General features: G+C 42.4%; 2 protein-coding genes and 1 pseudogene across 3 annotated transcripts in view; all 3 read left to right on the top strand.

Moving 5' to 3' along the window:
- The window catches only part of LOC126457501 (uncharacterized), a 15,053-nt gene extending 3,664 nt beyond the window's left edge, over positions 1-11,389 (top strand). The window contains exon 2 of the mRNA XM_050093822.1: positions 11,139-11,389. Within this exon, the coding sequence (XP_049949779.1) occupies positions 11,139-11,142 (4 nt within the window). The 3' untranslated portion in view covers positions 11,143-11,389. The remainder of the gene's footprint in view (positions 1-11,138) is intronic.
- A 41,673-nt stretch (positions 11,390-53,062) lies between these two features.
- Positions 53,063-125,064, top strand: LOC126470296 (uncharacterized). Of its 2 annotated transcripts, none has more exons than XM_050098066.1 (2): positions 53,063-53,225; positions 123,512-125,064. In XM_050098066.1, exons 1-2 carry the CDS (start codon positions 53,103-53,105, stop codon positions 123,686-123,688), a joined length of 300 nt encoding a protein of 99 aa, XP_049954023.1. In that variant the 5' UTR covers positions 53,063-53,102; the 3' UTR covers positions 123,689-125,064. The 2 variants fall into 2 exon arrangements, with proteins under 2 accessions (XP_049954023.1, XP_049954013.1); XM_050098056.1 differs by lacking the exon at positions 53,063-53,225 and adding an exon at positions 90,170-90,462.
- Positions 86,912-87,029, top strand: LOC126428059 (5S ribosomal RNA; annotated as a pseudogene).
- Positions 125,065-144,179: the final 19,115 nt, after the last annotated feature.

Here is a 144,179-nt window from a genome sequence, read left to right as displayed (position 1 = left end):
GTATGTGTGAGATTTGTCAAGGTATAATTTCAGAAGAGGCACAAGATGATCCTCCCTTGACTTCAATATTAGCCTTCCCACTTCTAGAAGCCACAGCTCCTGCAGATGGTACATTGACTGGATCATTAGGTAAATCCTTAATTATACATTTATTGCTGGCAATGCAAAACTGCAACCGTGAAAATGTGAGGGTTTAACGGGTATATGCCTGTCACCCTACACCCATTGACTGCTATCTCTCCTGTGTGGCACTTGAGGTACACCTTCCCATTCAGTTCGGTGACGTCCATGTTTGTTACTGGACGAACATTTTCCTTCATCCATATGAATACCAGCTCAGAATAATAGGCTTTCATAGGACTCATGAAAGTTCTATCTAGCCGTTGCATCTTGTGGGAGGCAAGTGGAGGCAGCCACAAGGTTTTGGCATGGTTTCACGTACGAGATTTATAACATCCACATTTCTGGAGTGGCCCATTTTATTTTCTGTGACGTTTTTAATTGATATTTGCGTAGGAGACTCATCCCACTGCTTTCGAGCTCGTGAAGTCATTTCTGAGGCAATTCCCATCAGAAAAACAGCTTGCGAAAGTATGGTACAAATATGGAATATTAGTATTCCATATCAGTGACACAGCCATCTTGAAATTCAGAAACGCAAATAAAAATGAAAATTAAATTTAAATAGCCAACAAACACGCCATTTTACGGCTTAATGTATTAGCTAAACGTCTGTTTACAAAATACATTAATAATTTATGTATTATGACAAGAATGAAGCTGAAAACTAGCAGCCTGCAACAATTATGCCTCCTAGCGAATTCGTTAAAACGGCTTCACTCACTTGCAGTGGCTGCCGACTGTAATATGAATGCATCCCAAAGCAGTTTACAGTTGCTGACCGTAATTTTTAAGCAGATAATAAAAGTACAGCTCTTACAAAGTGAGAAATCATAGTATTTCATATAAACACCACTATTCCATAATTGCATCTCTTCCTGTATCACATACTAAGGTCTAAGGTTCCTTGGGACTGTAAAAAACTGAAGTTTCTTAGTCAAAGCTATCAAAAGATGCGGCCATTTATGTCATATTTTCACATTCGAAAACTCACTCATCAAAACGCACAGTGTACTTGATGTTGACCGAGAATCATGAAATTTGCCAAGAAGCAAGGTTTCACAGTACAACAAAAGGAGAAAATCCGGAATTTGTTAATTTGTAATTATATTGCACGAAAAACGTTTTTTGTCATTCTTTACCCGATTTTTCATCTGTCCGTCGGTTAACAGCCCTTTTTCTCAAGAAATGTTAGACATCTCAAGTCGAAATTTGTTGTTAACAGCTAACTAAAGTGGACGAACTAATAAAAATTTACGTGATGTAAAGAAATGCAGACGATTTAAAACGTATTGTCTTCCAATGGTTGATTTTGATGTTAATGGTGTTTTGTACGGAGAGGAAGCAATCTTGTGACAAGCCAGAGGGCTAAGTGGGTTAATGGATCTTACCGAGGACGAAGGAAGTTAGATTACATGTAGCAAGATGATTTCAGGAAAATTAAATGAGGGAGGGAATTGTTTAGGTGAAATCAGAAGGGTTGGAATTGAGCTGAAGGGTATGCAACTCATATAGAGAGGATCTTTTGCTACAAGAGCGTATATGCCTGGAATTGTTAAATCTTAGCGGAGTCTTGACGATATGCACATAAATTCCTTCATCAGAACAATTTATACGGAGGTTCTCAAAGCATTCGATCACGTGCACAACAGCGAATCTACTCACCTTTTGGTAACTATAAAGACTTTTAGTTAATGTATGTGCATTGTGGCTCTTAGACATAGGGTAAAAGTCACAAATTATTTGCGCAATAATTTTCTTCCTGTAACATGAACCGGTTACCAGCTTACGATAATGAGACCCATCAGCGTTAGTATTGAGCAGATTCCATGTTCTTTGATAAGTGGCGTTCACATTCTGAATTGCTCCATATTACTTCAAGCTGAGGATATCAGCAGCGTTCTTCGAATGCCGACATTATGTTACGAAAATTAGTTGACGTGCACAAATATATGGAGCCAAGCACTTTATTTGTTTGTGCACTGCGTGTTTTAAGGGAATGCCAGACAGTTACCATCGTGGGCATTTGCAGTCGATAGGACATTTGCAGTCACCCTCTAGTTTAGCAGCAATCTCTCAAGGCAAGGGCGGCCCTTTTTTGTATTCGTCGTGTCCGCTTTCACGTCGCCGTCTCCGCATCTTAACCGACATAGTCAATATCTAAGCGGGCCTCCTTCTTCCACAGCTTGGCTTCCTGAAATCACGTTGCCAAATGAAAATACTGATATGATTACTGAAGATGCTCCACTACATAGATGGATTTTAGATACAGTAGTTCTACCTAATGCCAACGTATTTCCAACTGCCATTCCACTCTGCCGAAATATATTTCTTTTATTTCATATATTTATATATTATATATATTTATATTTTATATATGTATATATTTTATATATTTCTCTTATTATCTATTCAGTATACGGAAATCGAAATATTTGAAACTTTTGGGCAACTAAAGCAATACCATGGTCTATGTAAATATGTAATGACTTCTTCCAAGCTAAAATATAGCTCCACCCTCCCTCTGTCTGTACTGTTCTCTCTATGCTATCGTCCAGCTTCAAGTATTTCTTCTTTTTCTTCTTCCCTTCAAGATGCATCTCTAACTTCATGTACATGCAGCTTGTGAGCTCCGCTTCCTTCTTCACGGATTCCACCAAACAAGTGAGGGTTTCCAAAAATATTATTTATTTTATTGCATTATTTTGAACCAATCAAACTATTTACAACTGAAGCGGTTAATTATCTGACTCTAATTTACTTTGCTGTGCAACCCTTCAACAGCATTCGTCGCTGAGTGCCTTTCATGCATAACAATTCCACATTGTCATTGCGATATCCTCATCCCGTAGTCAGTTGTCGACAAAGTAGTCAAAAAATTGAGAGAGCCTTTCGTCATCAGGAACTTGTGCATAACCCATCTGTTACTTGCTTCTTCGGTTTTACAAATGCAGACGTGAAGTCTTAAATCTTCATTCTGTCGGCACTCTTATACCGAGATCTTGAAGCCTTCTCTATAAATCTTTTTCATCTGAAAATAACGTCCATTTATTTCTCTTGAGGGGAAAATTTGGCGAAGGGCCGATATCCTAGCAGTCTCAAAATTTATGTTCACTTCTCTAGGACACCACTGAGAAAATTCTTTTTTAATCAGACGAAACAGGCGAACATATGTGTCTTCCTCCTTATTGGCGTGCAGGGTAAATACAGGAAGAATGTTTATTTCGTCACTTGGGACTCCTATGTCTGTATGTGTGTTATAGATCTATGCAAACTGCTTGCTGCAGCTCTTAAATGTTCCATCCATAAAAATGGGAAGGCGTTTTAACGGCTGCCATCTCCCAGTTTAAGAGATATTCATGAAGAGCAATTTCATAAGAGTTCTTGGGCTATTATTGATTCCCCCGCGGGTGACTTCGCTGACGACACGAGGTCCTCCTCATAGATTCTGAGTTAGGCACCACTATGACAAAGTCATAACCTTTATTATTAAGATTTTCCATTTCACGCACGTATACCTCGGATAACTGGGTGGTTTCTTCTCGAAACCATCTCTTCGCCCTCTCCACTTGCTACGTCACTTCCAGAGCTGCATCAGGTGGTCCAAAGAGATGATCTGACAAGTTAAACCACTTCCCGGTCCTTCGAATGCATCGTTCCCTTGCAATGCTCCGATTTTGTCTTAAGCACTCCCTCTTAACAAAACCTGCTTTAAATTCCTTCACTTTACGATACACATAACCACTGTAATGAGCAGAAGGCCGTGGAGCCTGATTGGGTTGGGAGGAGGGGCGGGAAGAGAAGTGGGCAAGGGTACCCAACTCTTCAGAACAGGTAAAACGCAAATGTCCGGGGTCGCAAATCTCTGCGTTTGCAAGTGTCCTACTACCCTTTCACGGAATGATGCCTCTATAATCAGGTAGAAACGGTAAAAAATTAACAGCCTGTTATCTTACACACAGGCACGTTTGGATACTCAGAATTCAGTCACTGAACCGCCTTGAAGGTGGTTACACGTTAAAGGCCTGAGGATCGGAAGCTGAAATACAGTCCCTGATGGTCTCCAGAAAGATGATGGGATATGGTTATTATATTATTAGACATGATAATTGTAACCGTTGCTATAGAGAGAGCGATAATCAAAATTTTATCATGTCCGTTGCAAATACAGAAATGCATTAGGTTTGGGCTTGACAATCGCTAGAACTAAGCAACAACCAAGTGAGGAGTCATATGACCTATCCCAGGAACAGGACCCAAATCTGGAAATTCGTTTTCTGGTACGTAACGCTATCAGTCATAATAAAAGGGTTAATGCGACTATGGAGTATTAACTACAGATATTATTGTCGGCGTATAAAAGGGCTGTCGTTCACGGCATGAACCGGTTACGCTCAGATTAGCAAACAGATGGGGCCAGATAGACTGCCAGAATATTGCATCTGGATGATTGTACAATCTGGCTTTGGACCCGACAAGAATGTTATCGAAGGGTAAAAGCGTTTGTAAATAACACCTTGATTTATAGCCATTCTTACATATCAGTTAAACATTATGTAATACTAACTGCTTATGTGCGTTTAAACAAAGCTTATATACAATCTCACTAAGGGTGTTTCTCATACTGCGACGCAATGACTGGCCTGCAAGCAGCTGTAAAAGTGAACTGATTACGAAGCAACAAAAATGTAGCTGGTAATAGTTGCGTTAGCTGGGGAGCCGAGGATCAGTTTTTTAGAGCTTTTGGATTGCAGAACTAACAACATGATATGGCATAACCACACGAATGGTTTTGAACTGCTAGTTGAGTTTTAACGGCTGAGGTGAAGGTATGCATTTTACAAAGTGGGTTCACTCCAGTTCTTGCAACATTTCGTGCGGCGGTTCCAAACACGAATCTATATCAGACTTACAAAAAGTTTTACAGTTGTTTAGATATATTGGCCCAACAGCAAAGAAGCATGTCCTTCGGCGGAGCATGGTCAAAGTTGATATGTAATAAACACTTTTTTTACATGGCTATCTAATACTGCGTGATGGTATAAGCAGTGTAACAAGATGACAATAAGATGAAATTAGATTACGTTTAGGTGTACTTTTCGTTCCAGTTGATCCATAGCTAGGAGATCCTCCAGGATGTAAAACATGTCAGAAAAACAGGACCACACAATAAATATTTACTATGAAAAACAAATGTCCTAATTACCTTACAAATATCCCAAATGGAAAGACTGTCATGGATGTGGAATAAATACAAAATTTTTAAAATATTTCCATTTGTGTGGTAACAAACGCTAAATAGAAAAATCAATGTTACATTATTTACTTACAATGGCCGCATTACTGCACTGAATTTGTACAGAAGTCCAATTGTACTAATACTCGGATTATTACATATTGTTGGTAACGCTAACACACACACACACACACACACACACACACACACACACACACACGCACGCACACAAACAAACATCGGTTGGTTCTACCAAGAAATTCATCAGTAAAGTAGAAGTAGTTGGCCACCAATAAATCCTTTAATCCTTTAGGATGCTCTTAAACTGAACTTTATTTGTAGTTGAACGTTTTATGGCTGCCGCCAAGTTTTTGAAAATGTTTGTTCCTGAAGAATGGACATCTTCTTGGTCAAAAGTAAGTGACTTTAAATATTTGTGAAGATTTTCTTGTTTCTAGTATTGAACCTATGAACTGAGCTGTTGGTCTGAGAAAGAGACATATTTCTACTGACAAATTTCATTAAGGAATGAATATATTGGGTAGAAATGGTTAATGTCACCAGTTTCCTAAACAGGTCTATGCGGGATGCTCTTGAGTTTACTCGTATAAAATTAGTACAAAGCTCCTTAGCAGATATGGTTGTATTTGATGATGCACAGCCATCAACGGCAATAGACACCAGTAGAATACTAATGATTTTTGTTACAGCATTTCTTTTACTATATCTTCCTTCCATGGAAGGAATAAATGCTCTTAATGTTTAGTACGGTGGGGGCCGTTACTGAATGGATTTAATAGTATAAAATCTGATTTTTATTTTTCACTTGATGTTCGCCAGTGCCTTCTTCCTGGCTGCTAGTTGCAGCATATCAGTCACATTACACAAAACAGGACAGAACCATTTTGTAACTCACGTGTTGAACCATCAGCAAATGAACTCACGTGTTGCTGACGAGGTAGCGCTACCGAACTGCACGTCTACAACTTGGCTGTCCAATAGGGAGACTTGGAGGCGGTCATGTGGGGGTGGAACCGCGGCGAGCCACCAGGAGCGGACTCGCCGTGCGCCCTCTTCTGCCGACAGCTTCCGACCCGAGCAGACGCTCTCCTCTCCTGCTCTCTTGAGCAGCAGAACCATTCAGCTCTCTAGGTCTGCCTTTCCTCTGTATTGCATTAAACAACCATGCACTTAAAATATGTTTCCACCTCAACGGGTGTCCACTGCTTTCCCTTCCTCGCCAATCCTGACACATTAACAGTTGCGTCAAAAACGTTTTATTTTTGTTGAAAAGTCATCGCCATTGGGTTAAAATATGCGTGAACTTGATAATTCATCCACGTTAATGGTGGTCGAGCTCGTGGCTGCGAACTAAAAGTATTTGAAGAAATAAAGCAACCAGCCACTTTTCATATACCTTTATTTAAGACAAAACGCATTCCGGCTTTTCACCTACAGTACCTTCAATTGGGGAAACCGTTGGAGATGGATCTATATTCACTGACTGCAACAATTCCTGTCGAGTTTGATATAGATTGTCACTAACTTGTTTGTATAAGTATACAATATAAATATAATAAATATATTCGATACAAATATATAAATAAATGTAATATGTTATTAATATAAAATTAACTTTATATTAAGTTAACTTAAATTTTAATTAATTAAATAATCTAATTATAAACCATTCTTTAATTATATTATTACAATTAATATAATTATTTATATTAATATAAGGTGTTATATTTAATATTATTAATCTTATTTATTATATTCAATTATAATAATATTTAATATTAATTTAGATATTATTATATACTTTATAATACAATAATTTATTTTAAGCTAAAAACATAAGTAGCTATAATTCTTGGTAGATAAACGTATTAAAATAATCACTTAATAATAATAAAATAAACTTATAGGTATTTATATTTAATTAGATGTAATATACTAATAAAAATTATTACTAAACGAAAAATATGCCTAAATCGAAACAAATTAATTCAAAATAACCAAAACAATACACAACCTAATTTCTAAAAAAACTTTTAATTGATATATTAAATAAATGAAGTGCCTGATTAAAGGGTTACCTTGATACGGTAAATTAAGTAAATAAAAATTACCTTCATTAAACAGGTTACATAAGATAGAATTAAACTACCTCCTTTAGTATCAAAAACTAGTGGGCATCATACACCTTAATGTAAAAAGGTAAGGCAATCAAGCTAATGGGTTCATACCCCATTTATAGAGATATCAATCCTCTCCTTTTTATTGACCAACAACTCTACAAAACTTCTCTTCCTATCAATATTAATAATAGGAACGATCCTGTCCATTTCATCAAATTCCTGATTTGGGGTTTGAATAAGACTTGAGATCAACTTACTTTCATTTATCCCACTTCTAACAAGAAATAAAACTAAAATGATAAATGAATCATCAATTAAATATTTTATTGTCCAAGCAATAGCATCGACAATATTATTATTTTCAATTTTGTTGATTCAAATAAAGTACCCAATAGGATGGGAAACAGTATTTATCCCCTCAATAATAATCAGATCCAGATTATTATTAAAGATCGGAGCTGCACTCTTTCGTTTCTGATTTCCAGAAGTCATAGGCGCTTCAAGCTGAAATAACTGTTTAACATTAACCCCACCAGTGAGGTGCTCACGACTTATCGACTACTTTCAGTCATGAACATCTTTTCTCTGACATGCGTATTTGAGTATGTGATTCCTCTCATTCAAGGAGTAGGATGTATCACTATACAGCTTTAGTCGTTTTCCACGCTCGTTACTGCAAATGTTCGGCTTGCCCCAATCTCTGCCTCAGAAAATACGATAGCCTACACAACCAGTTAAAATTCGATAACACAGAAAACAAAGTTTACATGATCCACAGACAGTCTGTGCACACGACTCCCTTCCCTCAGATTAACTGACGACCGTGGCAACAGGAAGGACATCCGATCATAATGTTAAAATAAAATAAATTCCCCAAATCATGAAAACAATACTGACCGTTCATTGAGATAAACACAAGGTAAAAAGTTGCATAACACATGGTTCTACATTTTGGACAGCATCAAAGGGATGGGCTGAGATACGTTTTAGAAAATGGACTGTGTCAAAAGCTGCTGTCCCGCTCATTCTCCCTCACTGGCTACCATGCTCAGTTAGCGCGAGGCCGGTGAGGAAATTTCTGACTCCCAGGTTCTTGTGACATTCAGCGTCCGGCGCGCTGACAAAAGTAACGTATTAGGGTGCGCACAAAAAGAAAGATTGCCCTCATAGTGATGGTCAGCGTGAGGCAACTTGAAGCAGCGTGAAGGATGTCCTCTTGTTATCCAGCCTAATGGGACTACACACACTGGGGGCACGACAGCGGCGTCAACGAGCGGACAGGCGCCAACGGGCGCAACGTCCTTTGGTGGCTCCAGCACGGCCGGTGGCCATCTCGCTGTACTGCGGAGACGCGCCGGCAGCTGTGAATCTTCATCAAAAAATTTTTAAACAAAGTATACGATAAAAAAATTATTTTTAGCACCTTATAGCTTCATTCGTGTCCGCTTGCTTTGCTGGGTGGTAACGTGCTCGCCTCCCATGCAAGCGGGCCCGGGTTCGATTCCCGGCCGGGTTGGAGATTTTCTCCGCTCGTGATCTGGGTGTTGTGTTGTCCTCATCATCGTTTCATCCTCATCACTGGCGCGCAAGTCGCCCAGTGCGGCATCGAATGAAATAAGACTTGCACTTGGCGGCCGAACTTCCCCGAGTAGGGGCCTCCCGGCCACCGACGGAATACGTTCATTTCCACTTTGCCTCATTCGTGAGCTTCATGGTGAACTGCCTACCTTTTCGTTAGCATTCATAGTGACTGTGATATTTCGAAGTAAACTAACGTGACACACGAAACTCGAATAGTTTATAACGAAAAACAGCAGTTGCTGTGATTTTACGTTTGGCGCAAATTACACTGACGAGCCAAAGAAACTGGTACACCTGCCTAATATCGTATAGGATCCCCGAAAGCACGCAGAAGTGCCGGAACACGACGTGGCATGAACTCGACTAATGTCTGAAGTATTGCTGGATGGAACTGGCACCATGAGTCCTGCAGGGCTGTCCATAAATCCGTAACAGCACGAGGGGGTGGAAATCTCCTCTGGACAGCGCGTTGAAAGCCATCCCAAATGGTTCAAATGGCTCTGAGCACTATGGGACTTAACTTCTGAGGTCATCAATCCCCTAGAACTTAGAACTACTTAAACCTAACTAACCTAAGGCCATCACACACATCCATGCCCGAGTCAGGGTTCGAACCTGCGACCGTAGAGGTCGCGCAGTTCCAGACTGTAGCGCTTAGAACCGCTCGGCCACCTCGGCCGGCGAAAGGCATCCCAGATATGCTCAATAATGTTCATGCCTGGGGAGCCTGGTGACTAGAAGACGTAATTAAACTCAGAAGAGTGTTCCTGGGGCCACTCTGTAGCAATTCTGGACGTGTGGGGTGTCGCGTTGTCCTGCTGGAATTGCCCAAGTCCATCGGAATGCACAACAGACATGAATGGATGTGCAGGTGATCAGACAGGACGCTTACGAACGTGTCACCTGTCAGAGTCGCATCTAGACATATCAGGGGTCCGATAACACTCCAACCACACACGCCCAACACCGTTACTGAGTCTCCACAAACTTGAACAGTCCCCTGCTGATGACATGCAGGGTCCATGGATTCATGGTCTTCATACCCGTACTCGTCCACTTGTTCGACACAATTTGAAACAAGACTTATCTGACCAGGCAACATGTTTCCAGTCATCAACAGTCCCCACTTCGTCGCCATCTCGGAGACGCTGTGTCCCATCGCTCATGCGCCGACTATAACATCACACTCAAATTCTTTTAAATCTTGATAACCTGCCATTGTAGCAGCAGTAACCGATCTAACAACTGCGCCAGACACTTGTTGTCTTTTACAGGCGCTGCCGACGGCACCGCCGTATTCTGCCTGTTTGTATATCTATGTTAATGAATGTGCATGCCTATATCAGTTTCTTTGGCGCTGCATATGAAATGTAGCTAACGTATTGCTTTTTCTTACACCTGGGAGGAGATCTGTATCTGACTCTAATCACGAAGAAGGTGGATTGTATGTAGTGCACTAAATTCCGCCTGTCGTATCTCATAAAAGGTTCAAGATATGGAAACGAGTTTGGCAGATTATCGCACCCAGGAGAACATTATTTTATGATACAGTTAATATGCGAAGCTTTCTTACCATTGAATAATGTAATAGTTTCAAGTACCATCTATGGCAGGTAAAATGAGAATTGGCGTGGGTTTGCAACAGCAGAAGTGACGAAAATACACGTTTATCTTTCTGCTGAGACTGAGCGCTTAGGAAAGTTATTGACTTGTCTTGTCTTCGGTTGTTTAATGACACACTGTCACAGGATTATGTCACAGTTGCCTCTGAATTAGGACGTTAGTGAAGTGATGCTTGGCGAGCTGCCGTGTTTTGTTAAAAGAAGCGGAATTTAACACGGCAACAAGAGAACTGCAGACGTTACTAAATGTAAATTTGTCTCCGATTAATTAAAATGCTATAGTACAATAAGGAATGATTTTTCATTCTTTCCATAATTATCTAGTCATCGACGGTAAATTAAGAGATAATCATTTTTCGTAATTAACTGTTTCTTGTGAGAAAAAATTGGGAACTTTTTAAAATTTTCTGTGTCATTCTCACTTTTTCCTTGTTTCAGTTGACAACGGTTTCGGAGATATGTAGCAGAATGCAGGTATGGAACATTGTGAACAGATTGTGTTGAGGACGATAAAGAAGCCACAGGGAAATAGTTATTTCATCGCTCTGCAGTCTACAATTTCGCCATCAACCAATTTGTTCGGGTCTCTGTGACGAAGTAAATAAATTTTTAATGTTTTACGGAGTGCAACGTTGAAATATCACTTTTATAATGACAACTTATATGATTAAAAATGTTTTTGAAATTAATCCTGTTGTTATTTCACTGAAATGTTTGTCGTTCATGTACAAGACGCCCATTTTCAAACTGAATCTTATCTGTTTATAGGCTCTCAGGGCTGCACTCTCTGTATTTAACAAATGCTCCATTCTCTTTAAACTGGAAGCATCCTTAAGAACGATGCCAGAGCAGGTAAGTAACTGGGCCGAGCATCTCATTGGCGGAAGGTGTCTGTGTTGTTATTTTTGAAAAGGGGAATACATACAGAAGGTTTTCCTGAACTGTGGCTCGAGAGAATCTGTAGTCGAGTTCGCGCAATGGTGTCAGCATTACAATGGGCTACCCCACAGAGTAAGCTCGTTTCATGTATCTTCGCAACTTTAACTAAAGGCTACGATTTCGACGTGTGGCAGGCATCTTTATACGACCGAGAAGGATAAGAGCGGCAAGAATTTACTCTGAACCCTGATCTTTACAGAGCCATTTGCAATAGACGATATGACGTTTACCAGCGTTTTTGCAGTAGACTATATGACATTTACCAGCGTTGTTCTTCTGATTTGTGATAATGTAATTCTGCTAAACAAAAATCACGACATTAACTCGAACTTCTGACGGTGGTTGTCACACCAAGATAAGAATGTTAGACAAGAAATTAATACAAACATCGTAAATGTTACTACGATTATTCTCTTGCGTTTACAACAAAACATCAGTTTAGTTCTTTTTTTTTTGCATATTAATCTGTTGCAATGACTATCTTTGCGAGGTGGTTCTACGGTGTGGCTCTGAGCACTATGGGACTTAACATCTATGGTCATCAGTCCCCTAGAACTTAGAACTACTTAAACCTAACTAACCTAAGGACATCACACAACACCCAGCCATCACGAGGCAGAGAAAATCCCTGACCCCGCCGGGAATCGAACCCGGGAACCCGGGCGTGGGAAGTGAGAACGCTACCGCACGACCACGAGATGCGGGCTCTACGGTGTATAGCTAGCTCAGTACAAATGTATTTCACGATTCATAGCTCCATGACATTACTGAAAACCTCGCCTCATCCTAAACCACAGCATTAATACAGTCTACTAACATCATATACACTGAAGAGCCAAAGAAACTGGTAAACCTATCTAGAATCGTGTAGAGCCCCCACGAGCACGCAGGAGTGCCGCAACTCGACATGGCATGGACTCGACTAATGTCTGAAGGAGAACTGGAGTGAACTGACACCATGAATCCCACGTTCAAGACATCCCAGATATGCTCAATAATGTTCATGTCTGGGGAGTTTGGCGTCCAGCGGAAGTGTTTAAACTCAGAAGCGTGTTCCTGGAGCCACTCTGTATCAATTCTGGACCTGTGGGGTGTCGCATTGTCCTGCTGTAATTGCCCAAGTCCATCGGAATGCACAATGAACATGAATGGATGCAGGTGATCAGACAGGAGCATACGTATGTGTCACCGGTCAGGGTCGTACCTAAACGTATGAGGGATCCCACATTACTCCAACTGCACACGCCTCACACCATTACTGAGCCTCCATCAGCTTGAATAGTCACCTGCCGATGACATGGAGCGTCCATGGATTCATGAGCTTGTCTCCCTACCCGTACACGTCTATCCGCTCGATACAATTTTAAACAAGACTCATCCGACCGGGCAACATGTTTCCAATCATCAACAATCCAATGACGGTGTTGACAGGTCCAGGCGAGGCGTAAGGCTTTGCTTCGTGCAGTTATCAAGGATACACGAGTAGGCCTTCGGCTCAGAAAGCGTATATCGATGATGTTTCGCTGAATGGTCGGCGCACTGACTCTTGTTGATGGACCAGAATTGAAATCTGCAGCAATTTGCGGAAGGGTTTCACTTCTGTTACGTTGAACGATTCTCTTGAGTCGACGTTGGTCCTGTTCTTGGAGGATCTTTTTCCGGCCGCAACGACGTCAGAGATTTGATGTTTTACTGGAATCCTGATATTCACGGTACACGAGAAAATCCCCACTTCATCGCTTCGTCGGAGGTGCTGTGTCCCATCGCTCGTGCGCCGACTATAACACCACTCACTGAAATCTTGATAACCTGCCATTGTAGCAGAAGTAACCGATCTAACTAATGCGCCATACACTTGTTTTATATTGGAGTTGCCGACCGCAGCGCCGTATTCGGCCTGCTTACATATTTGAATATGGATGGCTATACCAGCTTCTTTGGCTCTTCAGTGTATGCCCACAAGTGACTAAGATAAAATATGAATTGACTCGCCAAACTTCACATGAACTAATGGTAAGATTTAATCTTCCCTATTTGACTACACAGAAACGGAATATCTAACAGAAATAACGAAAATTGGCAAGGTATTTTCATGGATCAGTAAAAATTCCTTAGCTACTCTATTGCATTCATGGTAGATACCAATATAAGCGCCGTGGAACATTAAGCTTGAAAATCTATTATTTAAAAGGGCTTTCAACGATACATTAACAGAATTCATTGTGAGGAGAGGAGTAGTTACGATCAGAAAAGGTTTCGGTATAAACTAAAATTAATCTGGAAGAATATATTTGTTCGTCATCGTCCTGTGGTGTTGCAGCTTGGAACAATTTTTGATCATTTCTCGGTTAAAGACAGCTCATGGTCTCAGTTGGGAAAAAATGTAAGTTGATAAAAATTTATAATGGATTTTGAATAGGCTCTCAGGTATTTGGAATTGACTTTTCCATTATCACAGTACATTTATGTATTTTAATAAAGCGTTAACGACAGGATGAAAATGAAACATTTTTGAATGAACGGAGCTTCTTACTGGAATTGGGCAGCCCCCGTGTAATAATAGTAATTATAACAATTCTTCTTGAGTTCGGTCCACAGGAAGTAGGTTGCTCCTGGGATATGACTGAACCAATTCACAATTTTGTCTACTTATGCTTCATGGAAAAATGATTACTTTCATTGGCAACGATTTCTGTAGCTTTCCATTTCACAGTAGGCAGAATAATACACCAACAACTGGTGGAGGATCACCTTCTGACAAATTCTCTCTCTCTCTTTCTTTCCCTCCCTCCCTCTAGTCTCTTAGTCGATTCCGACTCCGTGTCCCCATGAACTAAAGCATGCCAATTTCTTCTGTCCTGCACTATCGCTCACAGACTTTCCAGGTTGGAATCCAATACTTCTGCGATGCAATCGATCCATCTCCTCCTTTTCCATTAACGTCTTTTCCGGCGAATCGTATCTTCCCATTATGTGCGCAAAGTACGTCAGTTTTTGTTTCGGTATCAGACCTTCCAAGGAGCAATCCGTTTTCATTTATTGTAATAATGGCCTGCTTGTTCTCTTTGAGGTTCATGGAGCTCTAAAGAGCTTTCTCCAACACCACAGCTCAAAGGTTCTATTCTACGCCGTTCAGCCTTTCTTATGGTCCAGTTTTCTCATCCGTACATCACATCTGGAAAGACCAGAGCCGGTACTATTTGGATCTTGGTTGTGAAAGTTATATCTCAACTACCTAAAACTTTGTCAAGGTTGGACATTGCCTTTCTGCCATCTAACAAGAATCTCTTGATTTAGTGGCTACAGTCATCGCCAGCAGAAACCTGAAAACTGAATGTAGAAACTACTTCCATTGTTTCTCCTCCTATGTGCCATAAATTGAAAGGTGTAGCTGCCATAATTTTCGTTATCTTGACTTTCAGCATTAAACCAGCCTTGGCCTTTCTTCCTTCACCTTCAGTAGGTTCTTAAGATCTTGTTCCGTTTTCCGTCGTCAGTATGATATCATCTGGAGATCTAAGGTTATTTGTATTTATACCAGCTATTTTAATTCGGATTTCTTCTTCATTTAATCCGGCATGTGCTCTGCATAAGGATTGAATAAATAAGGTGACAATATGCAGTCTTGACGTATATCTTTCTGATTCTTGACCCACTTAGTTGCTTCATATATGGTTATTACCGTAATGTCTTGGCCACAGTATAAATTCCGTAAGAGGTAAACGAGGTTCTCTGGTACTCCCATGTTTTTGAGTACTTTCCATAGTTTATTGTTGAAGACAAAGTCAAAGGCTTTAGCATAAGCAATAAAGCAGAGATGCACATCTTTCTGGATTTCTCTTGCCTTCTCTATAATCCATCGGATGTTGGCTTTTTGATCCCTGGTCCCTCTTCCTTTACGAACTCCAGATTATTCTTCAGGAAGCTCTCTGTCTATATACTGGCGGAAATCTGTTTTGTAAGATTTTAAGCGTGATTTGTTAGCATGTGAGATGAGTGCGACTGTTCGGTGTTCTTAACAGTGTTTAGAAATTACCATGTTTTGAATCGGGATGAATACTGTGTTTTTCCAGTCTTTTGGCCACTGATGTGTTCTCCATATTTTCTGATATATTTAATGCAACACTTCCACTGCATTATTTCCAAATCACTTTGAACAATTCTTCTGGAATTTCATCACGTACACTAGCGTTGTTTTTAGCAATATTTTCAAGGACTCATTTGAATATGTTCTCCAGAGTATCTGGCTCTCGTCCTACAATCGCATTAACTTCATCATCATCAAAATGCACATCTTTCTTATACAGAACTTCTACATTTTCTGTCAATCTTTTCATAATGTCCTCCTCGTCTTTAAATCTCTATTATTTCTGTCTTTTATCATTCCAATTTTCGCCTGGATTTTCCCTTTGATGTAACTAATTTCTTGTAAAGTTCCCTCATCTTCCCCACTCTGTTATTCTGTTCTCCTTCTTTGTACTGTTCATTTAACAAGATTTTTCCGAAACTCTACGTCTAGCTTCCACATTGCTGATCCATCCCCTTCGATTTTTGCTTTCCTTAATTCTTCCGCAATTCGTAGCCGCTCAGCTGATAATCATCTGGTCTTCTTGTCACTCTGTTTCTTGAAAAGTGCTTTTTTGACAGAATAAGCCACTTCTGTTGGCAGTTCTTGGGGTTTTTGTCTTCTAGCTGTAATGCATAAATACATTATTGCAGTGTCTGTGTTTTCAAGAAGAAATATGCAGTGCATTGCATCGTTCTTCTCAACAAAGCAGCCACTGCAGTGTCGAATTTATGCACCGATAGCAGGCAGCGACTTTCAGTCAGGACTGACAGGGACTACTTCACCATTTATCTTGACTGTACACTTCATGGCTCGTAAGGGCACTACTCGGTTCTTCCTCAGCAACTGCAATTCCTTAAAGTTTTCAAAACAGCTCACAAAAAGTCTTACCAGGAACTTGACGCTACGAATATGCCCACGTTTTTATTGGTATCTTTGCATAGAAGTGAGAGAATTTTAAAATTTAGGATCTCTTTTTAAGCAAAATTTGTTCCTCTTGAACTGTCATCTACAACACTTCTCATTTGGTGTAGCCGTTTTTGAGTTACAGGCATGGTAAAAATCGCATATATTTTACCATCATTGTGCTAAACGGCTGAACCGATTTTAACTTTTAAGTAGATAATTCTTCGCAAAATTTTGTACTCTTTCATTTTGCCATTTTAATTTTCCGTCGGATGTATCGTTTTCGAGATGTAAGCGAAAAACTGTAAAAAAGTCCAAAACTTCCGTGGTTTTTCGGCCCACAAACGTCTAGCACAAGCTAGACACAGTTGAAAACTCATATGAGTCTTATTCTGGATCCATAACGTCAATTACAGTTATTACCAACTTGTACGCATGTATTGGGCAGCAAAAGTCTCCCATGCCTACACTAACATTTCTCTTTATAGATTAATGTGACGTGACATCAAAGAGACGATCGAGACACTTAAAAAAAATGTCGGTCACGCCTACACTAACATTTCTCTTTATAGATTAATGTGACGTAACATGAAAGAGATGATCGAGACACTGAAAAAAATGTCGGTCACCGAATAGCGAAGATTTACCAGCTGCTGTCCTAGCAATAGCAGGACATGAGCAGGAAGAGAAAAATAAAGTTGAGAATGTACTACAGTTATTGAATAATGGTGAGAGAATTGTATCGTTAATCCTTTAAACGTTAGTTCACTACTTCCTGGAAATTCCACGAGTTCATGATTATTATTTCTACTGAAGATTACGTGTTCATAGTATTTTTGCGTTCACTAAAGGGGCATAATTTACATGTCTCTGCTTTTTAAGACAACTGGCAGTCATTACACAAAGCCTTTATTTTACCAAAATTAAACTAGTTACTAAACATGTTTTTCATTACAGCACTTCCTTGTCAATGACTACATTTTGAACAAATAATGCGAAATTGATATTGTGTGAAATTTCGTAATGTTAATTTTACAGGATCTCAAACTGAGATTTGCTTAGAATATTGTAAGTACACGTCCAGATATATTTTCAGTGAGATATAGCCAGGTTTTACGTGTTGACATTTGTCATATATGTCGAACAATGGGAGTATTTTTATTTTACTATATTCTATTTGACAATAAAGCTATGTAATATATGTCTTTTCAGTTTTGTGGTTGTCATTCCTGTGACCTCGACATTTCAGCATGTCGCTTTCGAAAATTAACAGTTGATACGTAAGTTATGGTTTTGGATTTACAAACGATGTTTTATACCTTTTCTCCTGTGATACATATCGAATTGGGATTATGAATCATCCATGAAAGCTTAGGAATTCTTGAACGTGCACAACACACTTCGGTCGGCAACTTCAGCAACGTACAGCAGTGGTTATGTAGCGTAGCGTGAGGGCTGAAAGAGAAATCCGTGCGCTGCTTTGCCTGTCCCGCTGCCCATTAACCGCGGCCGTAAACGACTCCGGCAGAGGCTTATCTGCCCGCAGGAACTGCTTGCTGGTTGAGAGCGGAAGCTGGCCGCCTGACGGTCCACTTTACAGAAAACCCCGAAATCAGCGCCATTCCGGAAGAGGGCGCACCGCAGAGATATGCTATTTTCGTGTTGCTTATCTCATTCACTACTAGAATTTCAGACAAAGGTGAAAACCCTAGTTGTGACGATACATTTCAACGACTTAAAACAACTGAAAAGAAATCTCTAATGCGGCGAGCGACATATACACCAGAAAATTCATTTTCAATACGTTTTAAAAATTCAGTCACGTACTAGATATGCCCTCCAGCGCTAAAATAGAAGTCTAAAATAAAAGTCATCGTACTTATATGACACACAGAATTAAAGGTAAGTATATATATATACTACTGGCCATTAAAATTGCTACACCAAGAAGAAATGCGGATGACAAACGGGTATTCATTAGACAAATATATTATACTAGAAATGACACGTGATTACATTTTCACGGCCGCGCGGGATTAGCCGAGCGGTCCACGGCGCTCCAGTGATGGACTGTGCGGCTGGTCCTAGCGGAGGTTCGAATCCTCCCTCGGACATGGTTGTGTGTGTTTGTCCTTAGGATAATTTAGGTTAAGTAGAGTGTAACGTAAGGGACTGATAACCTTAGCAGTTCAGTCCATCAGATTTCACACACATTTGAACATATTCATGCAAATTGGGTGCATAGATCCTGAGAAATCAGTACCCAGAACAACCACCTCTGGCCGTAATAACGGCCTTGATATGCCTGGGCTTTGAGTAAAACAGTGCTTGGATGGCGTGTACAGGTACAGCTGCCCATGCAGCTTCAACACGATACCATAGTTAATCAAGAGTAGTGACTGGTACATTGTGACGAGCCAGTTCTACATCTATATCTACATTTATACTCCGCAAGCCACCCAACGGTGTGTGGCGGAGGGCACTTTACGTGCCACTGTCTACCTCCCTTTTCTGTTCCAGTCGCGTATGGTTCGCGGGAAGAACGACTGTCTGAAAGCCTCCGTGCGCGCTCGAATCTCTCTAATTTTACATTCGTGATCTCCTCGGGAGGTATAAGTAGGGGGAAGCAACATATTCGATACCTCATCCAGAAACGCATCTTCTCGAAAGCTGGCGAGCAAGCTACACCGCGATGCAGAGCGCCTCTCTTGCAGAGTCTGCCACTTGAGTTTGTTAAACATCTCCGTAACGCTATCACGGTTACCAAATAACCCTGTGACGAAACGCGCCGCTCTTCTTTGGATCTTCTCTATCTCTTCCGTCAACCCGATCTGGTACGGATCCCACACAGATGAGCAATACTCAAGTATAGGTCGAACGAGTGTTTTGTAAGCCACCTCCTTTGTTGATGGACTACATTTTCTAAGGACTCTCCCAATGAATCTCAACCTGGCGCCCGCCTTACCAACAATTAATTTTATATGATCATTCCACTTCAAGTCGTTCCGCACGCATACTCCCAGATATTTTACAGAAGTAACTGCTACCAGTGTTTGTATTCGCAATACATTACATTTGTCTATGCTAAGTGTCAGTTGCCACTCCCTGCACCAAGTGCCTATCCGCTGCAGATCTTCCTGCATTTCGCTACAATTTTCTAATGCTGCAACTTCTCTGTATACTACAGCATCATCCGCGAAAAGCCGCATGGAACTTCCGACACTATCTACTAGGTCATTTATATATATAGTGATAAGCAATGGTCCCATAACACTGCCCTGTGGCACGCCAGAGGTTACTTTAACGTCTGTAGACGTCTCTCCATTGATAACAACATGCTGTGTTCTGTTTGCTAAAAACTCTTCAATCCAACCACACAGCTGGTCTGATATTCCGTAGGCTCTTACTTTGTTTATCAGGAGACATCGCGGAACTGTATCGAACGCCTTCCGGAAGTCAAGAAAAACAGCATCTACCTGGGAGCCTGTATCTAATATTTTCTGGGTCTCACGAACAAATAAAGCGAGTTGGGTCTCACACGATCGCTGTTTCCGGAATCCATGTTGATTCCTACATAGCAGATTCTGGGTTTCCAAAAAACGACATGATACTCGAGCAAAAAACATGTTCTAAAATTCTACAACAGATCGACGTCAGAGATATAGGTCAATAGTTTTGCGCATCTGCTCGACGACCCTTCTTGAAGACTGGGACTACCTGTGCTCTTTTCCAATCATTTGGAACCTTCCGTTCCTCTAGAGACTTGCGGTACACGGTAGTTAGAAGGGGGGCAAGTCCTTTCGCGTACTCTGTGTAGAATCGAATTGGCATCCCGTCAGGTCCAGTGGACCTGCTCGGCCACCATTGACCAGACGTTTTCAGTTGGTGATAGATCTGGACAATGTGCTGGCCAGGGCAGCAGTCGAACATTTTCTGTATAGAGAAAGGCCCGTACAGGGCCTGCAACATACGGTCATGCATTATCCTGCTGAAATGTAGGGTTTCGCAGGGATCGAATGAAGGGTAGAGCCACGGGTCGTAACACGTCTCAGATGTAACGTCCACTGTTAAAAGTGCCGTCAATGCGAACAAGAGGTGACCGAAACGTGTAACCAATGGCACCCCATACCATCACGCCGGGTGATACGCCAGTATGGCGATGACGATTACACGCTTCCAATGTGCGTTCACCGCGATGTCGCCAAACACGGATGCGACCATCATGATGCTGTAAACAGAACCTGGATTTCATCCGAAAAAATGACGTTTTGCCATTCGTGCATCCAGGTTCGTCGTTGAGTACACCATCGCAGGCGCTCCTGTCTGTGATGCAGCGTCAATGGTAACCGCAGCAATGGCCTCCGAGCTGATAGTCAGAGCTGCTGCAAACGTCGTCGAACTGTTCGTGCAGATGGTGGTTGTCTTGCAAACGTCCCCATCAGTTGACTCAGGGATCGAGACGTGGCTGCACGATCCATTACAGCCATGCGGATAAGATGCCTGTCATCTCGACTGCTAGTGAGACGAGGCCGTTGGGATCCAGCACGGCGTTCCGTATTACCCTCCTGAACCCACCGATTCCATATTCTGCTAACAGTCATTGGATCTCGGCCAACGCGAGCAGCAATGTCGCGATACGATAAACCGCAATCGCGATGACCTTTATCAAAGTCGGAGACATGATGGTACGCATTTCTCCTCCTTACACGAGTCATCACAACAACGTTTCACCAGGCATCGACGGTCAACTGCTCTTTGTGTATGGGAAATCGGTTGGAAACTTTCTCTCATGTCAGCACGTTGTAGGTGTCGCCACCGGCGCCAACCTTGTGTGAAAGCTCTGAGAAGCTAGTCATTTGCATATGCATCTTCTCCCTGTCGGTTAAATTTCCCTTCTGTAGCACCTCATCTTCGTGGTGTAGCAATTTTAATGGCCACTAGTGTGTGTATATATATATTCACTTGATCATGTCGAAAAGCCCGAAGTCAGAGTTACGAATAAAAACCGAAATATAGTCCACCAATGCGAATTTTATTGGTAAGGTGTATATCCTTCACTCTCTGTCGTGCCACATTAAAGCCGTTATAAAAAAAGTGGAATAGAATCTGAGATGAATCTATAAATTCGATTTTGAAAGTTGAATTGCGTGTCAAAGATATTACAACAATGGCTATTCAAGTGCAAATCATCTCTATACCAGAAGACGTGGCCGGTTAATAGTAGCGTTCCTTTAAATTGCTAAATCTAATTTTTTATATTGGCGCCATGGAAGTAGGAAAAGATGGCGCTGTAGACTTACGCTGAACGTTGTTTTGAAGCCAGAGTGGGCGGTGCCTGCCGCCATTTTAAGTGGCCCAAAACATTAGCAGACTACTGTTTACGATTGCTTCTTGTTCGTTATTTCTGTCGTGTGCGTGCAACTGCTACTTTAAATATTAAAAATTACAGGACTTGCATGAGTGACATAGAGACATGAAGGCAATTTTAAGCGCTTTTTTGTTCTTGAAAGCATGTTTTCTGTAATAATAGGACACATTTGGCCTTGTTAATGTAACTTGTGTTTGTTGATGCATTTAGAATAACTAAGTAGAGAAGGATGTGATATGAAGAGGATGCTTTCGAAATACATTTCATTCCACTTTTGCTGTATTTGAATCGATAGCAAATGTGAGCTGGAACTCTGAAACATGCTTGTTTGTTTACTGGAACTGCTCCTTTTTCGTTACATTTCCAGCTTTTAGCTCGTATGCAAAACATTCTTAATGTTCATGTTTTCAAAAAAACCTAGGTGTTCTTTGTTAGCCCATAAACGTATACAATGAGGAAAGAAGCAAGGATGCTATCGTATCTAGTGCATGCCAGCAAAGTGAACGATTACTGAAATGGCATAGAAACACAACTGGATAGAAGTATATCTCCATGCAGAATAGAGTTCTTGTTTTATTAGATTAGTTTAACTGTAGCTTACACAGCATTTCATTTTGAAATCTTAACGTAAAATGCGTCATTTTGTGTGTTGCCAACTACAGAAATTTACAGAATAAAAAAAGATATAATGTTTTAAACATCTTCCAGCATTGTGGAATACTGTTATATGAATATGATTAAGGGAATGGTCTCAAAACGCTTAAGGCCCCAAAAATGGGATATTTTTCTTCTTTTTACGGAGTATTTCTGTGCAATAACTCTGTCAGTTTTTCAGGAATAACCAAACATAGCACAACTGGAACGTACATCTGTACATCTGCTTTGATCATCTGCCTGATTTCACATATGAATTTCATTTTGAGATTTTCAAAGTATATAAGCTTGTATCATGCTTTTTGATATAGCAATAGTTACTTAGTTTCAATTTCCATGTATCATTTGCACGATAAATCGTAATTATGTGGAACGAGTCATTATATATTTACATCTACTTTTTTTGTAAAATACCTCCATGCTGATCATTTTTTCGTTTTTTCTTTTTTTAATTGAGGACAAATGTTAGTCAGTAATTTCTACTCATCATCATTTACACATTACAGTAACAGATACCTTGTAAGGAATAGGAGGTGTTGTCAAAGAGAAACATGTTCAGTTTGGTTTCAAATTTTACTTTGCTGTCTGTCAGGCGTTTTATATCAATGGATAAGTGATCAAAACTTTTGGTTGCAGCGTTGTGATCCCCGGTTTGTGCTGTAGACAACCTTAATGTGGCGTAATGAATGTCATTTTTTTCTTCTGGTGTTGTAATTATGTACGACATTGTTCCTGTTGAAGTGCAGTGGATTATTTACAGCAAACTTCGTGAGGAAATAACGGTACTGTGAAATGGACAGATTTCTACTCGCATGCCGAGCAGCAGGTATGCAGACGAAAAAGTGTTTACATAAGTTTTCAGCCAAAGTCTTCTTCAGAAAGGAAGCAAAGCACTCATACACATTCATACAGCTATACTCACAATACTCACACACACATGACCGCTGTCTCTGGCTGTTCTAGCCAGAATATTTTTTAAAGGTTGACGAATCTTATTTAAAGGGTGAGGTAATGCAAACAATGAGTAATCATCGACGGGAGGAATTTAGGCCATGAGATGCAGCTCCAACAATCAACGCGGTTACGTAGCCGTGTGTTGTGCAGGGACGAGACCGTTGATAAACACAGGAAAGAACGGACACTGAGCACAGTAAGGTAAATCTAGTAAAATGACAGAAATAAAACTACTACGATAAAAGTAAATAGTGCAACCATAGTTCATGTATACAAAAGAAAATACTGCTGGAATGGCTCCAATTACACTTTAAACTACGGTCGGATTGATTAGTACATCCTTAAAGAACGGAAGCTGACTTTTTGGTGAAACAGCTATGTCTCCAGACAGTCAAAGCACGGTAGAAACTGTTTTCGGACATGACAGAGTGACGTCATGGAGAACTATCACTGCGGTGAATCATGGAGGTGCGAATGCGATGAACCTAATGCTTTGGCTTAAAGTTTGTGACGTAATGACAACTCCCTTCTTTTTCTAACTTCATGGTTGGCGCTCATGCCATGTCTTAACTCGTATTGTCGCCTAGCGTATCTCGATGAACATAACAATGCTTTAAAATTTTCACTCCCAGTTCTCTTAAGGGCATTTTTGTGATTTTGCTGCTTCTGTGTTTGTATCCGGAAGACGGAAGTCAATATTACTGTTAATGATCACTAGGACTTCCTTATTTCCAATATTGTTCTAAAAATTTCGAAAAAATTGTAGTATGGCACCGGTAATGTGGCTATAATGAATTCTTTTTTGAAATGCCTGACTCACGAATGAATTAATAACCTTTACTGCAACCGTTTTCGGTATGTATCATCTTTATGTATGTGTAATAACCAAAGAAAGCAAAGACACGTACAGAAATATATGAAAAGAATCATTTACATATAATCGAATATAAAATAATACTTGCAAAAAGATTAACATTAATCGCATGTCATAACATTTATCAATACGCAAAACCATACAACACATGTAAAATCTTCACGGTTACACATATAAATAAAGATAACAAATAGCGTTACACAGAAGATGGTGTTAACCATTAGAACAGCAGATACAACGGATCGTCATGTAGTACACACTTGTTACAGAATAAGATCTAGGATGTTCGTTACAAGAAACGAGAGAAAGCAAAGATATAACTCATACTACGTCATATATTCAATATCACGCAGTTGTTCGGCATTTCACATCATTATTTAACACAATATATAATTAAAGAACAAGAACTGTTATAATTAAATTGCAGGTCAGTTGCAAAAATGTAATAAGGGAAAATATAAAGAAAAAAAGCAAAGGGAACTAGAACCATCTCAGAATTATACATTTTTTTGAATAAAAACATTTATAGCATGCAAAAATAGGCAGAGCTATGAAAATCAGAAAACTAAACTACCTGACAATAAGAGTGAAATATGACAACAACTAAGTTATCCAGGACTCTGAAACATCATGCAAGGGCACCATATACATTTTAGGTACTTACCTCAGTACCATAAAACAAATAATAATGTAATATGGATCGTCAAGGTAAAACTCGTCCACGCATTATAGAAGCACATGCTAACAGTTATAAAACCAAAACACAGTGTTCAAACATAAGGATAAAGCGTGGGGCAAAACTTTATCTTATGGAAGGCTGGTTACGTTATGAAGTGCAAAAAATGAACCAACAGGTTACCCTCTGTCCAAGAATAAGTAATCTTCGTACATCCATAGCTGAAATGGAGGACAGTGGGACGTCAGTTGGTATAAATTTTTATTAAAAATGAAGAAATTCCTCCAACTGTATTATCTGTATTAATAAAAGAATAAGTATGCATGTCACATCATATGTTATGACTAAAGTTACATAAATTAACGAAAGAATACAATGAATTTTTTTAGACCCATGGAAACAATACACATGTTGGCAAATCCTTTAAAAGTGTATTTAGAAATTTATCAACAGGATGAAATCCTGAAGATTGTCGATGCTCTACAGAAGCTTAAAATTTAGCGCGAACTTCAATGCGAGATGCATTTGATAGTTTCAGCAACGAAATTCTGTCTCGAAATCTGGCAGAAAATGCAAAGAGATTCTCGTATGTGAAATACACCAGCGGCAAGACACTGTCAATATCTTCATTGTGCGATAACGATGATAACGTCACCGATGACAATGCTACTAAAGTGTAGTTACTAAATACGGATTCCCGGATTTCCTTCACCAAAGAAGACGAAGTAAATATTCCAGAACTCGAATCAAGAACTGCTACCAACTTGAGTAGCTTAGAAATGGATATCCCTGATGTAGAAAAGCTGTTTAATGACACGATTCCCGTGGCTCCCCCCATCTGAGGTTCGAGTCCTCCCTCGGGCATGGGTGTGTGTGTTGTCCTTAACGTAAGTTAGTTTGAGGTAGATTAAGTAGTGTGTAAGTTTAGGGAACGATGACCTCAGCAATTTGGTACCATAAGACCTTACCACAAATTTCCAAAGCTGTTTAAATCACGTAATAAAAGGAAATCCAGAGTATGCTGATACAATAGGTCCGTACTTGACAATCAGATACAACTGCTCGGTCGATAAAGATCCGTACCTAAAGACTGGAAAGTTGCATAGGTTACACTAGTACTCATAGGAGTAATCCTATGAATTACAGATCCGTATCCTTGACGTCGATTTGCGGCAGGATTTTGGAACGTATACCGCGTCCGAACATTATGAATTACCTCGAAGAATATTATCTGTTGGCACACAGTTAGCACGGATTCAGGAAATATCATTCTTGTGAAACAGAACTAGCTCTTCATTTTCACGAAGTAAAGAGTGCTATCGATAGAGGATCTCAAATTTATTCCATATTTATGGATTTCCAAAAGGCTTTTGATACTGTTCCTCAGAAGCGGTTTCTAATCTAATTGCGTGTCTATGGGGTATCGTCCCAGTTGTGCAGCTGGAATCATGATTTCCTGTCAGAAACGTCACAACTCGTAATAACTGACGGAAAGTCATCGAGTAAAACAGAAGTGATGCTTGGCCTTCCCCAAGGAAGTGTTGTAGGCCCTCTGCTGTCTGTAATCATTATAAATGATTTAGGAGACAATCTGCGCAGTCTTCTTAGATTGTTTGCAGATGATGCTGTCATTTACAGTCTAGTAAAGTCAACAGAAGATCGAAACCACTTGTTAAATGAGTTAGACGATAAATGTATGGTCCAAAAAGTATAATGAAATGTGTGAGGTCATTCACACGAATATTAAAAGAAATCCGTAAAATACTTGTGACCCGATAAATTACACAAATCTAAAAGCTGTCTATTCAACAAAATATCTAGGAATTACAATTACGAACAACTCAAATTGGAACGATCACATAGAATATGTTACGGGGAAGGCAAACGACAGACTGTGTTTTATTGGTGGAATATGCAACAGATCTACTAAAAAGACTGCCTGCGCTACGCTTGTCCAACAGTCTCCTCCGAATGTGAAAATATTTTGTTGACACCACCTTACAAAGGGAGAAATGATCATCGTATTAAAATAAGACACATCAGCGCTCGCACGGAAAATTTAAGACTTCGTTTTTCAGGCATGCTGTTTAAAAGTGTAGCGGTAGAGAAATGGAGTGAAAGAGTTTCGGTTAATCCTCTGCCGGCCACTAAGTGTGAAATACAGAGTAGTTATGTAGATTTTGATGTAGATAAAAACTATAGAAGATCGACGAAACTGATCATAATGCAAAGAAACTATTGCGAGATCCAGCATCTCGGTGTCAAAGGAACAAGTTGAAATTCCTTTAGGTGACTGATAGGCTTCCGTACGTTTAAGTCAACATTAAGAGCTGGAATTTGCAACCGTCCCATACAACAACAGTTTACCGTGTCACAGGCCCAAGTCCTGCAACAAGGTTGAATGCATTAACCTAGGGCAACCATGAAACACAATAAAAGCTTAGAACAACACAATCAAGCTCTGCGTTAGACCTGAGACCTAATACCAATGGCACAACAAGCACAGCCAGTAACAAAGTAAATTATAATTATCACCACAAGTATAAATGCAATGTGACACCATTTCTTATAAAAAGTAGGTGATACATTACTCTTAGTTGGAGACAATACAAGTGATCTGGAATTATAAATGATTCGTTTTGAATTACGTAACAAAGGTACCAACAGGTTTCGAGGAAATTAAAGGGTGGTAAAAAATGTTATAACATAAAAAGTATTTGTGAACTGTAGATGTGTGAGCGTGCCCTCAGAAAGGGCATTACTTAGATTTGTCGTTTACAGCAGCTCCAACATAAACGTACCCTTACAGAGGAGGAATGGATACTGCTATAAGGAATACCGCAATAGGCCTTACCGTTGAAGAGAATGAAGTTTTCTAATACAGATAATCACAGAAACTGGACGAACAAATATCGGTACAAGTAAGATAACTGCTAAGAAATCTTGGGTAATAGAAGAAATATTTCAACTGATCGATGAGAGGCGTGCAAGAATGTTCAGGCAAAACGGGAATACAGAAATATGTCATTTAGGATCGAAATAAATAGAAAGTGCAGGAAAGCTAAGACGGAATGACTGCAGGTACATGAGAAGAAATCGAGAAGGACCGATTTGGCATACAGAAAACTCAAAAGGAACTCCGATGAAATTAAAAGCAAAGGCGTCAAGATTAAGAATGCAATGGGAATTCTACTGTAAAACGCAGAGGAGAGAGCAGATAGGTGGAGATAGTACATCGAAAAACACAACGAGTGGGAAGAGATAGTGAAGACGGCACAGAAGAAGAAATGGGAATTGATATGAAAGAAACAGGGAATCCAATATTAGAGTCTGAGTTTACTAGAGCTTTGGAAATAAGGCACAAGGCATCATCATTACGGGAAGCGGAAACCATATGAGTATTTAAGTTGATTTATAGTATTACGAGTCTCGAGATAGACCAGCAGCTTTTCTGAAAAATATAATCTATACAATCGGAACTATAGTAAGAACAGGTAAGTGCGAGAACTATCACACAATCAGTTTAACAGTTCATGCATCTGAACTGCTGACAGCAGTGCAAACAGAACAGTGGAAAAGATAACTGAGGATCTGTTAGATGACGACCAGTTTTGTTTTAGGAAAGGTAAAGGCAGCAGAGAGGCAGGTCAGACGTTACGATTGATAATGGAAATAAGACTTAAGAAAAATCAAGAAACATTCATAGAATTTGTCGATCTAGAAAAAGGGTTCGACAGCGTAAAACGGAGCAAGACATTTGAAATTCTCAGGAAAATATGTGTAAGCTGTAGGGAACGACGGTTAGTACACAATACGTACAAAAACCTAGAGGGAAAAATAGGAATGGAAGACCAAGAACTAAGTGCTCGGATTAAAAAGGATGTAAGACAGGGATGCAGTCTGTAACCCCTAATGTTCATTCCACAGCGTCCATCGGAAAAACCTTGGCGAAAACGAAAGAAACATACCAGGTTGGGCTTAAAGTTCACGGTGAAAAGGTATCAATGGTAAGATTCGCAGATTACATTGTTATTCTCAGTGAAAGTGAGGTAGAATTACGGGACCTGCTGAACTGAATGAACAATCTAACGAGCACATATTATGCGCTGAGAGTAAACCGAAGAAAGACGAAAGCAATGAGGAATAGGAGAAATGAGGTAACCGGTAGACTTAACAACAAAACTGAGGACCACAAAGTGGACGAAGTAAGGAACTCTGCTACGTTGAAAGCAAGGACATAAAAGAGGGCAAAACAGAAAAAAAGCATTCCTAGCAAAAATAAGTCTACTAGTATCAAACATAGGGAGTAATTTCTGTGAATGCACATCTGGAGCACAGAATTGCATAGAAGTGGATCAAGGGCTGTCGGACAACTGGAGAAGCAGATAATCGGAGCGTTTGACATGTTGAAAATTAGGTATACAGGAAATGATAAAGTTCTCCGCGTAGCCAGCGACGAGAGGAACTTGTGGGAAACATTGACAAGAAGAAGGGACGGGATGATACGACATGTGCTGAGACATCGAGAAATAACTTCCATGGCACTAGAAGAGGCTATAGAGGATAAAATATGCGGAGGGAGAAAAAAGATCGGAGTATGCCTAAAAAAAATAATTGATGGCGTTAAGTTCAAATGCTGCTCTGAGATGAAGAGGAATTCTTGGTAAGTCTCATCAAGCCAGTTAGAAGATATTAGTTATGCAAAATGATCAAGACACTTCGAAGTAAAAGTTTGTACTGAGGTAAGATATTATATGTATGGAAACAGCAACTCAAGAAGTCTGTTTAAAGTAACATTGCTGCCAGACCATAGGAGGAGGCACCAACTGGAAGAGGACAGTGATGATTTCGTTTGTCAACAGGATGGTGGCACACTGCTCTTCCACAAAGATGTTCGTGAATTCTTGGATACTGAGCAACTACGACGGTGGATGATTTGTGATTCAGCTGGCTATCTCCAGTTGCTGGTGTGGGCCCCACTTGAAACCGAGTGATTTTTATCTGAAGGGTTACGCCGAAGGCACTTTTATCATACCTCCAGTTCCCCACGACATCGCTGACTTAACGAGAACCTAACAGTGCAGCTGCGACTAACATCAATACGGACGCTTTAAGACGAGTGTAGGCTGAAATGGACTATAGACTGGACGTGTGCTATGTTACTAACTGTTCACGCATTGAGCATTTTGAACGTGGCACAAAAAATTCTTGAGTTGCTGCTTCCATACCTGTAATCCTATAGTACCTAACCTCAATACAAGCGTTTTTTTACAATCACTTGGAAACGTCTAGATCATTTTCAATATCGCTGTATATGTAAAAAAAAAAGAAAAAGGAAAGAAAGAAAGGCCTTGTTAGAGAAAAAATGAGCAGGAGTGGGGACAGAACACGTAGCGCTGGGACTCTGTCGTGAGAAGTGGCAGAATACGTGTCACGACTCCATGTTAACAAGCGGCGGGGTAAGGCACGTGTGTGTGGTGAGCTTGAGCGTAGCGCCCTCTGAATCGGTGCTGGAATTGGTTCAGATGGGTCTGCGACTGTTTCAGCCGGTATGCTCATTAATACGCTGACAGGAGACAGTGTTGATGTACGACGCCACTTGGCCACGTTAGAACTGTACTATCCTGACTATAGTTAAAAAGTATGGTTTAAATAACAAGCTACTTACAAAAGTCGTCTTGCAGTATTTTATCGTATGGAACATGTTAGCCTATTCCTGAACAGATGCTGAATGAGTAACTTCATTAACCGTGTTCAATTGTTAACGGAAACAGACATCAATAGTTATCGAGGGATCCGGTTGATACCTGTCCCATGCAAGGTTCTCTTCAAGGCAGTATTAAACAGAGTTGAATCCCAGCTAGACACACAACTAACAAAGTACCAGGGAATATTCAGAAAAAAAGACGCTCTCGTACTGAAGAAACAACCTCAGGCTAGTGCTACAAGTAAAAATGGCTGGTAAGAAGTATTCGTCGTACTCGTTGATTTTAAGAAGTTCGATTAACAGACCTCCTCTCATGTAGAGCCTGCAGGAACGAGGACAGGACCAGAAGACCGATAATCTTATTCTACAGTCTTATTAGGAAATTAAAAAATGGTGGGAATTTCAAAAGTGGTAGAAATTTCTTTGACTAAAGGCAGTGCTGACGTCCCACCCCCATCCGGGATTTAAGAGGAAATTCAAAATGGTGGGTGCTCTTTCCAGGACTCGAAACTTTGTCATTCTGGGCAGAAAGCCCAAGTGCACCAGCTCCCTCCTCACCCCATCACCCTACAAAGGGAAACTGTCCAGCTGCAGGAGAGGAAGCCTAGTTACCATACATTATTAATTTTTGATGGGAAACTGAAGTGATGATAAGTCATAATTACATAATTAATCGTAAAGATCGGTCCTAATTACGCAACTATATGCATAGCGCTAGACAAGGAGCACCTAAATCGCAATACAGCTCCAAAATTGACGATGTCATACGACTTGTGTTACCATGCTGGGGAAAGGAATTCACATACTCGAAACTAATAACCGACGTACTCAAAATAAACGTTACATAGGATGATCCCTTCATCTACAAGCTGGCGGGGAAAAGGATGGACTGGAAGGTACTACGAGAGTTGCCAAGAAAGTAATGCAGCGCATGTTTTTTCTTCAAGAATTCTTTATTGAACATATTGAGGATTACACACACGAAAAAATGATGTTTTAACTACAGTATTTGTTTTAGATGTGTCAATGAAAGCTTACAGGATTCTCTCCTACGTAACTTTAGGAAGTTTATCAGGGTTGCGCAGAAAGTAATGCAATGCATTTCTTTTCTTCAACAATTGTTTATCGAACGTAATGAGAATTAAACACACGACAGAATGGTGTTTTATCTACACACCCTATTTTTCCATGTAATTTCCAAGCCGTCCTATGTACTCCCTCCAGCGTGAGCCAGCCTAAGTGGCCGAGCGGTTCTAGGCGCTACAGTCTGGAACCGTGGGACCGCTACGGTCGCAGGTTCGAATCTTGCCTCGGGCATGGACGTGTGTGATGTCCTTAGGTTAGTTAGGTTTAAGTAGTTCTAAGTTCTAGGGGACCGATGACCTCAGAAGTTAAGTCCCATAGTGCTCAGAGCCTCCAGCTTGAAACAAGGGCGTTTATACTCTGTGGGTACCAATCCTTGTCCTGGTGGCGGAGCCAGTCTGTGAATCACCTCCTTATCATCTCCAAAATGTCTTCCACGAATGGCATCTTTTAATGGCGAATGACAACATCAGCTCGCTGCAGCATATCAGGTGTGAGAGCTATGGATCGTCTCCCCGACTGCTGCAAATCGTGGAGCTTCACCGAACCGCCTTCTGATGACCTGACACTCTGTGCCCAGCAACTAACTGCACTTCTGTCGACAGCGGATGCTCCATAGACTTTGCACAAGTATTTGTGAATATTCCCCACAGTTTCTATCTCTGCACGGAGAAATTAAATGACGGTATATTGCTTGTAACGTCCATCACCTACAGACGCCATTTTGAAATTGTCCTGTAGCTACGATATCTGTTGGAAGTGACAGAAACTTGGTGCGCTTACTCAGGAGACTTCAGATAATACATATGCAACGTTTTGCATTCGTAGCATAGTTTTCAGCTGAGAAAAGAATACGGTGCACTACTTTCTGGGCAATCCTCGTATTACAAAACATGCACTCACGATTTGTTTCTTTGCATATCGTAAAGACCAGCATGATATACCAAGCCCGCCTGGCTAGCCGCGCAGTTTAACGAGCTACTTCCCGAGTGGGAAAGCGTGGCGGTCCCCGGCACGAATCCGCCCGGCTGATTAGTGTCGAGGTCCAGTGCGCCGTGCAGCCTGTGGATGGTTTTTAAGGCGGTTTTCTACATGCTTCGGCGAATTCGGACTGGTTCCTCTTATTCCGCCTCAGTTACACTATGTCGGCGATTGCTGAGCAAACGCAGTTTCCACGTATGCGTACACCATCATTACTCTACCACGCAAACATTTGGGGTTACACTCGACTGTAGGAAACGCTTCCTGGGGGATGGGGGGGGGGGGGGGGCGGAGGAGTCCAGTGGGGGCCAAACCGCACAGTATCCCTGGGTTCGGTGTGGGGCGGCGGTGGGGTGGTGGACTGCTGTGGCCTGTTGTGGGGTTATGAACCACTGAGGGCTAGGGCGGGACGAGGCCTCTCCGTCGTTTCTAGGTCCCCAGTTCACTACACAATACACATACAATGATATACCACAGCACTGGTAAAACAGGACCTGTCATATTTTACAAAACAACAATGTCATCTTCAATTACAGCTTGTTGTTTCTGAATGTAAAATTTTTTCAGACAGATGGCGAAAAGCCTGTGCTCTGTAATCTTATTTCACGTGTTTAAAATGTTTGGAATACCCATATGCTTGAGAATTTATTTGCAGACACTGCTCTGAACACCAGAGACACAAAGCGTGTAATTTTGTCCATAAAAATGAATGAAATCGCTTAACATAGATATTTCCTTAGATTTTATGTTTTTTCTTTAGACTTTAAATTCTCGCTTTTTCTTACTCTGATGAAAATTTCGAGATAACAGTGATTTGTAGTTTTCGCAGCAAAACAGTGCAAGTTTTTTCGATTTTATGCAGGGTGGACATGTATAGAAGATGTGAGACAAGTTAATACATCTGTCAAATGTATCGCTATAGAGCTCCTTCCTCTGCAGTTTGGTCATCTGTATTGGCGGTAGCGCTGTATTTTTTTTCGTGTCACTGGATGTCACAAAATAACGGGAGGAGGGGGGAGGAGAAGAGAGAGACAGAGATATATATATATATATGTATATATGATTTGTATCCTAAAGGCGAACATAAAAGACTGACTGTACAGATGCCATTCCATCTCGATAATTCAATCAAATGGTTCAAATGGCTCTGAGCACTATGGGACTTAACATCTATGGTCATCAGTCCCCTAGAACTTAGAACTACTTAAACCTAACTAACCTAAGGACACCACACACATCCATGCCCGAGGCAGGATTCGAACCTGCGACCGTAGAAGTCGCGCGGTTCCGGACTGAGCGCCTAGAACCGCGAGACCACCGCGGCCGGCATAATTCAATCATTTGAACAGAAAGCAATAATATCCTCAAGCACGACAATTTATAATTTTAACGCAAGGAATACTCTCAAGCTATACTGACTTTGCTCTTAAAACTAAAAGAAAATAGACTGTGCCTATTTACATGGAAATAAGAAATGTTGTTTTATTTTCGCGAATGTTTTTTTAATAGATGCTCGCTTATAGGATGTGCGTTGACATTAAATACAACTGTTACACTAAAATGTCTCTCGCAGAATGGTGCATGCCAGTGGAAGCAATCGATTACGGCAGGGGGAGTGCTGCCGCAACTGCATTTTTAGGCAAACAACACACAATCGGGATAGTCGATCTCGCTTTGTTCTGTGGCCTGCTGACTGCTCTGCTGGTGAGGTTGCTCTGAAAGTTCTGCTTGCTGGGGTGGGTTGTGCATCGGTGGGCCGAAGACTGTACTCTCAGTCAGAGCAGTTGGTGACAAGTGGTGGATGGCAGTGGCAGGTGGCTTTAGATGTTAGAAAAAGCATTCTGGAGAGTTCTTTGGAATTTCTTTGTTGTTCCAGGGGGTCCACCCTTCTCAAGAAATACGTTTAGCAGCTTGCAGAAAGCGTCCTGTTCTTGAGTCTTTTGTCCATGCGTGACTGATTTCCGCATACTAGTGACAGTATATCACTGCCATCCGATGGATCTCTAACATCAGTGACAGGATAGAACAGGCCTGTATCCCTACCTATGGTGAGGAGAGGGAGGGATGAGGGGTGGTAGGGGGAAGTAAGTCTGATTCTGCGTTGGTTAATCCGTGACTGCACATCAGTGTGAACATACACGCAGCTGCAGCCTCACTGTCCTATGTAGGGGTGGGTGCACTTGGGCTTACAGTCCAAGAGGAATAGCATTAGATTCCCGAAAAGTCCAATTCCAGTGTGGGGTGATGCATCAACACAATGTTGGGACAAGGATATTCCTACCATTTTTGAACTTACCACCGTTTTTTTTAAATCCCTGCCAGAATTCAAATTCCCACGAATTTGGTACACTGCTGGCGAGGGGAAGGGGAAAGAGTGGGTTGGAGAGGGCGTGGAACGGGAAAGGGAGCCACGTGACGGCTGGGGAAAACCCATGACGTCGTCTGGTGGTGGTGGTGGGGGATGGAAGTAATTAATTGATCAGTTAATTAATTTGATATCGGGGTCAGTGCATCACTATCCAGTTACTAATAATCAAATAACCGAGGTATACTGGATTATGATTCACCATTGACAACCACTGATCTTATACACTGAAGAGCCAAAGAAACTTGTACACCTACCAAATATCGTGTAGGGCCCCCGCGAGAACGCAGAAGTGCCGCAACATGACATGGCATTGACTCGACGTCTAAAGTAGTGCTAGGGGGTAATCGACGCCTTGAATCCTGAGGACTATCCATAAATCCATGAGCGGGTGGAGATCTTTTCCAAGCAGCATGTTGCAAGGCTTCCCAGATGTGCTGAATACTCCTCATGTTTGGTGAGCTTGGTAGCCAGAAGAAGTGTTTAAACTCAGAAGAGCGTTCCTGGAGGAGCCACTCTGTAGCAATTCTGGACGTTTGGGATGTCGCATTGACCTGCTGGAATTGTTCAAGTCCGTCGGAATGCATAATGGAGACGAATGGATGCAAGTGATCAGACAGGATGCTTACGTACGTGTCACCTGTCAGAGTCGTATATAGACGTATCAGGGGTCCCGACCACTCCAACTGCACACGCCCCACACCACTACAGAGCCTCTACCAGCTTGAACAGTCCCGTGCTGACATGCAGTGTCCATTGATTCATGAGGTTGTCTCCACACCCATACGAGTCCATCCGCTCGATACAATTTGAAACGAGACTCGTCCGACCAGGCAATATGTTTCCAGTCATTAACAGTCCAATGTCAGTGTTGACGGGCCTAGGTGAGGCGTAAAGCTTTATGTCGTGCAGTCGTCAAGGGTACACGAGTCAGCCCTCGGCTCCGAAAGCCAATATCGATTATGTTTGGTTGAATGGTTCGCACGCTGACCCTTGTTGATCGCCCAGCACTGAAATCTGCAGGAATTTGCGGAAGTGTCGCACTTCTATCACGTTGAACAATTCTCTTCAGTCGTCGCCGGTCTCGTTCTTGCAGGGTCTTTTTCCGGCCACAGCGTTGTCGGAGATTTGATATTTTATCGGATTCCTGATATTCACGGTACACTCGTGAAATGTTCGTATAGAAAAGTCCCCATTTCATCGCTACATTGGAGATGCTGTGTTCCATTGCTCGTGCGGCGACTATAACACCACATTCGAACTCACTTAAATCTTGATAACCTGCCATTGGAGCAGCAGTAACCGATCTAACAACTGCGCCAGACACTTCTTGTCTTATATAGGCGTTTCTGACCGCAGTGACGTATTCTGCTTGTTTATACATCTCTCTATTTGAATACAAATGCTTCTAAAAGTTCCTTTGAGGCTTCAGTGTAAATTTATTAACGTATGCATGTCTATGACCTGGCTAAATTGAGGTCTTTGGAACTCTCTTGCATCTAACCAGACATTCTTAACGTGTCAACATTACAATTTGTGTAGTGCATAAGCTACACTCCTGGAAATTGAAATAAGAACACCGTGAATTCATTGTCCCAAGAAGGGGAAACTTTATTGACACATTCCTGGGGTCAGATACATCACATGATCACACTGACAGAACCACAGGCACATAGACACAGGCAACAGAGCATGCACAATGTCGGCACTAGTACAGTGTATATCCACCTTTCGCAGCAATGCAGGCTGCTATTCTCCCATGGAGACGATCGTAGAGATGCTGGATGTAGTCCTGTGGAACGGCTTGCCATGCCATTTCCACCTGGCGCCTCAGTTGGACCAGCGTTCGTGCTGGACGTGCAGACCGCGTGAGACGACGCTTCATCCAGTCCCAAACATGCTCAATGGGGGACAGATCCGGAGATCTTGCTGGCCAGGGTAGTTGACTTACACCTTCTAGAGCACGTTGGGTGGCACGGGATACATGCGGACGTGCATTGTCCTGTTGGAACAGCAAGTTCCCTTGCCGGTCTAGGAATGGTAGAACGATGGGTTCGATGACGGTTTGGATGTACCGTGCACTATTCAGTGTCCCCTCGACGATCACCAGTGGTGTACGGCCAGTGTAGGAGATCGCTCCCCACACCATGATGCCGGGTGTTGGCCCTGTGTGCCTCGGTCGTATGCAGTCCTGATTGTGGCGCTCACCTGCACGGCGCCAAACACGCATACGACCATCATTGGCACCATGGCAGAAGCGACTCTCATCGCTGAAGACGACACGTCTCCATTCGTCCCTCCATTCACGCCTGTCGCGACACCACTGGAGGCGGGCTGCACGATGTTGGGGCGTGAGCGGAAGACGGCCTAACGGTGTGCGGGACCGTAGCCCAGCTTCATGGAGACGGTGGCGAATGGTCCTCGCCGATACCCCAGGAGCAACAGTGTCCCTAATTTGCTGGGAAGTGGCGGTGCGGTCCCCTACGGCACTGCGTAGGATCCTACGGTCTTGGCGTGCATCCGTGCGTCGCTGCGGTCCGGTCCCAGGTCGACGGGCACGTGCACTTTCCGCCGACCACTGGCGACAACATCGATGTACTGTGGAGACCTCACGCCCCACGTGTTGAGCAATTCGGCGGTACGTCCACCCGGCCTCCCGCATGCCCACTATACGCCCTCGCTCAAAGTCCGTCAACTGCACATACGGTTCACGTCCACGCTGTCGCGGCATGCTACCAGTGTTAAAGACTGCGATGGAGCTCCGTATGCCACGGCAAACTGGCTGACACTGACGGCGGCGGTGCACAAATGCTGCGCAGCTAGCGCCATTCGACGGCCAACACCGCGGTTCCTGGTGTGTCCGCTGTGCCGTGCGTGTGATCATTGCTTGTACAGCCCTCTCGCAGTGTCCGGAGCAAGTATGGTGGGTCTGACACACCGGTGTCAATGTGTTCATTTTTCCATTTCCAGGAGTGTATGTAGAATGATAATGTTAATTTCGAGTAGTAATACTAGCAGGACAACATGTATAGTAATTAATATACGGAATCTAAGAAATGTTAGTATAATTAAAGTGTTTTGAGCAGAAGTCCTCATTACGTTCTTATCGAAACTGAGTATTGACACCTGACAGAAACATATGGCAGTAATACAGCAGGAACCAATGTGGAGAAGAAGATGACTGGTCAGAGGAAGAACTAGAAACAATAGTGTATGACTAGTAAATGAGGTGATAGGAACAAAACAGAAATAGAAAGGAATGAGAAAAGCATAGATAGTTCGCAGAGTAATTAAGGTACTGGTTCCTTGCTGGACAGAAAGAGAACAGCTGAGGTATGCCAAGAGGGAAGTTACGCGGATGATATATCTTCTGGTAAACCTTCCAGGATGTATGGTCGTGGTCCATGAAACTCTTCAGCTCCTAACGTTTCGTCCAGAGCTGCGCTGGACATCTTCATACTACGCGGATGATAGTTGAAAAATTTTTCAAGTGATTCAAATGGCTCTGTTCACTATGGGACTTAACTTATGAAGTCATCAGTCCCCTAGAACTTAGAACTACTTAAACCTAACCAACCTAAGGACATCACACACATATGGCAGGATTCGAACCTGCGACCGTAGTGTTCGCACGGTTCCAGACTGTAGCGCCTAGAACCGCTCGGCCTCTCCGGGCGGCTCAGAGTGGTTCGTTTCACAGTCATACGTCTGTAAAAGGGAAGGAGATATAGAATTAGTTCTATGCTAACGCTGAGACAAGATGCTGGACTTATACGACCTGGTATTACATTTACGAAATGTTGTAGAATTGTGGAACATGTTTTATGCTCACCTGTTATGACGCATTTGGAGAACGAAAATCTCCTTCATAAAAAACACTGATTCCGCAAACAGAAATCTTGCGGAATTCAGCTCGCTCTATTCCTCCACGAGATCCACAGCGCTGTAAATAGCAGGTCTCAGGTTGATACAGTGTTCCTAGGCACATGATACGAACCGCACAATCATTTAGTGAAAACAAAATGCGAGCTTACCGAGTATCGGACCAAATTTGCCATTGGATTTCCTTTCAGAGAGAACACAGCACGTCGCTCTTAACGGAACAAAATCGACAGATATAAAGATAATTCGAAGAGTATCTCAAGGAAGTGTGATAGGACAGTTACGGTTTACAGTGAATTCAAATGATCTAGTAGAAAATATCGGAAGGTGCATAAAGCTATTCTCAGATGACGCTGTTGTCTGCATGAATAGCAACGCCAGAAGACAATTACGACTTCCAAAAGGATCTGCAATGGATTCATGAATATGTAAATAAAAGTAATATACTGCGCATAAATAGTAGAAGAAATGCATTAATGTACAACTACGCCATTGATCACAAATTGCGGGAAACAGTAACTACAGACTAAGAGTACAATCTAAGAGTAACCATACAGGGCGACCTTAAGAGAATGGCCACATAAAGCTAATAGTAGGAAAACCAGACTGGGATTTATAGGAAGAATCGTAAGGAAATGTAACTCATCTACTAAAGAAACGGCTTACAAAACACTTGTTCGACTGATTCTTGAGTATTGCTCATCACTCTGGGACCCATACCAGGTAGGATTACTAGAACAGATAGAGGTTCAAAGAAGAGCAGTGCTATTCGTAATACGGTCATTTAGTTGGCGCGAAGACATTATAGTAATACTCAACACACTTCAGTGGCAGACGCTACAAGGATCTGCACCACAAAGTGATTTACAAATGAAATTCCGAGACAGTACATTCTGTGAAGAATCGGACAACATATTACTTCCTACCGTCTACTTGTGGGGAAATGACCACAATGAGAAAATTCCAGATATTAGAGCGAATCCAATGGTTTACCGACATTCATTCTTCCTACGTGCTATTCGCCAATGCATCAGGCAAGTGGGAGCAGGTAGTGGTTCCAGGAGTATCCTCCGCCACACACTGGCAGGTGGCCTGGGGAGTATTGGTGTAGATGTATTTCTAGGTGATAGGTACTTGCTATGTGAGGAGAGCTTTCGAGGAAACCAGTGACAGGGCGTGTGGAAATCACGCCACCTTGCTGGTCGCATCCAGCATAGCTGAGCATAATGTGGATCGATGTGATGAAAAAACAAATTTTTCGCATACAGGGTGGCTCAAAATTACACCCACAAATTTGAAATGTATGTAAAAGGTGTCTTGAGAAACAAAATGAGGATAGGAATCCGCGTCCGGGAAAGTCATCCAACGACGCCAAAGAGCGTCGAAGTTATATGATTGTACGCGAGCAGCCTGCGGGCAGAATGTCTCGCTAAGTACCTGACAGCAGTCTGGACGTTAGAAGGCGGTGAACGCGGCCACGCCTCTCACACCAACACCATAGCGACGGCTAACACAGGAGTGTAACGACAAACAAATGCAGTAGAAAGACAGCGCTCAGTCATAGTTTGTCGACTGCTGGTCTGCCGCACCATGGAGTCTTTCAGCTAGGCCGAGCAGCGTAACACGTACAGAGTCGGGCAAAAAGCCCTCCCATATTTCAACAGGTAGACAAAGAAAGAAAGAAAGATACGTAGAAAATAGTTTTATTTGTGAACAAGTAATACTACATCAATTTACCTTAGCTGGTTTTAAAAATTGTGTCTGGCAAATAGCTTTCCTCATTGTTGACTCATTGGCGAAGCCTTTTCCTGAAGTTTTTCATAGTTCTTCGAGTAATTGCCAGTGAAATGACAGTCACTGCCTGGATGATTGCATCCTTAAATGTGTGCAAGGTTGTGGGGCGATATTTGTACACGTAGTTGAAAAAAAAATCAGAAGGTGATTAATCGGGTGGCCTTGGTGGCCAGGCGCTTTATCCTCGCGCAGATAGAAGACGTCCAGGAAACAACTTTCTGAAAATTTCTGGAGAACGTCAAGAGGTGTGAGCTGTTGCTCCATTTGGTTGGAATCAGACTTCTCTCTTTTTATGGTCCCCAACGAACTGGTTTAACTTAGGTCGGAAGAAGGTCTCTGTCATGTGATAGTAGCGATCTGAATTAACGGTTACGCCATTTTCTTCGAAAAATACGGCCTCTGCACTAAAAATTCAGCAACGACGCACAAAACAGTCACAAATGCCAGTGAAGTGGTCGGTAGTGAACTTTCTGAGGGTTTGCCGGCCGTGGTGGCCGAGCGGTTCTAGGCGCTACAGTCTGGAACCGCGCGACCGCTGCGGTCGCAGGTTCGAATCCTGCCTCGGGCATGGATGTGTGTGATGTCCTTAGGTTAGTTAGGTTTAAGTAGTTCTGAGTTCTAGGGGACTGATGACCTCAGAAGTTAAGTCCCATATTGCTCAGAGCCATTTGAACCATTTTTTTCCTGGGGGTTTTCTCCTGCCCGGTAGCAGAAAGTTTGTTTACTTACACTACCTGACAATTGGAAGTGGGCCTCATGAGAAGAAATCAAAACTGGACCAGAGGGAATTTTCTGAGGAATTTCTTCACATACAGCTTTGCTCATTTAAACATCCCTGATACTTAATTCTTGGATAACCATCATTTTGCAGGGGAGCATGTGAAGATCCCCGTGCAGGATTCTTCGTACGCTCCGGTCTGACAGTTCCAGGACATTAATTAACTTTTCATGATTGGGATTCACAGTCATGTGAAATTCCTTGAAAGACATCATGTTTGCGCTAGTGACTGTTAAACTTTTTATTTCCACTATTGAAATTTCGGCCTTTGGCCATTATCAACTGCAGATGTTTTGGCTTTAAGCCATGTCTACTTCATACAAGCTCACACATGGCTTAAAGCCAAAACATCTGCACTTGATAATGGCCTAAGGCCGAAATTGCAGTAGTGTAAATAAAAAGTTTATTAGTCACTGGCGTAAACATGACGTTTTTCAATTCCAGGACAACTGAAATTTTAAGTTCAAAAATGTGTGTGAATTCTTAAGGGACCAAACTGCTGACGTCATCGATCCATAGACTTACACACTACTTAAACTAACTTATGCTAAGAACAACTCACACACCGATGCCCTTGGGAGGACTCGAACCTGCGGCGGGAGGGGCCGCGCAATCTGTGACATGGCGCCTCTAACCATGCGGCCACTCCGCGCGGCCATTTTTAAGTGCTGAACGCCTTGGCGAGTGCTGGACGGACGCTCTCACGCGTGCCACATTTTCGTGCGTTGTTACAGTTCGAGGTCGGCCAGCAGATTTTCTTCCCAGTGTAGAACCTGATGACGTAAAGTCTGATACCCAAAATCGAATAGTTTTTCTATCAGGATATAACCATGTCCATCAAAAAAAAATGGTTCAAATGGCTCTGAGCACTATGGGACTCAACTGCTGAGGTCATTAGTCCCCTAGAACTTAGAACTAGTTAAACCTAACTAACCTAAAGACATCACAAACATCCATGCCCGAGGCAGGATTCGAACCTGCGACCGTAGCGGTCTTGCGGTTCCAGACTGCAGCGCCTTTAACCGCACGGCCACTTCGGCCGGCCCATGTCCATCAAGTTCGACAGAAAGCAAACTGCAAGCTGAGTAGTGTTTACAGCACCATCATTACGAATATACTATTCCACACGCTCACCTAGCTAAGCCACAGTGCCTACTGAAGGTGGCACGTAAACCGCTATCGATCGATATCTCCCCCGCATCAGTATCCTTACCACAACTCACACACAGGCCCCTTCAAATATGAGAAGCGTTTTTTTGGACCCTGTGTTTCACGCATTGTAAGGCGAGAGGCAGTGGGCAAGCAGAGTTTCGCATCTATGGGCAACGATATCCCAATAGACGTCAGCCGCATCACTCCAAGTTTGGCGGCCATCCATCGGATTCTGGGCGAGGCGAATGATTTCGCTGGCCATTGACATGACAGAGACTGGGCGCGAAGCGTACGCACTCCACGATTTGTAGAGGACGTGCTAGAGAGTCTGGACACAGACCGAGCAGCAAACGTCCACGCCTTGGCACACGCAATGCGAAGTCTCACTCAGCGGATGCTGCCTGAGGACAGAAGGCATCCATTCCATCTGCACAAGACATAGGTGGTACTGACCCACGGTTTTGCTCCGCCTGTGGACAGTGCTTCCTGCGGCGTTGCTCCAGTCGTATTGCGCTGTGTACGTGTTGTTCACAGACGATGCCCCCTTCGACCGTAAGAACCTGTTCAATGCAGGCAATTGCCAAGTGTGGTCCCAGGTGAACCCCCAGGCTACCACGAACGAGGTCGGCAGGAAAACTTTGTCCGCAGCTCGTGGTCTAGTGGCTAGCGTTACTGCCTCTGATCACAGGGTCCCGGACTCGATTCCCGGCGGGGTTGGGGATTTTCTTTGCCCGGGGACTGGGTGTTTGTGCTGTTCTCATCATGTCATCATCATCAACGTCATTCGTGACAGTGTCTAGATTGGACTGTGTAAAAGTTGGGACTTTGTACGGACGCTGACGACCGCGCAGTTGAGCGCCCCGCAAACCAAACATCATCGTCATCATAATCAGGAAAAGTTTGCCATCAACGTATGGACTGGCATGGTCCACCAGTATTTAATTGGCTCCTACATGCTTCCCCCTCCAAATGGTTCAAATCGCTCTGAGCACTATGGGACTCAACTGCTGTGGTCATAAGTCCCCTAGAACTTAGAACTACATAAACCTAACTAACCTAAAGACATCACACACATCCATGCCCGAGGCAGGATTCGAACCTGCGACCGTAGCGGTCGTGCGGTTCCAGACTGTAGCGCCTTTAACCGCTCGGCCACTCCGGCCGGCCTTCCCCCTCCACTCACAAGCGAGAGTTATGCAACGTTCATACGAGAAGTGCCGCCGGAATTACTGGAGGAGGTGCCACTTGCAGTCCGTCGACGTATGTGGTTCCAGCGCGACAGGCACCCACACACTTCAGTCGAGCTGCCAGAACCCAGATCGCACAGATGTTTGGGGATCGCTGGTTTCGTCGAGGTGGTACTGTAACGTAGCCGCCTCGGTCGTCTGACTTCAACCCGCTGGACTTCTTACTGTGGGGCCATCTGAAGAATGTAGTGTATAAATCCTCGGTGCAGTCAGCGAAAGATCTATTAATCCATTTCATGAAGATTGAGCCCTGATTTCAAGCTCATATTCTGGTTACATCTCTCGACGAACGTCGATGAGTTGTACCTTGTCAGAAGCGTAGAAATGTCTATTTTCATTTAGTATATGAATATTACATTTTAGTTGAAATGAGAGTGACATACGAGGTGATATTTTAGAGAAAGGGTGCTTTTTCAGTAATTTTTTGGTGAATGCTAATTTTGAGAATTCACAGAAGTCAGACCACTAGAAAAAAATTTCCTTTGCAGAGTTTAAAGGTACGATCTTGTTCTATTTGCTGGCGGATTTTCGTTTTTTTCTGATTAGTAGTTTCATCGCTATAATATAAAGCGAAAGGCGCTGCGTTTCAGCTTACCGTTGTAGCTATTGCGGCGGAGAAATCTCCGGAGTAAAGCTTCAGATTTTGTTTGTTACATCGCATGAACGTCCCCCGCACTTGTCAGTTAAGAGTTTGTAGACCAGTTGCGTTAGTAGCTGCAATGTATGCGTGACTGTGGTGGTGCGTAGTTGTCATACCAGCGTACTGCCACTATTGTAATGCGCAAAGGGCTTATTCACTGGCGAGGAATGACACCTTTGTAGTCGCATTCCAATCCAACATTGCCGCGTTAAGTTGTTGCGAGCAGTGTGGAAGAATAAGAGAAATTGTAAGTGAATCCATGAAATACAAGCTGCTCTCAATAAATGAACAATTAAATGCTGCCGGCCGGTGTGGCCCAGCGATTCTAGGCTCTTCAGTCTGGAACCGCGCGACCTCTTCGGTCGCAGGTTCGAATCCTGCCTCGGACATGGATGTGTGTGATGTCCTTAGGTTAGTTAGGTTTAAGTAGTTCTAAGTTCTAGGGGACTGATGACCTCAGATGTTTAGTCCCATAGTGCTCAGAGCCATTTGAACCATTTTTGAATTAAATTCATTGTACGTTTAACAACATATGAAAAAGTTGATTAGCTCAAATAAATTGCAGGAAAGAATGATGAATGAAATAAAACATACCTCAATCGCTTTCTCAGTTGACTGTGATATCGCTGCTGATACTGCAGTCACCTACTTGGATCGGCAACGTTTCTGTCGGTATGTTAAGACAGTCGGCTCTTTGCGAACAACTGTTTTCAAGTTAAAACTTCCGGGTTGAGAGGCCGTGGTCGATGTATAAAGTTTCCACCTATCGTTTCGTCTCCATCTGCGGGAGACATCTTCTGAGGTCGTCCGGCTACTGCCAGTGAGGCTCCAAATACTCTCGCATTTATAGAGTACATAGAGGGCAGTGTGCACAAGTAAATATTGGAACAACGAAAAGAAATGTAATCACCCGCTTAGCCGAACGTAAAAGAAACTGTCGCTTAGATCACATCGAAAAATCGGCCGTAGCTGAGCATGTTTTTCGAGATGGGAAACACGAAATTAAATTTAATGAGACAAGCATTCTAGCACGAACATTCCATTATCATGTGCGTGTGTATAGAGAAGCAATAGAGATTCACGAACACCATAATAAATTTAATAGAAAAGAGGAAGTTTTAAAATTGGACAAGATATGGATGTCGACGTTGCGCCAGCAGAATAACAATCAATTACTCTTAATCGAGAATGATGACACCTTCCAAAGATAGGCATACCGTAGGCATCACGTGACGAATGGTGGTATCCTCTATGCGCTCAATAAATGCGAGAGTACCTGGAGCCTCAGTGGCTGTAGCCGGACGACCTCAGAAGATGCCTCTCGCAGATGGAGACGAAGCGTTAGGTGGAAATTTTATACATCGACCACAGCCTCTTAGCCCGGAAGTTTGAACTGAAGACAACACCGGCTGTGAAAGCCTACATTGTATGAATTGTTTTCAAGTTTATGTACGTGGCTCACTGAATTCTCCCAGACTCTTTGGGTTACACCTTCCAGAGTGGAGCGAAAAAACTGTAAAATGTTGCTTATCTTAAAATTCTTGTTCTCCTTTGCTATTTGTTCTTGACAAATGCCCAAATAACTTCAATGGCTTAGATTCGCAGTCCGCCACGGACAACCACTGGAGTTTTGTTTTCTTGTGATTTGAAATGCTGCCACGAGTGCTGTAGTGGGCCAGCTTAAATTAACTTTTCATATGATGTGGTATTACATTGAATCTCTGCGTTATTTCCTGCCATCCATCCAATAATAGGGTACTTTGTCCATTAAAATGGCTCTGAGCACTATGGGACTTAACATCTGAGGTCACCAGTCCCCTAGAATTTGGAACTACTTAAACCTAACAAACCTAAGGACATCACACACATCCATGCCCGAGGCAGGATTGAAACGTGCGACCGTAGCACTCGCGCGGTTCCTGATTGAAGCGCCTAGAACCGCTCGGCCACCGAGACCGGCTTTCTCCATAACATATGTAGATTCATTATCGTGTGATATGGAGCTTGATCTAACTCAGTCGCTGATTGATTTGATAATCTTTCGAAAACAGTCCTAAACCACTCTTCTTAGTATCTGGCATTCATCTCAGAATGATAATCTGCACTTCCTTTTCGCACAAAAAACAAAAGATAGCATTTTGCACAATGTGGCACATTTCAGTCCTTTATTCCAGAGCCGAACAGTGTTTGAATTAATGCGTTGTTGGCATTCCACTCTTGAAAACTTCCTTTTTGTCACATAAGGCATCTTTTGTTCCTGCCATCCAAATTTTCTGGAATGATTTACACCTCATCAACTCTCATGAGCGTGTCCATCCAGTATTTCGTAAGAACTAATTTTTTTTTCCTGCCACTCAATTATTTTCCATCAGCACAGGTTTTTTTTATTGAACTTTTTGTATCTGAAGCCCAACTTGCCAACGCAAAACGGTTGTTTCATTCATTTGAGGAAAATCTTAGACTTCAATCTTTAACTTTTCCGATGCGGCTGCCACAGTTGGAAATTGCTTTTCCAAGTAGAAGTCGTTGATTTTCCTTCTTACGATTCTCTGAGTAAACTCGTCCAACGCAAACTTTTGATGCCTGCCAGAACTCCTTTTTTTTGGTGATACATCACACAAAGTTTCCTTATAATCTCTAGAAATTCGCTTTACTGTACTTTCAGTAAAACAGAAACGTCCAAAAGTTCTCTTTACGGACTGCAGTACGGAAACGCTCACGCCCTGTTGTTTTTCGTCCTCAGAGTGAGCACTCGCACTGATCACCCTAGATTTTTCACAACTCTGTAAATGATGAATGATTTCATAAAAGTACAAGGAAACCAATTATGTTACAAAGACTGCCTCACACGGTTCAACAACGAATAGGAGCACGACTGTTTCCGATCTGACGGAGAGCTTCGATGTAAACCAACGTTGTCCAACCTTTTAGCGTACCTGGTCAAAATTGGAAGAAGACAAGGTTTTTTGGGTCGCATATACTTAACGCTAACAATAACCGCTAATTAAAAAAAAAGGAGAGGAAAGATACACGATCAGTTTTTTTTTCTTTTAGTTGGCTGTAAGGCTGCAACTCTATGCATTCAATTTGAAGATCTTCTGACAAAGTATAAACATTGTTCGTAAAAGGCATCGCATAAATAGAAGTATTTTGATCACTTTTTCGAAAAATCCTGAAATTGATTTCCAAATTCTGGCATCAAATCGAAAAGTATGGCTGCGTATTTCATCACGTCTTGAGGATTATGTTTGGCTAACGTGTTGAAATGAAAATAAAAGTTTGAATTTACTTGTGCTTGCGATAATTTTAGTTTTTCTGGAACGCGTTTATTGTTTAAACATTGGTTTATACCTTGAGGACGCCGCTTAAGTCACTTTAATGAGCAATCAAATCTACCAAAAATCCTAAATCTGCCACTCAGTTGGCATCGTCAAGTACTAGAACAGATTTTGCTTTAGATATTGTGAACGATTTGATTTCATTAATTATTCTATAAAACCTTTGTAATATATGACATTGACTGAGCCACCTTATATCTGCACAATATACACTATCACCATACTCAGCATTTAAAGGTCAGAGAAATTCTTCCTCATTCCTTCCACACGATGCACTTCTCTCATTGGTCCATCCCGTTCTTAACACTGCCGCCTGTGCTATCCTTGAACCCCCAGAGTCTACCTTTTTTTTAAATAACAGACGATGATTCAGTTACCTTACCCGTAAAATTCACGTTTTGTCACGACGATTTGCATAGCGCGATCTATTTTTAGAGCTTTTCCGCATACATTTTCTTGGTGTATAATACAGTACAATAGTATTTCTTGAAACGTCTACCTTTTTTTTTAATAACAGACGATGATTCAGTTACCTTACCCGTAAAATTCACGTTTCGTCACGACGATTTGCATAGCGCGATCTATTTTTAGAGCTTTTCCGCATACATTTTCTTGGTGTATAATACAGTACAATAGCATTTCTTGAAACGAGAGTTTCCGACAGGGGGGCGCCACCCGTAACTACGCCAGATATTGGCAAGAGACAAAGAAAACAGCTTTAACATTTTTTTTCACTGCATCATATAAATTTCTGGGTGTTCTCGTATCCTTTAATGGCACTAACGATGCCATTTCTGCAGTAACATAATATTCCTCATTCATACCTCTAATTAATATGGCCTGTTATTAAAAAAAGGTAGACTCTGGGGGTTCAAGTATAGCACAGGCGGCAATGTTAAGAACGGCATGGACCAATGAGAGAAGAGCATCGTGTGGAAGGCGTTTCAGACAGAAATTATTCAATGTATCATAGCTTTATTTAAACCGAAATTTATAGAATTATTTTCTTGTTTACCGATCGTGAGATAGATGCTCACTTCTTGAGGCTCATTGATACTTGCTTTGGGCCGCTTGCAGTCCTCGTGTTGGACACCCCTTATGTAAACACTGGAACAACGAACAATGAGGGGGAAATACTTTTTAGAGGTCCGGCCACGTAGCATATGCGAGCATGCAGCCCACAGAGACGCAAATGCAAATAACTCAAACACGTGATATTAGCTCTTATGTAGATTTATGAGCATAAAAATATAAAACATGTCTTGTCAATACGTACCACCATTAGGCTAACTGCGGTAATCTACATCCATTATTATTACAAAACGACTTAATGGAACAGCAACGAAAATTCACTTGTAAGTAGAGAATGGTTGTGTCTTTAAACTGCGTAAAGGAATGTTTTCTCCTAATTCTTGTTTGACTTCATAACTCTTAAAAGTTGACACTCACCAAAAAACATTAGAAAAAACCGCTTTGTCTTAAGTATTACCGCAATGTCACCCATGTTTCAGCTACAATGTAACACTCAGCCGGCCGGTGTGGCCGTGGGGTTCTAGGCGCTTCAGTCTGGAACCGCGTGACCGCTACGGTCGCAGGTTCGAATCCTGCCTTGGGAATGGTTGTGTGTGATCTCCTTAGGTTAATTAAGTTTAAGTAGTTCTAATTTCTAGGGGACTGATGACCTCAGATGTTAAGTCCCATAGTGCTCAGAACCATTTGAACCATTTGTAACACTCATACGCCAAATAAAAGTAGGTATCTCCTCAAATCCGACAAGGCACAAGACACTGATGTTCGTCATATGGTGTAACCAGAATATGAGCTAGAAGTCAGGGGTCAATCTTTATGACATGGATACTGTAGAAGGGAGGTAACACGCGCTATTCACGGTATCTTTGAGCGAGTGCGACAGTTAATGATGCGCTGATGTCAGGAATGCTACCATGCTCGAGCACCTACTATAACTAGTAGTGAAAACATTGTTGCACGGTGTGCCAGTGATCCGACAAACGCATTTAAACAACTGAGGAAAACAGTCTCGATCGCAATGAAACATTCAACTTTTTACATTTGTTTTAAATGTTGTTTACTTTTTACAAGGTATTTTTCTGTACCAACGGAAGGGGTGGTAACGTATATTTCTTCGATCCTGTTGGCTGATGCCTGCCAGTGTCCACACGTATGGTTCCTCCACGTTTCCTTGCATTCATGGTTCCTGTCCTTTAAAAACAATAAAGCCTCCTACATCTCGGACTGTCTGCCGCGATTCATGTAATGCGACCGATAGCCGCACATTTCAGCGAAGCGGACGGCCATGCCCGCTGCCTAGGCCGACGTTCACCCCCGTAATTTCCACGCTGTCGTTCTCTGTTTGTTAAATACTGTATGCTATATCACAAAACATCGCAGACTGTGTAGAGGGTTCCGTGGGACAGTACACTGCGGGCAGGAGCCCGTGTCCGACACCGTCGGCCACCACGATGACAAAGCACCGCATTCGTAGGAGACAAGGCATGATTATGCAGCAACTGGTTCCATCTGCTCCACTGGCGATCGTGACAGCGAATATCAAAACCTGCTGCCGGTAGGAAGTCCTAGCGGCAAGCGCCGGCGCCTATGTTTTCGACGCTCTGTAGCGTCGTTGGGTGACGTCATCAGCCACGGGTTCCTATCCTTATTTTGTACCTCAGGACATGTTCTGCATCTCCTCAAAGTTTGTCGGTGTACTTTTGAAACACCTTTTATATTGTACGCCAGCATTCATAGCTAGCTCGTGTTAAGCTATAGGCTATTACACGCAGTAAAGATTTGGTAGGACTAAACACTGGGCTTACAGGCGGAAACATTTCCCTATATTTACAGATTAGATGTAGGCAGGAAGGAGGATTTCTGCATGGTTAACCGGTTTGTTCTTTTCCAATTTGATGCTCATCCAAGTTTACGCCGAGGTCTGTTAAGAGTTTTTCGAAGCAGTATCATAAAAAGTATGGAAGGAACTGTTTCACGGAAATGTCCGCTGCTCAACTTTCGGTGAGATTTGAGGAGATTGTGTGACTCCTTAGCGTTTAGTTTAACACTCGCGGTTTTGTGCCCAGCGTGATACAGTCAACGCAGTCAACGACATGTCATTTCCCGTTGTTTTATTATAAAAAGTTCTCAGACGAGTCCTCCTCTCAGTTACCATTTGACAATAGCCAAGAAGCATTCGAAAGGAAAAAAAAAAATGGTTCAAATGGCTCTAAGCACTATGGGACTTAACATCTGAGGTCATCAGTCCCCTAGATTAGAACTACTTAAACGTAACTAACCGAAGGACGTCACACACATCCATGGCCGAGGCAGGATTCGAACCTGCGACATAGCAGCAGCGCGGTTCCCGACTGAAGAGCGTAGAACCGCTCGGTTACAGCGGCCGGCTGCTCGAAAGGAAGCTCGTGAAAATGTATACAGGGTGATTCCGAGATGATGTTACGAACTTTCATGGATGATTAAAAAGCATATCTGTATCAATATAGGGTAAGCGATCCTGGCCTGTAAACGAGGAGGAGGAGGAGGATATTAGTGTTTAACGTCCCGTCGACAACGAGGTCATTAGAGACGGAGCGCAAGCTCGGGTGAGGGAAGGATGGGGAAGGAAATCGGCCGTGCCCTTTCAAAGGAACCATCCCGGCATTTTCCTGAAGCGATTTAGGGAAATCACGGAAAACCTAAATGAGGATGCTCGGAGACGGGATTGAACCGTCGTCCTCCCGAATGCGAGTCCAGTGTGCTAACCACCGCGCCACCTCGCTCGGTGTGTAAACGAGAAAGTCGAAAGTTATAAGCGAAAATTATTCTGACACTTCTCACAGTGGAATACACGTGCATGTATTCTTGTTGCGAAGATTGTAGCGTAGGCAACTTTCAGAGTCAGTAGCATGAGACAAACAATGCAAAAAATACCTGGTAAAATGGATTCTAAAATGCTTAATTTGAGAGCTATGAGCACTTGTTCATCCTCGCTACGGTGAAACACACCTCTTCTACTGGACAACTGACCATAACTCTTAATGTACGCATTTTAGAGCTCATATTTACTTGACATTATTCTCTTATTTTTACCCATAGTAGCTCCCGCAAAAATGTGGAAACCAAAGAGCTTGCAGTAGAAGAGATGTCTTTCGCAGTATCGAAGATGAAGAAGTGCTCATAGCTCTTAAGGTAGGGATTTTAAAGGCCACGTTTACGAGGTGATTTTTCTTTTTTTGTCCATATTACCGCATCTGTAAATTGTCTACACTGCAATCTAAGCAACAACAGTACCGCTACACGTATACCACTGTCAGAGGTATTGGAAGAATTTCCGCTCCTAACTTTCGACTCCGTCGTTTCCAGATCAGGGTCCCTTACCTCAAATTGATACGTTTACCCTTCTCTATCGTCCCTGAAAGTTTGTAACATCATCACGGAATCAACCTCTGTACGTATCCATGCATGTAAATTATCTTTCGAAAACTGCCAAAATGCAGCTCTGATTTCAGAACGATTTAATCCAATACGACATGAAAATACCTTCTGAATTGTCATTTAGCGCACTGACGTTGAGCAACTGAGAAGAAAGCGGGACAAGCGTTCAGCAGTACGAAGATTTCAGGTGGTTTCAAACAGCGCCGCGTGTGATCTATAGTGCCAGTTTGGAAACAACCACACACTACAGGAGATCACTGCTCCTAGAACCCCGTTTTCTCTGAAAACATCAAATGTCGAAGAGCTTCTGTAGCTGTTGAGGTCCCAGTACCGAAATCTGCACTGGAGTTGTTGCGCTACCGAGTAGCGCGCTTCGGTCGCCTTGCCGGTGACTCGCTGTGACGTAACGACGGCGATTTGCAACCTTTCGGCTCGGCGGAATTCCCCAGGTCAGCTGCGGCGACGAATCGTGGAAAGGAGTGAGGTGGACGTCGGAGCCGGCTGTAGGCGCAGCAGGTGGGTCAGTGAGAACTGGACGGCGCCAGCGCACGGATGGCGGCCTTGGTCGGCTTGCTGGTCACCGCACTCTGCGTGCTGGCCGCCGCCTCGCCACACCCACCTGCTGAACAAAGAGGGCACACCAGCCAGTCTGGTCACGCATCTCTGGATGACACAGTAAGTCTTCACTTACATACCGCTACCGTTTGCTTGATGTTCACTGAAGATGACGCCTGTTCTGTCAGTGTCCAATTGATCATACTCGTCTTCGGACAACTTAATAGTAGAGTATTTCATTCACCAATGTACCGAGTGATCAAAAAGTCAGTATAAATTTGAAAACTTAATAAACCATAGAATAATATAGATAGAGAGGTAAAAATTGACACACGTGCTTGGAATGACATGGGGTTTAATTAGAACAAAAAAAAGTCCATAAAATATCCGACAGATGGCGCTGGACAGGAAAACGTCAGTGACTGCGCATGACAATTGTGTATAAAAGGAGCTGTAATGAGAGAGAGAATCAGATGCGCCAGCAGTCACAGCATGTTGACGTTCCTTGAAAAGGCGCTTTTAGTGAAGCTGTATTATCAGAATGGGGAATGTGCTAGTTCAGCGTTACGACCCTATCGCCATAGGAAGGGGATTCGAACGGGTAAAGGTCCGTTGACAAGTGCAGCTGTGGCGAGAATGATTTCGAAGTTCGAAGCCACGGGTTGTTTAGACGATAGACCCAGTAGTGGCCGACCGAGCACAAGGTGTAATGCTGCTGAAGACAGTTCAGGAAGAAATGGAGACTGTAGCGGGTTCGTCTATGCACGGGGAAGTCAGCCGTCGTGCAGTCGCACGTCGCACCGGCATTCCATACACTACTGTTTGGTTGGCACTGAGGCGTACCTCCGATGCTATCCGTACAAAATCCATCGGCATCATGAACTCTTACTTGGCGATTTAGTGAAGCGGAGGGCATTTTCGGTGTGGGTGTTTCAAAAGATGGCGGAAGATGACGATTGGTTGAGTAACGTGTTGTGGACCGACGAAGCTCATTTCACGCTCTGAGGGTCTGTCAACGCCCACAACTGCAGAATTTGAGCTACCGAAAATCCTAGAACTGTCGTGGAAAATCCATTGCATGACGAGAAAGTCACGGTATGGGTTGGATTTACCACATCTACCGTTATCGGGCCTTTTTTCTTCGAGGAAACGCGTGATTCTGGTTTTGTAACTGCTACCGTGACGGGTGAGAGGTACGCCGATATGTTACAGAATCGCATCATGCCCAGCCTGGTTGATAAACACCTGCTGGAACGTACGATGTTTATGCAGGATGGCGCTCCACCCCATATTGCTAGACGCGTGAAAGATCTCTTGCGCGCGTCGTTTGGTGATGGTCGTGTGCTCAGCCGCCACTTTCGTCATGCTTGGCCTCCCAGGTCCCCAGACCTCAGTCCGTGCGATTATTGGCTTTGGGGTTACCTGAAGTCGCAAGTGTATCGTGATCGACCGACATCTCTAGGGATACTGAAAGACAACATCCGACGCCGATGCCTCACCAAAACGCCGGACATGCTTTACAGTGCTGTTCACAGCATTATTCCTCGACTACAGCTATTGTTGAGGAATGATGGTGGACATATTGAGCATTTCCTGTAAAGAAATCATCTTTGCTTTGTCTTACTTTGTTATGCTAATTATTGCTATTCTCATCAGATGAAGCGCCACCTGTCGGACATTTTTTGAACTTTTGTATTTTTTTGGTTCTAATAAAACCCCTTGTCATTCCAAGCATGTGTGTCAATTTGCACGTCTCTATCTACATTATTCCTTGATTTATTCAGTTTTCAAATTTATACTGACTTTTTGATCACCCAGTACATTTCGAAGCACAGATTTGTCTTCAAGCGTGGCGCTCCTATAAATGTACTCTGGTTCGCGTGGTTGTACCGTGAGTAATTCTGTTGTAAAAGTGGGCACTGAAACCGAGTCGGATCGGATTACATAAATGTAGTGACAAGCGTTACTACATCAAAATTGAATCCCTACGTGCAAACAACGCAATGGAAAATTACAACGCTTTGAGACAGATATGTAGGAAGAGCGTAGTGGTCTTAGTAAAGTACCACGTTGGTCTGTTCGTTTCCATGAAGGTCGAATAAGCGCTGAGGACAATCCAAGAGGTAGACGACAATCAACTGCAACAGACTACACCTCCAGAGTTAATGAGATTTTAAGAGAAGATCGACTAAAAACATGTGGGGTAATTGCATATGAGGTCAAAATGTCTGTCATTCAGTCTATAGAATCATACAATTATTTTATCTTGGAACTCTTCCATGTGGTCCGTGTTTGCATAGAAAACAGTAATATCAGAAACACGCGAACAGCCATGTGGCGTAATATTCTGCATCAGAAACAAAGTGCGAAAGTTTTGTTTTTCTGTGTATAAAACCAGCCACATACCATCCAACGAAGATGACATGATGTTCGCTAAGTAAAAAAATGGCAACAGAAAAAAAGCGCACAGAAAATATGTCGCAAACAGCGACAATAATTGCTTAAAACATGCTGTAACATACAATAAATAAGATTAAAAACCCCACTGATGAGGGTGATATTTCTCGCCGAAATTAGTTTGGGAGAACAAAAAAATAAACGAATAACAAGGTGTTTTGCATCAAAGCGGACTCAATTTCTGATATTACTGTATAGAATCATAACTTACAAGTTAAAGATGAGGAAAATTGCTGCCGGATGGATTCCGCATGATCTGAGTGAAAAGCAGAAAGTATGTCGCAAAATACTCCTAGACAAATTGCTTCAAGGACGGATTCTGCAAAGAATTGTTGCTGTTACTGAAACCTGGATACGAGATTTGGACCCAGAACCGAACTCTCAGACATTGCAATGGAAAAGTTTCGACTTTACGGCCGAAAAAATTCCTCCAACAACAATCAGAGGTGAAACTGATGATGACCTTTGCATATGACATAGGTACAAATAGAGTTCTTCAGTGCTCTGTAAAAAGTGCGTACTGCAGATTGTTTCTGCAAAATATTTTGCGTCCGGAAATTCATCAATGAAGGCGTGTCATGCTTGCGGCTGGTGTCCTCAATTTGCGCGATAGTGGAAGACTGCTTATTGCGCCACCAGTGATAGAAACGCTCAACAATTATGGATGGGTAATATCTCTCCACCCACCTTACAGTCCTAGTATGTCCCAACCAGACCTAAATTTGTTTCCCAAATTGAAGAAACAACTCACTGGAAAATATTTCGATACATTTGTTGAAGCTTCCAGAGAGGCAACCCGAGTAGTCAAACAAGTCAAAAATGAAGGTGCTCTGTCTGGAATACAGAAGTTGTTAAAACGTTGGGAAGCTGCCGTAAGCAAGTATGGAGGTTATGTTGAAGGCGTGTAAAGATATTTTGTAAAGTAAATTATTTTCTTCAATTCTGTCTTACAATGTGAAGACGTTTAGAAACGACCTTCGTAGATACTTGAGAAGACAGTTGAATATCATTATTATTAAGTTTCCATTCATTTCACTGTGTCATTATCCAAGAACAGGCAATACGATTATCATGAAATTTTATTTTCTTTTCCCTCTTGTGAAAAGTATCATGTGACGATAAATCATATAGGTTTCTTTTGAGAGTAGTGTGCAATGCTCAAACGGAAGGAAGGAGTGTTGAGGTTTAACGGCCGTCGACTGTGAGGTTATTAGAGACCGAATACTGTCTCGGATTTGAGGAAGGATTGTTAAGGAAGTCCGCCGTGAACATTTAAAAGGAACACCCCCGGGATTTATCTTAAACGATTTAGGGAAACAGGAGAAAGCATAAGCCGAAATGGCCAAATGTCGTTTATATTGCGTGTTACATCTCTTACATGTCTCCACCTCGCTCGATGCAAACTGCAGTCACTTTCAACTTAGTGATGGCCTTCCCTACATCTACATCTACATCTACATTTATACTCCGCAAGCCACCCAACGGTGTGTGGCGGAGGGCACTTTACGTGCCACTGTCCCACTGTCATTACCTCCCTTTCCTGTTCCAGTCGCGTATGGTTCGCGGGAAGAACGACTGTCTGAAAGCCTCCGTGCGCGCTCTGATCTCTCTAATTTTACATTCGTGATCTCCTCGGGAGGTATAAGTAGGGGGAAGCAATATATTCGATACCTCATCCAGAAACGCACCCTCTCGAAACCTAGCGAGCAAGCTACACCGCGATGCAGAGCGCCTCTCTTGCAGAGTCTGCCACTTGAGTTTATTAAACATCTCCGTAACGCTATCACAGTTACCAAATAACCCTGTGACGAAACGCGCCGCTCTTCTTTGGATCTTCTCTATCTCCTCCGTCAGACCGATCTGGTACGGATCCCACACTGATGAGCAATACTCAAGTATAGGTCGAACGAGTGTTTTGTAAGCCACCTCCTTTGTTGATGGACTAAATTTTCTAAGCACTCTCCCAATGAATCTCAACCTGGTACCCGCCTTACCAACAATTAATTTTATATGATCATCCCACTTCAAATCGTTCCGCACGCATACTCCCAGATATTTTACAGAAGTAACTGCTACCAGTGTTTGTTCCGCTATCATATAATCATACAATAAAGGATCCTTCTTTCTATGTATTCGCAATACATTACATTTGTCTATGTTAAGGGTCAGTTGCCACTCCCTGCACCAAGTGCCTATCCGCTGCAGATCTTCCTGCATTTCGCTACAATTTTCTAATGCTGCAACTTCTCTGTATACTACAGCATCATCCGCGAAAAGCCGCATGGAACTTCCGACACTATCTACTATGTCATTTATATATATTGTGAAAAGCAATGGTCCCATAACACTCCCCTGTGGCACGCCAGAGGTTACTTTAACGTCTGTAGACGTCTCTCCATTGATAACAACATGCTGTGTTCTGTTTGCTAAAAACTCTTCAATCCAGCCACACAGCTGGTCTGATATTCCGTAGGCTCTTACTTTGTTTATCAGGCGACAGTGCGGAACTGTATCGAACGCCTTCCGGAAGTCAAGAAAAATAGCATCTACCTGGGAGCCTGTATCTAATATTTTCTGGGTCTCATGAACAAATAAAGCGAGTTGGGTCTCACACGATCGCTGTTTCCGGAATCCATGTTGATTCCTACATAGTAGATTCTGGGTTTCCAAAAACGACATGATACTCGAGCAAAAAACATGTTCTAAAATTCTACAACAGATCGACGTCAGAGATATAGGTCTATAGTTTTGCGCATCTGCTCGACGACCCTTCTTGAAGACTGGGACTATCTGTGCTCTTTTCCAATCATTTGGAACCTTCCGTTCCTCTAGAGACTTGCGGTACACGGCTGTTAGAAGGGGGGCAAGTTCTTTCGCGTACTCTGTGTAGAATCGAATTGGTATCCCGTCAGGTCCAGTGGACTTTCCTCTATTGAGTGATTCCAGTTGCTTTTCTATTCCTTGGACACTTACTTCGATGTCAGCCATTTTTTCGTTTGTGCGAGGATTTAGAGAAGGAACTGCAGTGCGGTCTTCCTCTGTGAAACAGCTTTGGAAAAAGGTGTTTAGTATTTCTGCTTTACGCGTGTCATCCTCTGTTTCAATGCCATCATTATCCCGTAGTGTCTGGATATGCTGTTTCGAGCCATTTACTGATTTAACGTAAGACCAGAACTTCCTAGGATTTTCTGTCAAGTCGGTACATAGAATTTTACTTCCGAATTCACTGAACGCTTCACGCATAGCCCTCCTTACGCTAACTTTGACATCGTTTAGCTTCTGTTTGTCTGAGAGGTTTTGGCTGCGTTTAAACTTTGAGTGAAGCTCTCTTTGCTTTCGCAGTAGTTTCCTAACTTTGTTGTTGTACCACGGTGGGTTTTTCCCGTCCCTCACAGTTTTACTCGGCACGTACCTGTCTAAAACGCATTTTACGATTGCCTTGAACTTTTTCCATAAACACTCAACATTGTCAGTGTCGGAACAGAAATTTTCGTTTTGATCTGTTAGGTAGTCTGAAATCTGCCTTCTATTACTCTTGCTAAACAGATAAACCTTCCTCCCTTTTTTTATATTCCTATTAACTTCCATATTCAGGGATGCTGCAACGGCCTTATGATCACTGATTCCCTGTTCTGTACATACAGAGTCGAAAATTTCGGGTCTGTTTGTTATCAGTAGGTCCAAGATGTTATCTCCACGAGTCGGTTCTCTGTTTAATTGCTCGAGGTAATTTTCGGATAGTGCATTCAGTATAATAACGTTAATTAAAGAACAATGTCCGTGGCATTCACCATCCTTTTGCTAACATCGATTGTGACTCGTCAGTCCGATAGCCAGTAATTTTTACGTTCGCAGTTCACTAACCAATTTAGCACGATAATGTGTAAAAGATCGACACTGTCAGAAGTTCAAAATACGAGGGCTATCCACAAAGTACATTACATTTTGGAATTAAAAATAAATAAAGTATTGGAATTTTTTTTTATTATATACAGATGAAAGCCACACTTAAATACTACTTTTCTACATAGTTGCCATTTAAATTAAGGCACTTATCGTAGCGATGGACGAGCTTGGAAATTCCTTCGTCGTAAAATTCGGCCGCCTGCGCCTTCAACCATGTGGTTACCTCTTCTTGAAGCTGTGCGTCGTCATCAAAACGTTGCATAGCCAACCACTTCTTCATTGCTGGGAATAAGTGGAAGTCGCTCGGTACCAGGTCGGGACTGTACGGCAGATGAGGAAACAACTCCCACTTAAAAGATTCGAGAACTTCACGAGTGGCATTTGCCGTGTAGGCCAGGGCGTTGTCGTGAATCAGCAAGATCTTTGAGCCCAACTTTCCCCTGCGCTTGTTTCGTATTGCTCTTCTGAGGTTGTGCAGAGTTTGGCAATACCTTTGAGAGTTTACTGTAGTGCCTCTTTCCAGGAAATCCACAAAAATCACACCTTTTCTGTACAGCCGTTACGGCGCTTTCCATGACCACCAGCCGTGTACGTCGGCCACACATGCCACCCCAAAACAGCAGGGAACCTCCACCTTGCTGCACTCTCTGGACAGTGTGTCTAAGGCGTTCAACCTGACTGGGTTGCCTCCAAACACGTCTCCGACGATTGTCTGGTTGAAGGCATATGTGACACTCATCGGTGAAGAGAACATGATGCCTATCCTGAGCTGTCCATTCAGCATGTTATTGGGCCCATCCTGTACCACATGCATGGTGTCTTGGTTGCAAAGATGGACCTCGCCATGGACGTCGGGAGTGAAGTTGCGCATCATGCAGCCTATTGCGCAACAGTTCGAATCGTAACATGACGTCCTGTGGATTGGGTTGGGGTTGTTTGGGGGAAGAGACCAAACAGCGAGGTCATCGGTCTAATCGGCTTAGGGAAGGACGGGTAAGGAAGTCGGCCGTGCCCTTTCAAAGGAACCATCCCGGCATTTGCATGGAGCGATTTAGGCAAATCACGGAGTAGTATACAGAAAAGTTGCAGCGTTATAAAACTGCAGCGAAATGCAGGAAGATCTGCAGCAGATAGGCACTTGGTGCAGAGAGTGGCAACTGACCCTTAACATAGACAAATGTAATGTATTGCGAATACATAGAAAGAAGGATCCTTTTTTGTATGATTATATGATAGCGGAACAAACACTGGTAGCAGTTACTTCTGTAAAATATCTGGGAGTATGCGTGCGGAACGATTTGAAGTGGAATGATCATATAAAATTAATTGTTGGTAAGGCGGGTACCAGGTTGTGATTTATTGGGAGAGTCCTTAGAAAATGTAGTCCATCAACAAAGGAGGTGGCTTACAAAACACTCGTTCGACCTATACTTGAGTATTGCTCATCAGTGTGGGATCCGTACCAGATCGGTCTGACGGAGGAGATAGAGAAGATCCAAAGAAGAGCGGCGCGTTTCGTCACAGGGTTATTTGGTAACCGTGATAGCGTTACGGAGATGTTTAGCAAACTCAAGTGGCAGACTCTGCAAGAGAGGCGCTCTGCATCGCGGTGTAGCTTGCTGTCCAGGTTTCGAGAGGGTGCGTTTGTGGATGAGGTATCGAATATATTGCTTCCCCCTACTTATACCTCCCGAGGAAATCACGAATGTAAAATTAGAGAGATTCGTGCGCACACGGAGTCTTTCCGGCAGTCGTTCTTCCCGCGAACCATACGCGACTGGAACAGGAAAGGGAGATAATGACAGTGGCACGTAAAGTGCCCTCCGCTACAGACCGTTGGGTGGCTTTCGGAGTATAAATGTAGATGTAGATGTAAAACCTAAATCAGGATGGCCAGACGCGGGACTGAACCGTTGTCCTCCCGAATGCGAGTCCAGTGTGCTAACCACTGCGCCACTTCGCTCGGTGACGTCCTGTATCTGCACGAAAAGCATTATTCATCATAGTGGCGTTGCTGTCAGGGTTCCTCCGAGCCATAATTCGTTGGTGGCGGTCATCCACTGCAGTAGTAGCCCTTGGGAGGCCTGAGCAAGGCATGTCATCGACAGTTCCTGTCTCTCTGTATCTCCTCCATGTCCGAACAACATCGCTTTGGTTCACTCCGAGATGCCTGGACACTTCCCTTGTTGAACGCCCTTCCTGTCACAAAGTAACAATGCGGAAGTGATCGAACCGCGGTATTGACCGTCTAGGCACGGTTGAACTACAGACAACACGAGCCTTCTTTGTGGAATGACTGGAACTGATCGGCTCTCAGAACCCCTCCGTCTAATAGGCGTTGCTCATGCATGGTTGTTTACATCTTTGGGCGGGTTTAGTGACATCTCTGAACAGTTGAAGGGATTGTGTCTGTGATACAATATCCACAGTCGTCTGTCTTCAGGCTCTGGGAACCAGGGTGACAGAAAACTTTTTTTGATGTGTATTTTCACCTTTAATCGTCTTTGGTTTGTGAAAAATGTGACGACAGAGCTCTTCTTTTGTTTGCCGTTTCATCATTCTCCCTAACAAGGCCCCTGAGTAGTCACCCATCGTCGAAGGGTTCCAATGGCCTTGGTAACGGTGTTCCATGGTAAGAGTATCTTGGTGAAAGCGTTCATCATGCTCATCGCTTACGGCTCCCAAATTTTACGGAAGAAATCACGGTGAGAATGTAAAAAGTGAATTTTAAGCGACATTCTACATCCCATGTTCTTATAGTTGTTCAACAGATCATTCACAGTGGTAACATAGTTTTTGTCTTTTCTGTTACCCAAAAAGCCGTTCACAATGGCTCTAAAAGAAGACTAAGCAGCTTCATGGATATCTGTGAGTTTGGTATCAAAGGTTGGATCTTTCAGCAATTTTCTTATTTGTGATTCAACGAATATACCCTCTTTCAGCTTTGCTTCACGTAATTTGGGAAACTTTCCCTCTAAGTGATTGAAGATCTCATCTTCTTTGTCCAGAGCTTTTACAAAGTTCTTGACAAAGCCCAACCTGATTGAAGGGGAGGCAAAATGATTTTATCAGGCTCAACCAATGGGGTATTGTTCACATTTACGTTTCCAAGAACATATGACTTCCTTATAGGCCATTTCTTAGCTGTACAGTGGTTCTTGGTGTCACGGGTGTTTCAGAGGCACAAAAAGCAGCAGTGTTTCGTGAATCCCGCCTGTAAACCTGTAAGGAGTGCAACAACTTTTAAATCACTTATATTTGATTGCCTCTAGCAGCAAAGCCATGGTTACACAAGTTTCTTTCATGTCTACTGCGTAAGCCAAAGGTACCGATGGAAATGCATTGCCATTATGCAGTAGTACTGCTTTCAAGCTGGTTTTACTGGAGTCAATGAATAGTCACCACTCCTGTGGATTATGTTGTACGCCTAGCTGTATCATCAGACCATTGACATCTCTACATACACTCACTGAATTCTGCATATTGAAATACTAAGCGAAGGAAGCACCTCTTGATCTGAAACAGGAAATTTTTGTCCCTGAAGCTAGAAGGTTCCGCATTTGCAGTCTCGACCCCAAGACTTCAGCTGCTGTTTCGGAAGTTTTAGATCGTAATACCAAATCGTTCAGTTCCTTTTGATTAAAGAGTTGAGGCGAAGTGTCATGATGTTGAGGGCAGTATTCTTCTATATGTTCAGTACTTTCTGATTCACTTGACATGGTGTCTGGTTCCATGGCTTTCAAGTTACATACAGGAACAGGCAACCCCTCATAATGGGGCACAGGCAAATGCAATGGTTGGTTGGTTGGTTGAGGGATGAAAGGGACCAAACTGCAGAGGTCATCGGTCCCGCAAATGCAATGAAGACACATTTGGCTACTGTATTATATGTCTGGTTTTCCTTGAATGTCCGGAAATATTTGTAAGACAGAAGTAACAATCTGAATAATGGTCATTAGGCTCACACCACACCATCCGAACAGCGAATGGCATGGCTCGGCGTTTTCTTTTCAGCCATTCGGTTAAGGCTGTAGTACAGGCTATGCAGGCAATATGAGGTGCAAAATTTTCATCTTGATCACTAACAGGACAATCAAAATACAATTTATATGCCGTCTTAACAAAATCAGTGATTGGTTTTCTTTGGGCTTTTGGAGTGAATTTCCCACACACACATAACAAAAGTTTACACAGCAACGAGATTTACTAATTGTCATTTTTCTTAGTGTAAGTTTTAAACACAAAAAGTATGCACTATCTTTCACAGGAAATACTCACTGAGGATCTCTTTCACACCACTGGATTACCACACCAGCTATTTACTGACGATATGTAGATCTTCTAGCTCTCTCTGCAAATCGAAAACAAGCAATTAAACATCAAAACAGAAGAGCAAAAAGCGAAATACTAAATACGAAAACTAAAAAAAAAAACATTTAAAAACTCAAAAATGGTACGTGCAAGAACATTTTGAAAGGTATATTCGGATTCTACACACCAAAATACATACCATTTGATGTACCACATCCGAGATGCAAAATGGTTGTTGATTAGTGTCATCATTGCTATTATTACTATTAATGTCAGCAACTCGTGGTCTTGCGGTAGCGTTCTCGCTTCCCGCGCACGCCGTCCCGGATTCGATTCCCGGCGGGGTCAGGGATTTTTCCTGCCTCGAGATGACTGGGTGCTGTGTCGTCTTCAGCATCATCATTCATCCCCATTACGGTAGGAGGAAGGCAATAGTAAACCACCTGCACTAGGACCTTGCCTAGTACGGCGGTGCGGGTCTCCCGCATCGTCCCCTACGCTCCTCGGAGTATGGGACCTCATCATCATTACTATTAATGGCAGCAGCAGCTGTAGTACAAGTGCAGCCAGTACTAACACTGCCTTAGTTCATAATATTATTTATCCACATTTATCGTTACAGACATTCAGATTATTTATAACATTGTTTGTCATATTAAAGTTGTTATGTCTTAGGTAACCATGAGCTAAAGAAAGTGGCGCTTCTGTGACTACCTGGTCCGATGTAACAGAGGACCTTATGGTGCTCATACGAGCATGTTAAATAAATAAATAAAACAGTAGTGCTATATGACGTTCCCCAAGGAAGCGTTATAGGCCCTCTGCTGTTCCTGATCTACGTAACCGATTCAGGCGACAATCTGAGCAACCACCTTAGATTGTTTGCAGATTATGCTGCCATTTACCGTCTCGTAAAGTCACCAGATGTTCAAAACTAATCGAAAATGATTTAGACAATATATCTTTATTGTGTAAAAAGTGGCATTTGACCCTAAATAATGAAAAGTGTGAAGTTATCCACATGAGAACTACAAGTAATCTGCTAAATTTCTGTTACACGATAAATCACATAAACCTAAAGGCTGTAAATTCAACTGAATACTTAGATATTACAGTTACGAATAAGTTGAATTGGAGCTATCACATAGGGAGAGATTAAAATCCAACTTAAACGGCATATAATGTATCTTATACGCCGTTTAAAGTGGGTTTCCAATGTTTAGAATTTGTCCAGCGTATGTAAAGAGTGTACTGTGTGTTGTGATTTTGTGTCGTAATAATCATCTCTGAGCGGTATACGTAGGGACAACGGCAATCACAAGGTACTTTATATTTTTAAACATTTTAGTTATGATAAACCTTTTGTAATGTGCTATTTTTTATCCACATGACAACTTGGCGTGAGATCCAACTTACAATGAACACGTTACATATCAAAAAGATTTCTTTAAGACGTGAAGATGACAGCAAAATCTGTCGAAAACGGTTGTTTTAAATAAAGAAGTATTTAGGCGATCTTGGTTTTAGAAAGTTTTTAGCATGTAAAACAGATCGCTCCATTCTGTCTTCACAAAATGAGAAAATTCTGTCAGAGCAAAATCTGTCTGTATGCGAGTGATGGACGTACACCAGTATGGCGTGGACCCGGAGAATGACCTATTCCGACGTGAATTTGCGCACGACACACAGGTCCCACTTCAGGCTTCATGGTGTGGGGAGCCATTAGGTGCAACTGGCGGTCGCATTTGGTGTCTCTGCAGGGTAAAGCAAGCTGTGGTCGCTACGTTGCTCAGGCTGTTGTCCCCGTGCTACAGCCATTTCTTTGACTAGAAGGTAGTGTGCTTTTCCAGCAGGACTGTTCACGTGCACACACTGCTGTTGCGACGCAACGCTCTTTCTGGTGTACAACTGCTGCCCTGACCAACAGGATCACAAGATGTTTCGCCAGTTGAACACGTCTGGGATATGATGAAATGTGAACTTACACGTTCTCCAGGGCCTGCAATCACCACTACCGAATTGCAACAAAAGATACAGATGCTTGAGACACTACCACAGGACGCTATTGTCACCTATAGGATCATTTACATACGAGAATACACGCCTGTTTTGCCGTCAGAAGATGTGAACTGTGTACTGAAGCAACTGTTTGGGCACCATTCATTTGGCATGAATTTGTTACCAGTACTCCTACAATGATGAACTACCAGTCAGGTCAATTGTCAATAAAGGGACCTTGTCTTCGAGGATGCCTCAATGCTGACAAAAGTTTGCTTCCTCTGGAGAGTGCGGCGTCACATTACAACTAACACCACCGGAAAGAAAAAAACAAACCCGTTAAAGAACCGAGCAGTACAGCAAGTACCTTGAGTAAATGGAACAAGTTCGTTTTCAAATGCAGATACGAAGATAACGGATCACGAGAGGTAAAGGGCCCCTTATTAATACACGGAAGCGCCAGAGGAACTGGAATAGGCGTGCGTATTCAAATTCAGAGATATGTAAACAAACAGACTACGGCGCTGCGGTCGGCAACGCCTATATAAGACAACAAATGTCTGGCGCAGTTGTTAAATCGGTTACTGCTGCTACAAATTTAAGTGAGTTTAAATGTGATGTTATAATCGGCGCTCGAGCGATGGGTCACAGCGCCTCCGAGGTAGCGGTGAAGTGGAGATTTTCCCGAACGACCATTTCACGATTGTGCTGTGAATATCAGGAATCCGATAACACATCAAATCTCCGACATCGCTGCGGCCGGAAAAAGATTCTGCAAGAACGGGACCAACGGCGACTGAAGAGAATCGATCGACGTGACAGAAGTGCAAACCTTCCGCAAATTGCTGCAGATTTCAGTGCTGGGACATCGACAAGTGTCAGCGTGTAAATCATTCAACGAAACATTGCCGACACGGGCTTTCTGAGCCGAAGGCCCACCCGTGTATCCTTGATAACTACACCACACAAAGCTTTACGACTTGCCTAGACCCGTCAACACCGACATTGGACTGTTGAGGACTGCAACCATGTTATCTGGTCGGACGATTCTCGTTTACAAATTGCATAGAGCAGATGGACCTGTACGGGTGTGGAGACAATCTCATGAATCTATGGACCATGCATCTCAACAGGGGACTGTTCAAGTTGGAGGAGGCTCTGTAATAGTGTGGGGGGTGTGGATTTGGAGTGGTATGGGACCATTGATACCTCTAGATACGACTCTGACAGGTGCCACATACGTAAGCATCCTGTCTGATGACCTGCATCCATTCGTGTCCATCGTGCATTCCGACGGACTTGGGAAAATCCAGCAGGACAATGCGACACCCCACACGTACAGAATTGCTACAGAGTGGCTCCAGGAACACACCCCAGACATGAACATCATTGAGCATGTCTGGGATGGCTTGCAACGTGCTGTTCGGAAGAGATCTCCACCTCCTCGTACTCTTACGGATTTATGGAAAGCCTTGCAGCATCCATGGTGTCAGTTCCCTCGAACGCTACTTCAGACAGTAGTAGAGTCCATGCCACATCGTGTTGTGGCACTTCCGCGTGCACGCGGGGGACCCTACACGATATAACGCAGGTGTACGAGTTTCTTTGGCTCTTGAATGTAAAAATACTCAGAAAGTATCTCTGAATGACGCCAGAATTTTGTTGGTGGAGTTCAGGTACAGCTGGTACACGGTGCAGTGAAGCGGTCTTAGCGATGGCCGCGTATTTACTAATTCTGTCTTTCCACCAGGTCGGGACTGGTGACGTGTCGCTGACGCCCATACCGCTGGTGCCACCCTCGGGACATGGGACCATACTGTCGCAGGCCAGCCACCCGAAAGAGGGCGGCAGCACATCCGCCATGTGTCTGCCAGGTTTCCGCCGCGATGCAGTAGGCATGTGTCGCGAGCAGTGGTGACCTGACACCGGACCCATCGCGTACACAGCAGAGAACACTCTCCCTACTGGCGTCAGTGTGCGCTCGAAAAGCATAGAACCTGAATAAAACGGATAATAAACATTATTTCTTGACCTTTCTTGTGCTCAAACATAGGGAGGTATCTCGAGCAGAATGATCTTCCAACCCAACCTAAACGAATCCATCCAAACCCAACGCATCTTAGACCAATCGAAACCAAGCACAACTAGCTAAATATAACTCAAGTCAACCCATCATAATCTAAATTAACCCAACCCACAGCAACGCAATGCACCATGATGTACCGTTATGGAAAACAACCTAAGTTAACCTAAAATAATATAATGTAAAATAACCTAATCTAATGTAACTTAGAAGAACCTAACCTAAGATAACCTAACAAGATCTAAACTATAAGAAACCTAGCTCAATCTAACCTGACCTTAAATAAGTTAACATAACCTAACATAATCTTACCTAACCAAAAAGAACCTAAGCTAACCCAACATAACGCAACCTAACTTAACCTAAAATAAAATAACCTAACCAAACCTACAAGACCCTAACCAAACATGACACTTTGAAAACCATGAATTAAGATAACCAGGTGGATACAGTCTTTCTTGACATCCGAAAAGCACTGAATCTGTACCACACCAATATTAAACAACAAAAAATTAGCCAAATTTGTGAATGGACTGCCACATTTAGAAGTACACTTGAGTATGTTCCAAGAATATATATTGTGACACTTCCTATTCATGTTGTACATAAATGATTTGGCAGACTATACTGACAGTAATTCTTTACCCATCACGCAGTTATCTATAATGAAGTAATATCTGAGAAAACTGCAATAATATTCACTGTGATCTTGATAAGATATCAAAGCGGTGCAAGTATTTGTTTTAAATATACAGAAATATAAAATTATACGCTTCAAAAGACGCTATGTCTAAAATGTCAATGATGCTCCGTGGTAGTCACTCAGGTAACATAAATGTGCACTGATATTAAGTGGCACAATCACATAAACTCATTCGTAGCTAAAACAGGTGATTTACTTTCGTTTACTGGTAGAATACTGGGAAAATGCAATCAGTCTAGAAAGGAGACTGCTTTGCCCATTTTAGAAAAAAGCTCAAGTGTGTGTAATTCATACCAAACAGGACTAACAGATGATACTGAAAATATTTAAAAAAGGCAGAACGTATGATCACAGATTCATTTGAATCACGAGAGAGCGTATGAAATGGTAAAAAACTGAATTTGAAGACAGTCCTCGAAGATAAGATGAGACTAATTAGAGCGTGCACTGTGGCACTTTGAAAGTTGCCTGACTACTAAGAACTTTCATTTCCTCACAGTATATTTGTGGATTACGATACTTATATTTCCTAGACTCTATCAGAACTTGCTCTACCAGTTTAAATCTATCAATACAAACTTTTTGGCAACCTCTTATTTCACGATGACAAACGTAGATCTTTGGCGAGATAAACTCTACCAACAGTATACGTTCGCGTGTGTTGGACATGTAGTCTTTCTCGTATGAAAGTAGTTCGCCATTTTTATTGGTCACTTCTTGCTCAGGTTCCATATGGAAAAGCCAGAGGAATTCGCTGTGTTCTGATGCTGAAAAGGAAGCCGCCTATGTCTTTTCACGTTTTTTATTATTATTAACTCATATACGAAAAGATCCGCGAAATATCTGTTAATAATGCCGTGCTTTGAATTTCTTTATCATCATTACCTTTTAACAAAGCAAAATATATATATTGAGATCTTATTGTTCTGTATCTGGCCTACAATTAAAGGAACGTTTTTTCATGAACGTAACTCATTCTAAAATCAACATATCTTCCCTACTTTATAGTTATTGAAAATTGAAATTACTTGGTTATGAACACTGATGTTACAGATCGTATGGTCGTTCAACAACAAAATTTTGCAGTGGATTTTGTTTCTCGGTAAAACACCATTCAATGCCACGACTAGCACAAGAACATGAGACTCTTATTAAAAAAAAATACGTTTTCACTATAAAGTTTGCCAGACCAGAACGGAGCACAGCAAGATTCCTATTAGATTTTGACGGTACATTAACTTATTTGTACTGTGAGTTATATACAATCAGCAGCCCGCGTCAACCTGCAACACATCATAAAATCTGCTGATCTGCTCTGCAAGTCTGGAAGCTAAAAGAAATAATATTATTTTGCTGTTACTTTACCGCTTCCTTGCGGTATGATAGACTATATTGGAAGTCGTTTGAATACGCCGCGGCAGCGGCTCTTTCGTTCGCCACGCAGCTCGGCACCACAGATAATATTTATATAACTGAAAAATGTCTCAACTGGATGGGATAATAGGCAAGCAAGCTTTAACAATTAATAATGCAAGTTTTCATTTACATAAATCTATTAAAACATTTAAATATTTCAATTGTTACACACCTTTATGAATTCACACGTAATGGCGTACATCTCTTAGTCTCGACAAAAGAATGCTACACTAGCGTTCGCTACTACGACACAGGATATCTTACTCGCTCGACTCCCAGATGAAGAAGGCAAAGAAATTGCTATTCGTCACGTATTATATACTAGTTACTTATTTTAATCTTTGTTCGACATTTATCGTCTGTGGCGGTTTCATTACTCGCCGACGCAGATATTCTCAAAAATAAATAATAAAAAAAATACATAATTTTATACAATAACACAATATGATACATATAATTTTCTCGTTACTACATAATATGTTGTTTTTGTTTCTTCCTAGACGTTACAGTCTGGCAGATGTCCAGGATGTATAGTAGATGTTACACAGCATAAGGAACCGGGTGAGACCAACTCAATCTGATTACTGCGACGAAGGTTAGTTTTGCGTAGTGGGATTAGTTTCGGAACGTTTATTTGTGTGAATTCTTGAGAAGGAATGAAAGATGGTATGATCTACATTGAAACACCCCTTAGAGCAATTATACATGACTGCGCTTAAACTGACACACAATATTTTTTGGCGCAACGCAATCTGACTTTCAAAAATCCCTACAAAAGAATGGCCCTGACTAACCTATACGTTTCACAAATCACTTACCTCACAAAAATCTTAGTTACTCGAACTACTGCAATACAGCGAGCGCCACTACTGCCAGCTAAATAAAAGATTCAAACTACGGAAGGCACTAACTACTGATAGGTATAGTTAGCAAATGAAAGATTTTGATGGAGAACAAACAATGTATTTACCTCAACAGTGTTCAAAAGTCATAATATAATATATCAGTTCATGGCATCCAGTCTTACAAATTTACTGTCTCTGTCCAAAACTCTGCCATCTCACTCCCCACATCCACCACTGCTGGCGGCTCACCTCCAACTGCGCAACGCTACGCGCTGTTCACATCCAGCTGCCGCTGCCCAACACTACAATGGCAGACAACAATACAAACTAGCCACAGACTGCACACAGCACAGCCAGTGATTTTCATACAGAGCGCTACGTAACGTTGCCAATAAGAAAACATAAACAGCCTACTTACATAGCCCCCATGCACGCCACAAAAAAATTTACAAATTGTTTTGGGCAGTGGCCAATAATGATTTGATAAAATTTTTCATAATTACAATAACAAAGATATCAAATGCACACACATATTGATACAATGTTGGTCAAAAGCTAAAATTTTCTCACAGTCCATCATAAAGACAGTCCTGATCATTCATCACAGTAAAATTGCAGTGTTTTTCTCAAAATCTGAGCAGTAAAAGAAAATGCACACGGAAGTAGTGGATTTCCATGCAGTCTTGAAGAAGTAGTGTTGTCCTTCCAACGGAAAGACAGTGCTGACTCTCGACATGCAGACAAGTAATGGGTCACAACAGAGCAAACCCACAGCAGAGTCATTCGAAGTTCTGAAGAATATTGGTAGGCAGGTCTTCACAGAGTAGACCCACTGTAGTCCTGGTACAGATTACGGTATTGGTGGGCCACCAGAGGTGCAGACCCACTGCAGTCCTTGTAGAAATAATGGTATTGATGGATCATCAAAGGTGTAGACCCACTGTAGTCCTTGTAGAGATGGCCAGCAGTCGTCTGCTGCGACTGTGGAGGTGCACAATCACCATCGAAGAGTCTTGCAGACAATATAGCAAGTCCATAACCACCACTTGTGCACTCACAAAGTTTTTGGAATTGTCCTTGGAACCAGCAATGCTGTTATCCAGTCCCTTGCTGAATTATTAACACACATGCAAACACTAACAGTCCCTACTTCTCACATATTGTCCATATACTATGACCAACAGAAACGTGTGCAGTGAAATGGAACTTACAAGTTAATAATATGATGAACTGGTGTCAATTACAATTTTATAACATAAGAATACAATTGCAAAGGTACAAAGTACATCATTAAAGAACATAACAATACAGATAACATTTGTAGTACAGGCTTTACAAAAGAATCAAAATAACATATACATCAGTGTTACAGGAATTATGACATGAGTACATACATAAAAGATCAGAATAACTTTCGAAACATCAACTTCGCACATGAGCATTAAAACAAAACAGAACAAATAATGTTTAAACATCTTTACAAAGTAAATAACATAGTATTAGAAAAATTCTACAACATAACAACATCAGCTAAACACATAAAGACAGGAAAAACACAAATACACAAGGGAACACAAACACATAGTGGGATAACACAAGGAAAGTACAGGGTTTCTTTTACTGCAGTATTTTGCAAACAAAACTTTCTTTACTTCTCGGAGATCTCCCTTCGTTCTTCATTATTTCCAAAAAGTCCTATCTATACCTGCTTTCTGTACTTTTTTCGTATGACTTCTCAATGCATTTTTTCCAATTCATCGCAACTCATTCTCTTATACAGTCTACCCCCTCTTAAGCTAACTTAAATCTACTGAGCTCAGATGCTAAAATAAAGGACGAGGTAATGCAGCAGCAAAAAACAATTAATACAAACAGCAATGAAAAAAAATGCAAACTTGCAAAGCAATCTGCAGTAAATCTAAATTACCAAGCAAATGCAGCATTACAACTAATATGAGCCAATGTGCAGCAACAAGAAAAATAAATCAATAGTAAAACTGGCTTAACAGAGTAATACAAAGTGAAATTCAGTAGCACTCTGCCTGGAAAACAGCAGCAGCAAGTGCAATAACTTATATCTAAACATGACAAACCCACAAGCAGAAAAAATAGTACACTAAAGACAACAACGCAGATAAGGGAAATGTATATTCACATCTTAATGCCTATGTAATTAAAGTGGTGAACCACAAAAACTTATTCTATGAAATAAATTACCAAGTATTGAAAAGAAAATTATGTATGCAGTTCCTGTGAAGGGAAATGTCTTTTTGTGCTCCCTCATTTTTTTGGAAGTATATCACAAAACTATTATTTACTGGATCTGTAGACAGAAAATATTTATATTAGTACATCTATAAAATTTTATTTTAACCAATGCTGCAGTGCAGCTAGAAACTAGATATTAAACAAAATAGGCAAAGCAAGGCGTGAAACGTCATTCACTAGCCATATGGCATTTCATAACGCAGTAAACAATCTTTCAACTAGCAAGACAATAGACATGAAATGTTTCTCATCATTTCATTTCAGTAAATATCATAAATTAAGAACTCTACAGTGTAATCATGTCTTTAAGTTTGAGGGTGTCGTATTTGCGATGCTTTCTGCAGAGGAATGTCAACAGCGAGGATAATGGCCTCCTTTTTTTTATTCTCCAGCTGTGCCTATAAAAGGCACACACTAATGGCTTTTTTCCAGGCGACTGTCGCGCAGCTGTGTGCTTACAGTCACCTATCTTCCTTACCGACATCAGTTTCCGCTACAGTGACAGTCTCATATAAAAAATTTCACAGGTCGAGAAATTGCGTTACAAATGTGTAGAAACAAAATCCTATAAGTACAACAGTGTCCAAAAAATTTTCAGTCGCATTGTGATACATTCACACATGTACACACATTTCATAATTCTAATGTACGATTCTTGGTTTCCAACATCCTTTTCCACAAATCAGAGTCCCTAATCACTACTCATTATTCCTTACCTTATTATACATATACATATTTGTCATCACTTCTTCAATATTTCATCATAAGAAATACGTAGCATAAACAAATTCCTCATATACGGTATCATGATCTTATTGATCATAAACATACCTCAACAGCATAATACATATCGTCATCGTAATAATATCATAACATCTCAGTCAATTCTCAAAATCGTTGTAGCTTCCTCCAATAATTTCAAAACCTAAATAAAATTCTCTGCTCATTTCAATAGTGTCATCTACCTCAAACGTACTTTAAAATCATGCTCCCATACCAAATACATCATTCAAAGCTCTCATAGCGTCACAATGGTTCCAAAAAAATACAGACAATATACAATTTCATAAGTGTGAAGTTATCCAATTGTGTAATTACGTAAACATGTGTCACTGACGTAGTAAAAAAATGTTTGTTTCTCTGTTAAATAATTAGATAGCTGTGTAATTCTGTGTTAGAGGAATATGGTACCGATGTGTAAAGTTGTATAAGCAAATACCATATAAGCTAGGGCTCCTTGTGCTTGGCAGACACATGGTACACAAAGTAAGCGTGTACCCCCTGAGGATTAATTTAATTGTACCCTCAGGTGTTACAGATTACAGCAATGGAATGAAATGTATCACGGAAAACCTTTGTATCTTCGTAATTCAAAAATCTTTAAAAATAAATGTTTTGAGTACAAAATTAATCACTCAAATACGTGTACTGTAGGACTAAACTGGGCGTCTTGTTGTAAGATAAACTCTGTCATTACTAAAGGGTAAAAAATGTGCCAAGTGTCGTAATTATCGTCGTCCGTAAGCAAAGTTCTGTAGAAGTCAATGTACTTACCTCCTCATAAAGTGAAATGCTTTGTGTATAGATATCTTAGTTATTATGCTTATTGCCGTGATGAAGAAAGTACTGTGCTGTAACGTATTGTTGTGCTACGGAATATGCTGTCTCATTGTAGCTATACCCCACAAAAGTTACTACTAAAACTTATTTTACTTTCCAGAAGAATACAGAAAAACTGTGCAGATATAAAACAGATACAGCACAAAAGCAATAATGTAAATTGTGTCACACATTAGTAGCGTCGTGATATAATCGTGTAGCTGTCAAAGAAACCAAATACTAAGTCATCTTTAATCTCACAGAAAGTACTTTAGATCCAGAATGTATTCTCAAATAAACCAAAATGTTGCATTAAAATCTCGTCAACAGTACTGGTATATGCTCTAATTATGTGAGCCTTATAGTCGTTACGTAATCATACAACTAACAAGCAAGAATGTACACACACAATAACACTGTGTCATCTGTTCACTATAACAATGCATTCGTAATTACTGTCTAAATATGTTCCATAGGTTCTAGACTGGATAGTTAACTTTAAAACATAGTTGCATGTTAACAGTTTCTAAGTCTGACGAAGCGTACTAGTAACATGAAGTGAAAAATTTTGTAGCAAAGACTAAATTAAAAAGCAGATTATCTTTCAACAAACAGTTTTACATGTGAAATATGGTGTAGTCCTTTACTCTTCCTAGTGCGCAGAGTTTCAACTTCAAAGCAATTAGCATGTTGTATACGTCGGTAAGGAATGCTAAAATTTTTCTCAAGGTTAGCGTCTATGTTATTTTTCGCTGAGCCAGCCGGCGCACGTGGCTGCCTGCTGTACAAGTCATTGTCTGCCTCTTTGTTGGCCCGCGTCGTTATTGGGATTTGGAGACCTAACTTCTACAAATTCAGCCTACTTACAACATCTACATTTATAATCCGCAAGCCACCCAACGGTGTGTGGCGGAGGGCACTTTACGTGCCACTATCATTACCTCCCTTTCCTGTTCCAGTCGCGTGTGGTTCGCGGGAAGAACGACTGCCTGAAAGCCTCCGTGCGCGCTCTAATCTCTCTAATTTTACATTCGTGATCTCCTCTGGAGGTATAAGTAGGGGGAAGCAATATATTCGATACCTCATCCAGAAACGCACCTTCTCGAAACCTGGCGAGCAAGCTACACCGCGATGCAGAGCGCCTCTCTTGCAGAGTCTGCCACTTGAGTTTATTAAACATCTCCGTAACGCTATCACGGTTACCAAATAACCCTGTGACGAAACGCGCCCCTCTTCTTTGGATCTTCTCTATCTCCTCCGTCAGACCGATCTGGTACGGATCCCACACTGATGAGCAATACTCAAGTATAGGTCGAACGAGCGTTTTGTAAGCCACCTCCTTTGTTGATGGACTACATTGTCTAAGCACTCTCCCAATGAATCTCAACCTGGTACCCGCCTTACCAACAATTAATTTTATATGATCATTCCACTTCAAATCGTTCCGCACGCATACTCCCAGAAATTTTACAGAAGTAACTGCTACCAGTGTTTGTTCCGCTATCATATAATCATACAATAAAGGATCCTTCTTTCTATGTATTCGCAACACATTACATTTGTCTAATTTAAGGGTCAGTTGCCACTCCCTGCATCAAGTGCCTATCAGCTGCAGATCTTCCTGCATTTCGCTGCAATTTTCTCATGCTGCAACTTCTCTGTATACTACAGCATCATCCGCAAAAAGCCACATGGAACTTCCGACACTGTGTACTAGGTCATTTATATATATTGTGATAAGTTGAGAGATGTTGACCTCTTCTGTAGTGTAAAGATTAGTTTTTCAAGGAATCAGAATCACGTATTACAGACTATGTTGCTTTGATTTGTCTTGAAATTGTAGGTTGCAGGTTTGTAGATTGCAGGTCGTAGGACAAAATATATCTCCCGAGTTGTAAATCATGATTTATATGTTGACTGACACTATCCTGCTTGTTAAATTCACTTCTCGCGATTTCATTTTACCGAAGACGTCCTTTTGTTTAATCTGCTTGAAAGTGAACGCTGGCTGGCCGCCATATTCTTCTCTTATGTAAACTACTAATCACATGAGTTAAAGCCATTTTGGTACTGCCAGGTAAATAGATATACACCTACAGAGCCGCGAGTGAGAAATAGTAGCTATGAATAGAAATTGTCTGCATGCTAATTGAAGACCTCAGCTGTAAACAGAGGTAAGGGACACCCTTTGGGAAAAAGAGTTGCGATGAGCTTTACTCGTATTAGCTGATAGTTCCACAATAAACATAGAAACAGCCACTCTATCTCTAATTTCAGATTCTCACTTCTGGTTGCTTTGCCAGGATGTGTGCGTGTTAACAGTGGTAAGTGCCAAAAATGTAGCTGGCAGCAGCAATAACGTGTGCAGTATTCGTTCCAGGAAAATGGACATCAGGGACGAATTGTGCAAGTCCGAAGATGATGTGGATAACTACGACTTTGATAAAGATTCTGGATATGTTCCTGAACTTAAAAGCACTTCGAAAGTTGCCGATAATCATATAAATGTTACTAATTATTTAAACAAGTAAACAATATAAAGTAGTACTCCTTACCATGGTTTATGCGCATTTACGGGACAGTATGATGGCTACAATGTAAAGTGCCACGCTTACCATTGTTTATGTGCTGTAGTAAGATGAGAATAAAATTAAAATGGCTATGCAAATTTTAGTGTCATACACTGAAACAATTCGGGTCTTTTAAATTTATATTTGTGAGTGGTTTCTTGTTTCGTTAACAAGCCCAGCGAGTAAGCAGTTGTAGGTCATTACTAAGCCATGTAAAGCGTATTAATGTTGCAAGTAAATGATGTTAAGTAACCATGAGATGTCGACATGAGCGCAATTTAACTAAATTGATCAATTAATTACCCATCACCACACATAGCCACATTCACGTTTATCGCCGCATGGAGTAGCCGCCTGGCCTTGGGCGCCTTGCCCAGTTCGCGCGGCTCCCCTGTCGGAGGTTCTGGTCCTCCGCCAGGCATGTGCGTGTTGTCCTTAGTGTAAGTTACTCTCAGTTAGATTAAGTAAGCCTAGGGATCGATGACCTCAGTAGTTTGGTCCCATAGGAACTTACCACCACCATCCCCATATCCAGACAACTTCATAGTTTTTCTCAGCCGGCACGTGGGCCCCTGCCCCTCCCCATCCCTCTTGCTCTCCCTCCCCCACCTATCGTATTAGCAGCAATATAGAATTTTGGCGGGAATTTCAGAAATGGTGGGAATTTCTTTGTGCCAGGGCTGTACTGACGTCTCGCCCCCCCCCCCCAATCTGAAAATGGCCGGAATTTAAAAATGGAGGTGATCTTTCTGGGACTCGAACTCTGGTCCTTACATGCCACCTAATTGATTAAGTGTGCAACAGTAACGGAAGAAATGATGATGGACCCTGCTAGTTGGTAAAATGAGTGCACACTCACAATAATTTAATAAATATCGTGATCTACTCAGAAAAAATGAGTTTATCATAATAAACAACATTAAATGGGATTCTGCATATATCTACGAAATGATATGCGGATTAAATATTACAGTGAGATTTATTATACATCACAACATAAATGTACATGATTATCGACACAAACAGTGGGTTAAAGGACAGGGTATACTGAAATATTATGAAAATAAGAGCTGGCTCGAGAACAAGGAGCCCCTACTCTCTGTGATGCAATAGACTGACGATAATGACCGGATGTCATAATGAATCAAATATTATTTCCCGACTATATAGCAATATCGCAATTAGTAGTGAGAGCTCAAATGGGATCACATGGAGAAACAAGCAAGGTGGACTTGTAGCAAAGCGAGCGCGCCTGCTGCTGAGGGGTTCAGTATGAAATTGATAAGGTCCTACAATGCCGTAGCCGCAAAATACTGTACCAGTACTGAAATCTGCAGCACGTCGTCGGTAGGCAGCGTCCTGATGATGTAGGCGCCGACTTCTGCTGTACAGCAACTCTATGTCAACCCCAGGCCTCGAAGGCTGTACGAGAATTCTCAGTTCTTCCGAAAACGAGCGACCAAGTAGCAAGATCATCCAACTCTGAGAAAGATCAGATCCCGAATCCCTTCTGTCCACGCAATCCAAGAGCGAAGCCAACATTGCTCTACTCGATACTCTCCTCGAAAACTGCGAATCAGCATTCAGTTCTGATTCCAAAATTCCTCCACACTGTCTCAGAACATCATTCGCGCCAATAGCGACCGTTCCCTCCAATTTCGAGCAGGGTTTTATGGCGTCAACTAGCCTCAGTTTAAGTTGACCAATCATGCCTCTGCTATTCAGCTGAGGGCACTGAACTTGCCGTTTGACCGGCTACGAAAACAACCTGCCTAGACTACTGGCCATCTGGTGCCAGACAGTCGCACTCAGCAGAGCACAGTCCACAAGTTTTCTCCGAATCAAGAGGACAATGCAGTCAGTCGGTGCCAGTAATCTTCGTTCCGGACGCGCCGGAACTGTAAACACATAAACTGCAGCGACTCTCAGACGTCTCGTAGGTCGTTTCGCCCTGCATACAATAGGCGAAACTCGACCGACGTCAGTCGTTCCGCCAGACGTTTAAGCCTAATGTATGAACACCACAGAATTCAGGTAATTGCAGCCCCCAACGGGAACCGCAGTGTGCCGCGTCCTCCGATACTCGCCTCGCACAGGCCACCCAAGGAAGCAAAACGTGTTTTGGAATCAAGTGAATAGTATTTTTTTGAGCTCTCAGTACAAATACTCTCATTACAATAACTTTATTCGGTCGGTTACTACCGTGCAATGACATAGAACATTAATAAAATTTATGAAAATGAGAGGAGACATGCAAAAGAAGGCATGGAACCTCTCAACTAAATATCGGTGACATAACTTGCATCGAAGATGTTATGTTCTTTAGCAGGATGAATTTAAATGTCCACCGCGACTGCACCTGGGCTCTTCAGTAGATGTGTACTCACCTGATGATGGCCGGACGTCTCTGGGCCGCAGTACCGTGGCAGAATGTCGACGGGATCCGGCTGCATACCCGGAAATTATTAGAAGAATTTAAATGTGCTTGCCAGGGGCAGACGGTTGCAGTTCGAATGCATAACTTGCTAACTGTTCATCTATAAATTAATTTGCCAGAGTTGCACACTCTGTAGATATGGGGAAAGGGAAATTCTCACGTTACAAGATGCTAAGTGCAGTCGACACTTTGTCAACTAACGAATATTTATTACTAGTATCACAAGTACCCAAAAGATATAGTTTGTAGATGTCCTGACTTGGTTGTTTGGATGAATCAGAATTGGAAGGTCTAAACAATAGTAGCGAATCTCATCTGGTAAGTAATAAGAGCATATACTATTGGGAAAAAATAGTAGAGCAGCAGCAGAAATCAACTCTGTACACTTGTCAGCTCTATGTAGCAGATCCCAGTACAATATAGTGGAAGTCAAACGAACGTGTAGAACTGTGCGAGACTTAGAATTTCCATCAAGTGCGTCGCTACATGAGTCTGTATGAGTCTGCATATAATCTCTCTGCTGTGTGTAGCAGTACGTGGATTTGTTTCCAGACTACAAGTTTCCAATCTGCAGCACTCGTTGCGTCTTATCTAGGTATGAGGCAGGTGTTACTATATATTTAACGATCTTATTAGCCAAAATGCATACATGTAGATTATGGGGAAGAGGGGAATTCTTAGTATTTTTCGGTGGGCTTGTGCATAGGACATGTAAATATCCCCTATAAAAGCAAACAATGCATGGGTACGCCATCAATATGACCACATACATCCGCAAAACTATCGAAATTTTTGGAAAATGACATAAAATCGAGGAAAACCTGGTAAAATTACGACAAATTAATGGGAAATACGTAAAATTGAGGTAAATAGGACGAAATATATAAAATCACGAAAAAACGAGCAAAATTACGTAAACTGATTGAGAATACATTAAATTAGGGAAATAGTACCATTAAAACGCGTGGAATTGTGTTGGGTTTTGGGTACTCAGACACTCAAGACCAAGAGGATCTTAAAAATTATGCTCTGGGTGCATTCAGTTTTAACTCTTCCCCTCTCCCTGTAAACTACATGGGTTTTTCTACCACATACTTCAAAAGAGGTGACGTAAGCATTACACGGAGGTCTATGTTAAAGCGAGTGAAATATATGTACCTTAATGTATAAGTGTGTTCTCACACATGCATTCGAAAATAGATATTACCGAGTTACAGTTGCCCCCCCCCCCCCCCCCCCACATGCAATGGTATTTCTTAAGCATAAAGCAGGAGAATCAATATGTTTATCTGACTTAGGCCATTTTCTAGAGTGTTCTGTAGGAGAGCGAACCAGTGCCACATACATCATCTTTACTAGTGAGAGGAGTGTGTACTCAAGAGACATGGTGTTAGGACGAAATTGCTATATTATCCTACACATGACCAAAACTACCTAACACAGAGCAGGACTTCTTTCTGCAGGAGGAATGCTACCAGAGCCGTTGTGATGCTACTGTAAACAGCAAAAGCTCTGTTACCTCTCCTTTGGCTATGGATCATGGTGCTTACGTCCTCATATGAAGTTACTGCTTCTCTCTCTACATCTTCATGCAGCAGGACGTGGAAGGTATCTCGATGTATCGGCTATCGAAAATATCCATGCTGGTTTTTCCTCGCTCTGTTTCCTAGTGAGACATGGGCACATCTATCAAAACCCATACTAATACTAATAACAAGCATGACTGATGCGGAAGTGTGATTGTGGGTATGTATGTTTCCGTCTTTAAAAGGCTATAAAAATCTATTAATTTCCTAGGAGGCAGAACAGCGGTCTCCTGATTTAGTTCTAGTCCGTTTATAAGCAGTTCGAGCGGCGGATACACTCTGATGCCTTCCTAGGACACCAGAATACTGTAGAAGGAAGTAGTTTTATCATTTTAAAGTTCATCGCCATAGTGATTGGGGTAGGAATCTTGCAGGGTGGTTGTATGTCTGATGTTGGACAAATATACACTGCAATACAAGTGAAATTGACCGAGAAAAAACATCTGTTGCATTAATAACTGAACGCATCTCATATAAAGAGAATTTGGATTTTTAAATGCTCTCTCTATTTATTAACTGTGCTACATTCTGAATTTAAGTAACACAAGCGAGGAGACTGCCTCATTGCACAGCTAGATGCTACAAGTGTAAAGCTAACACATGTTTAAAATAATCTCTTGGATTCAAAAATAAGTACTCTCACATGCTGCTTAAAATTTCTTTTCGTTGCACTGAACTTATGAAATGTTCTCTTAGACATCAGAAATATCATTAAAGTATCACAGCTTATTGCTCACTCCCTTTGAAGGTACTCTATGCTTCTTCACGTAGACACAGGCCTTTAATTTTTGGCTTCACCTGTCATGTTCAGAGACTCCATCTTTCTGGTAATTTCATGTTTTTCATGCTGTGTCGTCTTTCATTAATTGATTTCATTTAATATTTCTCATGTCAAATCCGCTAACTTTCTTATTCACTGTTAGTATAAGTCACTCCATTTAATGTTTTTCATATCAGTGTTGCCTATTATAATTTTGGGGTACTTTAACTGAATTTCACTTTCTTGTGTATTCTGATTACTATTGAAGACATTCTTTCATACAATCGCGACATGTACGCTTACAGTCATATTTGACGTATAATCCAATGAGAAATAACGTCTTTATCTACATCTTGTGGGGGCAATTATTGAGATTGAATACACTGTATTTGCGAAGTTTAGTGAGTCAAATTTGATTTTCATGTTTGATATGTATAGAAAATGCAAGATGTCCTTGATCATTTATTGATGCGATACTGACAATCAAAGAGATGTAGTGCAAGGAGTCAGCAGAATTTGGTGCCTTTAGACACTGTGATTAAACTTTTTCTTTCGTTTTGTGGGAGATCATCTTTTATTTATAAAATACAGAGGAACACATTGTACAATGAATAGGACATTACTGTTTGAAGATGTTGCAGCGAATTTATGTTTTTCAGGTTGAACTTACTTACACTGGTGCTAGAATTATGTTGTGGTGTAAGGGACATCAATTTTTGCACTTAAAGTTAAGAATTATTTCTGATGTGTTTATGTTAATTTTGTTACATGAATTTAGCTGTTTGGGAATTTTTTTTTGCAGCTGGTTGTTAGAGCATCATAGTGGTATTCTGTTTATTGACAAAAAATTGGGTACTGCTGTTTACTATATTAAGGTTAAGAAATCAGCTATTAGAAAAGGGAGACACATTTGGAATCCAATGGCCTTCATGTAGAAATTATTAGTCCTATGAAGCAAACTGGAGAGTAACTTTTTGGATAATTAAATTTTTGCCTATTGAAGGATGGACTTAGAAAATCATCGCCAAGTTCTTGCAGAAGAAAAAATGTTATTTTGATTTTAGCAGAATAGAGAGCCGACGACTGTAGAAAGTTGACGACATGGTAATGAAATAATGTATTTTTATGTCAAAATACATTTGTTTTCGACAGAGTACCTTTTTAAAACAATGTACTTTACCGACTTTTAACCAAGATTCCATAACTGATGTGCGACTTCTGAATGTCTGGAAAGTACCCATCCACGACTGTCCTGCCCTCTTCTTTGCACTAAAAACTTATTCCATCTACGAATTAATTAGATTTGGACTACGTGGAAGTCAGAGGTGGCCAAATCTGGTGAACAATGCATGTACGAACATTTGTAGTTCAAAATCTTCTGCATTCTATCTTTGTGGCCGGTATCATATCACAAAAAATAAAAAAAAATTGTATTCCAGTACCGACTACTTATGATTTATTTCTTGTTACACTTGCCCTACAATGCATGAGTAATTCCCTCAGTTGTTGCTTTACCCTTTGCAAGTAAATCAGTGTCAGCAAACACTGATCGTAATTTTTCCAGGAGATGAATGGATTACAGCCTTCTGGGTCTGGACCACCAGGCTCCAGCCAGCATTCTTACTACTATTTCTTTTCTGAAATTGTGGGCGCACGTTGACTCTGACAGTTTGCCGCAAATAGAACTCTCCAAAGATTATTCAAAAGATCTGTTATTGCACTTTTTTTTGATCAGCGTTCTACAAATTCGTCTGCTTTCATCTAAGCTTTCTCAATGCTACTTACTTATTCATGTCTAAGGTAACTCACTATTTCTCCCGATACGCCTACAATGTCAGTAATTTCACACACTTTTACAGAAATATACATGTATCTGTATCTAATAATACACATCGCTCGCATAGCCTGTCTATATGTCCGCTGAATTGCCTCATTTTCTTCTTTAGGATAGTGCACTCTGCTTTACTGTAAGTACTGAGGACTTACGTCGATCATGACCAAATATGTACAATACTATATAGTTCTTTTTGAGCACCGCTGGGAGGACATTACGTCACGTCTGCGCAGCGTGAAGAGGTTGTCAGTTCTGCATCCTCGCAGCCTCACCAGGCCCGTATTGTGTGCCGTCAGTGCAGTGCCAGCCTGCCTCTGCGCTACTCATCGCGTAAACAATTGAACCACAGTGTCAAAATAGATCACCTCTGATCTTTTTCAGTACGTCATGTTACACCGCTCTTAAGTGTTGAAATACAAGATACAAAATTCTCAGAAACTCGTGAACAAACGTGCCTTGGTAACAAACCATCCAAAATAAAGTATTTTATTAGAACACAGTGTCCCAGTTTACGCATTTGAAGGAAATTCGTACAATGAAATTGGAAAGTTGTATGGAGAGAACTATTTTGCAGATAATATTGACACTTGCTTCACATTTATGCGCAACCTGAAACAATATAACAACAAAATTTCATGGATATAAGACCAAACACTGCCGACCTAAGAAATTTTCGCCTTTCCCTCATAGAGCGAATACTTTATAAGAGAAAGTAAATTGTTGAGGAATGAAGACCTTCAAGACCAGCGTATTACTGTTCCCATTAACTGACAGGTTCCGACGACCTTACTTGATTCTTTTAATGTCTAGAGCTTTGAGAGACCTTAAAGTGCTTTGTACTCTAGTAGTTCCAATATGTTTTATAGAGGACCTGGAAAATTGTTGCTCGAGTTTCTGTACTTAGGTATTACATAGCTCTATTCATGAGCAGAAACAGGAATCAATGAGGGCAGGAAAGAAGAAAGAGAAAGGAATGAGGAGTCCGTCGTTATTGATGATTCCAATCAAATGCAGCAAGTTCCTAATGTTCCAGAGCACAGAGATAACATATAAAACTTTGTAATGCGAGCACGTTTACAACATTCGGTATGGTTTTCACATGTTTGATTTTCATCTCTATCTTGTATTCAACTCCGTAACTTGTGTGTCATTAGATGAAAAATTTACATCCATAGTCGAGACGACATTTATTGATCCAAAAAGCATAAAAAAGGATCTTTCACTCGTTTGAACCATATTCGCAATAGAGTTCATGACAGATACGACTTTCAAAGTCACGGGGATTACATCAACGACCATAGCTAGAAAATAGTTTACAGAAACTTTAAGACAATCCTCTCCTCCTTTCGAAACCAGTTTGTGGGAATATTCATACTGGACACTAGTCCTACAGACTGTATCTTGTATCCCAACGTGCTATTTACAATAATATCATTTGCATAAGATGAAAGATCATAGTACCTGAAGCCTTCGGATTTCTCATTCCGATTTTATGTATGCCATCGAACCGGCTATCGCTGTAGTAAACGAACCGTCAGTCGCGTTCTTGTGAAGTCGCTGCATCAGTCTCTTATCACATACCCACGACGTCTGCTACGTCGTTCCACAACTTGGCTATACAGGGTATATCACAATAGTGAAAATTGATGTGGGTGAAAGTATACGACAGTATCGAAAGGAGTCGTTTCCGAGGTAATTTAGAATGTATTTAAAAGTCAAAAGGAGAACTTAAATTTTTTTTATTATTCAGGGTCAACTGCCATTTTTCGTGCCACGCATATGTATTGTACAAATATATATATTTTTTTAATCGTATGGCTAGGGCCCCCCGTCGGGCAGACCGTTCGCCGGGTGCTGGTCTTCCAATTTGACGCAACTTCGGCGACCTGCAGTCGGTGAGAATGATAGGGTGATGATGAGGACAGCACAACACCCAATCCCAGGACGGGGAAAATTCCCCGACCCAGCCGGGAATCGAACCCGGGCCCAGAGGACTGACAATCCGCCAAGGTGACCATTCAGCTACCGGGGGCCGACGTTATCATGTAAACGACAGTATAAACTGCAAACAATGTAGACGGGTTGCTCAGACTGCCTTTTAGATCATTTATATAAATTGAGAATAGCAAGGGCTCTATAACACTACTTTGGCGACCCTCAGACATTACTTCGGATTCACTTGCTGAATTCCTGTTAGTTAATGCGAATTTTGCCCTTTCTGACAGGCAATCATTAATCCAGTCGCGCAGCTCAGGCGCAGTGTGATTATAAGTCGCTTGTGAGGATGATATCAAAAGCCTTCTGAAAAATCTGGAAATATTTAATCATCTTGAGATCCCCTTTCGATAGCACTCGTTGTGCGAAAAAAGAGCCAGCTGTATTTCATAAGAACGATATTTTTTGAATATATGCGGGTTGTGTGCAAAGAGACAGTTTGCTTAGTGATATTTCATTTTGTTGGAACGTAGAATGTGTTCCCAATTGCCGTAACAAATCGATGTCAGTTCTGTGGTAGTTGGGTTGGGTTGTTTGGGGGAAGAGACCAGAGAGCAAGGTCATCGGTCTCATCGGATTAGGGAAGGACGGGGAAGGAAGTTGGCCGTGCCCTTTCAAAGGAACCATCCCGGCATTTGCCTGGAGCGATTTAGGGAAATCACGGAAAACCTAAATCAGGATGGCCGGACGCGGGATTGAACCGTCGTGCTCCCGAATGCGAGTGCAGTGTGCTAGCCACTGCACCACCTCGCTCGGTGATTTCAATTCTGTGATCACTTCTATTTACTTTCATTTGTTCTGTGCCCTGTGTCGAGCGAGCGGTTGTATACTCTGAAAGGAACCTAGTTAGTACACAGTCTACAGCAGAAACCTTTCCTTTATTGCGTGATTTAAGTTACTTCGCTACACGGCTCTTTCTGATTCGAATTCTACAATTTTTTACATCTGCAAGCAACACCTACCGATCTTGTCATACCGTAGCAACTGACAAGTGGCGTGGTTTGAAGTTAACGAATTTCAATCTTTCAGCAATCAGTATGCAACGGCCTTGTCGCAGTGGATACACCGGTTCCCGTGAGATCACCGAAGCTAAGCGCTGTCGGGCGTGGGTGGCACTTGGATGGGTGACCATCCAGGACGCCAGGCGCTGTTGCCATTTTTCGGGGTGCACTCAGCCTCGTGATGCCAATTGAGGAGCTACTCGACCGAATAGTAGCGGCACCGGTCAAAGAAAACCATCACAACTGTAAGTAGGCTGTTTAGGTTTTTTTATTGGTAACGCCACTTCTGTATGAAAATCACTGGCTGTGCTGTGTGCAGTCTGTGGCTGCTTTGCATTGTTGTAATACTCGCCATTGTAGTGTTAGGCAGCTGGGTGTGAACAGCGCGTAGCGTTGCGCAGTTGGAGGTGAGCCGCCAGCAGTGGTGGATGCGGGGAGAGAGATGGCGGAGTTTTGAAATTTGTCATGAACTGTTGTATATATATATATATATATATATATATATATATATATACAATACGCATATATATACAATACGCATATATATATATATATATATATATATATATATATATATATATACATATATATATATATATGATATTAAGGTAAATACATCGTTTGTTCTCTATTAAAATCTTTCATTTGCTAACTATGCCTATCAGTAGTTAGTGCCTTCCATAGGTTGAATCTTTTATTTAGCTGGCAGTAGTGGCGCTCGCTGAATTGCAGTAGTTCGAGTAACGAAGATTTTTGGTGAGGTAAGTGATTTCTGAAAGGTATAGGTTAATATTAGTCAGGGCCATTCTTTTGTAGGGATTTTTGAAAGTCAGATTGCGTTGCGCTAAAAATATTATGTGTCAATTTAAGGACAGTCATGTATAATTGTTCAAAGGGGACGTTTCACAACGACTGGGAGAACGGTGTGCTGATCACATGCCCCTCCTATCCGCATCATCCAATGAGGATGACACGGCGGTCGGATGGTCCCGACGGGCCACTTGTGGCCTGAAGACGGAGTGTTTTTTTTTTTTTTTTTTTTTTTTTTTGTATATGCTTTGTTTTCGCACACGATTCACATTTTTCCGAGGTCGACATCACGCGACGTCTCACTGATGCTGCTCGACGCGCCCTGTCAATACCTGCCTTTCACAATACGCATACGACGGAGGAAGGCCGCAGTCTCGTTGGAGAGAGCAGACGCACGGCTGGCACCTCAGCGCAGCGGGACAACAAGGAGTGACCCCTGGTTGCAGCCGGGTCAGCCGCCTCGTGTCCTGAAGTCCCAGGGACAGCCAGCGCTCACTCCCTGCTTGGCGGAGGTCGCCTGCTGTTGGCCTGTCAGCGGTGACGTCAGCGCTACCGCTCTCGCCTCGTCCCACCGTGCAGAAGCTAAGAGGCACACAGTGCATACATGTTTAACTCAGACACGGGACTGGCCGCTGTGGCCGAGCGTTTCTAGGGGTTTCAGTCCGGAACCGCGCAACTGCTACGGTCGCAGGTTCGAATCCTGCCTGGGGCATGGAGGTGTGTGACGTCCTTAGGTTAGTTAGGTTTAAGTAGTTCTAAGGCTAGGGGACTGATGACCTCAGATGTTAAGCCCCATAGTGCTTATGGATAATTGAACCATCATACACTGCGGCTGGCCACGGTGTGCCAAATATCACGCATGCGGGGTGCGCAGGCCGCGGAGCTCGTCCTGCGTCGCCATTGCTCGCTCCTTCTCGGAAGTACCCGGAACAGTGTGACATTTCACTGAGTATTGCGGCGGTCACCACAGCTCTCTTCCGTTCGGCAGAATCGTGGTGTCAGCGCTGTTTGCTCTTCGCTGTCTGTCCGTCGTATGAAAGACGTTCGCAGGTCCAGTGGCTGTTTGCACAAAACCGTGTCGGACCCGCTTTTGCCCGGCGTAGTGCAACAACTCGGCGTGGCATGTACTCAACAGGTCGTTGGAGGTCCCCTGCAGAAATACTGAGCCATGTTGCCTCGATAGCCACACATAATTCCGAAATTATTACCTCTCAATTATACCCCATAAATGTTCGATGGGATTTATGTCAGGCGATCTGGGTGGTCAAATCACTAACTCGGACTGTGCAGAATGTTCTCCAAACCAATCGCGAACAATTGTGGCCTGATGACACGGCGTATCGTTGTTTGGGAACATGAAGTCCATGAATTGCTGCAAATGGTCTCCAAGTAGCCGAAAATAATTTATAGTCAACGACCGGTTCAGTTGGATTATAAGACCTAGTACATTCCATGTAAACACCGCCCATACCATTATGCAGCAACCATCAGCTGGCACAGTGCCTTATTGACATCTTGGATCCATGCTTCGTAGGATCCGCACTTCACTCGAACCCTAACATCATTTTTTACCATCTGTAGCTGGAACTCTCCTGACCAGGCCACGGTATTCCAGTTGTGTAGGTTCCAACCGATATGGTCACGAGCCCAGAAAAGGCGCTGCAGGCGATGTCGTGTTGTCACAAAAAAGCACTCTCGTCAGTCGTCTGGCGCGATAGCCCTTTATCGCCAGATTTCACCCCACCGCTCTAACGGGTAGGTTCGTCATACGTTCCACATTGATTTCTGCAGTAATTTCACACAGAGTTGCTTGTCTGTTAGCAGTGACAACTATACGCAAACGCCAAGTGAAGGCCGTCGGCCACTGCTTTGGCCCTGATGGGAGGTAATGACTGACATTTGGTATTCTCGGCACACTCTTGACTCTGTGGATCTCGAAATGTGGAATTCCCTAACGATTTCCGAGACAGACTGTCCCATGCATCTAGCTCCAGCTACCATTCCGCGTTCAAAGTCTGTTAATCCCCGTCGGAAACCTTTTCACATGAATCACCCGGGTACAAATGACAGCTCCACTGATACAGTGCCCTTTTATACCTCGTCTGTGCGATACTACCGCCACCTGCATATGTGCATATCGCTATCCCATGACTTTTGTCATCTCAGTGTATAAACAGTGCACAAGTACACAGACAACATTTTTTTAAAATACTTCGCGAAACGACAGATATGACAGAAAGTTTTCAAAACAATTCCGGATAATGCAGAATGAAAATTACCAATTGATTCGATTGAGAAACGTTACTGACAAACGTGAATTTCTGATTGTCCTCGTAAAACGCTTTATCACTGGCACAGTGAGAGGAAGCTGACTCACAAGAGGTGGCATCTTGCCCAGAAAGCTGCAGGTAACGGAGTGTGCGACACGGGTGGGCGTCCTTGTTGCCACCCAGCTGCAGCCGGCGGCCGACCTTTAAAGAGCCGGAGGGACGCCTCAGGCGGCAATCCCAGCCTCGAGTCTCTGCGAGTACTGTCCAGATGGCCAGAGCCGTGCGCCTGCTCTCGGTGGTGGCTGTGCTGGTGGCCTCAGCAAGCGGGATGCCGTGTCCCGCCGCGTGCCCACATCAGCAGCAGGCGGCGGCTACCTCCCCGTGGCGGCTGATGCTGCTGCCCCCCCGTGGGATCATCGTCCTCGTGCCGTGGTACATACACATGTGCCTCTCGCAGCAGTTCGCTGATGGAGCGCCTGCGTTGGCCGCACCAGTCCTGCAAGCATCGGTGAGTGCATATACTAACTGGCTGTGTTAAGTTTTTGTTTAAAGAAGAGAAATGGGCATTTCTATAAAGGGCAGTCACAGGAGTTGGACAGACAAATATCGGTACAAGCTTAGAAATTCCGAAGAAATCTTGGGTAACAGAAGATATAATTTAATTTATCGACGAAATACACTGCTGGCCATTAAAATTGCTGCACCACGAAGATGACGTGCTACAGACGCAAAATTTAACCGACAGGAAGAAAATGCTGTAATATGCAAATGATAAGCTTTTCAGAGCATTTACACAAGGTTGCCGCCGGTGGCGACACCTACAACGTGCTGACATGAGGAAAGTTTACAACCGATTTCTCATACACAAACAGCAGTTGACGGGCGTTGACTTGTGAAACGTTGTTGTTTGCCTCGTGTAAAGAGGAGAAATGCGTACCATCACGTTTCCGACTTTGATAAAGGTCGGATTGTAGCCTATCGCGATTGCGGCTTATCGTATCGTGAAATTTCTGCTCGCGTTGTTCGAGATCCAATGACTATTAGCAGAATATGTAATCGGTGGGTTCAGGAGGGTAATACGGAACACCGTGCTGGATCCCAACGGCCTCGAATCACTAGCAGTCCAGATGACAGGCATCTTATCCGCATGGCTGTAACGGACCGTGCAGCCACGTCTGGGGACGTTTGCAAGACAACAACCATCTGCAGGAACAGTTCGACGACGTTTGCAGCAGCATCCACTATCAGCTCGCAGACCATGGCTGCGGTTACCCTTGACGCTGCATCACAGACAGGAGCGCCTGCGATGGTGTACTCAACGACGAACCTGAGTGCGCGAATGGCAAAACGTCATTTTTTCGGATGAATCCAGGTTCTGTTTACAGCATCATGATGGTCGCATCCGTTTTTGGCGACATCGCGGTGAACGCACATTGGAAGCGACTATGGCGTGATGATATGGGGTGCCATTGGTTACACGTCTTGGTCACCTCTTGTTCGCATTGACGGCACTTTGAACAGTGGACGTTACATTTCAGATGTGTTACGACCTGTGCCTCTACCCTTCATTCGGTCACAGCGAAACCCTACATTTCAGCAGGATAATGCACGACCGCATGTTGCAGGTCCTGTACGGGCCTTTCTGGATACAGAAAATGTTCGACTGCTGCCCCGGCAGCACATTCTTCAGATCTCTCACCAATTGAAAAAGCCTGGTCAATGGTGGTCGAGCAACTGGCTCGTCACAATACCCCAGTCAGTAATCTTGATGAACTGTGGTATCGTGTTGAAGCTGCATGGGCAGCTGTACCTGTACACGCCATCCAAGCTCTGTTCGACTCAATGCCCAGGTGTATAAAGACCGTTATTACGGCGAGAGGTGGTTGGTCTGAGTACTGATTTCTCAGGATCTATGCACCCAAATTGTGTGAAAATGTAATCACATGTCAGTTTTAGTATAATATTTTTGTCCAATGAATACCCGTTTATCATTTGCACTTCTTCTTGATGTAGCAATTTGAATGGCCAGTAGTGTATGAAAGGAAGATGCACAGAAAAAAGACAGAAATATAGCAATATAAGTTACTTATGACTGAAATAAGTAGGAAGTGCAGAGAAGACTAGGTGAAATGGCTACAGGGTAAATGCGAAGAATTCGAAAAAGAAATGGTCCTCAGAAGGACAGACTGAGCATGCACAAAGGTGACAGAAGTTATGGGATACCTGCTAATACCCCGTGGGACCTCCTTTTGCCCTGCGTAGTGCAGCAACTGGATGTGGCGTGGACTCATTAATTCGTTGGAAGTCCTCTGCATAAGACTGTGCCACTGTCTCTATTGCCGATGATAATTGCGAAAGTATTGCCGGTGCAAGATTTTCTTCGCGAACGGACCTCTCGATTATGTTCCATAAATGTTGGGTGAGGATCATGTCGGGAGATGTAGGTGGACAATTCATTCATTTGAACTTTCCAGAATGTTCTTCAAACCAATCGCTAACAATTATGACTGAGGATATGACGCATTGTCATCCATAAAAATTTCGTCGTTGTTTGGGAACATCAAGTCCATGAATGGCTGACAATAATCATTGTCAGTCACTGATCGATTCAGTTGGTCCAGAGAACCCAGACCATTGTATGTAAACACAACCCACACCATTATGAAGCCACCATCAGCTGGTACAGTGCCTTATTGAGAACTTTGGTACATGGCTTCCTAGGGTCTGCGCCACACTCGAAACCTACCATCAGCTCTTGCCAACTGAAATCAGGACTCATCTGACCAGGCAACAGTTTCCCAGTCATCTAGGGTCCAACCGATATGGCCACGAGCCTAGGGACGCTGCATGCGATGTCGTGCTGTCAGAAAATGCACTCTCGTCGGTCGTCTGCTGCGATAGCTCATTAACGCCGAATTTCGCCCCACTGTCCTAACGGATACGTTCTCGTACGTCCCACATGGATTTCAACTGTTGTTTCACTCAATGTTGCTTGTCTGTTATCACTGACAACTGTATGCAAACGCCGCTGCTCTAGGTCGTTGAGTGAAGGCCGTTGGCCACTGAGTTGTCTGTGGTGAGAGGTAATGCCTGAAATTTGGTATTCTTGGCACACTCTTGACCAGGGCCGGCCTTAGGCATGTGCAAACGGTGCAACCGCACGGGACCCGGTCCTTCTAAAATCCCGCGCAAAACTTTAGAAGGTAATTTGAAAACTGTCGCCCGTAATTTTGCTATTACAGATAAACTGAAGAAATAAAATAAGGTGTTTCTGAAACTACTTTTAATATAATGTATTTCAATTATAGACCCATTGTGCCCCGACTGTCACCGCATCTCAGGAAATTATGCCTGCTTCGGAGTCCAGCGGACTAGGGGCTATCATACTGATGCGATACAGCTATATCTCTTGCCAACACATGACTGTTTCTCAAGAGTAAATTGAAAGGTACGCGATTCATTGTTTCTCAGCGTTCTCCGCGCCATGTGGCTAAGAAGCAAGCTTTACATTCTTCCGTCAGCAGGTGTTTCCTACAGAATGATTTGTTCATTGTCGTCCGTCTAAACGTACGGTATTTTTCCAGTTCACGCCGTTTTACGTGTTGTGTGTGCACTCTGTGTGAAGATAGAGTGTTTTTTGCCTGTCTTGTGAAGTTCAAACGGCAACAGGGAAATGTTTCGTGAAAGGGACCGTTTAGAAAATACAATTCAGATGCTCAAAAGGTCAAGAGAAAGCTACTACATGAATTGTTTTTGAACTCACAACAAGGCTCTTTCAAAACCTTTCTTCGACAACAACGTCAGACAGTGTGCTTAAAGGACGATGGCATTAACAGTAGCGTCTCGTCATGTGGTGCTTTAGATACAAGTGAACTTGAAACATTGGAATGCGGATCTCCTGCAAACGCACATTCAGTTGGGCCTAGTAGTAGCAATTGTGAAGTAATTACAAATTCAGACCCAGGCACTTGGCCAAATACGTTAACATCCTCCATGATAAATGAAATTCTACAGAAAGGCCCTACTGAAGTTGAAAATTTTGAGTATTCCTTAAATAAGGACATAAAAAAATTTTTGGACTCATTTTTACCCAAGAACGTTACCAAATGAAGAAGAAAAGGGATGGTAAATGGCTTGTGTGTTCGACATCTACCAACAGATTTTTTTTGTTTTTGTTGTAAACTTTTTGGATCTCCTTCAAACAAGCTGTCAAGTGACGGACGCTGTAATTGGTTTCATTTAAGAAATAGGGCTCAAGAGCATGACAGCTCATTTAAACACATAAGCTGTCCAAAACACGGATAGAATGTGAGTTACGTTTGAAACAAAAAAGTAGTATTGATAAAATGGAATTTGAACAACTGAAAAAAGAGAAGGAACATTGATGTGAGGTTCTAAAAAGAATTATACCCACTATCAGGCGCCTACCTCAGCATTATTCGGTCTTAACGGAAACTAGAGGCAGCTGTATCAAGAAAATAATGGTAATTTTTGGGTTTGATCGAAATGATAGCAGAATATGACCCTGTTTTGCAGGAACATTTAAGAGGGTAAAAACTCAAGAAATTCATGATCATTGTCTTGAGAAAAACGTTTAAAATGAACTGTTAAATTTGCTTGCCAACAAAGTAAAAAATGGCATTGTTAATTTTGTGAAAGAAAGTAAATATTTTTCTGTCATACTTGACTGTACTGATACAAGCCACAATGAACAAATGTCATTGATTGTTAGGTTTGTAAATCTATCAGAAGGCCCAGTGACTATAGAAGAACACTTTCTCGACGTTCTGGACGGTATTTCAACAACTGAGGAAAGTTTGACTGAAGCCCTTTTGTCGAAACTAGATCAACTAGGACTCTATATTCATGACTGCAGAGGCCAAAGTTACGATAATGGCGCAAATATGAAAAGTTACCCGAAGTGGCGCTCAAGCAAGAAACCTAAAGCGCAATCCAAGAGTATTTTATTGCTATGTGCCAGCCACAGTCTTAGTCTTGTGTTATCAGGTGCGACAATATCTACAGTAAAAGCACTCACATTTTTTGGTGTAATTCAAAGAATATACATTGTTGTGAGTGCATCCACTCAGATGTAGGAACCCTTACTGAACAGGGTACCAACTACAAGAATGAAGAAGCTTTCAAATACTCGATGGCAAAGTAGGGTGAGGAGTGTCAAAGCTATAAGGTACCGGAAAAGAGAAGTCAGAGGTGCCCTTCTTGATGTTCTAACAACCCTACCACAACAAAGGTAAAAAATTAATTATGATTGTAGTGTTGCTCACGCTACTAAATATTGCATTTTTTGGCAACAACAATGTTATATTATGTGGCAGGTGTCATTATAGCACAGTTAATAAAGTCATTTCATGAAATAATGGATAAACTAGGCACTTATCTTTTCGTGTTTAACACGCTGGTCTCGTTGTGAACTCATGGCTCAATCGTCGAAAATCTAGATAGTGATGATTCCAAGCTCGTATGCAAAGAGGCCTAGGTGTTATTCTGCGATATTCAAAAGTTTTATAGATGTGTTTCATAAACCATTCTTGAAGATTAAACTTTTTCAAGGTAGCACAATGGTAATATAAAAAAAAATAATCAGCGCCGAATTTAAGTTACACTTCTTTTTTATTACTTTTGTTGCAATATCACGTAAATCACAAAACACCACTTCACTATATAAAACATACTTGAAAATATCTTCCTCACTGTTAAAGTTCACATTTTATAAACTGACTACAATTTGCGTCTTTTCAACATGACGTCCAAGACTTGACTCTCTAACCGCTTACGCGCCCAGAAATCAGAGTTATAAGTACGTCAAAGATCATAATGACAAAAGAAAGAATTCACATAAGAATAATATCATTGCAATATAAATTATCGCTGTATCAAAGTACCTCTACATTAATGAAATCAAATCTGAATGTTGTCTCAGAAATATGTTAACTACTTTACAGAAACACAGTAGAATATTGCTGGTATCGCGGGGTTGAGGTGAGGTGCCGTAATGATTACGTAATTCAAGTACCATTACAATGTGAGCAACAGCAATGTTGAATCTAAAACAAAGAGCGATCTCACTCGCTTGTTGTGAACGAACTACAGGATGGAACGCGGTAAATTGCGTTTTTAGAATTCACATTGTGGCAGCACAGTTGGTCGAATAGAGGGGAGAGTGGGCGTGGTTCATAGAGACGGACTGGAGGTTTGTATTCAATTGTTGTTCAGTTGCGATAATGCAGTGGACACGTGAGGAGCGCTCATTTTGTGTTGAAGTGTGTTTCTCGAATTCCCACTCAATCATTGCAGTGCAGCTGGCTTTTCTTTTGCGATTTGCAGTACCCCCACACTGACGTGTTCGTGGACGGCAATCACTTTTAAATTGAGTAAATGCATTCAGAACAACATGGGATGTGTTATCTGTACAAATAGGACCTGAGAGAAGCGTTACAACACCACAAAATGCTGAACGATTTAGAGCAGCAGTATTCCAGTCTCCGAAAGCCTCAGCTGAGAAACACGCACTTGCTCTTGGTATTTCAAGACATTCTCTCCAATGAATTCTTCATAATGAACCGAATTTTGACCCGTGTAAAATGTGCACCTTCCAGTAATTGTCAGTATGGGACATCTTGTGAATACATGCTTGCAACCATGCCCTGTGACGCAAATGCATTCTATAGTAATGAGGCATATTTTCAGCTCAGTGGTTGTGTAAACAGAATATGCAGTACTGGAGCGATACAAACCCCAGGCAAATTCAACAGAGACCCCTGCACTCGGACCGCGTCACTGTGTGGTGCGCCGTATCAAAAGTAGGCATCACTGGCTCTTACTTTTACCAGGAAAATAGTCGTGCTGTGACTGCGAATTGGGATCGTTACTTAACTATGGTGCAAGAGGTTTTCCAACCGGCTTCCGAGACGATGCAATTACAGGGTGCCTGGTTTCAACAAGATGGTGCCACTGCAGGCATTATTGAACAGGATACCAACTACAAGAGTGAAGAAGCTTTCAAATACTCGATGGGAAAGTAGGGTGAGGAGTGTCGAAGCTATGAGGTACCGGAAAGAGAAGTCAGAGGTGCCCTTATTGATGTACTAACAACCCTATCACAACAAAGGTAAAAAATTAATTATGATTGTAGTGTTGCTCACTCTACTAAATATTGCATTTTCGGGCAACAAAAACGTTATATTATGTGGCAGGTGTCATTAGAGCAAAGTTAATAAAGTCATTTCATGAAATAATGGATAAACTAGGCACTCATCTTTTCGTGTTTCCCACGCTGGTCTCGTTGTGAACTCATGGCTCAATCGTCGAAAATCTAGGTAGTGATGATTCCAAGCTCGGATGCAAAGAGGCCTAGGTTGCTGACTAGGCATTACCATGAATTTTTTGTGGCAAACGTTTCCTGGAAGGATTATCTCACGTATGGGGGATCTCAACTGGCTCGCACGATCACCGGGCTTAGCACCATGCGATTTTTTTCTTTGGGGGCTACCTGAAGTCAGAAGTGTATTGCAACCGTCCCAAGACCCTGGAAGACATGCAGGACAATATTAACGCTGAAATCGCAAGAATAACAGAAGATATGCTCGAAAGATAGCATGAGAATTTCAGAAAACGACTGTGGCAGTGTGTGAAGATATACATTTGCCAGATATACTGTTTAAACCATGTAATTGGAAACTTCCGTTACTGTCCAATATGAGAAAAATAAAAATGTAAGTTTCTAAGTGTTCATTGATTTGTTATTTCATTCCCAAATCAGCAATTTACCGCGTTTCACCCTGTAGAAAGCTTGGAGCTTATTATAGGCGTTGTCATATGGTATGACCTTCTCTTTGCTATTAACGCAGCAATTAAGGCACTTCAAGCAGAAAACAAGAACTTGAAAGTAGCAACTAAATCCCTCGAAAGTCTAGTGAAATGCATTGAGAATTTTCGTGAAGAAGGTTCTATTAATGCACAGGTAACAGCGAAAGAGATAGCTGAAGGTTTACAGTCTCAACCAAAATTTGGAAAAAAGAAAATTGGCAAGAAGGTGAAGCAACTTGATTATCAAGGTGACTGCGTGGTTTGCAGAGCTCAACCTTCAGAGGAGAGATAGAAAATCTGTTGCTCCTGCCCTGGTGTTGATACAGTGTTAAATAGTTTGAAAGAAAGGTTTGGCCAACAGGGAAAGTATTCCGAAATGTTCCGCTTTTTGTTTTCTGCAGAAAGTTTAAAACACATGCAGGATGAAAAACAAAAATACTGTGTAAAAAGGTTGAGAAAGAGCTAAGTGTAAACATAAATGGTGAATGTTCGGAAGACATTGTTGCATCAGATCTTTTGACAGAAAATAAAGTGTTCAGAGAAATGCTGCCAGAGGATGTGAAAACTCCTATGTTAATACTGAAATACTTGAATGACATTGGAAACCCACTTCCTAACATTTTAATTGCTTACAGAATTTTGCTAACCGTGCCAATGACTGTCGCCTCCACTGAAAGGAGATTTTCACGTTTAACACTTATCAAGAATTATTTCAGAAGTTGCACCTCGCAAGAAGGCCTGTCTTCTCTTGCTATGCGGGCAATGAAACACGGCACGGTTTTAAAATTGGATTTTGAAGATATAATTGATGAACTTGCTCGTCATAGAGTTCGATCCTTACTTCCGCTCCATGCCCAATTTTTGTATCGCTCTCTTTTTCGGTTTTAGGAATCCAAACGGAGAACATGTGTGACGATACTGTCTCTGATGGGCCGCTTCATTTTGCGCGCGAAACGGCCTCGTTAACTAACTTCAATGCTGATAAACTCGGAAATAGCGCAAAATGCCGAATTTTTTTCTTAGCTATTATTTCTCAGCACAACCTGCCTGCAACACCCTTACAACCTTTTCAAACTTTTTCTGACCACCTTCGATGACATTAAAAGAAAAAGGTGTCAGCATCAGGAGGGAAAGAGTAATTCCATTGTCAAACGCAGAGGAATCAGCCGATGGGTGGAAATAATACAGCGGAGATCTCTTCGAGGAAGAGGAAATGTCTGAAGACATGACACAAGAAGAAGTGGGAATCGACATGGAAGATATTGTGGAGCGAGTATTAGAGTTTAACTGAACTTTGGAAAACTTGGTATTAAATAAGGCGGAAGGCGGAGATAACGTTAAAAAGGGATTTCTATAATCAATGGGGGAAGCATGAATCAAACCACTACTGCAGTTGGTTTATAGAGTCAATGAGGCGCAAGATGTACCATCAGAATTTCAAAAAAATATCAATCACACGCTCCCAATGGTAGCAAGAGTTGATAAGTGCCAAAACTACCATACAATTAGCTTGACAGCTCATGCATTAAAGTTACTGACAAGAATGATATGCAGAAGAATAGAAAAGAAAATTGACGATCTCTTAGGAGACTGTTTGTTTTAGGAAAGGTAAAGGCGTATGACAGACAGTTATGACGTTGCACTGCATAATGGGGGCACTATTTAAGAAACGATCAAGACATGTTCATACGACTTGTCGACCTAGAAAAAACGTTCGATGTAAAACGGTGTGAGGTCATCGAAATTCTCAGAAAAATAGGTATAAGTTGTACAGAGTAATAAATGATATGTATCAGAACGTATTAGAATTGAGATTAAAATGCGTTTAGAATATAATTACAGACATTGGGCTCATGCGCTACTTTGAGATAAACGGGTTAGCGCAGTAGAGGAAGCCGTGGCTGGCCGCATCGAATCTGTCAGAGGACTAACTGAACGGAGACAGTCAATCTATGGTTCGTGTGATTTTTGTGGAATTCAGTCCACATTTCATGTGATTTTTGTAGTTTCGTCAAGTTCGGCTTAATACCTTTCCTATATCCATGAGTTCTCATAATTTTTACCATGTTAGACGGAAGATCACGCTGGGAACCGAACTCAAAGGGTTTTATTTTTATTGCATTTCATATTCAGCACATCACGTACGTTTAAACCCCTTTCTTAGACATCGTTAATTACTGGATGGTATGACTGTGGGAGTTATTGCAAACACTTGCATACGGCATCAGCCTTGTGGCAGAGTCCTGGGAACGGCAACTGAGTTTAATTTCGAAGCTGGCTCGGGACGCCAGTCCGGCAGCACCATGTCTGACGCGCTTTCTTAAACGTGACTCTTTGCAACTGGTTCGTTCAGATTCACACGCAAGACACGACATACTTCAATTTTCGGACATTGAAACGATGGAAGATTTTGAGCGAGGGAAACAAACGTTTTCTCTCCTGTCTTTTGAATGGAGGAGATTCTTGGCACGGCTGAAAACTTCATTTTACAGTCTGGTCAGTTCGCCCCCTCAGAGGTGAGAAAGGTTGGATTTTGTACATAGTCAGTAGTAGCCAGGCGCTGCTCTGCGGTCAGGTGAGTATGAAGTGTCACTTAGTGTACTCTTTCAAAGGAACCATCCCGGCATTTGCCTTAAGCGATTTAGTGAAATCGCGGTAAGTCTAAATCTGGATTTCCGGACCCAGATTTGAACCGTCGTCCTCTCGACTGTGAATCCATTTTGTTAAGCACTGCGCTATCTTGCTCGATGAGATAGTTCAGTTTCTTTAGAGTTAGGATTCCCTGTGATTTTGAAAGTCAGTCGTTAGGAGCAGTACGGAATTCGTCTAAGTAGATTTAGATGGGGTCGATTTTGAGCTATATCTGGTCACGATGCAAGCCACGCATCGAGTTTCTTTTCGCTGCGAGTCGTAAGCCGGCTTTGACGACTCAGTCATTACCGGACAATGGTGAATTTCGCTTTAGGTTATGCTGTGAGTGAACAGTTCAGCGTCCATGTTACGTTCCTCAGTAAATCCAATCTTCAATAAATAACGACTACGACCATCAGTTTACCTTTACTAAAACCCACCAATAGGAGTTTATACGTGTTAAGTTGTGGAGTGTTCTCCTGTTTGTGATTAAAACTCGATTTTGAATCAACATAGTTCGTTAAGCTTTTTCCCAATGTGCCTGCAAGTACAACATTGCCCCTGATGTGGTCATTAACCTCGTGTACCATGTAAGAGAAAGATACCAGCAAGAATTTGGTAAAGGTAAATCCCTGGTAGGTCGATCCAAAGTCTATTGGCTAAATTTCCATTGCGCGGTTTCTTGATGATAGGATACAGGGCTAAATCAATCAATGTCTATGTGACTTCAGACGTCTTTTCATTTAGAACAATTTAAAGAATAGTAAACACTGTTTTCTTCGGTAGGAAGCTCAAGGATACAAAAAACCCATGTCAAGTGACAAAAGAGTGTCCCTCCGTAGTGGCAATTAACAATATTTAGACGTTTATCATAGCTGATAACAGTGGGCGCCTTTTATGTTGACTGAAAAAAAATCGAGATGGTTTAGCTTGCGAAGTAAATACGCAAATAAATAATTAAAATATATCATATCAAGATAAAAGTGACCTTGTGGCAATAATATACAAAGGAAACCACAGAAAGCATATTTTGTTTAAAATCAGACAATGTAGGATGACTCAAAATGCGTATAGCAATCCAAACGCCTATAACTGTTTAGTGCATAACGATAAATCAGTGATAATTACAGAAAACGTAAAAGAAGACTTAAAATTTCCATCGCTGTGCAGGAACAGTAAATTGGAAGCGTGGCTCATGGAAAGTTAATGTGTTGTGTAAGAAGTCAGCACAACAGTGTACGATTTATTTTTCTTCATTGCACTCAGTGTTTCAACATTCACGCGGATAGCTTGATTCGGTTTCCACGGATTACATCTTTCAGCAAGATGGAGCACCCCCATATTGGGGTATGGACCTTCGCACATTTCCAAATTAACCTCTTCCTAACTGTTGGATCGATTGTGTGGACATGGCGACGATGTGTACTGCTCTTTCCAACCCGGATTTTCGGACCTGGCACCAACGGATTTCTTTTTATGGAGTTATGCTAGTCCTGCGAACGGTCCGCAACTCGTGGTCGTGCGGTAGCGTTCTCGCTTCCCCCGCCCGGGTTCCCGGGTTCGATTCCCGGCGGGGTCAGCGATTTTCTCTGCCTCGTGATGACTGGGTGTTGTGTGATGTCCTTAGGTTAGTTAGGTTTAAGTAGTTCTAAGTTCTAGGGGACTGATGACCATAGATGTTAAGTCCCATAGTGCTCAGAGCCATTTGAACCATTTTCCAGCGAACGGCTGAAAACAATGGGAAACTCGTAGTTCTTCCCGAAGGCATGCAGCTGTAGTGTGTGGTTAAATGACGATGGCGTCATCTTGGGTAAAACATTTCGGAGGTAAAATAGTCCCCCATCTGGATCTCCGCTCGGGGACTACTCAGGAGGATGTCGTCATGACGAGAAACAATACTGGCATTCTACGGATCGTGGTGGAATGTTAGATCTATTAATCGGACAGGTAGGTTAGAAAATTTGAGAGGGGAAATGGATCGGTTGAAGCTAGATATAGAGGCGAATTAGTGACATTCGGTAGCAGGAGGAACAGGACTTCTTGTCAGGTGAATACAGGGCTATAAATGCAAAATCAAATAGGGTTAATGAAGCAGTAGGTTTAATAATAAAGAAGAAGATAGGAATGAGGGTAAGCTCCTACGAATAGCATAGTGAACGCATTATTGCAGCCAAGATAGATACGAAGTCCACACCCACAGTTTTAGTACCAGTTTATATGCCATCTAGCTCTACAGATGATGAAGAGACTGAAGAAATGTACGACGAAATAAAAGAATTTACTCAGATAGTTAAGAGAGAAAAAAATTTAATAGTATTAAGGATTGAAATTATATAGTAGGAAAAGGAAGAGAAGGAAACACATTAGGTGAATGTGGACTGGGCGAAAGGAATGAAAGAGAAAGCCACCTGATAAAGTTTTCCATAGGGCATAATTTAATCATTGCTAACACTTGGTTCGGAATCATGAAATAAGGCTGTTTGCGTGGAGGAGAGTTTTAGGGAAACTGTAAAATATAATCAGAGGCAGATGTGGACTCTGACCACAGTTTACTGGCTATGAATTGTAGATTAAAACTGAAGAAATTGCATAAAGATAGGAAATTAAGGAGATGGAACTCGGATAAAACGAAGGAACCAGACATTGATAATGTTTCAGAGGGAGCATTAGGCATCGGTTGAGTAGACCAAGGGAAAGGACTACAATAGAAGACGATGGGTAGCTTTAAGTTATGAAATAGTTGAGGCAGCAGAGGATCAAATAGGTAAAAAGACAAGGCCTAGTAGAAATCCTTGGATAGCGCAAGAGATATTGAATTTAACTGATGAAAGGAGAAAATATAATAATGCAGCGAACGAAGCAGGCCGAAGGGAATACAAACGTTTAAAAAATCAGATTGCTGGGAAGTGCAAAATGGGTAAGCAAGCATGGCTAGAGGGCAAGTGTAAGGATTTAGAAGCATATTTCATTAGGCGAAAAATAGATGCTGCCTAGAGGAAAATTAAGGAGCTCTTTGGGGAAAAGAGAAGCAGCTGTATGAATATCAAGAGACCAGATGGAAAACCAGTCCTAACCAAGGAATGGAAAGCAGGAAGGTGGAAGGAGTATATAGAGGATCTATACAATGGAGATGTATTTGAGGGCAATATTATGGAAATGAAAGAGGACGTATATGAAGATGAAATTAAAGAGCCCTTTGGGGAAAAGAGAAGCAGCTGTATGAATATCAAGAGACCAGATGGAAAACCAGTCCTAACCAAGGAATGGAAAGCAGGAAGGTGGAAGGAATATATAGAGGATCTATACAATGGAGATGTATTTGAGGGCAATATTATGGAAATGAAAGAGGACGTATATGAAGATGAAATGGGAGATACGATGCTGCGTGAAGAGTTTGACAGAGCACTGAAAGACCTAAGTCGGAATAAGGCCCCGGGAATAGACAACATTCCATTAGACCTACTGATAGCCTTGGGAGAGCCAGTCATGACAAAACTCTTCAATTTGGTGAGAAAGACGTATGAGAGAGGTGAAATAGCTCCATACTCCAAGAAGAATATAATAATTCCGATTCTGAAGAAAGCAGGCGCTGCCAGTTGTGAAAACAGCCGAAATATCATCAGGTTACCTTCCAGTCAGAAAGCTGTTGCACTCAGCGACTGTTATATTGACTTGTATTCAATGAACTGTGGATGAAGCCCGACCAACAGGCATTACATGCATTGAGCGAAAATAATAGTGCATTGAGAATGGTTAACTTCTAGCCGAAATATAGATTTGCACAATAAAATTTAAAAAGGACGACTGATCGCTGCAATCTATAATTGACAAGCCGAAATATCAGTCTAATAACTCACGGTTGCAAAATGCTAAACCGAATTCTGCACAGAAGAATGGAAAAACTGGTTGAATCCGACCTCGCGGAAGATCGAGTTGGATTCTGGAGAAATGTAGGAATATACAAGGCAATACTGACTTTACGACTTATTTTAGATGATAGGTTAAGGAAAGACATACCTCCGCTTATAGCATTTGTAGACCTACAGAAAACTTTTGAGAATGTTGACGGGAATACTCTATTTGAAATTCTGAAGGTAGCAGGGATAAAATACAGGGCACGAAAGGCTATATTCAACTTGTACAGAAAAAAGACGACAGTAATGAGTCGAGGGGCATGAAAGGGAAGCAGTGGTTGAGACGGAAGTGTGACAGGTTTGTAGCATATCCGCAATGTTATTCAGTCTGTACATTGTGTAATTCTGTCAGAGACAGCAAAGGACTCGGACGAGCAGTTGAACGGAATGAATATTGTCTTGAAAGGAGGATATAAGACGAACATCAACAAAAGCAAAACAAGGATAATGAAATGTAAATCAAGTGATACCGAGGGAATAAGATCAGGAAACGATACACTTAATGTAGTGGATGAATTTTCCTATTTGGGTAGCAAAATAACTGATGATGGCAGAAGTAGAGAGGATATTAAAATGTAGACTGGCAATGGCAAGAAAAGCATTTCTGAAGAAGATAAATTTGTTAACATCGAATATACCGGGTGATTAAAAAGTCTGTATAAATTTGAAAACTGAATAAATCACGGAATAATGTAGATAGAGAGGTACAAATTGACACACATGCTTGGAATGACATGGGCTTTTATTAGAACCAAAAAATACAAAAGTTCGAAAAATGTCCGACAGCTGGCGCTTCATCTGATCAGAATAACAATAATTAGCATAACAAAGTAAGACAAAGCAAAGATGATGTTCTTTACAGGAAATTCTCAATATGTCCACCATCATTCCTCAACAATAGCTGTAGTCGGGGAATATTGTTGTGAACAGCACTGTAAGCACATCCGGAGTTATGGTGAGGCATTGGCGTCGGATGTTGTCTTTCAGCATCCCTTGAGATGTCGGTCGATCACGATACACTTGCGACTTCAGGTAACCCCAAAGCCAATAATCGCACGGACTGAGGTCTGGGGACCTGGGAGGCCAAGCATGTAGAAAGTGGCGGCTGAGCACACGATCATCACCAAACGACGCGCTCAAGAGATCTTTCACGCGTCTGATAATACAGCTTCACTAAAAGCGCCTTATCAGGTAACGTCAACATGCTGCGACTGCTGGCGCATCTGATTCTCTCTCTCATTACAGCTCCTTTTATACGCGATTGTCATGCGCAATCACTGACGTTTTGCTATCCAGCGCCATCTGTCGGACATTTTGTGAACTTTATTTTCTTTTGGTTCTAATAAAACCCCATGTCATTCCAAGCATGTGTGTCAATTTTTACCTCTCTATCTACATTATTCCGTGGTTTATTAAGTTTTCAAATTTATACTGACTTTTTGATCACGCAGTAGATTTAAGTGTTACGAAGTCTTTTCTGAAAGTATTTGTACAGAGTATAGCCATGTATGGAAGTGAAACATGGACGATAAACAGTTTAGGCATTGCAAATGTGGTGCTACACGGATATGTTGAAGATTAGATGAGTAGATCACGCACCTAATGAGGAGGTACTGATTAGAATTGGGGAGACATGAAATTTATGGTACAAATTGACCAAAAAAAAGGACCAGTTGATAGGACACATCCGAGACATCAAGCCATCACCAACTTAATATTGAAGCGCAGTGTGTGTGTGTGTGTGTGTGTGTGTGTGTGGCGGGGGGGGGGGGGGGGGGGAGTCGTAGAGGGGAGACCAAGAGATGATTATAGGAAGCAGATAAGCAGATTCAGAAGATTCAGAAAGATGTAGGTTTCAATGGTTAGTCGGAGAGGAGGAGGTTCGCACAGGGTGGAGTATCATGAAGAGCTGCATCAAACCAATCTTCTGGCTGAAGACCACAACAACAACACGTGAAAGACATTGTGTGTGTGCCTCCTTTGTCAAAAATAATTTCGGAACTCAAAGTGCTCATTTCTAAGGCGCTCACGGCAGTGATTCCACTACATGCTTCAGAATTTATAACGGGAAATGGATAATCGCTTAGCCGTTATCTCTGTCGCCAATAGGAGACTGACCTATGAAGTACTGGGTTGGTGCGTAAATTCATAGCGGTTTTCCACAAGTTTAACGAACACAGTCTGCCAACGATGGGATAACTTTTCGACTGGGAGACCGTAAAAAATCACGTGGTTTTGAGGCGAAAAACTTGTCGAGCCGAGTTCGGAGCGCGTTTTCATGTGGAAGGGCAGTTCATTAAAGGTTGTTCGTTAGAAAGCAGAAAGGTGAAAATATGGGGGTGTAAGATCCGGTGAACAAGGTGGGTGTGGAATGACTTCCCAACACAACTCCTGAGTATGTTTTTGTCGATACTGCAGAATGCGGGCGAGCGCTACCGCGGACTAGCATCCCTTCACGCAATCTTCCTGGTCGCTGTTCTAGGAATGCGTTAGCAAGAGTCTCAGTTGTTGACAATAAATGTCAGAAGTGATGGTTACACCTCGGGGAAGCAATTCATAGTATACCACGCCATCGCTGTTCCACCAGATGCATTACATTATCTTTGTGGATGGTGAAGGTCTTTGTACGGGAAATTGTTGCGCCATTTGGGCTGAACCATTCCTTTCTTCTCGTCGTGTCAGCATAAGGACACCAGTTCACGTTACCGGTAACCATACAGAATAGGAGTGGTCGGTACTGTTCACGAGCCAATTGATGACGTGCAAGCAGAGATATACATATGGCCACGCACTGATTTTTGTGATTTTGGCTTAGAGCATGCGGTACCCATATGTATTGTACGTTTCTCGTCCGGGGAACAAATATTAAATATCATCAATTATTTTATATAAAATTATGACACGTGTTTAAAAACCTGTGTGGTCTTCCTGGTTTCAATAGTGGATCACAAGTCAGTCTGTTCACTCTATTAACAGAGCATAAGAGACTGAAGTATTTGACAAAGAGAAGGTGACTTCACAGTACGAACATGAAATAATTTCATTACCTCACCTTGAATACTCGTTGTTGCTTGCTCGTTGTCTATGGGTAACTTCTGGATTTGCTGCAGTTGTTACTACAATGGGTCCTTGGGTTTGTAATATGCTACGTAAGGACTGATACTGTTAAAGCCTTCCATATTATATATTTTCGTAATATCATCTTCATAATAATCAGTAGTTCACCAATACAAACTTTTCCAACGTCAGTCGTTGTCTCAAAAATGTTCAACAACACGACCTTTCTCAAAATCGTCCGTGTCTCACGACTTCTCAAGACTCACTGTCTCTTAGACCCACCAAAACGTCCCCACTGCATGCAAATGTTGCACGATGGCGGAATGATCACAATTTATCAAATTTGCCAGTTCTCGAGTATACTGACGTGTATCATTGTGGGTTAATGTGACTAAACAGTCTTCATAAACCCCGAAAGTCTTCTGAACGTGGAAAGTCACTAAAGTCAAAGCGATCCTCCTTAACCGTTTTCTTGTCGTTTTTTGTCCAATGGCATTATTCCCATACATGGCTCAAATGCTTCTGGCTGCCTCCGCGGATGTCACCCCTCCATTGAACTCAGACGGTGGAGTACGTCAGAAATGTTCCGATTTCTGCACTTGACACTCCATTTGGTAGCGCCACAGTTCCACTCACTACATCCAAAAGACAAAACGATTATATGTAAACTGAAACAGCAATTAAAAATAACAGTTGATAAATAGACCCATAACAACGGAAAAACGAACAAGCAAAACAAGAATGCTACAAACTTATGTACCAACGTAATAGTGAAAAAATTGAACTATGTTTCACGTTCTCTATAACTCCTATCGATATATCGCTATGCATTTAACAGTTGCAGCCGTTTGTAACCGCTATATTCATTATGAATTGCCCTACACTTTTAAAAATTTCAACAAGTTGAGACTAGTAGCCCTCTTCGTCTATGAATTGATTGTACTCGTGAAATCTCGTTCAGATTCACACTATGCACAACTGTAACATCAATTGTTTCAATATCCCAGTGTATTTTCCCATCAGTTGGTCTACCGTTACGCGGTTTTTTCGTACAATCTTTCTTTTAAGTACGACCATAGATACAAAAATCACAAACAGACAAGCCAGACAAACGACACAGCTAGAACCTTTGCTAAATGTCTATTCTCCAGAGAAGACATCATGAGCGCGAGACAGCGACTGGCACGCAGCTTCATTTTGCAGGAAAAAACAGCGCTGCCTTAGATGTTACTTTAATTCACTGTATAAGTTCAAGAACATTTGAAAATAAATGTCTTTAACGACAATGATTCCGAAGAACATCTGGCCTGTAGTTCGATTACCAGAAACCGAGCACCAAATACCAATTTCTTTTTTTCGCAAAGAGGAAATTGATGCACAGTGACCAGAAAGGTGAAACCAGCCTTCTTACACTACTGGCCACTAAAATTGCTACAGCACGAAGATGACGTGCTACAGACGCGAAATTTAATCGACAGGAGGAAGATGATGTGATATGCAAATGAGCATTTACACAAGGTTGACGCCGGTGGCACACAAACAGCAGTTGACCGGCGTTGCCAGGTGAAACGTTGTTGTGATGCCTCGTGTAGGGAGGAGAAATGCGTACCATCACGTTTCCGACTTTGATAAAGGTAGGATTGTAGCCTATCGCGATTGCGGTTTATCGTATCGCGACATTGCTGCTCGCGTTGGTCGAGATCCAATGACTGTTAGCAGAATATGGAATCGGTGGTTTCAGGAGGGTAATACGGAACGCCGTGCTGGATCCCAACGGCCTCGTATCACTAACAGTCGAGATGACAAGTATCTTATCCGCATGGCTGTAACGGATCGTGCAGCCACGTCTCGATTCCTGAGTCAACAGATGGGGGCGTTTACAAGACAACAGCCATCTGCAAGAACAGTTCGACGACGTTTACAGCAGCATGGACTATCAGCTTCGACAACATGGCTGCGGTTACCCTTGACGCTGCATCATAAACAGGAGCCCCTGGGATGGTGTACTCAACGACGAACCTGGGTGCACGAATGGCAAAACGCCATATTTCCGATGAACCCAGATTCTGTTTACAGCATCATGATGGTCGCATCCGTGTTTGGCGACATGGGGGTGAACGCACATTGGAAGCGTGTATTCGTCATCGCCATACTGGCGTATCACCCGGCGTGATGGTATGGGGTGCCATTGGTTACACGTCTCGGTCACATCTTGTTCGCATTGACGGCACTTTGAACAGTGGACGTTACATTTCAGATGTGTTACGACCCGTGGCTCTACCCTTCATTCGATCCCTGCGGAACCCTACATTTCAGCAGGATAATGCACGACCGCAAGTTGCGGGTCCTGCACGTTCCTTTCTGGATACAGAAAATCTCTCACCAACTGAAAACGTCTGCTCAATGGTGGCCGAGCAACTGGCTCGTCACAACACGCCAGTCACTACTCATGATGAACTGTGGTATCGTGTTGAAGCTACATGGGCAGCTGTATCTGTACACGCCATCCAAGCTCTGTTTGACTCAATGCCCAGGCGTATCAAGGCCGTTATTCCGGCCAGAGGTGGTTGTTCTGGGTACTGATTTCTCAGGGTCTATGCACCCAAATTGCGTGAAATTGTAATCACATTGTAGGGAAGCAGCCTACTCACGCTGTAGTAAATTCGCATCAGCTTCTATTGTGTGCCAGCCAGTCTGCTGTAACTAGCTCTGACGTCATAAATGTTGCGCAATACCTCAAAAATCAAGCAAATGACCTAAAACTTTTCTAGCACGTCAGGAATAATACTAAATTAATGTGTGTTAAATATCAGTTCGATAACTTCGTCCAAATTTCGAAAATGGCTGAAGTTATCGAACTGATATTTAACACACATTAATTTAGTATTATTCCTGACGTGCTAGAAAAGTTTTAGGTCATTTGCTTGATTTTTGAGGTATTGCGCAACATTTATGACGTCAGAGCTAGTTACAGCAGACTGGCTGGCACACAATAGAAGCTGATGCGAATTTACTACAGCGTGAGTAGGCTGCTTCCCTACAACATGTCAGTTCTAGCATAATATATTTGTCCAATGAATACCCGTGTATCATCTGCATTTCTTCTTGGTGTAGCAATTTTAATCGCCAGTAGTGTAAATTACAGTGTCAGGTCAAGTTCGCGCACCCACAATGTTTTTAAGGGACCACTCGCAATACTTAACCGTCTTTTCCGTATGTTCTGGAAGGAGTGTCTGAACACATGAAACGCACTAAGATTTCAGGTGTAAGACCTTCAGTACAGAATGAGGATTTGAACTTTTGACATATGTCTGTTTGAAATAAGCCTGAAAGAATTTTTCTGGCTAGCAGTAATTTTGAGCGAAGTGTTTGCAGTCGCTACCTAAGTTCGAAATGAAGGTTTGCAGTATCCCTTACAATTAGTGACAGCGCCGCTGAATAGCCATTATATCAATTTCTGAACACTGCTTTTGCAGAAATAATGGAGTTCATGAACTGTTCAGGAAAAATTTCACAAATCTTGACTGAAACAATACACATGTAAGCTTCAACTAAACACTTCCTTTTTCTTGAATTTCGTATTGTTTCTTGTCCTGTGAAGTTGGGTGGAGGTCATTTTCTGCGTGCTGTAGATCTACGACGAAAATGATTGGCAGGCAGTAATAGTATTATCGACATTCGCAGTCTTCTTCTTCAGTTTCTACTTCAGATATATTCATCATGTTGATAAGAACAACTGTTATCAACCGCAGTGGAACAGAGCCTCAGCTAAGCCTAACATTGAAACTAATAAAAAAACAACATTAAGCAGTCAATAACGTCAGTTATATTTTTACAATGTAAAACTTGTACGAGGTACGTGAAAAAAGTAATGAGACGGATTTTTAATCTACCAAACTCTTTGTTTTTTCAGACAACAGTATTTTCCACTTCAAAGTAGTTCCCTTCGCCGGCTGTACAGCGGTAGAGTCTTGGTAGCAGTTCTGCAATTCTTCAACTGATAGGGCCTTTAACATGTCGGTCACAATCTTTTGAATGTTCTCCGGAGTCCCAAAATGACATCCTTTTACGACATTTTGCAATTTCGGGAAAAGAAAAAAGTCACAAGGATTCCAGTTAGGTGAATAATGGGGCTGTGGAACAACAGGAGTGCTTTTTGAGGTCAAAAATTCCGTGATGGAAGTAGGCGTGTGTCATGGAGCGTTGTCATGATGCGGCATCCTCTTGTCTCACTCGATTCACCTTTTTCCTGAGGCTTCCAAGGACATCTTTGCAAAAGATTGATTGAGAGTTTGTACTTGAGGAACAAATAGTTTGTGCACGACGCCACTTCTTTCAAAAATGCAAATCAGCATTGTTTTAATCTTTGACTTGTTCCTTCGAGCTTCTTTCGAACGAGGAGATGCAGCTTTGTCTCAGGATCGTACTCAGAAATCGAGGATTCACCACCTGTGTTCACACGGCTGAACCATTCGTGGTCATTGGCATTTCTCTCAAGAAGGTCAACACACGTTTCTTCGATTACCCTTCCTCTGAGCTGAGAGTTTTTTCCGCACCATTTTGCCTCCCTGGTCACCCATCATTCTTACTGTTAAACATCGCTTTGATATCACAAAAGGAAGCACACGTTCGACGTTTTTGTCGGTTTTTGAAGTTGAAGATCTCTCTGAGCGAGGTTCATCTTCATCGTGGTGTCGGCCTTCCAAAAATGATTTTTCTTAGCGAAAAGCTTGTGCTCTTGATAAGGAACGTTCCCCCATAGGCCTGTTTCAACTTTTAAAAGGTCACACTCGCTACTTCCCCAAGTTTAACACAAAACGTGATCGCACAACATTGCTCTAAATTCCGCTGTTCCATTTGCGTAATACGTAGCAAAAACACAACTTCACTGATGGCGCTCTCAAAAATCACCTGATGGTTGTACTGAGTTGATATTCAGAAGCCCTTTCTGGAAGGGATGAACACACCGGACTACACAAGCAGGACAACGACGCGTTCCACACAGCTCGCAGTGTTACCAGTCTCACTACTTTTCTAACACACCTCGTCCTATGGTCTTCTCCCCTAATGTGGCATTTGATGGAGTGAGCAGTTGCTGAAAATCTTCTGAAAACGTCAGGTGATGACAGTTCGTCTGTTGTGCCATTTCATGAACTCTATTTGCAACAGCAGATGCTTCACGCACATCACAGTATTCAACGCGTTTTATGTCAAAAATAGTGATTTCACGTTGCAAAAGTGTAGTATATAATAAGTAAACAAACCATTTTGCATTTTACTCACAAATAATTTCATACATACCAGAACAAATATAGGTAACTGATTTCACTGTGAAAATCGCTTAACTTCAAATATTCTTTCTTGCAAAACATTAAAATAAGAAATGAAACTGCTATCTGTTTGAATACGACAAAAGTTGCTTTAATAAACCACATAACGATGAAAAGACACTAACAACAGCACTTTCAAGCAACAATCGAAGCTGTGACAACTAACCAAGCCGGATGTGGTGGCCGTGCGGTTCTAGGTGCTGCAGTCCGGAACCGCGGGACTGCTACGTTCGCAGGTTCGAATCCTGCCTCGGGCATGGATGTGTGTGATGTCCTTAGGTTAGTTAGGTTTAAGTAGTTCTGAGTTCTAGGGGACTGATGACCTAAGATGTTAAGTCCCATAGTGCTCAGAGCCATTTGAACAACTAACCACGCCGACTGGGTGTTGTGTGATGTCCTTCGGTTAGTTAGGTTTAAGTAGTTCTAAGTTCTAGGGGACTGATGACCTAAGATGTTAAGTCCCATAATGCTCAGAGCCATTTGAACCATTTGAACTAACCACGCCCGTCAAGCGATCTGAACATCGCGCGTGTGGCTAAGGAGCAAAGTCACTTTTGTCTTGGACATACAGCTGCACTTTTAGAAGTACTTAGCGGTTGAAAACTGCTGTCATGACGGCTGTATTACCCCATTTAGCAGCTACCGGTGTGTATATGCATACGAGGCGTTTTACAAGGCATGCCCTACGTGTGATGATGATGATGATGTTTGGTTTGTGGGGCGCTCAACTGCGTGGTTATCAGCGCCCGTACAATTATCCAATCTTTGCTCAGTCCAATTTCGCCTTTTTCCTGGATGATGATGAAATGATGAGGACAACACAAACACCCAGTCATCTCGAGGCAGGTGAAAATCCCTGACCCCGCCGGGAATCGAACCCGGGACCCCGTGCTCGGGAAGCGAGAACGCTACCGCGAGACCACGAGCGGCGGACCCCTACGTGTAAGTATGTCTGGGAAATGGAGGTTAGTTGAACTTACGATAATTGACAGAATTATGGTCCGTCGTATTAGCGTTTCATTGGGTAACTTTTAGGGTGAATTTAACTAAAAGTAATCTGCGAATGCTGCAGATATTCTACCGAAACATTAAGGTACTGCAATACCAAATGTACGCACTAGATATAAATCTTGACTAATATACTTCATTGTTCGGAATTTCGTGTATGAAATGAAGGGATAGCGAGACACTTTCTGCGGGTACGTGAAAGCCAACGGGCTATATGACGCAGCTGAGACGACTCTGGAGTCGCATTAGAGAGGACGGCGGTTCAAGTGTCTTTTTCAGACTTCCAGATTTAGATTTTTACATGGTTTCCTTAAAAAGTTGAAGGCAAATATCCCGTCCTTCCCAAATCCGAGGTTGTGTAACGTCTAATGACATCACCTCCAGAGAAGGGACATTAAATCTTACTTATTCTTGTGCGTTTGGTGCTCTGCAGTTGGAGAAATTGCAATTATCACATAAAAAGGGTTTTTTACGTAAGCTGCATTTTGATATAGTTTATTTTGTCGGACTAGTTTCGGGCAAGAAGACAAATGCTTCTTATAGTATGTTATTTATAGTACATAATGAAATAGACAGGGGCTGCAAGGCCCCACTGCCGGACAGATCCATATATTGCTAAAATCGCAGAACATTTACACTAAGCTGTAACCTACTCAATGTGCCGAGATGTCGTTTGCCGTCACGTAATCTAAACACCCCGAGCGAGGTGGCGCAGTGATTAGCACACTGGACTCGCATTCGGGAGAACGACGGTTCAAACCCGCGTCAGGCCATACTGATTTAGGTTTTACATGATTTCCCTAAATCGCTTCAGGCAAATGCCGGGATGGTTCCTTTGAAAGGGCACGGCCGACTTGCTTCCGCATCCTTTCCTAATCCGGTGGGACCGATGTTTAGTCCTCTCCCTCAAATCACTCAACCAACCAACTCGAAATACTACGGCAGCCCGTGGGAATGGTAAGAGGTCACTGTTTCAGAGGCCGGCTCGTAGTTTAGCTGATTCGCCAGACTGGGGATGTGCAGCTGTCCGCGATGTAACAAGTGTTGGGCCGGCTGCTGTTGCATTCACGTTCTGACATCGCTTGTTCTCGCGGCCATCTTGCGGCCACTGTGACGCTGCTACTGTTTTCCGTGGCACCACCCAAAATTTATTGGCGGCCCTACAGTATTGTTTTATGACTTTTTGGTTTTCTATATCATCATTATGTGACTTGCCTTATATGCACTACTTTTTTAGCGTATCCCAAAGACGATCTTTCATTGTAATCGTATAATAATACGATTGTGTGATGCATACGCGAATATATATGCAATCAGAATAAGAAATTTTTATGAGAATATGCAGCTGTCAGTGGCGACTGCTGTACGTGCAAAGACCATCATTTTTTGTTTACTATGGGCTATATATAATATTTCTTCTAGTTTGTATTATCTCTGTATTTACATGAACAGCAACTGGTACAGACAAGTGCATATTCTCGTAAAAATTTCTTACAAAACATTTCATTGGCATACACTATAAAAGAGTACAGACGAGGGCTATTCGGAAAGTAGGACCAATCGTCGCGAATTGAAACCACAAGAAAAATCTAAAGTGTTTTATTTGCAACAGTTAGCTACACGTTGCAGCTACTTCTCTATATAGTCTCCACTCCGACTGCGACATTCGTAGCATTGTACAAGCTTTCCAATACCCTCATCATACAAGGCTGCCACCTGTGCTTTCTGCCAAATCTCTACGCTGATCTGCAGCTTTTTGTCTGTGCCAAAATGTTGTCTTCATAGCCAGCGGTTCATGTAAATAGAGAACAAAATCAGAGTCAGCCATATCCGGGCTGTATTGAGCGTGATCAAACACTTCCTATCGGAAACGCTGAGGGAGCGTCCTCGTTTCTCCTGCAGTGTGCGGCCTAGAAGTGTCATGAAAAAGGACATGCTTAACAGTTATGTTGTTTGGGGTTGCCTGGAATCAAGCGATATCTCTCACAGACCTTCATACTCGGCGGGAGACACCATTTTCTAGACATGTTTACGTGCTCTTTATGCGCTGAGAACTGAAAAGAGACAACGTGACGCGATCGACGGACATGCTAGACACACTGCCCGACACATCTATGTAAAGCTTCATCTAATTTTCATTGAGGCTTCACCTTACTTTCCGAATAACCCTCGTATAAGGCAAGTAAGGTTGTAATAATATGGGAAACCACATATCCGTAAAACGCTATATCGTAACCAACATATTGTAAGAAGTAAACCTGACCGGATACCTACGCGTGTTAGCACCCCGCTCCCGTGATTCAGGGAAGCGCCCCGGACCCGGATCGAATCCGCCCGACAAATTAAAGATGACCGCCTGAGGATCTTAGGAGGCTTCCGGCACCCGCCAAGGTGAATAACACGCTTCTGCCCATGTCTCATCTGAATCACACGATTCGAAGCGTTTAGAAAACATACTTACATTTTCACATGGGATAACATAATATGGGTACACAAATTCCGTCCGGAGAAGGGGGTGGGGGGGGGAGGAGAGGGGGTTGCGACAGGAACGACAGCCAGCCATCAATGTCAAAGACAATAATTTACAAGTCGAGCCCGTGAAGATGCGGGAGTCAGGCCAAGAAAAAGAAGTTTTATCTTCTATAATACAGACGCCGTTGATGAAGTTTTGTACAAAGTTGGCCTGGAAATACCGTGGGTGTGTGAAATACAGTTTAATTCTTACTGTAAAGTGAAAAAAGCAACCTAGTACTGTTAATAATGCCAGTTATTAAGGCTGAAAACAGAAGCGTACTGATTTTATTCGTGGGATATGTAGTACCAAGAGTAGAATTAGTAGTTGAGTTATTGGTTAAGGGGAGTAATAGTAGCAGAAAGTAGTAGTACTAGAAAGTAGTTTTTTTTGCCTTTTTGATTCTTTGTTGCAGTATTAGATTTATTACCTACTATTGTTGTCATATTAGTATCTTTCTGCATTAGTACTTTCAAACAATTCCAAAAAGATCCTAATATTATAACAATACTACCTAAAAATCTAATACTGCAACATAGAAGTACCACATACAAATGCTTTTTTTCATCTTCCTCCAAAACTCATTCATTTTCTTACAATAAACTCTTTTCCTATCATTTGATCATTTCACATCAGTTGTTTTTCTGTTTGCTTTAGCTTACTGAAAACTTTGTATTTCTTGACTTCTAGTCTGAATTTTTGTCTCCGTCGAATAAGGCCTCCTGTTCAATTTGCAGTTTATATAAGTCCTTTTTCGTCTTACCTCTCCTCCCATTTTCTTTATCTATTTTCCCGTTTTGGAAGAATGTGTCGATCTTCTATGTTAATATTTCTTCCTTCATTCTCTTTAGATGCCCATGGAGTATGACACGTCTTTTCCTGATCTCGTCTGTTTTTTTAGGGCAGAATGAGTATATTTTCTTATTTGGTCTCAAAACCCAGTTGCCATGTTTGTTCTTGTTTGGACCTAATATTTTTCGCACGAGACTTCTTTCTGTCTTTTCCAAAACCGTATAAAAACAGTCCTTCCGATCCACAGAGGACTTCTGTTTTCACACTGTATTATAATGCCTTAATTTAACTTCTTTAGAAAAATTATGGATTTCTCACGTTCATGTACGCTGTTTTCAATTTTTTCAGTTCTGATTTTAATTGGTTCTGTTTCTCCTATTATGTTCATATTCTCACCCAGATATTTAAAGTTGTCCGCTTTCTTCATGTTGCCATAACTGGTTTTTAAAATTCTTGGTGAGTTACTTTGATCATGTATTCTGTCTTTTAAAACGATATTTCTAAAGCTATCTTCTAAGCTGTTTATTTCAGAAGTTCTAGTTTTTTCTTTTCATTCTCTGGGGTTCCATCCTTACTCTATTTTTTATAATTTTCCCATCACACAGTTGAATTATGATGATGACAAGCTGTTTCCTTGTCTGGCATCTGATACTATTAAGTCATGATTACTACGTTGTTCTTGCGAAACGTCGACACTGTGTTTTGCAGATCTTCCCATAAGTTTTCTACTTTGTCTCGATTTTTCCTGTTGTCTGTAGAAATGATTATGGGGCATGTTCTGAAAGTAAGTGTACTAAATTTTTATATTTTTTAAGAAAAACTATATTTGAAAAAAATGAAACAGAATATTGTCGATACGTTGATACACTTGTTGACTGTTTTTTCTCATAAACGCCATTCCGTTCCATATATTTGGTGAGCGGTGGCACAAACTTCTTCACGCCCTGGTAGAAGAACTCACCTGCCACCTCTTTCCGGCGGTTTAGTGCCTCTTTCTGCACCTGCTCGTCGATTGAAATTTTAATTCCACTCATGTATGCCATCAGGAAGGTGAAAAGATGAAAACCTAAAAGGCGTCAAGTCAGGGGAATACAGGGGTTTGTTCATATCATCCCAACCAAACGAGTACAGGAGCACCTTGGTGGTTCAGGCTGTGTGAGAACGGACGTTGTCGTGAAAGAAGCACCATTCCTCTCCTTTTGTTTTGAATGCTGCTTTTTTTTAAAAAAAGGGATCTCGATATCATTTTACACTGACGTCTCTCCCTGAGACAGAAATTGTAGTTTTGAATTACTTGGGAGATGAGGAATTGGTGTGACGCCACCGTGACGGTTGTCAGGCGTGTAACGAGCCAACCACGTTTCATCTCGAGTAACAATAAAATGGTTCAAATGGCTCTGAGCACTATGGGACTCAACTGCTGAGGTCATTAGTCCCCTAGAACTTAGAACTAGTTAAACCTAACTAACCTAAGGACATCACAAACATCCATGCCCGAGGCAGGATTCGAACCTGCGACCGTAGCGGTCTTGCGGTTCCAGACTGCAGCGCCTTTAACCGCACGGCCACTTCGGCCGGCACGAGTAACAATACAGCTCGGAAATTCCTCACCTTGGAATTTAGATCGCTCAAGAAACTCACAGATGTTACTGATTGGAACCTTCGAGTGCTGCTCTGCCAGTTGTTTTGGGACACGTCTTGTGCAAAGTTCCTTCGTTTCTGTAGAGATTTCTGGAGAGTTGCGGAATCATCAGAGAAATTTCATACACTGTCAATTGGCGCTCTTCAAGAACAGTTTCCTCGACTTTTTGGACCAATTCATCTGTCGAAATGGAAGGTCTTCCACTCCTATGTTAATCGTGAACATTTATTCAGCCTCTGCTAAACTCCCTACACCACTTAAAAACACACGTTCTATTCATAACACTTTCACCGTAAACCACTTTGATTGGCGAAAGATTTGTGTTATTCCTTTCACGACTTGGAAACGGATTACAGAATGTAGCTCGCACTTGGTGTGATTTCTTACCGACATCTTTCACACAACTGGATACTACAACGCGAGTTTACATATTACCGTGTTCCTTCCATGCTTGCTCTGGTCAGGGGTCCACCCGCTACAGTTCAGTGTTACCAACACTCAAAAAACAAAAACCTGCCGCCCTTTATGGTAACAGTACACTTACTTTCTGAACTTGCGTTGTACGATGTACATCTTTTACTATATAGAGAAATGTTACTTGTGCGACCATTGTTAACATTCAAGGTAATAGGTCGTAATTTTTTACTGTATTTATTGATATATCGCATGGTTTTTAAGCACAAAAGTTAATATAACACAGACAATAACATATATAATTTACAAACAAACATCTAAATTTTAATATCATCAACTGCATCATTCCTTGCGATCAGGAAATTGTCGGAAGTACCACGATAGTACTACGATAAGTCCTGTTGGAACTACTTGACGAACAGTTTGCCTGACTGCTCCGAAATCGCAATTTGGAGCTGGAGCCTCATATCATGTATGAAGAGAATCCATGTTTCTGCCATGATTGGTGCGTATTCTGTTAAACATTGTCCATGTTGTGCGCTATTGGTCAAAGGCAGGAGGTTTATTTCTTATTCATGGAATGTTTTGGCAATGTGGAGGGCAAGCCTCCGTCCAGTCTCGTTCCCATGAGCCTTCTAGATCGAACCAAGATACATGCAGTTCAATGGCTGTTTTCAAGCATGGTTTTCTACACACATCAAAAAAGAATTATGCATCATCCCGGTTCCGACAACTCCTGAAGATAGACGTTGACTGGGGGTATTGTATAACAGACAGTCCCTTGGACTGTTCAGAGAAGTCACTAAACACGCCCAAACATGTAAACAACCATGCAAAGGAACGCCTATTAGACGGACGGGGTCCGACAGCCGATCAGTTCCTGTCGTTTCACCAGAAAGGAGGTACATGGGTCGTGTTGTCTGTAGTTCAACCATGCCTAGACGGTCAATACCGCGGTTCGATCGCGTCCGCATTGTTACTTTGTGCCAGGAAGGGCTCTTATCAAGGGAAGTGTCCAGGCGTCTAGGAGTGAACCAAAGCGATGTTGTTCTGACATGGAGGAGATACAGAGAGACAGGAACTGTAAATGACATGACTCGCTCAGGCAGCCCAAGGGCTACTATTGCAATGGATGACCGGAACCTACAGATTATGGCTTGGAGGAACCAGACAGCAGCACCACAATGTTGAATAATGCTTTTCGTGCCGCCAAAGGACGTCGTGTTCCGACTGAAACTGTGCGCAATATGATGCATGATGCGTAACTTAACTCCCGACGTCCATGGCGAGGTCCATTTTTGCAACCACGACACTATTCAACGCGGTGCAGATGGGCCCAACAACATGCCGAATTGAGCGCTCAGGATTGGCATCAAGTTCTCTTCATCGGTGGGTGCCGCATATGCCTTCAACCAGACAATCGTCGGAGACATGTTTGGAGGCAACTCGGTCGGGCTGAACGCTTTATACACACTGTCCAGCGAGTGCAGCAAGGTGAAAGTTCTCTGCTGTTATGGGGTGGCATTATGTGGGACCGACGTACACGGCTGGTGGTCATGGAACGCCGTAACGGCTGTACGATTCGTGTATGCCATACTCCGACAAAGAGTGCAACAATATCGGCAGCATATTGGCGAGACATTCGTTTTCATGGACGACAATTCGCGCCGCCATCGTGCACATCTTGTGAATGCCTTCCTTCAGGATAACAACATCGCTCAACTAGAGCGGCCAGCATGTTCTCCAGACATGAACCCTAACGAACATGCCTGAGATAGATTGAAAAGGGCTGTTTATGGACGACGTGGCCCACCAACCACTCTGAGAATCTACGCTCAATCACCGTTGAGGAGTGGGACAATCTGGACCAACAAAGACTTGATGAACTTGTGGGTAGTATGCCACGACGAATACAGGCATGCATCAATGCAAGAGGACGTGCTACTGGGTATTAGAGGTACAGGTGTGTACAGCAATCTAGACCACCACCTCTCAAGGTCTCGCTGTATGGTGGTACAACATGCAATGTGTGTTTATCATGAGTAATGAAACGGGCGGAAATGATGTTTGTGTGATCTCTATTCCAATTTTCTGTACAGGTTCCGGAACTCACGGAACCGAGGTGATGCAAAACTTGTTTTGATGTGTGAATATAGAAGTTTTCTTTCAAGGACAATCTCATCTTGATTGATAGAACGTTGTGGGTTGCCTTGTAAGCGTTTAAATTCGCGGAGTAGAGATGCTGTTCGTCGAAGTGGGAACGTAGTGTGCGTCAATATGGACAGCGATTCGACGGGGACTGATCTTAGTGCGCCACTACTAATTCTCATTGTTTTGTTCAGCTGTGCGCCGAGGTTTTGTGTGTATGCGCTGGCTATGGAGTCATAGAGGAGCACCAGATTCCGCAGCAGAGTAGACTAGCCCGAGTACTGAAGTGTACAGGGTTTCAGCAGCGACGCCCCAGGTTGTTTCGCAGGGCTTACGCAGGGCGTTGTTCCTAGTTCGTATCTTCACAATGTTGTTTTCCAAATGATTGTTGTAGTAGAATGTCTTGTCGAATGTAAGCCCTAGATATTTTGGGTGCTGATAGTGTCAAGTAGTCTGTCACCAAAATAGGCCTGGAGCTGTCTATTCGCCACTCTGTTGTATAAATGAAAGTAAGCCGTCTCTGTCTTTCTGGGGTTTGGTTTCAGTCTCCATCTTCGAATCAGATGTTAAGATGGCTTCCATTTCTTCAAAGCTGAGAAGATTTAATAAGTAGATAATAATTTTAAAAAGCCACTTGACTGCTTAAGCATAATTGGAACTGAGAATTTGAAACAGTTTGTCAAGATAAGTGCTGAGTTATCTGTGTGTTGCTTACATCGACAATCTTGCCGCTTTTTACACCATTGTTGACTGCTTCCGAAGTAGTTCGTATTTGCTGAATAATAAGCTATGGTTATATTCGTGTTTTCATAACATGTTTCCGCGGACTGTTTAAACGTCCCTCGTACTACAGCACTGCTGACCAACATGCTACTCTCCTAATACGGCTGAGATGAAAAAAATCATGGGATACCTCCTAATATCGTGTCGGACCTCCTTTTTGTCAGGCGTAGTGCAACAGCTTGAAGTAGCACGGACTCATCAAGTCGTTGGAGGTTCCCTGCACAGATATTGAACCTTGCAGCCTCTATGGCTGTCCATAACTGCGAAATTCTTGCTGGTGCAAGATTTTCTACAAGAACTAACTTCTCAATTACGTCCCATAAGTGTTCGATGGGATTCATGTATGGCGAGCAGGGTGGTCAAATCATTCATATCGCATCGTCCAGAATGTTCTTCTAACCAATCACGAACAATTGTGGCTCGATGACAAGGCGCTTTGTCATCTAGAAACTTCCATCGTTGCTGTGGCCGAGCATTTCTAGGCGCTTCAGTCTGGAACCACGCGACCGCTACTGTCGAAGGTTCGAATCCTGCCTCGGGCATGGATGTGTGTGATGTCCTTAGGTTAGTTAGGTTTAAGTAGTTCTAAGTTCTAGGGGACTGATGACCTCAGAAGTTAAGTCCCATAGTGGTCAGAGCCATTTGATCCATTTGTTTGGGAACAGGGAGTCCAAGAAGGGCTGCAAATTGACTCCAAAAAGCCAAACATAACTATTCCCAGTCAACGGTCTGTTCATCTGGACCAGAGGTTCCAGTATACTCCATGTAAACACAGCTCACACCATTATGGAGCCACTATTACCCTGTACAGCGCCTTGTTGACAACTTGGGTCCATTGGCTTCGTGGGGTGAGCTTCACACTAGAAACGTACCATCAGCTCTTACTAACTGAAATCGGAACTCATCTGACCAGGCCACGTTTTTCCAGTCGTTTAGGGTGCAAACCATATGGTCACGAGCTCAGGAGAGGCGCTGCAGGCGATGTCGTGCTTTTAGCAAAGGCCCTCGTGTCGGTCGTCTGCTGGCATAGTCCGATTTCGCCGGACTGTCTTAACGGACACGTTCGTTGCATTTTCCACGTTGATTTCTGCGGCTGTTTCATGCAGTGTAGCACTAATCATTCTACGCAACCGCCGTTGCTCTCGGTCGTTAAGTGAAGGGGTTGTCCGTGGGGAGAGATAATGCCTGAAATGTGGCATTCTCGACACACTCTAGACACTGTGGGTCTCGGAATGTTGAATTCCCTGACGATTTCCGAAATGGAGTGTCCCAAGCTTTCAGCTTCAACTATCATTCCGCGTTGAAAGTCAGGTAATTCTCGTTGTACGGCCATAACCACGTCGGAAATCTTTTCACATGAATCATTGCAGTGCAAATGACAGCTCCGCGAATGAATTGCCCATTTATCCCTCGTGCATGCGGTACTACCGCCATGTGTATATGTGCATATCGCTATCCCACGACTTTTGCCACCTCAGTGTATTTGCCTCTTCTTGCAGGTGGCGTCAACGGGGAAACGTGGGTTGGGGTCTGCCACAACGGAAGAAGCCGTCGGCCTGCCGCATTGGGAAGACCTGCTGCGCAACTTCATCAGCGCTCCCGACATACCGTGCGGTTTTGGCCAGCTGGGGAACGTGGGCGGCCTGTGCCGCCAACCAGACGGCGAACGACACTGACTGCTCGGACCAGCTAAGCGAGGGGGTGACGCCGGTCTGCAGCGCACTCTACTACGCACTGTTTGAAGATATTTAGGTGTGCTGGCTGTTGCCTCTATACCACAGAACAATGACTTAAATACCATCTCAGTGAAATACGAGGGTTGGAACTTTAACAGTGGCAACTATTTATTTACAGCTCGTGCAAAATAGGTACGTGTTTCAAAGTTTTACTGACCTTCAAAGCAGTCACCAGCATTGTGTATAACCCTTCGACAGTGATGTGGAAGTCGTAGGATACTCTTGGCAGTGCCAGTTATGTTGACAGTTTGAGCGGCGCGGTCTATTGTCCGACGAATTGGTAGCAGTTCTGAAGCGAATGCCGTGAAGTGTTTCCTTCAGTTTAGAAATCGAACTGAACTCACGAGGGCTTAAGTGAGGGGAGTGCAGTAGGTGGTATAGCACTTAACAGCCCCATCAGCCAAACAAAACAGTAACAGCTTGCAATGTACGTGCTTGAGCATTGTCCTGCAAAATGATGGTCTTGCCCTGCAGAAAGTGTCATTACTTCTAAGCTGGTAGTAGGTTGTGTTCCAAAAAAGAACAGCATAGAGACAGAAGTGAGGACACTTTCTGCAGGACCTGACCATCATTTTGCAGGACAATGCTCAAGTACGTACAGTTCAAGCTGTTACTGATTTGTTTGACTGATGGGGCTGCTAAGTGCTATACCACCTACTGCACTCTCCTGACTTAAGCCCTCGGAAGTTCAACTCGATTTCTAAACTGAAGGAAACACTTCACGGCATTCGCTTCAGAACTGCTACAAATTCGTCCGGCAATTGACCGCGCCGCTCGAACTGTCAACACAACTAGCACTGCTGAGAGTATCCTACGACTTCCACATCGCTGGCAACGGGTTATACACAATTCTGGTGATTACATTGAAGGTCAGTAAAGCTTTGAAACACGTATCTATTTTGTACGAGGTGTAATTAAATAGTTGTCACTATTAGAGTTCCAACTCTCGTACATTGCTGGCTGTAACAGCTCACATCTCAAGAGATACTGCTCGGCAAAGCGACAAGACACCCTGCCATAGCGAGAACTTGGTCACGTGGGGCGCAACTGCGTTGCATGTCAAAGTAGCGCGTTGTTACCTCCCAACGATCGCAAAAAACGATGGATATTTACAACTTACTGACGGTGAGAAGGAGCAGAGAGTGACAGTGCTGACGTAAAAGGAGACGGAATGTTCCAGTTGAGTAGGGGAATTATCTGTAAATTGTATCAGGAGGGGATAATGCTGAGCGGATTGTGGATTCAACCATCTATAAGCAAAGTGCGCACAATAAATACGAGGGGTGTTCAATAAATAATGCAATTTTTTCTCTGAAGGCATGTTGGTTTTATTCATGATTCGAGTATATCACTTTTTTGGCTACAAAACCCTATTTTTCAACGCAGTCTCTGTCAGGTGTGATGGCTTGACGGCACCTTACTGGGAGGGCCTGTATGCTCGCATGGTACTACTCTGCTAGTCGACATCGGAGTCAACGTCTTGAGCATCAGTAAACTACTCACATTTCAGGTATTGATTCCCGCAGAGTGCATCCTTCATTGGGGAAAACAGATGGAAGTCGGAAGGTGCGAGATCCGGTCTGTAGGGTCCGTGAGGACGGACAGTTTAATTAAGTTTTGCGAGCTCGTCTCTGGTTCGCAGACTCGTGTGAGATCTTATGTTACCATGGAGAAGGACAAGTTCGTTTGCACTTTCGCGGCGAGGAACACGCTGAAGTTGTTTCTTCAATTTTCTGATGGTACCACAGTACTCTGCCGCGTTGATCATTGCATCATGATGGAGGACATAAAAGAGAATAACCACTTCAGAGTCCCAGAAGTGCGTTGCCATGACTTTGCTGGCTGAGGGTGTGGTTTTGAACTGTTTCTTCGGACGAGAGTAGAGATGGGCAAACTCGTTCATCCTTGGGCTCTAGGTGATTGGTGATCGCCCTTCTTTGGGAAACTTTCATTTTAACTCGTTCACCGTTCATTATGTGCTTGGTATCCGGTTCTTATGAAAATTTGAAAATTAGTACCAGCCAAGAGGGGGCACTTGCCTCTCCCCTGGAGTACAGAGTTTTTATTCATAACAGAATTCTCACACACTTGTAATTTTCGTGATTCTACAAAACGTCTCGTTTAGCCAACTGTAGCGTTATGTGGCTGATGGCAGTGGTATAATATGAGGTGGCGCACGAAAAACCGGCCCCGAGTACAGACTGCTCACCAATTACGCAGGATTTGTTGACCTCTACGAGCAGAATAGATAAACATGTAGTAATTAGGCAGTGAGGAAATAAAAAATAAGCTAATGCAAACAACAACTTCGAAACAATAGATGACGATTGGTAGGCGACAATGAGCAGTCTAGTACTCGGGGCCGATTTTTCGTGCGCCACTCTGTACCACTGAAATAATAGACTATTGTAGAAGTTATCATATTCTCTTTACAAAATGTGACATCAGACACGCGACTATGGAACGCGGACTTCATACGGATGTAAGTCGGTCTGCCTCCAATAACAATGAACATGCGCTTTAACCTTGGATCAAAAAGACGGGAAATGGCCATTCGTGTGTGCCGTGCCGACTTCCTTTGCATGTGTAATAACAAAAAATGTCTTGACTTTTTACAAGTATATCTTTACCGAAATAGTGAAGTAAGCTGATATGCCATTTCGTTACCTGAAAATATGTATGTATTACATACCACGTAATTTTATGTAACTTACCTAATTATAAAATACATTTTAATTAACGGTTATGGACGCTGAATAGAAGTTCAGAGTTCAAAAAACGGTTTGAGACAGATCTAGAATGGGCGTGCGCAGTGAACGAAACGAACAACTCTATACTGAAGTAACTATGAGCAGTCGGCAGTGGAACTGCGACGAGTGGCCACGCGAAGAATGAGTCCGGCCGAGCGAGACCGAGACAGACGGGAACGGGACCGAGGCTAGAACGAGACCGGCTAAAGTATCGTTGTGGGAACGACACCGACCGTTTCCCGTTCCCGGGAACTGTAAGTAGAAAGCCGCGACCGAAGATAACTGTGAAAGACCGTTCCTTAGAATTCGTTCATCGTTCATTCCGATCATCTTGATGAACCGTTATTTTGGGGCCGTTGGTTCACGAACGACCCATCTCTAGACGAGAGATGGTGTGGCGCCATTCAATGAAATGCGTTCGGTTTCCGTTTCGAGGCGGTGTACCCGGTTCATCAACTGTGACGATGTTCAATAAAAATGTCACGATCAGCCTCACAACGTCATACAATTCCACAGTCCTTCGTTGCTCTTTATGGTCTCCTGTTAGGCGGCGAGGAATCCCTCGGATATACATCTTTCACAACACCAACTGGTGGATGAGTGTATCAGTACTACTTACAGAGACGCCCAGTTGTGCAGCGAGGTGATTGATTGTGATCACGACGAATGAGAGTGCCCGCGCGTTCCAACACTGCAGGAACCACAGCCGTGTGCGGTCGGCCGGCCCGCGAGAGATCGGACAGGTTTGCGTCACCTTGCGATTCTCACAGACGCCTCGCCCAACGACTCATCCCGCTTTTGTTCACTGCCAAGTTTCCCTACATATTCTGCGAAGGCCTATGAATATCTGCCACTCGTTGGTTTTCCGCCAAAAGAAACGCAATGACGGCTCTCTACTTGGAGCGCACGTCTGCGTCTGCATAAAAGTAAAAAAATAAAACAGATTAGAGAAACATTTGGCGGCTTTTGAATAATGTTCGAGATCATATACAGCAGCTGAGGTGCTCATAAATCAGTGAAGAAAAGATACCGTTGAGTGAAATTCCACGAGACGAATACACTCCAGTAATTTTTCAAATTCTAGTATTCGAAGTTAAATACTGAACATTAAATTCTCAACCTGCACCTCATTTATTGTACAAGATTTCCATCATCATTCAGAGATACGTCATATGTTTCTCTAATCTGATTTATTTCTTACTTTTAGACACATCATTTCACAAAACATTTCACCCTTATTTAAGATTTTTTCAGGCGTTGTATAGAAAGCATGAAACATAATATTTTTAAACATCGATCGATATTATGTTATTATTGAGAAAATGCCTATCAAGAGAAAGCCGTGAAGTTTAAATTTTTGTTGTGATCTCATATTTTTTGACTTCCTCTACTTAGCTCGCAGTATCCGTTTGTGAAAAATTTCAGCTGCCCAGAAACCAATAATTAAGATTTTCTTAAATACCCTGAAAACTTTCAAGCAATTAAATCTTTCTTTGCAGAACTAAAACTCACGCTGGTCAAATTTATATCCCATTTGTCCATTTTCCATTCTTCGATTGGCTTTGAAAATTTGGAGAAAAACTCCATTGTGTAATTTATAGGAAGTCTTGTTTTCTCTCCGATCAAACATTTGACGAAAAAGACATAATACATTAATTTTCTTACGAAAAATGGATTATTAGAATTAAAAGTGTGAGGTCATCCACATCAGTGCTAAAAGGAATCCTTTAAACTTCGGTTACACGATTACTCAGTCATATCTAAAGGCCGTAAATTCAACTAAATATCTAGGAATTACAATTACGAACAATTTAAACTGGAAGGAACATATAGAAAATGTTGTGGGGAAGGCTAACCAAAGACTGCATTTTATTGGCAGGACAGTTGGGGTACAGCTGCGCGCTGTGGGATCCTCACCAGATAGGACTGACGGAGTACTTCGAAAAAGTTCAAAGAAGGGTAGCACGTTTTGTATTATCTCGTGTTACCTACGTGACCGATGCTGCTGTCAACAGGAAAATATCGCCATGCATTACAGAGCGTCGATGACAGTGTTTCCACCCGGTATAGTAAATGAAAGCTTTCTTCAGCTGTGGGAAATGCGTGGTAATTTAAAAACAAAGCACTAACTGCAACGTTTCACTCCATATTAATTGTAATAGTCCTGTATATGAAATGTAATCTGAACATAATGAAAAGCTGATTGATGAATTATCTTAACAAAATGTTAATAACCACAATTAACAACGATAAACGATCCATTTCTCTTTTGTGTATTTAAGACATGCCCTAAATGGGGGAAGTGGACAAATTCGACGTGGTTTGCGGACTAATCAGAGACCACATAGAATGTTGAGATGCGCTCACTATTGCGTACCCTTCCCTGAATTTGAAATAAGTATATATCGGATAAATACGTGCTTTAAGTGAATTAAGTACCACATACTATTGGTGATCAAAGGCTAAGTCGCACAATGGATAACGCGTAAGTGAATTTACATCAATAAAAGCTACGCCAAGTTAGCCTCTCAGCGCCTTATTTGATTGTCCATGACGCTTTTATTTCACGCTCAGGGCGGGTACTGGACTTGCCATGTTGATAATGGGGGACATGATGGTACAAGACGGCGAGAGTTGGTGCAAGATACTGTTTGCAAATCACAGTGAAAGTCCCTGCACGTTCTGCACGTTATTTGTACACCTTCAACATTTATTTACTCAGAGAATCCACTTTTGGAGGGGACACTGTTCGTCTATTTAAACTACTGGTCTCCTACGAATATCGTGAACGATTAACAATTATTTTATCAAATCCAACTCTTGACGCAAAACAAAAGCTTTGTTTACTTTCTCCATACAATAACTGATATCTTACACGTTTTTCTTCTGCATTAGGAAAGCGGAAACGGCGTGCCCTCACTCACACATACTAGCTCCCTAAGATCTTCTAAATCCCAGAGAGTTTGAAGTAGAAAAGTACAGCACAACAGGAATGTGACCACACGGAATAATCAAGCACACCATCCCCAAATTCGGCGGTTTACTTAGACCATTACTCAGTCTGTAAAAATATCATTGCTTTGACACAGTTCCTACCATGGCAGTTTCTTTCTCATTCACAAACCTAGTTCTAGTCTATACAAAATAAACAGTACAGTAAAATAGTTCCCCTCCAAAATAAGGTTTCATGAACCAGGTAAACAAGTCACACGCTGACTAATGCAAATTAAGATTACACTCACCAACCTCAACTGAAATCGGATCAAGCACGCTCTCTCCACTTTATCTGTGCAACTATCAGTCACGAAGTCCCACGGAGACAGCGGAATTTCTGAGTACGCACCATATATTCGTGGTTGTCAGTTCCAAAGAAATCAAGTGCAAATAATCTCAACTTAAATCTAAACGCGCTAGCTCATCTCAATTCGGATCAAGACGCTCCGTTCTCATTGTCTGTGCAGCCAGCAGCCACGAGATGCACCAGAGACAATCGTACTTCAAAGTGCTCACAATATATTCGTGTTTGCCCGTTCAAAAGAAACCAAAAGCAACTAATCTCAACTTAACAATACACTTCACTCACATTTAATATCAACTTAAAACTAGCACTCGCAGAAAATCATCAGCAAGCCTGGTTGCAAAGAATGACCTTTGTATAAGACAAAGGTCCATGGTTTTAAGTCGTTACTTCTCAGTTTTCCTGGAAAGTAATTAGAAAATCACCCTTTCATTTGCTAGCAGTATTTCATAAAGAGGAACAGATTAGTGTGTAACTCAGCATAAGTATTCCACATACAATATTCTTGTCAACAGCAAAATTAGCAGAGCACATACTAAAGTCAAATGTCCATCTCCAGCGTCAGCGTCCGAGTGTCCAACATGGCGGCACCAAAGATCAGTCCCGCTTCCGGTTAGTGGTGGAGGGAAGGACTTCCTACCAAGTCTTCTGATCGTATATTGATTGCTATTGTAATAAAGTTTACTGCACCAGGAAAGGATCAAATACTTGCTAATATGACGAGAAGATAGCTAGATCTACTGATCCAAGGTCTATCACGCTTGCAGAGCCGTACACGTCTTCGACCGCGCTTTCCTGATTTGCTACCAATGGAAGAAAATTCAAGTGGGCAGTAGTTTGGGTCTGTACAGGTAGCATACATGAAAGCTTACTCTAACATTTGAGCAGACAACACACTCCACACCATTTGGCACCCAGATCAACCACCAGAAGAAAATAACAATGAATCACATAAATATAATCGCTGAAACACTTAAGGGTTAGTGAGGGATGGGCATTGAAAACTAAAATAACAGAGTTTGTCACTCTTGCTGGTACCACTGTTCTGAAAAACAATAAAATTATGTGCACAAATCATTGCCTGTTGCTCTATCAGCAGTGAACTAAAGTGAAAAGGGTTAAATGGTACCCTTTCAAGTGTGTTGGTCCACCTCTGGGATGCAATACAGTAGCGAGATATGTGGCAACAGATATTTACGCACAGGTCATCCAATTCTCGTAAATTACAGGCTAGTGCTCAGTGAGCGCTGAACCTCTACCCAACAGTGTCCAGGATGAGTTCCATCGAGTTCAGATTTGCTGAATTTGATGGTCAAGGCTTCAACATGAATTCACTGCCATGCTTCTCAAACAACTGTAGCTCGATTGTGGACTTGTGGCAAGGACAGTAATCCTGTAGGAAGACGCCACCGCCGTCGGGGAAGGCATCATGCTTGAAAGAATGCAGATAGTCCGCAATAATATTCATGTAGTTCATAGTTGTCATGAAGGCTTCGACCACTGCCACAGGCCCCGTGGAAGTCTAGGTGAATGTTCCCCACAGCATAATAGCGCGCTCACCATGCTGCTTCTGGCGCATTTCATGTTTCTAGCAGCCATCCATCTGGATGACGGATCATCTTCGTGGGACAACAAACGTCATTCATCCGACGAAACGACATGTTTCCATTGATCCAAGGACAAATCTCGATGATCTCGTGGCATTGCAGTTCTAACTGACGATACCATCGGCTCAACATGGGAACGCATAGGAGCCTGCAGCGGAGCCCTATGTTCATCAATGCTCGCTGAATGGTGTGCTCCGAAACACTTGTGCAGCACTGCACTCTGTTGTCTTCGTTCGGCAGTTTTATATATATACTCATGGTCATAAATTAAGGATAATGCTGATACACGGTGAAACAGCACTCTAGTGGGCGGTTTGTGGGTTTAAATCATCTCGGGCTATGTCCATGCGGTGCATTTGACCTGCGGTCGTCGCACGGTGGGGCTGACAGCAGTCCACATACGCAGAGGTGTGTTGGCGTATGTCAGAGTTCGGTACAGTGAGTAAGTGTGCAGACTTTTCAGACGTGCTAATGGTGACTGTGTGTTGAAAATGGCTCAAAGAACACATATTGATGACGTTATGGGGGGTAGAACACTAGTGCGACTGGAGGCTTGTCGAGCACAGCAGGTCGTAGCACGGGCCCTCCGTGTGCCACAAAATGTGATCTCAAGTTTATGGCAACGATTCCAGCAGACAGGAAATGTGTCCGGGCGCTACAGCACGGGACGTCCACAGTGTACAACATCACAAGAAGACCGATATCTCACCATCAGTGCCCGCAGACGGCCTCGGTGTACTGCAGGTAGCCTTCCTCGGGAGCTTACCGCAGCCACTGGAACAGTTGTCTCCAGACACACAATCTACAGGCGACTGATCAAACATGGTTTATTCTCCCGGAGACCTGCAAGGTGCATTCCACTAACCCCTGCTCACAGGAGAGCTAGTAAAGCCTGGTGTCAAGAACACAGTAAATGGTCATTGGAACAGTGGTCACAGGTTATGTTCACGGACGAGTCAAGGTATAGTCTGAACCGTGATTCTCGCCTGGTTTTCATCTGGCGTGAACCAGGAACCAGATACCAACCCCTTAATGTTCTTGAAAGGACCTGTATGGAGGTCGTGGGTTGATGGTGTGGGGTGGGATTATGATTGGTGCACGTACACCCCTGCATGTCGTTTTCAGAGAAACTGTAACAGATCAGGTGTATCGGGACTTCATTTTGAACCAGCATGTCCGCGTTTTCAGGGGTGCAGTGGGTCCCGCCTTTCTCCTGATGGATGATAACGCACGGCCCCACCGAGCTGCCATCGTGGAGGAGTATCTTCATACAGAAGATATCAGACGAATGGAGCGGCCTGCGTGTTCTCCAGACCTAAACACCGTAGAGCACGTCTGGGATACTCTCGGTCGACTTATCGCTGCATGTCTTCATACTCCTAGGACACTGCAGGAGCTCTGACAGGCACTGGTGCAAGAATAGGAGGCTATACCCCAGCAGCTACTCGACCACCTGATCCAGAGTATGCCAACCCATGTGCAGCCTGTGTACGTGTGCACGGTGATCATACCCCATATTGTTGATGGGGCACATGCGCAGGAAACAGTGGCGTTTTGTAGCACAGGTGTTTCGGGACGGTTTTCTCAACTTATCATCAATACCGTGGACTTACAGATCTGTGTCCTGTGTGTTCCCTATGTGCCTATGCTATTAGCGCCAGTTTTGTGTAGTGCCACGTTGTGTGGCACCACATTCTGCAATTATCCTTAATTTATGAGCATGAGTGTATATACACTCCTGGAAATTGAAATAAGAACACCGTGAATTCATTGTCCCAGGAAGGGGAAACTTTATTGACACATTCCTGGGGTCAGATACATCACATGATCACACTGACAGAACCACAGGCACATAGACACAGGCAACAGAGCATGCACAATGTCGGCACTAGTACAGTGTATATCCACCTTTCGCAGCAATGCAGGCTGCTATTCTCCCATGGAGACGATCGTAGAGATGCTGGATGTAGTCCTGTGGAACGGCTTGCCATGCCATTTCCACCTGGCGCCTCAGTTGGATAAGCGTTCGTGCTGGACGTGCAGACCGCGTGAGACGACGCTTCATCCAGTCCCAAACATGCTCAATGGGGGACAGATCCGGAGATCTTGCTGGCCAGGGTAGTTGACTTACACCTTCTAGAGCACGTTGGGTGGCACGGGATACATGCGGACGTGCATTGTCCTGTTGGAACAGCAAGTTCCCTTGCCGGTCTAGGAATGGTAGAACGATGGGTTCGATGACGGTTTGGATGTACCGTGCACTATTCAGTGTCCCCTCGACGATCACCAGTGGTGTACGGCCAGTGTAGGAGATCGCTCCCCACACCATGATGCCGGGTGTTGGCCCCGTGTGCCTCGGTCGTATGCAGTCCTGATTGTGGCGCTCACCTGCACGGCGCCAAACACGCATACGACCATCATTGGCACCAAGGCAGAAGCGACTCTCATCGCTGAAGACGACACGTCTCCATTCGTCCCTCCATTCACGCCTGTCGCGACACCACTGGAGGCGGGCTGCACGACGTTGGGGCGTGAGCGGAAGACGGCCTAACGGTGTGCGGGACCGTAACCCAGCTTCATGGAGACGGTTGCGAATGGTCCTCGCCGATACCCCAGGAGCAACAGTGTCCCTAATTTGCTGGGAAGTGGCGGTGCGGTCCCCTACGGCACTGCGTGGGATCCTACGGTCTTGGCGTGCATCCGCGCGTCGCTGCGGTCCGGTCCCAGGTCGACGGGCACGTGCACCTTCCGCCGACCACTGGCGACAACATCGATGTACTGTGGAGACCTCACGCCCCACGTGTTGAGCAATTCGGCGGTACGTCCACCCGGCCTCCCGCATGCCCACTATACGCCCTCGCTCAAAGTCCGTCAACTGCACATACGGATCACGTCCACGCTGTCGCGGCATGCTACCAGTGTTAAAGACTGCGATGGAGCTCCGTATGCCACGGCAAACTGGCTGACACTGACGGCGGCGGTGCATAAATGCTGCGCAGCTAGCGCCATTCGACGGCCAACACCGCGGTTCCTGGTGTGTCCGCTGTGCCGTGCGTGTGATCATTGCTTGTACAGCCCTCTCGCAGTGTCCGGAGCAAGTATGGTGGGTCTGACACACCGGTGTCAATGTGTTCTTTTTTCCATTTCCAGGAGTGTATGAGGGTTGGAACATTAATAGCGGCAAGTATTTATTTACAGCTTGTACAAAATAGGTACGTGTTTCAAAGTTTTACTGACCTTCAAAGTAGTCACCAGTATTGTGTATAACCGTTTGCTAGCGATGTGGAAGTCGTAGGATAGTCTTAGCAGTGCCAGTTTTGTTGACAGTTCGAGCGGAGCGGTCTATTGCCCGACGAATTTGTAGCAGTTCTGAAGCGAATGCCGTAAAGTGTTTCCTTGAGTTTAGGAATCGAGTTGAACTTACGAGAGCTTAAGTCAGGGGAGTGGTATAGCACTTAGCAGCCCCATCAGTCGAACAAATCAGTAACAGCTTGTACTGTACGTGCTTGAGCATTGTTCTGCAAAATGATGGTCAGGTCCTGCAGAAAGTGTCATTACTTCTGTCTCTAAGCTGGTCGTAGAATGTGTTCCAAAAATGAACAGCATGGAGACAGAAGTGATGACACTTCCTACAGGACCTGTCCATCATTCTGCAGGACAATGCTCAAGCACGTACAGTGCAAGCTGTACTGATTTGTTTGACTGATATGGCTGCTAAGTGTTATACCACCTACTGCACTACCCTCGTAATTTCAACTCGATTTCTAAACTGAAGGAAACACTTCACGGCATTCGCTTCAGAACTGCTACAAATTCGTCGGGATATAGAGCGCGCCGCTCGAACTGTCAACACAACTGGCACTACGACTTCCACACCGTTGGCAACGGTTTATACACAATGGAGGTCAGTAAAACTTTGAAACACGTATCTATTTTGTACGAGCTGTAGTTAAGTACAGCTGTAAAATTTTGTACGAGCTGTAAAATATATATGTATACGCCAGAAAAACAAATACAACATCTCAAGTACTCTGTCTGGTGGCATCATATGTACATACTGAGGGATTGTAATTTTTTATTCATTTGTTAAGGTCATCGGCGATCATGTGGCGTCCCGGAGACCTGTCTGTGTACTCTCTGTTTTGTCTCTGCAGACAGTAGGTGTGGTCAGTATAGAGGTAAACAATGTGTGCCGCGCAGACAAGTACGTATTCCTGTTAAAAAACTGAGCCATTTGAATATTGTCGCACTTTGGCCTGTGGGAAGTTGTATAGAAATTCCGAGGGCTTCCTGCACATATTGGGCACTATTGGGCACTATGTACCAGTAGTGTGTCACCGTTTTCAACAGCGATCGATGGATCATTGCCATATCCGCAGAGCAGGTTCTGAACGTCCGCGTGGTACAGATGCACATCAAGATCGACACTTTTTGATAGCAGCTGTGGGTGACCTGATGTGTTGCTAAGGACCAGTGGGGACCGTCTGCTTGCAATAGGATTAAGATCACGCGTGCCTCTGGCCATGCTTCCAGTGACACTATGACACTGCCAAGAGCGGCTACTGTGGTGTAGTGACAGATTAGACTGAGGAGCGTAATTGACAGTGTTGTTTTCAACGATGAGAGTAGGTTCTGTCTGTGTGTGAGTGGTGGATGGACACACGTACGCGTAGACTTGGTGACTACAGTTGCCCATGACTTACAAGTCCCACCACAGTCAATGGCGTGGGAGACTGTCAGTTACGACTCACTGTCACATTTGGTGTTTCGCAAGCAAAAGTAGCCAGCACCCGCTACACTGCATCGGTTGTTATCCCCGTGCCACTGTCATTTCTTCGATAGGAAGGTGATGTGCTTTTTCAGCAGGACAGTACACGTCCACATACGGTTGCTGTGAGGCAACGTGTTTTTGATAATGTACAGCAACTCACCTGGCGAGCAAGTTCACCAGATCTCTCGCCAAGTGGAAACATATGGGACATGGAGAAGTGGGTACTCAGTCGTTCTCCAGAGACTGCAATAACCATTGCTGAACAGCAACAAAAGGTGCGATGTGCCTGGGACAATTTATCACAATATGTCATTCGCTACCTTTACGATAGTTTGTAAGCGAGAATACGCCCCTGCGTTGTCACCAGAGGGATACACTGTGTATTGATGTGACTGTTGCAGGCATCCATTCCTGTGACATGTGTGTTTCACGTGGTCCGAATTTCTTACCATATACTTCTACAATGGTGAACTACCTGTCACGCCACTTGTCAATAAAATGGCGTTGTCCTTGCTGAATTTTTTTTCTAGCAGTACAATTAAAATCGCTAAAATTCCTTTGTTAAACTATTGAGTATTAAATTAAAAAAATTGGCCTGTAGTGCGTAGTTTTGTTATTATATTAGGATTTATAACTCTAAAATCACACGAGTTAACCATTTTCATTCACAAAAACATCAGTGTTGGCTTGTTATATGGTTTACGTATGTCAACTGTATACTCTCGTGGATCCTAGCAAGCTGACAGCCTCATGTGGCCCCACCACCACATCCCAAACTGTTAATTTGCGCCTCACATGCCAATGTGGCGACTTGTAACACCCCTCCGGACAATTGTCGACAGCTGCTTTGAAACTGCATCCAGGATTATGATTGTTAGGTAGCTAGTTAGCTGCATGTTCCATAGGTGATATGAACGATTGTTGCCGGCCGGGTTGGCCGAGTAGTTCTAGGCGCTTCAGTCCGGAACCGCGAGACCGCTACGGTCGCAGGTTCGAATCCTGCCTCGGAAATGGGTGTGTGTGATGTCCTTAGGTTAGTTAGGTTTAAGTAGTTCTAAGTTCTAGGGGACTGATGACCTTAGAAGTTAAATCCCACAGTGCTCAGGGCACTTTGAACCATTTTTTTGAACGATTGTTTTTGATCGGAGCGATTCAGTTTACAGGATATGTATACATTATTAGTCTTAATATCAATGAACATATCATTTGTAAGTCCTTCTCAGCAACTATATCTTTTTTTCCAGGCTACAAGCTTTTAGAGAAAAAAATTGTCCATGGAAAAGATGGAGTTCTTCAGAAGAAATATTTTTTGCTTATATTTAAAACTTGCTTTGCGGATAAAGGGTAACCCTACACTTCCTTCTTACCGTTTCTCGCACAGTGTTCTTGGACAAAGTGGTGATTTATAACTAGAATAAGGCATTCTTACTGTGAGGTAAATTGTAAAATTTTTCATAACGGCAGAGGTCTGTAAAATTTTTCATGGTTGTAGAGGCGACATTTGGATTCCAAGGAAATGAAGAATGCAACAGACAGGTAAGGCAATTAGCTTGGATTATTTTCCTTGAAAGGCTTTTGATAGTTTGAGAACGTTACCCCTCCATTTTTTGCCAAACTGAAAACAAAATCGGGCCACAATACATAAACCATGCAGAGTATAAATATTAGTAAATATTAGTGAAGAACTTATATATCTAAATATAATGTGCGGCGAAGGCACTGAAAAGACCCACAGTTCGGTAGCTGACGTGAGAAAACAAGTTTGTGTTCAAAGCATCTAGGATACGTCGGCCTCCTTCAGCAAAAGTAGTACCTTCTTTTTGTCTGCTGTTCATACTTGTTTTGGATCGGTTACACCATGCATGTTACACTTTTTTATTGTTCCTTACTTTAAATTTGATGTATATATATCCTATAAGTTTACACAGATTTAAACGAGTAACATTCAGGTTCAACGTATTTGACAAACTCTATTCTAATTTACCGGAAAATATAGCTCATTGGTATGCATCAACTGCACATGTTTCCGTCATTTGATGCCCATCTAAATACTGCAGTGAACACGACATCGACAACAATGAAACGTACAGTAGTTTCCAAGGAGGGAACAGAACCCAAGGTCTGAGCTTTACGAAGTATCAGGTCTATCAGAGAGCACCGAGGACGACCAAGTGTTATTTTACAGCTCTAAAAAGTATGTTTGAAGGTGGTCCCTGTAGTGCTTTATTGCAACGTGAGTGAAATACTTGTTACAAAAAGAGTATTTATAAAACTATAAGACATACATTAATTCCGAGTGCTTCGTAGAACAGTGGATTACCAAGTAATAACATGCCTGGTAATGTGGCTCAAGACAATTTCAGTAGTGTGCGGAGAGCTCCAGACAACAGGTGTGAACTTTCTACGACAACTGACAGATAGTTCATGATTACGGCTTATGCTACAATCTGATAAAAGCTGCAAGCAAGTCACATAACCAGATATATATAATTTCCTGGTCACTAAGAAAAGAACGCCAATATTTAGTGGAGCTTTTCACAAGTCCATAGCACATCTCAGGAAGACATAAATAAACATTACATTCTTATCTGTTTCATGCCTAAGAGGGCTGCATCCTCATATTGTTTCCCCAGTCCCGCAGTTTAATGATAAATCAAACCAAAGAAATGAATTATCTACGTCTTATATTAGTATGCTGTTCGTTTTTGAGGTTTTTATCCATGTTTGTTAACGGTTTTAGGATCCATACTGTTTTCTGCAGAGAGGAGCAAGACTGTTCTTTTCATGGATCAGATCAGAACCGCTCACTCAGTCGAATGAACCAGCTCTTCTTCATGACTCACCACTCAGTTACTAAAATAAGTGAGAGGAATATGCCTTAATTTTTTAATTAAATGTCACCCATGTGTATTTTTAGCTTACTTTAACCTGCTTTGTAAGAAGATACAAAGAGGATAAAAATTTTCCTTTACATTACTTGTAGCTTTAACATTTTCAAAAATTCTACATTTTGTCTTCAGTAAAAATTAAAAATATCACAAGGCAATTTTTATCAAGTTGGGAAATTATAAAAGTAAAACTCATTCATTTTACTTTTTCATAACGTCATTAAAGCAAAATGTAACATAGAAAACACAATGTAACAAATTAATTTATATACAATTGTCATTTACAAACTTCATGAAAATATGTCTAGTTCGACAACTTCTGCAGCTGCCAGGTCATGCCTTGGTTGGAGCTGACAGAGCATGGCATTGAACTGCTCTCAGACTTAACAATTCCCACCTGCTATGGCAGTAATTGGTTGGTGATTTGTATTTTTTAAATTTCCTTGTAATTTAGTAAATTTACTTGTGGTAAATCGCCTATTTTGAACAAAAAAAACTGCACTTTTGACCTGCTCAACAGTTTTCTGTGTCGGTTTTTGTATTGCGTTTAGTACAATATGATTTAAGGAATATGAAAAGCATGGGACATATGGAAGGTTCAAAAGCATCGCAGCTGATTTCATGTTTGAAGCTATGTCAGTTATTATCGTAGTGATTTTAAATTTAATGTTATATTTGGTAATAACAGTCTTAAGGCAGTTTTAAATAGTTTCTGTAGCGTGTTGACTGGAAGCGCTCTAGAAGGTATGGCTTTAACTGAGTCTTCTTATTTGCCGTGAGTGCATAGAAACTAATGTTATTTATAGCTGTCTTTCCATCATTAGTTTTAGTAAATATCCAGGCATAAAGTGTTTAGTAATGTTCTAGAATTTGTAAATAGTAATTTGGGCAAAGCTCATTTAGGAATTTTGTAAAAATGCTGTATATCTAATATCATAATTTTATTTAATGCGATCGGTTTCATAGTCTTGACAGATTTACTCATGGGTTGCTGCAAACGAAAATCAATTGGGGTGAGAGTGTAACAAAAGAAATCGGGATCTGGTTGGGAACGAAATGACACTGGTAGGCTGGATAGGTATTGAGATTCACATTGTCATCTTAGAGAGAGAATTTAATTGGAATTGGAAGCAAACATCGTTGAAGACGATTCGCAACAAAAAAATTCTAAAATTGCTGCTGCAGGATCATTGACTCACGTCCTCCCAAATGGCTCTGAGCACTATGGGACTTAACATCTGTGGTCATCAGTCCCCTAGAACTTAGAACTACTTAAACCTAACTAACCTAAGGACATCACACACATCCATGCCCGAGGCAGGATTCGAACCTGCGACCGTAGTAGTCGCGCGGTTACGCCCTCCCAGTGATACTGTTGGATGCTTAGACTTTTCGACTTCTGTTCACATTTAATGAGGAGACAAAAGAACATAAAGTTATCTGCTAGCAGTAAAGACATTTTCCTTTTTTTACCCAGTGTGGTAAAATGATACAAGTGTCACTTTAAAAAAAAAACTATTTCTGGGCAAAAGCGACGTGTTTGACGTATTTCATGCAGCTCTGATATATGTATTATAAGGAAAATTAAAATAATAACTCTTAAGATGTGCTTTTTAAATTTTAAATACTGCCATAATCTATACATGCACTAATATATATGCGAAATTAAATAAGGGAAATGTGCAACTGGAAAGGGTCACAGAATATTTCTATCTGGGTCAATTTGGAAACAGGAGAGGAGATCTAAAATAAGAAATGTTTCGACGTATTAAATTAGGTTGACGGTCTTGTGGAAGATGCTCTTCAGGTTGAAAGTCCAAGACGTCAGTTTAGCTGAAGAAAACAGTTTTTGACCAATTTATAGTGCCAGTAATAAATTATGTCCGTGAGAAACGGACATTAAATGAGTTCATTGTTAAAAACTAACAGTAACGGAAAGAGGAATGGAATGTTCGAAGGAAAGATGGCAGATGGACAAAACAAGTACTAGATTGGTGCCCAATTTATTAAAAAAAGACCAAGGGGAAAATTTCTAGACAAATCGAACACTTAAGAAAGAAAGACAGACTGAATAGGGAATGGGAAGCTCAAGATCGGCAGAAATGGAAGAAGCTGGTAGATCCTATGTTGCACGCCAGTACAAAGAGGCCACGCCACCAAGTGATTAAGCTGGCTGGTGATGATATATTATAATTATAATGGGGAGTATCCACTGCAAGCTGAACTGAAATGGAGAGAGTGAGAATCAAGTGGAATTGTGAACTGAATCAATGAAAGAGCCAAGATCGCTGGTCTTTTCAAGTCAAGAGCGGAAATAAAAGGCGAGAAAGTGTTTTCTGCGTTAATGCAGCGTTCTAAAAATCTGCTCTTTGCTTTCTGCTCTTTTCATGCTGAGAAAAACCGCTCACAACAGTATGTTGTATAAACACACACACCGAGTACAGCATATTTTTCTGTAGCAAGCTCTATACAATAGTGACTAATTCAGCATTTTGCGTGGAATGCTGCCCTAGAATCTTCGTTCAGCTCACAGATGCTGCAGGAGAGATATTTCCGATCTGAAGATCAATCAATCCTTGTTTCCGAGTCACTGATCACTCTCACCATAGAACGATGTAGCTCTTTGAATCAATTCAGGAGTGGATCGCTTTTGTAGTCTTATTGACGATAAGAGGTTGGAATTATGTACTGAACATCTTTTCAGTCTTCAAATGTCTCCCTAATGTAGTGCCATTTTTCACAGTATTATATAGGGTGATGTTTTTCACCGTATACAAACTCTATGGATTGATCAATAAGAGGATACAGAACAAGAAAGGTCTAATGAAATGATGTTTGGAAACGCATGGTTTCCATGTAAAGACTATTTACTCAGTCATACAATGTTACAGAGACTTCGCGCTGTACCATGCAGGCACAATTACAGTATGTGTTGAAAATGGTTTCCAAGCCCCTCAACACATGTGTGTACACACTGTACCATGTTCTGTCTCACACATTCACATCGACTATGTTGCACCCAGACAGTATCAAAGTCCGCATGAGTACGCTGCTCCAGTATATACACATCTGGCATGGGATCTGCGTTCATGATAGTTTCGAAATGGCCCCATAACCAGAAATCGCATGGGTTGAGATCCGGTGAACGATCCATCGATCAGGGAAGACACGACTGAGATGCGTCCAAACGTTAACGGCACAGTGGTCTGAGCCACCATCATGTAGTAGCCACATAACCCTTCGAATCATCAACGGCACTTCTTCCAGCAGGGGAGGCAAAGTCACTCGCAACAAACGCCGATAATTCCCGGCTGTTAATCGACTTGAAAGGAAAACTGGTCCCAAAATACGGTCGCCAATTATCCCGGCCCACAAATTCCGGCTGGACCGATACTGATGATTCGTTGTCACCATACCATGATGTCTGTTAAGAAAGCCACCACTCCGCGTAAGGATCTAGGATTAGGATGGTTGACACAAATCCCGGAATCTAGGTTACTTGGTGAAGAAATCAGTGATAAAACTGCTCCCCATGCGGAAAGTCTGTCGCTAGTAATCCCTGCGCACGCTGTAAGTGTTAAGGGTAGTAGGAACAATGGTCATCGAGAATGTTCCATACGTTCGTCTGGCTTACTCTCTACTGGCAGGCCAACTGCCTAGGACAGACACGAGGTCGCCTTCCACTGCGTTAATCACATTTTTCTCGATGTCTGGTGTCTGAATATTTCGGGTACGTCCTTCATGATTTCCTGCTTCCTGAAACGACCGTGTCTCAGACAAACGGCGAAACACTTTGCAGACATTGAATCCTGTACTTGTTTTCGGAGGGGGGACGTCTCCTAACACAGCGTTGCAGCCCACCGCCCATTGATATTTGCCTCTCCATAAGTAAACACCATATCGGCAAGCTCTCGAATCGAATATAGGACCATTGTGTACAGTGCTCTATCACACACATTACAAGGTGAGACAGCAAGAGAAGTGAATCGGACACAATATTATCAATTATTATGGCAAGAGAGGCGTCGTACCACTCTCATGGAGGAAACCATGCATACTGCAACTGTGGCTGCATCATACAGCGCGTATTAGACCGCAGTTTCCATAACGAAGTACGATTGAATAGCTGGTCTCTAACATGGAAACAATGCGCTTCCGGACAGAAGTTCATTAGATCTTTTCTGTGTCGTATCCTCAGTCCGTAGAGTTTGTACACGTTGGGTAAAGGAAGCCTGTAGAATAACTGTTTATTAGATTTAGCAGACTTGACGTCACATCGTATCTTTGCGTATCAGTGTGGGGTCTGTATGTACAGATTGTCTCTCATATGACCTCAGATCGTCCGGTCAGCCACCATACAATACGACTCATGCACAAACAGGAATTTACACATGATCAGGGACCAACGCTGGTAATTTGTTATTCAGTCACGGTTCACTAATATGTTACAAAATAGAAAAAAGTGATAACCCTTCTTCCAGGGCTGCTAGTACAGCAATGTATGCCAGAGAACTGTGAAGTTTGGGAAGTTTGAAAACAAGATAATACTGCGTAATAAGTAAACATAGGACCATTGAAGTTTTATATGAAAATTCTGAATAACAATTCAATGATATGCAACAGAAACAAATCTAGTTGTTTATTGTACGGTGCGAGATTTACCAGACTTGACGTCACATCGTATGTTTGCGTATCAGTGTCGGGTCTATATATACATATTGTCTCTAATGTGACCTCAGATCGTCCGGTGAGCCATCATTCAATACGATTCACGCACAAACAAACTTAACTTCACTACCAGGAGCCGAACCAGGAATTTACACATTATCAGGGAGCAACGCTTGTAACCAGTAAAGACGAAGATGCTGCTTTTTCGATGTATGTGACTTCTGTCCAGTCTCAGCTGAGCTTTTTACATGCAGAAGTGGCTCAGATTTTGTTATCAATCTTGCGGATTGCTGATTTTTATAAAAACTAACACAGTACCTGCAGCAGGCTATTCACCTCCAAGCTAGCTAGCTTATGTAGTTGCATGCTCCGAGGAGAGCTCTAATCGCCGTGAATGATCGCGATTATAATGCTAATAAAAACACAAGCGGCTGAAACGCGACCTATCG

Source organism: Schistocerca serialis, chromosome 1, assembly GCF_023864345.2.
Source record: "Schistocerca serialis cubense isolate TAMUIC-IGC-003099 chromosome 1, iqSchSeri2.2, whole genome shotgun sequence".
Classification (NCBI taxonomy): domain Eukaryota; kingdom Metazoa; phylum Arthropoda; class Insecta; order Orthoptera; family Acrididae; genus Schistocerca; species Schistocerca serialis.
Note: the sequence above shows the minus strand (reverse complement) of the source record. Positions and strands in the feature narration are given on the sequence as shown.

Bases quoted from the DNA above. Each gene is read 5' to 3' on its own strand.
- LOC126470296 (XM_050098056.1), top strand. From the start codon at position 90,223: ATGGCCAGAGCCGTGCGCCTGCTCTCGGTGGTGGCTGTGCTGGTGGCC. The intron at 90,463-123,511 runs GTGAGTGCATAT...CTCTTCTTGCAG, and splicing joins CACCAGTCCTGCAAGCATCG to GTGGCGTCAACGGGGAAACG.